The 119,030-nt window shown below is 61.2% G+C and overlaps 1 long non-coding RNA gene across 1 annotated transcript; it reads right to left on the reverse strand.

The window, feature by feature from the left end:
• Nucleotides 1-29,164: 29,164 nt before the first annotated feature.
• On the reverse strand, nt 29,165-93,746 carry LOC128911527 (uncharacterized). The gene is made up of 3 exons (XR_008467110.1): nt 93,588-93,746; nt 31,192-31,285; nt 29,165-29,632 (listed from the first exon to the last, which is right to left on the reverse strand). It is a non-coding gene; the product is annotated as an uncharacterized LOC128911527 (long non-coding RNA).
• Nucleotides 93,747-119,030: the final 25,284 nt, after the last annotated feature.

The raw sequence follows: 119,030 nt of genomic DNA on the forward strand, positions 1-119,030 counted from the left end.
CCAGGGTGACACCATACAGTGTGCGCCCTTCAGTGACCTCCCCAGCTCCTCCTTCCCCCACCCCCAGGGTGCCTTCCTCACCGTCCTCCTCATCAGAGACAGCGCACACAGCCATGGTCTCCGGCCTCAGTCCTCCCCCTGTTCCCTCCCCTGTTGCCACAGGGAGGTTTTGGGGCACCGCGTGTGCCAGCCAGGCTCTGCTCCCCCGGCACGGCGCGCACACGCTGTCCCTGCGGCCAGGGCTGGCACTGCCACATCCCTTGGGACAGACACATCCCCGCAGTGCCAGGCGCGGGACACGGGCTGTGACCTGTCCTGGCCCTCTGTGCCACGCCACGAATTTCCTCCTCGGATGCCTGGGGATGCTGGGCCTTGGCTGAGGGCTGAGCAAAATCTCCCTGATTTTGGGGCATTTTGATGGCCCCAGTCCCCGGGGCGGCCAGGAGCTCCAGCGGGTCCGGGGTAGGGGGGGCACGGCTGGGTGCGTCCCCCCGTTGCACGGCCATCTGGGCTGTCCCCGCCGCGGCCGCTGCCATCTGCGAGCAGCGCCTCGCCGCAGCGCTGCCCGCCCCAGAAACCTGCTCCAGAAACTGCCTCGCCGAGCAGCCGCGGCCCCGTCTCCATGCCGGCGCAGCGGGGCGGCCACGGGGCCCCACTCCCGGCCACCTTCCCCGCGTAAAGCGGGAATTCAGGGGGTTATCAGGGCCGTGAGCAGCCTCTCTGCCGTGCGGATGATGGAGAGTGTGTCCGTATCGCCACCTCCCGCTGCCACACAAACCCACCAGGGCCACGGACAGGCATTTCCCTTCCTTGTCCCAGAAGGATCTGGCTTCCCAAGCCCTGGCCAGAGAGACCAGCACAGGCCTGGGCTCTGCTTGGACTGCCAAAAATTTGGAGATGACCGATTCCTGTTGCAGGAATGCCGGCAGAGCTGTGGGGAGCCGTGTCAGGATGCCGTGCCGCGAGGGCTCCTGCAGCAACCTGGCACCGCCGGGCAGGGCTCCCGAAGGGAAAAGCCATGCTCGAGAGAGGCAGCGTGCTAATTCGAGACGGGACATGACATGAGAATGTCATAAATCTCTGCAAGGGACAGGAGAAGCAGCAAGCGGGACGTTGCGCTCTCCAGGGAAAAGGATGTGGTTGCGGAGCAAAGCAGCAGAAAGGGGGTCGCCCCGGTGGGAAAGACCAAAATGTTTGAGCAAAGAAGCAGAAGTTGTTGGTTTGGACTCGCTGTCACCCCGGGAGATGGGCAACGGAGAAGTGAGTGTGGAGAAGCCGGCACCGTCAACACGTGCGCTGAGGCACGATGCTGTGCCAGCAGGGCAGGAGAGCGGCGGGGGCTGATGAGACTCCGAGACCCTTAACCACGGGGATGGGAAGATTTGCCGTCCCTGCGAAGTCACTCCCGGGAAATCCTCCCTGCCGGAGGTGCCGTATCAACCCCTGCAGCCAGAGCCCGCCGGCTTAGCGAGAGGCAGAAACCTCATTTATTCTGCGATTCCAGAGGTCTGAGTTACCCAAGCACAAAATTTCTGAACGGAGCACATGGGGAAATTGCTTATTCACACTTGAATAACTTAAAAATGGCTGAACCAATTTTACTTAAACTTTCCCCAAGAATTCCCCTTGGAGCCAAGCCATGCCTGGCAAATTTCAGCCCGAAAGGAATTTATTTCAGAAAAGGACGAGAAACTGGAGCAGGGAGCGGAGAGGCGCGGGCAGGGGGAGGATGGTCCGTATAATCCCCTCTGTCCCCGCGCGCTGTAATTAATGAGCCCCCACTTGCTCCCACCGGGCTGGTGCCGCCAGTCGAGCTCTCCCCGGGGGCTCACGCTCCCCCGGAGCAGGCGGGCGCAGTGCCCACGTCCCGGCCGGGGGATGAGGAATGGGGGCCCGGCCAGCAGCGGTGCAGGTAGCCGGCTGGGGACCGCGGGTGGCTGCCTGGGTGTCACAGCTGGCGGGCGGCCTGGGGAGCCGCGCTGGCAGGGCTCCGGCGCCTGCACAATAGGAAATAACTGTGGTAACTGAGTGGTATTTGCTGGCTCCGTAACGCCAACCCGCCGGCTTGTGCAAGGACGCGGCGCGGAGGACGGCGCTGCCGCGGTCGCCGGGGGACAGGGTGCTGTGGTGGCTGGGGGACACGCATGCCTTGAGGACCCGGGGCACTCGCCAGCCCCGCACACATATGGGGTGTCACCAGGTCCTCTCCAGTGACACGTCCCGGGGTGACGGCTGGAGCTGGACGGGGCTGCAGCAGGGACCGCGCTGGCAGGGTGCGGGCAGGGATGGGGGTGACGTGCGGGGTGCGCGGGGAGCGCTGCATCCCAGCGATGCTCTGTCGCAGAACAGCCCCCCAGCCGCCACGGCAGAGCTGCGGTGCCCGCCGTGCCTCCCGCAGCCATTCCGGAGGGCAGCAGGACGGCAGGAGCTGCCAAAAAAAGATGAAAGGAAAGCCCTGAAAAGCCAGCAATGGCCACGGATGTCCAGAGGACAAACCTCCCAGCGACCCTCTCTCCATGAGAAATTCCCCACCTGGAGACCTCATCCCGCTCCCCGTTTCCAGCCACGGTCCTGGTGTGCCCCGGCGATGACCCCACAGGACCGCGGGTGTGTGACACTCTCACGGCGTGTGCCAGGCCGCGGCCACGCGGAGGGGTGCACCCACGCACCCGGCCCAGCCACCGCCCCGCACCTCCTTCGCGTGCGGCAACCTCCGCTGCGGCGTAACGCGGAGAAGGTGATTAGGGAACAACTATTCCTATTTTTCTCAGAAGATCTAAGGGGCATCAAACGACATTACCCAGCAGGAGTTTTAAAACACAGAGAGGGGAGCGCATCCCGCGCGGGGCAGCCAGCGCCGGGCGCGCACGGCCAGGAGGGAGGTGTGGGGATGGGTGTTTGGGGGGTGGCACCGAGCAGATGGGAGAAAAAACCCCTGCGAGAGGTCTCTGTGTCCTGCTCGCCAGGAGCACAGCCGTGCCGGGATGCAGGGAGGAGGGACGGGGGGATCCCCCCCGTTTCTGGGCTGGGTACTGCCGCAGCGGGGCCATGGCGGCATCAGGTGGCATCTCAGTGTCCCCTCTTTGAAGGGGGCCAACGCCTGAGCGGGCACACAGGCAGCTGCGTGGCTGCTGGGGGGGTCCCCTGTCCCATCCCCGGCGCAAGGGGGTCCCTGGGGGTCCCGCCGCCCCGTTGGCAGGGCAGGGAGCACGGCTGTGTGCCAGCTGGCCCAGCCGGCGCGTCTCCCGCCGGGTCAGCGCTGGCTCCATCCCGTCTCCTTCCCAAGCTCGCCGGGCGCTCGCCCCTCGGGCGCTCCTGCCCACGCTGCCGGGCGCTTGGCACCGCCAGCGGGACCAGGGCGGCCAGCGGTGCCCGTGCCAGCCCGGCTGGGCCCCGGCGAGGCGGCCACCTCCCGCCGCTCCCCATCCCCGCTTCGAAACCCTCTCCCGTCCCACCCACATCCACCACCCCTCACCTCTGGCAGCTTCAGGATGCAGTTAAACACTTCAGCACTTAAAATTTCAGGTGCTAATTGCTTAGTAATGAAAACTTTAATCACAGGGCAATTAAAACCTTAAGTAGCTGTGGGAGATCCATTCCATGTCAACAAAAAAAAGAGTGCCGTCACTGCTCCGGCACCGCCCTGGCACGGTGCGGCACAGCACGGCGCAGCGTGGCGAGAGCCCATCCCGCTGCCCCCTGCCCCGGGGACCTGGGGACCCCCCTTGCCACGCCGAGCGGGAGGTGGCCGAGGAATGATCAGCTACCGCCATAAAACTTAAAACCCAGCTAATTTCGGATTAAGTGCCATATGAAAGGGTTTTGTTATTTTAAATCTCCTACTTTCCAAATTCCCAGGATTAAAATTCTCTGCATTTATTTTAACCACATAACATTTGCAGACAAATCACTTCTCCCAGCGCAAAGTTTGAAGCAGGCTTAGGATATAAAGCCCAGCCACAAGCTTCAGGGTGGAATGGCTGCCAGCTCCTGCCAGCCCCGTCTGCCGGCACGCTCGCAGGGGAGCTCAGCCACCGTCTCCGCCGGGGTGCCGGGGCCCCGGGGGGCAGCGTGAGGGAGGAGGGTGGCTGCAAACCTGGCTCTTGGGCCGATCCCTGCACTGGGGACGAGCCCTTGGGAGAAATCCGATGAGGTTTGTGCGTTTGCAGAGCCGGCCTTGTCCATTATCCGCGGGGAATGCGTGGGAACTGAGCTGATGCTGTCCGGGTGACACCGTCCGCTTCTGTATTAGCCCAGTCTCACCAGGTGCTGGCAAATCCTATGTCAAAAAAGAAAAAAAAAAAAAAATTATCAGTGTTTTTGCCTTTTTCCCCCTGCTCCGCAGCCCACCGGGTCCGAAATGGGCAGGAGGGCTCCAGGCTCAGGCGGCTCCGGCTCCGCCAGGACGGCAGCCGGGGGGAGGCAAAGGCTGCGGGGCTGGGGCTGGGCCCAGCTGCCGGGAGGTGTGGGAAACGTGGGTGCCTGCGGGCAGCGAGCTGCCCCCCGCTCTTTATCAAAAGCAGCATCGGTGTCTGGCAAATGTCACTCCCCCGCCTGCTTCCCAGCTGGGAGGTCCGTTTCCTCCCGCTCCCCGCCATCGCCCCTTCCCCTCGCCGCCCCCGGCTCCGCGGCAGGATGGAGCACGGTGGGATGGGGCTCGATGGGACGCGCTCGCAAGCGGGTGGCCGCGGGGCTGGGGGCCAAGGCAGGGACGGCAGTCGGTGATGCCCCATGGCGGGGTCCTCACCCGGTCCACTGCCCGCTTGGGCGCCTCTGCTGACCAGGCAATTAGCAGCCCCATCCCATTAATGACATTTCAGGGGGCTGCAGCTGAAATGCCAGCGCAGACACCCCCTGCGTGCCCGACCCTGGGCTGGGGGCAGCCCGGCGCCCGCGTTTGCCACAGGCAGCAGATGCTCTCCAAACACGGAGCGATTGAGGGGCTGAATCCCACCCCGCGTCCCAGCCTGACCCTGCACAGCCATTCCCGAGTGGGGTGTAGTGACCCCCAAGCAGGGTGAGGAGATATTTGGGGTTCGTGCTGGTACCTGAAGTGCGCAGGGACGCTGGGCAGACCCTCCTGCCTGCAAAAAGCCAAGAGGCCTCGCTTGACCCTGTGCGTCCCACCAAGCTGGTTGCGCTGGCACTGCCACCGTGTCCCGCTGGGGTGCCCGGGTGCAGCCGGAGGTGACGGTGGCAGCGGGCACAGCATGGCTGCAGCAGGGCCTGGCCCCCCCCTGCCCACCCCCTCCAGGGGCTGAGGGCCAGGGGCAGCCCTCGGAGCAGGGGGGGCTTCCCCAGACCCCGGGCTTTGGCATCCCCCAGCCCCGGGGTACCCCCGGCCCTGCCTCCCACCCCACCTGGAGCATCCCTCGCCCAAAGCTGGCTCCGGATGCTGCGCCTCCCGTCGCCATGGCAACCCCCATCCTTGCCGGGTTGCCATGGCTCCCCGGCCCCCAGCCGCAGCCGCATCCTCAACGTGGAGAGGACCCAGCGTTTGGGGTCCTCGGGGGCTGCCACCACGGGGGCTGGGAACGGAGGGCTGGGCGGGGGCCGGGGGGAGGGCTGACGGCGTGCTGGCATCTCTACACCACCCTGGAACCGCAGGGGGACGGGCTCCGGGACCACTCGGGACCTTGGGGGGCCGGGATCCCCCAGCAACATCACTGGTGGCAGGGGGCGGCATCACTTCGTGGGCCACCCTCACGCTTCCCAAACCTACCTCCTTCCTGCCCAGGGTTTTTCCGCTCGGAGCAGCTGCCCCAGCCCCACAGGGCCGCGGTGGTGGGAAGGCTCGCAGGTGACAAAGCCCTTTGGTGCGGCCGCGTGCTGGCGACACCGACAGCACCAAGTGCGTGTGACCACCTCCTGTACCCTGTGTGACCACCACCGTCCTCTGCCCACTGTCCCCTTCAAACACCATCCCACCGGTTGCCAATACCCCGCCAGGGACGGGGGACACCTCGGTGTGGGGCTCCGGTGGCCGTGCTTGCCGTACCGCGGTTACGGCTCTGCTCGCTGTCCGCGTGGTAGCCCGGCGGGTTCTGGGCTTGCCGTGCTAAATAAACATGGCCACCGTGAGAAACAGGCGGCCAGGAATAAATAGTCAAAGAAAATAATAAGCTGTCGGAATAAACAAAGCGGGGACGTGCCCAGGCACAGCACAAACCTCCGACTTTGCGCTTCCAAGCCGGGCTCCGTCCCAGCCCCGGTGCCCCGCGGGCGGTGGAGCCCGTCCCGCTGGCAGCGCCTGGCCGGCGGTGCCCCCCCGGCCCCCCGGGCTGCAGGGATCCCCTCTCCCTGCCACGCCGCATTCCTGGGCGCCCGAGGACGAGGTGCAAACGCCCCGGGAGAGGTGCCAGGCAGCGCTCAGGATTTGCGTCCGCGGCCCCGGCGCTCGGCTCGGCGTGCGTAAGCCGAGGCTCAGCCACTGCTTCCCCTGGGGCCGGCTCCCAGCTCCTGCCCGGTGTTGCCGTAGCCCTTTCCCACACTAACTGGGGTCAAGGCGGCCACGCAGCCCCTGTCCCCCAGCTCCCCTCCGGCGCTCGGGAAAGTTCGCTGCAAAGCGGAGGGTGGGCGAGGGGCAGCGCTGCAGGCTGGGGTCTGCGGGCGGGGGGACAAGCAGGAACCCCCGGGGGATGCGTTACTGCGGGGGAACCCCTGGGAAACTGCAAAGCCGGGGGGGCGCAGACCCGCGGCCGCCCCCTCGGAGGCTGGATGAGGTTTGGGGTCCAGCTGAGAACCCGCAAACTCAGTGCTTCCCTGGGAAAACCCAGGTCCCGGAGCCCGGCCGGCAGCGAGGGCAGCTGGAAGGACTCGGGGTGCCACACGCTGTCCCCATTAACACAAACCTCCTTTAAAACTCTCCGCGGGGCCCTGACACCTCACCTCCCTCCCGCTCCAGCTGGCACCCAGCAGCGCTCAGCCAGGGAACAAAAGGACGCGGTTTAAAGTAGCCAGTTATTTTAAGAGCCCGCACTGGCAGTAGCAGGCAAAAAATAGAAAGAAAACCAGAATACGCGACAAAAGAGCATTCCCCGATACATACTTTCCCAGCAGTGCTTCCATGCACTCGGTGTAAAATCCGTTGCAGGCAAAAAAAAATTGAAATAAAAGGAAAACTGCTGCAAAGCCCAGCTGCGAGGCGGCACCCGGGTGTCGCGGCGGGGCAGGGCGCGGGCGCTGCCAGCAGCCAGGCACTCAGCCCACGGGGTTTTGCACGTGAACTTCTCGTCTGCAGGTTTCCCTTGGCTTTTCCAGCCCCAAAGCACGAGTACAAAACAAATTGCTGGCCCGCCGTGCCCCGCTCCGCCGGCCGGGCAGCTGGCACTGCCAGGGCCCTGGCACAGCCCGGCCGGCCCCGGGAGCCAGCGCCGGCGGAGCGGCAGCTTTGGCTTGGCCCGGGCACCCATCCTGTCCTCTGGCACGATTTCGCCAAGATTTCCTCGCGAGCCTCGTTTGATCTTTGCCTCCACATGTCTGGAGGTGCAGCCCCGCTTCTCCCCGGCCGTGGCAGGATGCTTTCCCATGCCGCTGGCCGGCGAGGCTCTGGGAAGCCGGCTTGTTGCAAAAAACATAAGATTTATCACCACGTGAGCGCTCTGTTCCTAAAAAGAGCCTGTCACAGCGCAGCCCTCTCCACCGCTGGCTGGGATGCGGTACTGGCCATCCTGGCTCCCCCGATGCGGAAAACGGCCCCCAAAGCCGGCAGCAGCGTGGGCTTTGCTAAGAGCATTTATATGCAGGTTTATGTTGGGGAGAACCCGGTGAGGAGGAGCAGAGGAACGCGGGACGGGTTGCTCCGTCCGCCCCTGGGTGCCGGCGCTGGTTCGGTGGCCCGTGGCCAGTGGCCCTGGCGTGCCCCCGCCTGCTACCTCCGCGGGAGCCCGGTGGGACGGGGAGGAGCGGGGCGGCACGGGGGGACCTGCCTGCCCCACACCGGCGCGGGGGAGAGGGCAGAGACGCGCACCTGGGGCTGCGCTAAGTGCCCCAAAGCGCCCCCGGACCCGGAGCTGGTGTCCCCAGCGCAGGAGGGGACCCGCTCCCCTTTGGCAGGCTGACGGATCCCGTCCCCTCGGCCCCGGTACAAAGCAGGGGAGGCCGCCACGGCTCGGCTGACCCAGAGACGGGGGCCGGGGGGCAGCCCCCAAATCAGCTGCAGCCCGCCAGAGAGCTCCTGACCCAGCCAGGTACCGCTTTGTCCCCCGCAATGGCCACCTGGGGTATGTGGCATGTCCCTGAAACCCTCAGGCCAGCATGGATTTTTCCTCCTAACTGCTTACCCCAAAACACCATGGAAAACGTTCCCCATCCCGAGCTGCTGGGATGCCGTCAGGGACATCCCTGTCGTCCCCTCTCACTGGGGTCCCGAAATGCCCCCACGCTGCACCCAGTGCCATCCTCACCTGGGATGGAGCCATGGGGAATGGGGACAGGGACCGGGGAGGGGACACTGACCCCAGTCCCTTCCTTGGCACCCACGGAGGCTCCCGAATGATGCCCTGAAGGCAGCGGTCAGGCCGGAGGGGTGCAGGACAAGCAGCCCCCACTCACAGCGTTGGGGGCAGGGACCCCCGGGGTGCCGGGGGCTCGGCAGGTGCAGCCATGGGTGCCCCATGTCCCCCCCCGCCGCCGGTTGCTGGCCTCCGGCAGAGCATTTGGGGGGAGGTCAAGCATTTTCTTCTTTCTCTGCCCCCTCCCTTTCCAAGATGAAGAATTTAATTTTAGTTTTTACAGCTCCTCCTAGGTGGATAAATCCCTTCCTGGCGAGTCCAAGCCCTGGAAAATCTTGTGAATCTAACGCTGGCCCTTCTGGCAGCCGCTGCAGCAATTCCTGTTTCTCTCCAGCCGCACTCTGTAAAGTTTTATAGTTTCCTGGTTGTAGCTGCACGGCCCCAGCCCTGCCGAGGAGGGTGGCGGGGGGAGAGCTCAGGAAACTGGAGGCCGGGGGGGCGAAGCGGGGAACCGCGGCCGGGCGGGACGTGCCGGGGCGCTGCCAGGTCCCTCCGCGGGCAGGGACGTCCTGCGCACGGTGGGGTGGCACCGTCCCGCGCGTGGGGACTCGGTCCAGCAGAGCCATCGCCCCGTGGCGGGGCAGACCTGGGCTCTGCCATGGCGGAGTGGCGGGGAGGTGCCACCCGTCACCCTGGGCACGCGCCTGGCAGCGCGCAGAGCCGCCAGCGCCACGGCACCGCCGGGTGCGAGCGGGGCCCCACCACGAGACCCGGCGCTCCTCCGAGGCTGCTCCTTAATGAAAATCAGCTTTATATCTGCTTTATATCAGCTCAGCGCTGCTCCAGCCCCCGAAGAAGGCGGGTAGCAAGCAGTGCCATGGAAACGCCCCGTTACCTTACTCATCCCCATCACACACACGTGTCCTGGGACGGGTAACGTGGCACCTTCGCAGGTGGGGAAGCCAAGCACGGAGACGCTCTGGCTGGGACCAGCCTCATCCCAGAGCGGGATGCGGTGCTTTGCTGGCCAAGCGATGGAGGAGCCCTCTCCGCTCCCTGTACCTCTGCCTTCCCAGTGGCCGCAGTGCTGCCGCGGCGAGCCGCTCCCTGGGGAGCCGCAGGTGCCGCGCATGGGGCGGGTGAAGCACTACATCACTAAATCTCTTGACTTTCTTTCCGAGCCTTACCTGTATTTGGCAACTCCTGGTGGAAAATTTGTCCCCCGGCGAGGTGAGGGGCGAGAGGAGGGGTCTGGCGGCCGTGGGAGGCAGCGAAAAGCCCCTGCTAAATGCACTGTCCTGGCTAAAAATCCTGGCTGATGTCAGGCCGTGTTAGGGAAGCGGTGGGAGAGACGAGTGCCACTATCACAATGCCATCGGCTCCGTTAATGCTTACGCTTCGCCTTTGCACGCCGAAGCCACCGCGCTCCGCTCAGACTGCTCCGTCGCCAAAAGGATACGGTAAAAATAGGCCAGGGAGCGCGATGGGCAGGAAGGTGATTTCTGGAGGAAAAGAGAGGGGATTAGCGCAGAGAGGAGAGGAACGAAGGGGATGTGACAGCGGTACAGCCCCCCGAGCAGCCTGGCGTCCCGGCACCGGGTCTCACGGGGCTGCAAGCCATCGCGGGAGCCAAGGGATTGCCGCCGGGATGGGTGCGGCCGGGTGGGAAACTGCGTTTCTGCCGCTGACCCCACACCGGGGCTGTCCCGCGTCCGCCCCCGTCGCCCAGCAGCTGGGGACCGGAGGGTGCCTGTGGATGCCGGGGCACCCGTGGGTGCTGGGGCACGAGGGGCACCCGGGGATGGGGATGGTCTCAGGCGAGCGCGGCGCCGGCAAAGCTCTCCTCCTCCTCCCGCCGCAGCCGGGCTGGGACATCCCCGTCCCCTGGGACAGCGCCGCGTCGCTGGGGGATATCACGGGTCACCGAGCAGCAGAGACACCCGTCTCACCCTTCGCGCCCTTCCCAGAAACGAGGGGTCGGGGCTGGCGGGGGGCGGGGGGAGGCCGTAAACTTTGCATTACCACTAATTAAGCACCGGGCTGTCACCGAGGCTTCCCAACACGCCTCTTTCGCTGACACTTTTACTGTTTGGGGAAATGGCGTCTCGGGCCTTTGATGAACTCGCTATGAAGTTGAAAGGAGCTCGTGGCGCGGTGCCAGGGCCCGTCGCGATTGTCTCCCAGGCTGGGGATGGGAAATGACCCATTTATAAAAAGCGAGGTGATAAACGAGACCTGGGAAACAGGAGCCAGCGACTCCGCGGACAAAAGGCAGGATGGGCCGGAGCAAACGCCCCCGGCTGCCCCCAGCCCCGGCAGGCACAGGTACAGCGGGCTGGGATGAGCCCGGGGGGGACAAACCTTGTCCTGCCGGCAATGCCAGCCCCGCAGCCGGTCCCTGCGGTGGCGGCGGGGAAGGTGGCGGGCGCCGGGCAGGGCACCCTGCAGGGAAAGGCTCCGGCGAGGTTATTTTTATGAGGGTGGTTTTGGGGTGAAGCAGATTCAAAAGCTGGAAAACCGGGGCGGGGAGGAGGAAAACGCCCCGCTCTTGGGCTGGTGGAGGCCAGCCGTGGTCTGTGACCCCCACGAAGCCGCCGCGCGGCACGGCCCCGTGCTCTCTGCCTGGGGGATCTGCAGCCGAGGGGGTGATCGGAGCCCCCCGCTGCGCTGGGCGCATTGCTCCAAGGGCCACCAGGACGCGGGGGCCGGCGGGGTGCAGGTGACAGTGAGTGTGTCCATGCACCCCTGCAGTCCCTGCGCAGGCACCCCACGCCAGCACAGACCCCCCCGTTACAGGGCCAGGGTGGGCCACGGGGGCTGACTCCTGCGGGGCTGCAGGGAACATACAAATTCATTTCATGCAAGGCGAGGCACGGCCATGGGAGACTCCTAGGCTCCCCGTGCCCCCGCAAGTGGAGGTGACCAGCCACCCTCCAGGTGCTCCCTGTCCCCCGTCCATCCCTCTCCCTACCTCCGTCCGGCTGCGGCTCCGCTCCAGGCTGGAACGGCAGCAGCCAAGGGGCTGCGTGACAGGATCCCTCCGGATCGGCTCTGTGGGGCAGCACTGCCGCGAAGGTCACGCTCCCAGGAAAACAGCTGGTTCTCCACAGCTCCAGTGCCCAGCCCCAGGGAGCTGGGGCTGCAGGAAGGTGGTGGCAGCCATCCCTCTCCCTGTCCCCATCCCTGTCCTCCCGGACAGGGCGATGCTGTGGGATTCACCCCTCTGCAGGGCTGGCTCCAGGAGCTCAGCATCCTGCTTCTTGCAGCAGCCTGTCAAGGGGCTCTCTGGGACAGGCAAGGCTGCAGGAGGGCTAATTACTGCCAATTAGCGCTCGTCAGGCCTGGCTGGTGACTGGGAGGCCCGATGCAGCAGGTGACAGGCTTTGCCAGGCAGCCGGGACCCCGCGGGTCTGCAGGACAGCCTGCCCGGCCTCTCCCTCCACAGGGAACAACACCCGCATTCCCTCCTCCGCATCCCTCAAAAACCCTCCTTCTGCCTTTGAGGACTCTCCCCCAAGCACCCGCGCCCTGCCCACGTGTTCACGGCTTCGGTACCACAGTATCCCCCGTATATTTGGGCCTTAATTCTTTTTAACACTATATATACGTGTGTGGTGTGAGTATACACATATATATTCATCTTATCCTCCCCGCATTGTGTTTCTCATTAATTATTCACATCTCATGAAATAGGAATGAAAACAGATTGCATGATGCTGGCCGGAGCCTTGCAGGAGGGAAAGCAGCCCAGGATTTCCCGCAGCCGCCGCTGGGCTCAGGCACGGAGCCTTTCGCCCCGGCACAGGGAGCCGGTGTCGGGGTCCCCCCGCGGCACCTGGGGGAAGGGGCGAGGGGGGGGAGGGGGGACGGAGACCCCCCCCGGTGACACCCGCTCCAGCCCCCGGCCGCTGGGTCTCATTTCGTGTTTTTGACCGAACGGAATGCCTTCCCGTGGAGGTGCGCGCTGGAGTCACCTCCCAGCCTCGCCTGCCACGGGCTAAATAGACAGGGGCCCGCCTCAGCCTCCCACACAAAGGCAGTTTCCCCTATTCCCGAGCTCTCTCCCATTTTTCCACGTCCTTTCTCCAGCCGGGATGCGGCATCCGCTCCTGTCTCACCCGCCGTATCAGAGCCAGGCGCATCCTTCTCCTCTTCCCACAGGCCACTGCCCCGCACGGATGGGAGCCGCTGCTCCCGCGTCACCCCAATACCGCTTGCTTTTTAAAATAGCTCTTTTTCCACCCCCCCCCTCCCTTGTTATTTAAAAATCTGCTGCATACACTTGCACTCTGCCGTTTTTAAGAGGCTTCAGGAAGGGTGGGCTGAAGCAGGGCCCTTTTTGTGCCTCTTTATCCCCTCCCCACCCCTCCCCGTGCCCGCCACCCTCGCCGCGTGCTGGTGGAGCCGTGCCGATTTAGGCAGCGGTACCGCAATATTTCCACCGCTTTGCTCCACACTCTCTGCCCATTGTAATCTTTCCTTCGCTCTTTTGACCATCGGCGTATATTGAATGAGAGCTCTTAATTGAGCTGTCTGCATTGACATGTTGGGCTTGTTCTTAGTGGCCATAATTAATTTAGGACAATATATGTGAATTATCTTGATTAGTCCATCCAAGATGCATCATCTCGCACGGGCCCATGGTGGATGTCATATATCTTCGTGCAATCCTTTCCCACAGCGGCGGAGTCCTTCAGCCTTAACTAACCTAAATATGTCACGTTTTTGCTAACACGCTGCCTTCTCCACATCATTAATGAGCGTAATAAACCACAGCGATGCTAAGGCTGGGCCCGGCCCTGCGCTAACCTCCTGCACCGGGAGAAGGACTCTGCTCCCACAGCCCGGAGGTAGGAGCCGGGAGCTGGCGAGGAGGAGGTGCCCGGATCGTAGAATCATAGCACAGATGGCGGGACGGACACCGGGACCGGGGTGGCTTTCTGCGGTGGATGCCACCGAGGGCATTCCCACCTCCCCGTGGGTTGGTCAACGGGGAAACCGGCCCATGAAAGGTCCATCCGGGTCTCCTCGGTCAGCACAAGGACCTCGAGATGCGTGGCCACGTTTGCGTTTCTTTACCGTCTTTTCCTGGGGGTGGTGGTGTCTCTGTTGGGTTTCCACGACTGAGGAAATGTGACGGTGCATCCGCTCAGCCTGGCTCCTGCTGACCCCCCATCTCCCCCCGGCCACGTCCCTCCACACCCCCCGCCCCGAATGCCCTTCCCGGGGCTCCCCTGGCAGCACCCAGCGATGCCGGAGCCTGTTTTCGGGCACGGCAGGCGATGCCGCACGCCCGCGGGGATGCTGGCCTGCCTCCAGAGCCGCCACCGGTAGGACGGGTTATGCTGATGGGGACGTGTAGTGGCTCGACCCGGAGAAGGGCTGGCGCTGGCTGCGGGGCAGGCCCCTTTTTCAGAAGCGGTGTGCATCACCGCCGAGGCCTCCTTTGATAGTTCACTGCAAACAAACACGCAGACGAACCAGCCAGCCCTTCAGATAGCACCCGGGCAGAAAAACATGATTACAGGGCTCAGGTTTCCAGCATCAACCTCACCCCGGCGCCCTGTGGAGCCCCCAAACCAGCAGCTGCTGGGCTCTGCGTCCATTTGCGGGTCTCTCCAAATTTCCCGAGCACCGCGGAGGTGTTTACCCAGTGCAAGAGCGTGCCAGGATTGGGGGGGGTCCACGGCGGTGGCCGCCCTCCGGGCAGCGGGGAGACGTGGCACACGCGCCCCGGGATGCCGCAGCCCAACCTTGCCCGAACAACCCCGCGCCGAGGAGCCCCTTTGGGACAGGGGGAGAGAGGCGGGAGAGATGTTTAGGCTAAGTCCCCGGTATTTAGCCATCGGAATTTAACCCCGCTGGTTCTGATTATGGCTCGAGAAGTTCAGTTTCCATCCCAGACCACCAGTTTCGCCCACTTAAGAGCAGTCGGTGTCACCTCTGACCCCCCGGCAAGCTTTATTGCTGCAGCCCGCGAGGAAGCAGCCGCATCGGCTGCCTCGTAAACCCCAGGGCCACCGAGGGCTGGTCCCGGCAAATAAAACCCTTGCAGATGCCCTCAGCCCCGGCGTGTCCCCTGGGGTCCCCCGGGGCCACCCATCACTGCTGTCCCCGCCGTGGGACCCCCTGGGGGTGTGTGGGAGTTGGGGGGGTTGGTGGGCACCCAGAGCGATGCCACTCGGTGGCTGGTCCTTGGGGAAGGGTCCCGCGGGGACAGGGTGTCCCCACTCCCATGGGGATGTCCCTCACCAGCCTGGGGGTGGCATTTCCTTGAAGTGGCTTCGTTTCAGCCGCCAGCTGCCACAGGGCCATTCCCCACCCCCGCGTGCCCGGATTGCAGCCTGGAGCAAAGCTTCCCCGTGTTTCTTACACCATTGCTGTGGGGGGGACACGGCAGTCCTCCTCCACCCCCCGGCTGGGTTACAGACACCCAGCAGAGGCGGGAGGGCAGCTAACCCCAGAAGCAGCAGACCCCTGCCCTGCTTTTGGGGGTCCCCACCTCCTGTCCCTGCTGTGCCCTTGCCGGGGGCACGCTGGTGATGGAGGGGAGCAGCCCCATTCCCCCGGGTCTCTGTCCCCGCTGGGCTCGGGACCAGGAAGGTGGCCCCAAGGGGTCCCTGTCCCCACCAGGGTCTCTCCTCCTCATCCTGAGCCCACTCGCTCCCGTCCCAACTCCTTCTCTCCGCGGAGCCCCCCCAGGCATGCGTGGTCCCGGGGGCTGCCCCTGTCCCGTGGCACTGGGGTCAGGGATTCCTCCCGCTGGCCTGGGACCACCCCGAGGACCCTTCAGCTGGCACCCGCCCCGCTCCCGGCACACGGAGCCTCCCCGGCAGCCCCTTTGCCGGCACCTCCTCTCCGCAGCCAGGTGTTCCCAGCTGTGGCCGCTCCTCCGGCTGCAGCCTCGGGACCAGGGACTGGCACCGGTGGCACCGTGTCCACCGCGTCCCTCACCCTGGCTGCGACGCTGCTGGGAATCCTCCTCTGGATGCGCTGAGGGAAAACCTCCAGGAGCTTTCCCATTTCTGTGCAGTGAGCTGAGGCCCAGGGTTTGTTTTGGAAACTCTCCCCGGGGCGGTGCTTTGCCTTGGTAATTTTTTCCCCCCTTTGGAAGGGTGAGGTGTGCCCAGCTGGGGCTCCCCGGCCCCGCCTGGGGTGGGTTGGGGTTTCTCCCGGGATGGTGAGCAAAGCACATGGGAACAAAACAGCACGCCCCGGCTGGCTTGCAGGTCCCCTCCAAGGTGACACGGTGCCACACTTGGCCACCACCCTCCAGGAGAGCCAAAACCCCCATCGCTAAGGAGCACAGCGAGCAAACGCACGAGCGTTTAAATCCAGGAAAGTTTGGAAGTTAGTCTTCCAGGTCTCCCCATGCCCCGTGAAGGACCACGAAAAGGGCACCCCCGTGGTCCCCCCCTTTCCAGGCTGACCCTGGGTGTGGTGCCCGGTGCCAAACCACCCTGAGCGCCGCCGTGCCCCACACTGCCCGAGACATGGTGCCAAAGCCCCTGCGGCCACCCCCACCCTGCCGGGGCAAGGAGGCTGCACCTCCCACCGGCGAGGGCCAGGGGATGGAGGCACCCCGGGGTGCCTGGGGAAGGGGGCAAACCCGGCGGTCAGCACCCAAAAGGCCCCCAGACCCCCTCAGGACACTGCCGGTGCCGGGGCTGCACCCTCCACCCTCACCTCGCAGCTTGCTGGGAGGAAGGCTGTTTCGGCAGGGAGGTCAGGAGGGGCGGCTTTTCTGGGGAGAAAAGGGCCAAATAAGGCCGAGCTGGAGCCCCACCACCACCCCCGGCCCTGGCCTCCAAACTGCTGTACGCACGGGGACGGGGATGCGTGGGGACACGGCTGGCCTGGGGACGCCCTCCCTGGGGACGCAACGCCAACGCTGCCGCTCCAGACACTTCAGACGGTCCCGGCCAAAGCCCCCCGGGAGCAGGCTGCCGTCGGGCGGCTGGCGCCGTCCCCAGACGGGCTCCCCGGGCCGAGGAGGGCTGCGAGCTCCCTCTCTATTTACATTACCAGGAATGCGCAGAACAGGGGGGCGCAGGCTGGGGGGGGGGGGGGGGTAATCGGCTGATTGTTCCCAGGATCCCCTTGTCAGAAACCCTCCCTGCTCCCTTAGTGTCTCTTGATATATGGCTTGCATTAGGGGATGAAAGTGCGGCAGAGCTCGGGGTTTTGGCACGACAAACCCCATTAAACTCTCTCTGGGAAAATGAGTCCAAAAAGCGTTTCGGGGGGTTGAGTCACTGGCGGAGCTGCGAGCAGTGCTCACCCCCGCCTCTGCCAGCCGGCCCCAGAACCCCGCCGGGGCAGGGCGCCGCGGGTCGCTGGGTGCCTGCAAGCGGCCACATCCCCCCGCTTCACCCGCCGCCCCCCAGCACCCACCGTCCTGCCCGGACCTGGCCGCACACCCCCGCTGGGGGTGCTGGTCCCGAACACAGCCACCCCTCTGCCACCTGGAAATTCGGGGCCAGGTGCAGGAGTCGGTGGGTGGGGGGGGGTCTTCCTTCCTTTCCCAAAGCTGATTTTGGTGAGGGAATGGGGACGGGACCCTTCCCCACTGCGGCAGCCCAACCTGGGGGGCAGCTCGACCTGGGGGTCACCCCACGTCCTGCTCGATGGGTAGCGGGAGGCACCCTCCCGACGCTGCGCATCCCCGGCTGCGCTTCGTTTCCCCAGGGACAGACCCAGGGGGGAGCCGGCTCAGCCCCCCGGTGCCTCACAGGGACCCCGCTCCTCCGTGGGGGTCAGGTGGAGCCGGAGCGAGCCGTGCTGGGGGGAGTGCAGGGGGGGTCTCACAGCCTGCGCCGTGGGGTAGACCCTCTTCTCCCTCCCGGCAGCCGGGGAATCAAAGCCAGGCAGGGAGGAGGGAGGGTCAGCGCAGCCCCCCCGGCCCTGTCACCTGCCGTTCCCAGCCCGGGGGGGCCACGCAGCACAGCCACCTGCCTGCCCCCCCCTCCCCGGCCCCGCAAAGGCCACTCTGCAGGTGCTGCGCTGCAGGGTGAGGGGAGGGGGCTGCCCAGAACTTTCCATCACCCGGTGAGGGAGAAGGAAAATCCCCGCAGATGCTGATGCAGGAGGCGAAGCGGCAGCGGGGACGGCTGAGCACCGGGGAAAGGAAAACCGCTCTCCCCCTCCGACGCCAGCCCCGCTGCCCCTCGGGCAACCCCCCCCCTTCCCTCCCCTCCTGCGCTGGGTTTGCTGCTCCCCGCCATGAGGAGCCACACGAGTCCTTAAAAACGTGCCAGTCGTGCGGCAGCCGGAATGTGCCTGAGCACCGATGCCAAGAGCAAGGCAATAGGAGGGTTGGGAAGAGGGGCAGGGAGGACCCCGTTTGCCCTCTTGCCCCCCGCCTCCCCCCAGCTGCCCCTTGCTGTCCTCACCCCCCGCTTCCCAGTGAAGGAACCAGGAATTTGCCTGGGACAACGGGCAAGGGCAGAGCAGCAGCCGTCGCCCTGAGCATCACAAAAGCCTCTGGCTGCTGCCCGTGTTGGGCTCCCAAAGCCCCTTCCCGGGGTGGGGGGGTCCCGGTCCTAGCCCTGCAGCACCTCCATGGGTCCGGGGACAGCATCCCAGGACAGATGGCGCAAAGGCACCTGGGGACTGTTGGTGACACTCGGGTCACCATCCTGCGGGACATCAAGCCCCGTCTCCCCAGCCTGCCGCCCCTGCCCGGTGCCGATGTCCCCAGCATCCCGGCGGGGTGACGCTGTACGGGTGCCATGGCACACTCTGCCCAGGGCCTGTCGGGGAGGGGGCGGCCGGCAGAAACGAGAAGCGAGGCCCTGGAAGATGTCCAGCTCTCTTTTAATTAACCTGAACAAGCCAGAGCTTAAGTTTCCGAGCCAAGCCGAAGTCTCCCTGTTCGGAAAAGCCTGCAGTACCTGGCAGTAATTTAATAACTCTCATTTTGAGCTCTCTAATAGCAGTGCTGTGGAACGGCTCCAAACCCGCTGGTCTCCCTGCCTTTCCGCAATCAAGTTACCTTTATTGCTTTATAGCAATATTAACAGAGATACCAGTGTTAATGCCTCACCTCAAACTCAGCTGGCAGGGAAGGGCCTGGCACGGCCGAGAGGAAACGCGGCGGCGCGCGGTGGGGCTGGGCTGGCCCCCGGCAGGCACCCCAGCCCCCGGCAGGCACCCCGGCGAACACGCTGCTGCCCCGGTGCCGAGCGTGTGGCAGGGTGAACCGTCAGCCCCGCGATGGGGACCGGCTTGGTGGTGCCCCGGGACGCCCATCCTTGGGGACACCTGGTTGGGTGTCCCAAGGAACATGCTGTCGCCCTGGGATCCGGCCCTCGGTGTTTGCGTCGCTGCAGGGGAGAGGGATCCATCCTCTTCCCCACCACCGCGGGGTCTGCCAGGATCCATGGGGGATGCGGCACCAGCCCCCCAGCTCCAGCAGGCTCTTCCCCTGCGGCACAGCAGGAGCTCGGGGGTCCTGCCCCCCTCACAGGGCTGCAATTAGCTTGATTGCACTAACCTAGAGGAGGGCTCCGTGGCTTCAGGTGCTTCAGAAATACTCCTCCTTCACCCCCCAGGGAGGGCAGGATCCTTCCACCCTTCGACCCCACAAGCAGGAGAGGGACAGGAGACAAATCCCTCCTTCGCTTCCAGCCCAGGCTCTGCAGGGGAGCATCCCACTACGCAGCTGGGGCCATATGAGATGCCTGTGGGAGCCCCCGCCCCTCCGTCACCCGCAGGTGCCCCTCCATCACTTGCAGGTGTCCCTCCGTGGGGCTTTCCCCACCTTCGGTCTCCCCCAGCTGAGCCCCATCACACATCAGGCTGGAGCGATGCTGCAGAGGGGCCTCCCCCGGCCCCCCCAGCTCTGTGATACGACCCGCGTGCCCCGAGAGCGCCTTTGGAGGGCTCTTCGGAGGGCGAGCTTCCTCCCGCCGCTTGGCATCGCCTGGGGAGCACGTCCTGAAACACAGCCCTGGCCACAGGTACCGCACGGGCACGGGGGTCACCTGCTCTCCCTGGCACCCCCGGGGCTGGCGGGGATGTGTCCCGGGTGCCGCTGGCCCGGGTGGCGAGGGGCGGGTTTGTCACTGCCACTGTGAGCACAAGGTGAGGAGGAGGAAGGTCCGAGGAAGCAGCCGGCATGTGGCATCTCGGCTCTGCACATCCCTGGGGTGCTGCCGCGGGGAGGGCACGCGTGTCCCGGCCCCGCGGCCCCCCGACACTGCGGGCACTGCTGTGTCCCCGGGGAGAGGGGGACAGCCCCCCAGGTCCTGGCCGGCCGCCGGCGCAGGAGCCGCCGGAGCAGCACTGCTCCAGGTGATGGGATTGGAAACGTCCGCCCGTGGGACGCAGGCACCCCGACACGGCGGGACGGGACGGGACGGGCTGCCGGGGGGACAGGCTGGCACAGAGCGTGCCCCAGGGCTCACCCAGACCCTGAGGGTCCCCACTGGTGTCGGCTGGGGCAGCAGAGGCTGCCGGGGCAGCCGTGGTTTCCCTGCGCATCCATCCCCGTGGCTGGGAGGGAGGTTTCTCCCCACGCCGGGGCAGCGGAGCCGGGTGTCAGCCTGAGCGCGGAGCCGCTGCTAATACCTTCTTTGCTATTTTTAGCTCGGCAGCCTCGTGCTGGTGGATTCAGCGTATTTTATTTTATTTTTTTTTTTCTCCCAGTAAATTCCAAATCTTTTCCCTCTTTCGCCTTCTATTCCGGGATGCTGCCTGCACCATTCGGCTTTGATCTGCACTGATGCCAAGTGTGTTTTGAAACTCTAAGTATAGCACATCCCTTGAATTTCTCTTATCTAGCAAAGCAGGAATATCCTCAAAGCGCTGCAGCCGGCAGGTTCCACACCTGACATGGCACGGCTCAGTCCCACCGGCTGCTCCTCAGCCTGCTTCCCGGGCGTCCTCCCCTCCAGAGCGCTCTGGGGGCTCCTGACCCGGCCTGCGCTTTGCTGCCGGTGTCTTGAAGTTGCCGTCAATCTTATTTTATGGCTCAGAGACTGAAAAGGGCAGCTGGGAGCAAAGAGGGCCGATATCTCCTTTTTTTTTTATTTTTTTTCCCCCAAAGATGCCCGAATGCAGCCTCTAATCTTGCATCTGTAAAATGATTGCAGATAAAAATAATAGTATTTAGCACTTCAAAATAACTGACTTTACAACGTAGGCAGGTAAGCAGACGGCCAAACGCCGCCGTTTGCATCTCGCAGCAGATTGCAAGGGCAAAGGATCTGAAGGCTGCTCTTAAATCCGTCCCCAAAACGTCTAGTGCTCCGTACACGAATACTGTAACAAATTAATGTCAGATGCTGCCCTTGGTATAATTAGGCAGAACCGAGAGTGGCAGAGGCAGCGAATTGCTGCGATTCACGCGAAGCCCCTGCCCAGCGGCCTGCGCCCACCGCGGGCCCATCCCCGCCCACGGCGCTGGTCGGCTGGAGGCTGCCCAGGGCGAGGAGCCCCCACGTCGTCTCGGGGACACTGTCCCGGGGGAAAACAGGGTGCTTTGCACCACTTGGCCCCAAATTTCATCCCTGGATGGGTGCTGGTGCCAGCTCCTTGGGATGCTCTTCAGGGCGGGGGGTGCTGGGGGGACGCGGCGGCGCTGATAAACTCCACAGAACCCGGTAAAGACGGGTACAGCATCCGCAGCCGGAGCGCTAGGAAGCACCAGCCTCGTTAGCAGATCTTGTTCCTCCTTTCCCCAGCACACAGTATGAATTAAAAAAAAAAAAAAAAAAAGAAAAAAAGAAAAAAAAAAGAAAAAAAGAAAAAAAAAAAAGAAAAAAAGAAAAAAAAAAAAAGCAAGCCCTCATTCCCTAGTTCTCATTAAGGGATAAAACCGCCCCGGCCCGAGCCAAGCTCTGGCAGCGGCGGGCGCGCGAGCGGTGCGGGGCTGCTCCAAAGTGGAACCAGCTCCCGGCCCCACGCTTCAGGAAGCGTCTCATCCAGCGAACCTCGTATTTTTTTTTCCCACAAACTCCCCTCGAGCTGCAAAGCACATCTGGATAATTTTAGGCAGAAAGGGATTTTCCCAGAAAGCTGGAAGGGGAGAGTGGGGGAGGCGAGGGGGCTGGTTATATTTGGAAAGCTCTTTTGAGCACGGAGATCCCGCGGCGGCTGCAGCATCGCGGCGTGATGCGGGGCGGTGCGGTGCGGCGCGGCGGCGAGGACGGCTGTTGCACCGGCATGGAGAAAAGTCCCCAGGAGCAATTCATGGCTGCGGGTGGGTTTGGCTCCCTGCAGCCGACTTTTGGGGTGTGCTGCCGCCCATCCTCCCCCAGCTGCCCCGGGGACCCCATCAAATCCGCCGGAGATTTGGTCCAGTGGCTCCGGGGCAGCTCCGGACATGGCATTGCTCAAAAGCAATGGAAAGGCAAAAAAAAAAAAAAAAAAAAGCCATTTTGAAAAGGCAGAAACCCCGAAGGCCTCGGGGCCCAGCCAAGTGTCGCTCGGAGGGGCCGGCGCTGAGGGTAAGAGGAGGCAGCTCATCAAGCCCTTATTAGCACAGGAACTGCCGAGCGCAAATTAACGCGCCAGGCTCCGGCTCGTCCCAGCCGTACGGCGAGCGCAGCGTGCGCAGCCACGCCGAGCAGTTTAATCAACTCCGAAAGCAATTTGTTCTCTGTTTATAACCTTGACAAGCTCGCGGGTTATTTTTAAGCACGCTGGCAAAGGCAAAGGCAATTCCCAGTCGGCAAACCACCGCCGGGCGGGGGGCAGCCCCCTGCCAGCCCCGACACCACAGCCCAGCCTCGGGGCAGCCGCCCGGCGCCCAGCGGGCAAAACCTTTCCTGAGCTCCAGCCCTGTCACCTCCATGTCCCTGGGTCAGGGGCATGATGCTGCGGGCATCGCCCATCGCCCCTGGGCATCACCCATCCCCCCTGGACATCATGCATCCCCCCTGGGCATCGCCCATCGCCCCTGGGCATCACCCATCCCCCCTGGACATCATGCATCCCCCCTGGGCATCACCCATCGCCCCTGGGCATCACCCAAACCCTGGACACCATGCATCCCCCCTGGGCATCACCCATTGCCCCTCGGCATCACCCAAACCCCTGGACATCATCCACCCCCCCTGGGCATCACCCATCCTCCCTGGGCAACGTGACACCCTGACGCCGTTGCCCAGGGGATGCGCTCGCCCCGTTTGCTCTGTGTTTTCCTGCGGAGAAGGTCAGAGGAGCTGAGGCGGGCTCGGTGACTGAGTAAGAACAAGCCGGGCACGATGCTTCCCCCGAGGGCGGGCGAGTAACGGAGGGGAACAGCGTTGTAGTGACATTGCTCGCCCTGCCTAACCCCTTCCCCCCGGAGAGGACTGGAGAGGGCTGTCCCCGGGATGGGAGGATGAAGGAGACCGTGTGGAGGATGGCAGAGCTGTGGCACCCACCCCACCGCCCAGCCCACTCCAGTACCGCTCGCGTTGGATCTCCCCGCGGAGGAGGGCAGGTGCTGTGAGTTCCTGGACAGCCCATTTTTTGCCAGCCAAGATGCCCAAGGTCGCCTGGGTACCGGTGCTGGACCACGAGCCCGGCTTTCAGCCAGGGCAGCTCCCTCCCTTGCCGCCGCAGCATCCTCCGATGGGGTTTGCCCTGCGGAGCCGCCTCCTCTCCCGCGGCCACCCAGGACCCTCGAGGGGAGAAGGGGGGGACCCGGACACCCGAGAGCGGGCGCTGCTGGGTTTGCCCCCCCAGGCTCAGATGTGCTGGTGATAACAGGATTAGCAGCAACTTCGTTAACGCCTTCCTAACCAGCAGGACACACGGGGCGCCGAGGCCACCTCCCTGCCGCGGTCACCCCGGTCCCCCCGGCGCCGGAGGTGCCGGGTGTTCTCAGGGACGATGCTCCCACCAGGCCCCCCTCGACTTCTGCCCCAGCGACGCTGTGGTTCAGCGCCTGCACTTCCAGCTGATTTAAAGCAACGCTCAAGTTTACAGAGAATTAGCCAGGAGTAAGGAACGTTATTTTTCTTTATTAGGTTAAAGGGTAAGCAAATACAATCAATCTTGTCATGTATCACAAGACGTCAGCAACTTCCCACCTCAGCCAGAAAATTACCGGCTCCTAAGTGGGTTGTGGAATTACATTCATAACCGCAGAAAACAAATATATACGTGTATATTTTAATGAAAACACTAAAGGTCGCAACATCGCATCATCGTCAGAAATCGGTTACTTCTCAGCTAATTCAATCAACGGACAAGCCCAGGCCGCGGAGGATCCCCCCTACTTGGAGGAAGATGCCGCCCATGTAGGGAGAAGGTGTTGGAGATGGGATCTGCAAGGGACAGAGCCGGCAAACCCCATACCCCGCCTGGGCTGGTGGCGGTGGGGGGCTGTGCCCGGCACCCAGCCCCTAGCCCCGACCCAGCCGGGCTCTGCCCCGTGTCCTAGTGCTGTGGCCACCTCGGCTCGTCCCCACCCTGGCCCAGTTTGGCTTCTTCATTTAACATGTGTTTAATTCAATCGCTCTCGTCCCCGTCCCGCCCCCGTGTCGCTGGTGCAGATAAACCTGGCCGAGCCCCTCCTGGGGATGCCGGGCAGGAGGGAGCCCATTACCTGGGCTAAGCTTCAGGGTGGCTCCTCGAAGCTGAAGAATTAACCAAGCGGGTGCTGATCCCAACCCGAACCTTTAGGAGGAGGGTGGGGATCTCCTCTCCCCCCATCCCCGTCCCCGTCTGCCCACCGCGGTGCCCTGCCCCGGCAGCACAGGACGCTCCCCGCTCCCCTCGCTCCGTGCTCAGTCCCACCCGGCTCGCGGCCGGCCGGGAGCGGGGTGAGAGGGGAGCCCTTTCCAGCTGGGAAAACAACAAAACAATCACTGTAATAGTGGCCGGTAAGACCCTGAGACGCCTGCCAAGATCCCGAGCTGCTCCGGGAGCCCGGAGAGCGGGGAGGCCGGGAGTCAGCGGCAAACACGGGGCTGCTGGCAGCGGTGGCGGGGCAGAGGGCAGCGGACGCGGCCAGGCGAGGAGGAGCGCGGGGCCGAAGGCTTTCCTGCCGGGCAGGATGGAGGATGTGTCACAGCAGGGCCGGCCTCCCCGGCGCGGGCACCGTGCCATGAAGGAAGCCATGTGTGCCGACCGGCGCTGCCGGAGGCTGCTCCTGCCCTGTGCCCGACCCAGCCTGGACCCTGCTGTCCCCGTGGCCGGTGCCGCAGCGGTGGCCGAGCCACGGCTTATCCCGCAGCAGGCTGGCTGTGTTCCTAACCTCAACCGCTGCTCTGCTCCCGCAGCAGGGGACGGGACCCCCCACCCCTCGGCGGCACCGGGCCAGGTCTCTTCTGCCTCTCCGGGGCCTCGTCTCTGCCGCGTCCCCAGGTCAGAGACAAACCCCAAAGCAAAAGCCGTAGGTGACGCTCGTCAAGGTGGCAGGAGGAGGGGGGTGGCCCAGGCAATCCCTGCTGTCCTCGTGCAGGGAGGGGCCGTGGCAGGGTTTCCCACCCCGGAGCAGCGCACGCTCCGAGAGCTGGAGTGCGGGGCGGGTGACGACGGCCATGCCGCACCACGGCACCGCGGCTGAGCTGGCTGCTGGAGCAGGATCGAGCCCTGCCCCCGGGGATGCTGGTGGGCAGGTGGTCTGGGATGCGCATCCTTCCTGGAAAGGACCCGCACGCAGAGCTGGCAGCGCCCGTCGTCCCCAGCCAGGTCACCGTCCACCCCCGTTCCACCCCCCTGCCCGCAGAGCCGCGCTGCCGCGTCTCTGTCACCCTGTCACCCTGCAGGCAGGGACCGTGTTTCCCAGCATTTCCCCTCCAAACCCGCCGGGGGGGGGGCCAGCCGCCCACGCCGGGGGTCAGGCAGGCACCCGAGCCCTGGCTGGCAGCGCCACCGCTGCACTCGAATCCCGAGCGGTCCCAGGCCGCGGTGACAGGTACCATGGAACACGTCCGCAGGAGCAGACGCGCGCAGGACTGCCTCGCTGGCCGGCTGCCTCAAGCCGCACTCCTCCACCTGAAACATTCAGCTGAACCCAAATACCCTTAAAAAAAATAAAATAAATAAATCCGCATGGGTGTTTCTCAGCAGGGCAGGGGATGCTCCGGGCAGGACGGCGGCGAGCGGGCTGGAGCGCTGCCTCGGCGCAGGGTGGGCAGCCCCAGCCCGCCCGGAGTTATCTCCCCTCCAAATTGTGAATGAACGAACTTTCTCCCAGAATAAATAACAATCGCTCAAAAGTTATTTTAGGGCTGGTCTCGGTCGCTGGAGTTTCCACGCCTGCCGAGGCCCATCACATTGTTTTCTGCTGCTTTCCTTGGCACGGCCCCAGTTCAGGGTTCAGAAGTTATTACTATAAAAGTCAAATTGCTTTGGGGGGGGGGGGAGGCAGGGTCGGGAGGGGGAGAGGGGATGGGATTCCTGGAAAGCCTCCAGCCGGGGATAATTGGAGCTGCGCGGGCTGGACCGGTCCCGGCTGTGCCGGGGGAGCCCTTCGCTTGGCCGGTGGCCAGCGGGAGCCGGGGCGAGGAGGAGGAGGGCTGGGGCGAGGAGGAGGAGGGCTGGGGCTCGCAGGGGCATCCCCCGGCGAGACGGGTGCTGTCGGGGCCGGAGACGTCCTGGGGGGCTCCCGGCTCTGTCCCTGCCGCCTCCCGCAGAGCCCCCTCCATCCTCCTCCTCACGGCCCCCCCAACCTGCCCTCACCCTGCTTCCATTTGAGGCTGGTTATTTCCCCATCTACAGCACTAATTACTTTCCTGCCTTGGCACCGACGATCGCCTTAAGTCCTGAGGCATTAACGTTTTATTTCCCTCCTAAAACTTCCTCTTTCGGTGTTTGCCACCGCAGCTCTCAGTAAATTTTGGCCATCCCTAAAAGCAAACGTCCTGCCCCTTCGCACCGGGCACCGCGCTGGGTTGCAGTAAAGCTGGTGACAAGACGCCAGTCCCCGTCCCGCCCTGAGCCCCTTCTCCATCCCTCCCTCCTTCATCCTTCGGGCCCGTTGCCCACCCCCTCTGCAGCCGGGGCTGCCCTGGACCCCCCCAGCGCCGGGGGGCAGGGGCAGCTGGTGGGTGAGGGACCTCGGTGGGGACGGGGCCACAGGCCACCCCTGTGACCTCCTGGGACTGTGTCCTGGCTGCTGGGTCACATCCTTCAACCTAGACTCGATGCTTTTTTTTTTTATTTTCTTTTTTAAATGATTTCTGTGAAATGATCGTGCTGATGCGTCCGCGCAGCTTCATTAGGATGCAGTTTGCCCTCTCCTTCCCTCCAGCCTGCCTTATTTTTATTATTCCCATTATTTAAGGCTGACCTTACAGCAATGACCAGCATCCTCCTGGCAGACGGAGCCCCCGCTGTGCCGGTCCTTCTGACCCACACCCGGAGACCTGCCCCCGGCGCTCCCCCCCAAAAAAAAACCCCTCAGCACCCCAAATGCTCTGTGACACTTGTGCCAGGGAGCAGCTGGGAGTCCCTGGGCGCCGGCAGGAACACGGCCAGGAGGGAAGACGTGGCTCAGCTTTGATACGCGCAGCTCGTACGCCCGGAGCAAAACCATCAAAGCTGGGGCGTGCTCAGCGAGAGGAGCCGCCAGGCTTCGGGGGGGACACGGCAGGTCACGCGGCAGAGGGACGCGGCGGCAGATGTCAGCTGCGGGGCCACTTGAGAGGGGACACCTCGGTGGCACCTCCGCCGGGAAGAGCCCGGCGCTGCTCCCGGTGTCCCGCTGGCGCTCCGGCCCGGCTCAGCCCCCCCAGCATGGCACCGGGCACGTCCCCAGCCCCTTCCGTCTCCTGCTGGGCCATGGGATGCTGCGTTCCCTGTGGTGCTCAGCGTGAGCAAATATAAAAGCATTAACTGAGTATAAAGAAGAAAAATGCGGGGAAAGGAGAGCAAGCAGGGTGAGCCCCGGCCGTGGCAGCGGGGGGACGGGCAGGACACCCCGGGGGACGTTCCTGCCTTCGGGTGTGCGGGAAGCCCCCAGCCCAGGGCTGTTCCACACCTGAGCGACCCCGTGCGAGTCCCCGGCGCGGCTGCTGGGGAAAAGGTTTGCTTCCACCAGCTGACACCCACCAGAAAGCACCCCCGGGGCCACATCCAGCGGGTGGCTGAGGTGGGCTGCCGGCTCCTCCACACGCTTTTTCCACCTGCCCCTTCCTTTTCATGCCCCTGCCGGCCCTCTCCCACCTCCGCCCTCCACCAGGCGCCTTCCCAGTGGATCTGGCAGCGGCTCCCCGTGCCCAGCCGGGCTTCGCTTTCCCCGCGCCGGGGTTTTCTTGCCCATTCTCGCGCAGCTCGGGCCGGGGCGGCGGCGATGCTCCCCTCGCCCCGTGGGGCACCCCACCGCTGCCCTGGCAGGCAGCCACCGGCCCCCCGGGCCGGGGGGGCAGAAATAGAGCGGCAGGGCTCGGATGATGGAGTCGGTAACGGCACACGCGGAAGAGCCTGCGGGGAAGGGGCTTCCAGGGCTATTTTTGCCCAACGAAAGTTGCAATTAATTTGCAAAGGAAGTCGCTCGGCATTAAGAAAGCCTCCGGGCAGAGCCCGGACCCAGGGACGCACATCACATTATTTTCTCGTTTAAAAACCATCGCGGTGGTGAAGGGGGTGGCTCCCCCCGGGCTGGCGCTAACGGGGAAGGGGTGGGGGGGAGGTGCTGGGGAAAGGGGGGGGCTCCGGAGGGGCTGTGTTTGGAGAGAGAGGGAGCAGAAATTAACCTTGGAAAGCATTCAAATTAGGCTGTGTAATAAGAGACCCACTTCTCTGGGTAAATTTGTTAGGATTAGGGCTCACTGAGCTGTTGAGGAGAATTCGGCGTGGCTCGGAGCCAGGGCGAAATGAAGCTCCCGGCTTGGTCGGCTGCGGGAAAGTCCAGGCTAATGGGCTTTGGTTCAGACTTTGATAGGAAAAAAATCCAGGAACAAAGGCACTAATTCTTCCAAAAGCCCCCAAAATCTCAGTTTATACATTTCTGTTTGTGTTCATTCATAATAGATATACACAGCTGTTCTTATCATTCATATTCAAATTCCACACGCATCTTTAGCAGTTATTACTCCTGCCTCAAAACGAAAAAAAGGAAAAAAAAAAAAAAAAAAGCCACGTGGAAGATTTAAATAAAACCCCAAAACCAACCTGCCTTGGGGGGTGAATCCTCCCACGCCTGTGTCCGAGCTCGGGTCCTCGCGCTGGAGTCCAGCCTCGGGGCCGGAGAGGAGCCGCTGCCAGCCCGGGCTGGACGTTCAGGGACTTATTTGAAGTTCTTTGTCGTCTGGACCCGTCTGCCGGGGTCCCGCTGCCCCGGGAGCCAGGTGCCCGCTTGGGGCTCACCCTGTGCCGCCGCTGCCGGCACCCAGCGGCAAGGGCTTCCCCCGGCGGCGCTCTGCACGCCCGGGAGGAGTGGGCGAACCCGAACTGCTCACACTGCCCTGGGCCAGCACAGGGAAACGTCTCCGAATTCCATGGGTTTACACTAAAAAAGTAAAAATAATAATCATGTCTTTATTTTATTTAGTCTTTTAAAAAAGTTTCTCTGCTCACGTTCTGGAAGATTTTTCCCGTAAAGCTTATCCCTGGACTCCAGGCTAAGGAACAACAAAAAAGAGACATTTAAATGTGGGTATCTCACCGAACACTGGCATCTTTAAACCGTGCTTCTTGATCCCCAGAGGTTGCTCTCACAGACAAATCTAGTGCTGCTGAGTAAAGCTCATTAGTCAGAGCCAGCTGCTAGAACGAGCAGCAGGGACACAGATAGCGCAGATACTTCAAGTGTTGTCACTAGGCTTCAGAGTTAATCCTGCTGAGAAGTTCCCCTCTTAAGTCCGAGCTGCTCTTCTGCACATCCAGGGGGGCTAGAGATGCTGCTGTGGATTCTCAGGATTATTAGGGGATGGCTGAGACTCCGTCCCTCTGCCAGTGGACGTGCCACACGTGGTACCTTCTCTGGGGGGAGCAGGAGCAGCAGTGGGGGCACCGGCCTGCTGCCGCGGTCCCTGACCCTCCTCCTCCTCACCTTTGCCATCCTGTGGCAGGGACGAGGTCACGGAGGGTCCCACCCCGGTCCCAGGGCCAGGAGGGGGGTGACGCGCCCCGCGGAGCAGCATGCCGCTGACATATTTACATTCCAGCGTAAATTGGCTTCTCCCTTCGTCTCCCCCGCGTCCTGTCCCCGTCCTCTCCTGCTGCGCGTTCCCTCGGCCACCGCAGCCCCTCCGTCTGGTTGAAATATCCTGTGATGGGGAGCTCGTGTCTTCCAGCTGCAGGAGAAGGGGAGCATCCGCCTGGGGACAGGGGACAACTCGAGCACGGCCAGCCAGGGCCCCCGGGCCGGTGCCCCCTGTCCCAGCATGGTCCTTAGTGCCCGGGGGGTGCCCCGGTACCAGCACCTGCCCCCTGCTCTCAGCCCAAAGCCACGTCGTCCCCATCACACGGGACACAGGTTTAGCACCCGACCAGGGACATGGGGACACGTCTCACGGGACATCACCCCCACGGACGTGTCCCAGCTCACGTGGCCCCGCTGGGTGCTTGGGTGCCCGCGAGACACGAAGGAGGGCGTCCTCCCGAGGCCGAAGGACCCGCTCCGGGCTGCGGGAGGGGGGCCGGAGGAGTGGAAAGCCAGCTCACCCAGCCGTCTTTCATTTCACGAGCAAACACACAAAGACCTGGAAGCAATAAATCCAGAGCCTGGACTGCAAACCCAAACACGGCTGCAGCTCCCCCTTGGAACGGGGGAGCGAGAGGAAGAGGACGGCCACAAAGCCAGCCGGGGAGCACAGGCACCGTGTCCCCTCCTGCAGCCACCCCTGGCAGCGGGGCTGCCTGCTGAGCAACCGGGATGCTTTAAAGGGACCCTAGCAGGGTGCTCCGGCCAAAAATATGCCCCAAAAGCGGTCCTTTTGGGCTGTCACTCCCAGCGCCTGAGGGATGCGCAGAGCATCCTCGGCACCAGCCTGGATTGGCAGGTCCTGGGGAGAACAGCCATCCCTCATCCCCCCGGGGGTGCAGAGGGTGCGGGGGGAGGACGCACACCCTCCAGGTCTACGGCATCCCCGCGCCCCACGCACGAGGTGTCGGCAGCCAGAGCCCCCCCGGGCCGTGGGTGCTGTGCCGGCGGGGGCCCGGCTGCTGCCCCGGCACGGGGCTGCCCCGGGGGGTGCTGCCGTAGGACGGGGCTGCCCCGAGCTGCTCTGCCTGCGCGGGGGCACCCGGACAGGCGGCCCCCGGCACGGGTGCTGCCTGCCCGGGGGTGCAGAGCGGGATGGGATGGGCGGGACGACTCCTCACGGAAAAACATCCGGGAGCTGCCGGACCCCGCTGCTGCAGCTCCTGCCGGGTCTCCCCAGCCCGGTTATCTCCTCCCCCGCTGCCAACGCCCCCCTTCCCGCTCCCCGCCTTGCTCCGGGGACCCAGCTGGCTGTTGCTGCAGAGACCCTCGGGCTCACCCCCGCCTGCCCGTGTGGCACAGCCAGCCATCGGGATTGTCCCCCAGGCCATGGGGATTGTCCCCCAAGCCAACACTGCTCACTTTAGGAAGCCCCGATCCCCGTGCAGGAGGGGACATCCCCCCCCAGAGCCTTGGGGACCCCCACTGACAGCGGGCTGGAGACCCAGGGAGGAGGAGGAGGAGGAGGATGGAGAGGTGACAGCACGGCCGATGGGCAACACAAGCCCAACACGAGCCATTAGTGGTATCCCTGGCCAAGCCCCCACCTCCCCATGGCCACCCCACGGTAGTCCCGGCCGTCCCCCGTCCCTGCCGGGTGCGAGGGCGGGCTGAGCACCCACCGGCCCCCGCCCCCAGGACCCCGCTCACCTGGCTGCCAGCCCGCCCGGGGCCGCGGGCATCTCCCCTCGCAGCCGCAGCGTCGGACGGAGCTGCCTTCTCCTTCCAGCGCCTGGGCAAACTGCTATGTGTGAAACACAGGTGAAAACATCAAATCAAGTGGATGAGTCAGAGGAGAAGTTCAAAAAAGGGGAGCGTGGGGCGGGGGGGAGAAGCAGGATCTCCGTCTCCCCTCCCACCTGCCAGGGGAGCCGGCAGCGGCCTCCCCGGCTCGCAGCCCATCACCGCTTCAAAGCGGGCGCAGATCGGATCTGGCAGCCAGAGACGCACCGAGCAAGCGCTTAGCGGGAACGGAGATGGCTCCCGATAAGCCAACGTGTGAACTCCCAGGTTTAAATTAACTAATGACTTCAGATGCTGCCGATAGTCTGCAGGGGATGGGGAGGAGTGATTTATGGGGGAAGATTAAGCAGACTAATTAGGCCAGCCTCACCGCTTAGGAGTTCCCAGCCAGGCTGGGGGCTGTGCCAGGGAGGACCCAGCCGGGTGGGAAGGGGTGAGGAGCACCCCCCAGCCCCCCGGCGGCCTCCATCCCCGGGGAGCATCCCTGCCGCCCGCAGGAGCTGGGGGGATCCCGTCACGTCCCCCGCCTCCCCCACAGCTGCCCATGCTGGGTGCAAACACGGGATGCTCGTGGGGTCCTTCCCCTGCGTGCCCTGCGCCTCCCCAGCCAGCACGGGCCCCCCCCCGGCCCCTGCTCAGCCCCCACCGGGCTGCTTTATGGCCACCATGAATTACAGCCCGGCTCCCAACCCAAGCTAAACGCCTCTCGTCTCCTCGCCGCTTTTCCTATTAGCGGATCATTTTTATTGCTCCCAGACAGCCGTCTGCTGCTAAAGCGCGAAGCCAGGGCACGCGCGTGGCTCGGCGCTGCCCCGCGCGTACCTGCTGCCGGGGCTCGGCGGAGAGCGCGAGGCCAACGCGACCTGTACCGAGGCCCTTCCCAACCCCAGTTACGTACAGCCGCGAGAGCCAGCGATTTCCAGTGTCTGGCCAAGCGCTGAGCTCAGCCCCACGCTGCACCGACTCACTGCTCTCACGTGTAACAAGTTGCCGTGGCCTCAGCCAGGAGAGCTTTTTATCACGTTATGGGAAAGCACTTGCAGTTCCCTTTTCCAGGAGCCCTGGAGAGAATAAAAAGGCCTCCTCAGGCTTCAAAGGGGGAGGATTTTCATTGCCTCCCGGGGCGAGAACAAAGCACTATTGAGCATGGCCAACGGTGGTTGTCTCTGCCCCTCAATGTGCATCAAGCGTCCTGTCCTTGGGGCTCGGCGGTGGCACGGAGGGTCGAGTGCACGGGGAACTGCCACTGTGCGTGAATGGAGACGGGTTCGTCCTGCTCTCGGGCTGAACCGGGAGCGCTCCGAGATGGGTTTCCCCCCTTGAATCACCCAGGTTTCGCCACCAGCTGCCGGGGTGGCCACGGGCAAGGCAGGAGGAGCGCTGGTGGCCTGACTCAGGGCTGGCATCACCTCGCCACCCACCCGGTACCTGCAGACAGAGGGCTGCTGCCGCAGTGAGTAATGCGGCTTTCAGCAGCAATTGTGTGCATGACTGTGTAAATAACACAGTTAGAGGTACCATGAAACCAGCTGTTTTCATGTTAAAATGGAAATTTAATAGAGTGACAAGCGGGAGCTGCGGGGGATGCAGCGCGGGCTGCCTCCAGGAGCCGCAGTTAACGCCGGGCGTGAGCTGCCCGCCGTGCCCGAGGCTCAGCCCCGGCGTGACGCTCGCCCGGAGCAGCGCAGGGGAGCGCGGGGGGGTCCTGCCCTCACCCCGCGGTGCCCACGGGGAGCCGCAGCCCTGCGTTCAGCCCGCCACCGTGATACGCCAGGGACAGACGGGCAGTCGGGGACGTTTCCCAGACCCCTTCAGAGAAACAGAAGTCCCTTGTCACCGCTATCGGCGCGGGGCTGCTGGCCCTTCCCCTGCCCACGCCGGGTCTAGGATGGGATGCCTGGAGCCCTCCGTCACCAGTGTCATCGCTGGAAATGGGGCTTCGGGGGGAGGAACTGCTGCTGCCCCGTGGCCCCTTCTCTCCCCCATGCAATGCAAAGCGCCAGGCAGAGGGGGGCTGCGGGGCTCCGGTGATCCCCCCCCCTCCCCACATCCCATGCTGCCTGCCCACGCTCCGGTCCCACCGCCTCACCCCAGTTCCCTGGGAAACAAAAGGCCTTCACGTTCGTGGGGACCCAGAAGCAGGAAAGTTTGCATGGAAAGGAAAAAGAAAAATAATAGAAAAGGAGTAAAGATCTGAGAGGAAACAGCCTGCGCCCTCCTGCACTGCTAACGCCGCGCTGCTGCAGCCGCCTGTGACCCGCTCGAGCAATGCACAACGTCATTCGCAAGCAATTACTCACCGCACAATATTTTTGTTTCCCCAAACCATTAATGAATTATTTAGGCATCTCTCATGGTTACACAGAGGACGATCAACCGCTGCTCACCCCGAGCCGCCGGTGGGGGCTGCCTCAGCGCCTGCCAGGGAGCAGCTTTTGGGAAAAGCATCCCCGTGCCCGTGACGCCCTGCGTGCCCGAGCGCAGGCACAGCACCGCGGAGCTCACCGCCGCGCTGCCAACCGGGCAAAATACCGCCGGGTCTCCCCACAAAGGCTGTCCCGTCAGGAGCAGGAGCTTTTTTCCCGAGCTGGAAGAGCCAAGTTCACCTGCTCCATCCCCGCCGCCTCCCCCAGCCCTTTCCTCCCCACTCCTCCGCCTCCCTGCGACGTGCTCCAGCCACCTGCCTGCTGCCAACAGCACCGAGAAATGCGGCGCTGATTTGTAAGGCGCGAAGGTAATCCGCCGCTGGAACGAACCCCCACGGCAAGTCACGGTGCTAAGCTAACCTTGGCTATCTGCTGGCCAACACGGGGCCGGGACCTCTACAAGCTGGGGAGAATGAGGAGAAAGCCCAGACGGAGAGCGCTGGCCGCTGCTTCTGCAGCCCCGGGACCTCCCCAGGGTAACGCTGACCCCCCGACAAAACGGCCCCCGCCAGCAGGTCGAGGAGTCTCATCGGCTCAGCCCAGCTCCCTGAAGCCAGGCACTGCCGGGCACCCTGCGCTAGGGCTAGTGGGAGCGAGCCCAGGGCTCCTGAAGCCAGGCAAGCCCCGGGCGGGGAGGTTTTCCCAACTACTCCAAGACGCACCTTTAATCCTGAAGGTAAATGCACCGAACATGGAGCAACGCGGGAGTAAAAGCACTCGCCAAGAAAACTTCAGAGGGACACGAGTCCTTTCCTAAAATCACCCTTCCCTGTTGGAAAGGCAGACGGCAAGGAGGGACTAGGTTGGAACAGGCTGCCCAGAGAAGCTGTAGCTGCCCCATCCCTGGAGGGGTTCAAGGCCAGGTTGGACGGGGCTTGGAGCAACCTGGGCTGGTGGGAGGTGTCCCTGCCCAGGGCAGGGGGTGCCACTGGGTGGCCTTTAAGGTCCCTTCCCACCCAAACCATTCCATGGTTCTGTGATCCTATGACTAATGCTGCTCCAGCACCGGGCAATGCTCCAGAGCGCCGGAGCTCCGGCTTGCCTGGTGCCTGGTCGCTGGAGGATGTGGGAGCTGATGGGAGAACTGGGGAGGTGGTGGCAGCCTGTCGCGGGGAGGCTGCAGGGCTCTGCCCGCAGCTCAGGGAGAAGGCTGCCTTCGAAAGCCAAAATCGCCAGAGAGAGCTGGAAGCCCCGCTCCCAGCTCCCCCCTTCCCCTCGGAACAGCCAGTTGCCGGTGCTGGGGGGGACGCTGGCCCCGCGGAATGACAGAGGAGCCCCCGGCGCTTCCAGCTCATCCGTAAAACCTCACCGTCCCTTCCCTCCCTCGCTCCTCCCCGCGCGCTCACGCCGGCTTTACAACCTCCGCCGCAAACTCGTCTTCAGGCTCGTCCTGGCCGGGCTCCAGCCTGCGCGGAGGCCCTGGTGGGGGTCAGCCTCGCCGGCCACCGAGGACCCCCCCCACCGGCGAGGCCAGCATCCCTCCCAGCGGCCCCCAGCCCGCTTGGCCACGGGTCTCTCCCCACACTTTGCCCTCTCCCCCTTCCCCAGCTCAGCCCCCTGCGCGGCTTCAATTACCAGCAAAGGCTCCCAGCCCCCCACCGCCGCCCGCTGGGGTGAAGCCCCCGCTCGCTCGCAGCCCACCACAACACCCTTCTGGCACCTGGGGACCATCCCCAGCCCCCCCTGCTTCCAGCTCCTGTTCGCCTCCAAACCCTCCTGCTCACCTAATGTCCTCTGTCCCCCCCCAGCACCTGGCAGTGCCTCCTCCTGTCCCAGTCCCCACGGGGACACACAGGCTATTCCGAGACAAACACTTTCCTTTTGGAGGCCTTTCCTGGTGTTCCCTGCCCCAGGGCAGCCCCCGCGACCGCTCCGCCAGCCCCGCAGCCCCTCGCTCCTGCAAGGGCAGCGCCCATGGGGGGAGCCCCATGCCCAGGGGCACCCCAGCACCCCAGGAGCCTGGATCGCTCCTGGCCCGAGGCACCCAGGGGGTCTTTTACCTTACGAATGAGTTCCCCTGTGCCGAGGGATGGGGCAGAAGGAGCCGAGGGGGCAGGTAAGGACGGAGCAGGGACCCACGCGAGCCTGAGCCCGGGTACCGGTGCCTGGGCGCTGTGATTTCTACGGGACAGCCCCCTCCCCGGGGAAAGCACCCAGCCTGCTCTGGCTGAATTTGGCAGAGGACCTCGCCTGGGCTCGATGCTTTGGGCAATCAGACCTTCTCCACAAAGCACGGCCCCCCCCTCGCTGGTCCCGCTGATGTCTCAGTGATGAAAGCCCAGATGAGACCCCGAGGGAGGGACCCCCCGTGAGCGAGAGGGTGTTCGCAGACATCGCCGCAGCTCCGGCTTCCCCTCCCTCGTCCCCAGCCCCGCTGCGCATCATGTGCCGCTCGCCTGCAGTGGGGCCTCCAACCAGAGAAACACTCGCTTTTTTGTCGGGGCTGGTCTCCTCGTGTTTATTTGCCTTTGCCGCGCGAGCAATTTCCCCTTCCCACCCACCCGGGGAGCGGCGGCCCGTGGCTGTGTCAAACGCGGCCGTGGGGATGGGGCCAGCCCTTCCCGCACCGGCACAGCCCGGCAGGGACAAGCGGCCGTATCTCATCCGCCGGCATGCCGCACGCCGCCGCGCCTGCAGGAAACATATGTCACCGGTTAAACAGATCGTGAAAGCTTCAATCACTTCCTTATGGCGGAGCCGGGCTGAATTCGTACCAACAGGCAGCATCCCCTGCACCCTTTCCCGGGAGCGGGAACAGCCCTCGCCCCCACAGGGTGCTCCCCTTGCCCCATGGAGATGGGGCAGCCCCATGGGGGCCTGTGAAACACCCTCCAGAAAGACAAACCGGTTTCTTGTCGGCACCTTGTTACCTCCCCTCTGCTGCAAACCTGCCCGGCGGGGAGCTCGGGGACGGGCAAAACCTCGCCCAAAGGCAGGGTCCATCCCCAGCCCCCCCGGAGCCCAGTGACAGCCTTGCTGGTCCCCAGCCCTCGCTGTGCCCTGGGGCAGCCTCGCGGCAGCGCGGCACATCGCGGGGCAGGGGCTGCACACGGAGGAAGGGACCCCCCAGCTCTGCCCCTCCCCGAGGAGCTTCATGCAAAGCTTTCTCGGGCCGTCTCCCAGGGATGGGCAGCATCTCCCGGAGCAATCTGCTCCCCACGGACATCAATCACACGCTCTCTCCTGCTCCGCTGACGGGGTTATGAAAGCTCCCAGTGCCAATAAAGCAGGCGGCCGCGGCCGCCCCCGCTCCGTCCCCCGCAGCAGGGTGCGGGGCTGCCCGGGCAGGGTCCCTCCTCCCGCAGACGCGGGTAGGTGTTGGTGAGACGATGCATCATCGCAGCGTCTCCACCACTACGCTCGGCTTTCTCCCGTGGGCTGGAAGTTGCTGTTTTTGGAGGCAAGGCGAGCAGGAAAAAGCTCACGTGGGCTTCGGTGATGAGCCTGGCGGCTGCCAGCATCCCAGCCCAGCAGCGGGGAGAAGCTGGCGGGCCCGGCCAGCCTGGCCACGGGTGCCGTTGTGATGGCAGACCACGTGCCAAGGAGCTTCCCGGCTTCTCTGCTGCCACCCTGCCTTGCCCAGGGGTGCCTGGCCCCCCCGCCTCCCCCCAGCCTCTGGCCGCCTCCGCAGCACCACTCCCCCGGATGGGACGGAACAGAGCACTCGACGATAACATCTTCCTGATGTGCCCGAAACGGCGGCCAACATCCCAGGCCTTTCCTGGGATTGCGTTTCAGTGAAATCCCCGTGCCCTCACGAAAGGGCAGAGCAAGACAACGGTGCTATTTCCGCAGATGCAAACACCCCCGGAGACCCCTGCGCGCTCGGGGCACTGGAGAGGAGGGCAGGGAGGCTGGTGTCACGCCTGCGCGGCTCCCGCCTCCCCGAGCTCTGCTCACCGAGATGTCACCTCCAGTGACAGCCGGTTGGCTTGGGACCGCTCTCCTGCCTCCCTGCTCGGAAGCAGCATCGGTCCCGGCGCTGTGCCGCCCAGCGCAGCGCCCGCTCCTCAGCTCCGGGATCGCCTTTGCTCCGCTCTCCCTCCATCTCTTCTCTGCACAGACGCTTTCCTTGGCTGCTCCCTCCCTCCTGCCTGCGAAGGACGAGGACCAGATCCCTGCTGGTCTCGCCGGCGGGATGCGCCCGGTGCTTCTGCCCCAGGACCGCGCGCTGCGATGGCAGCCCCGGTTCTGTGGGTATTGGCAAATCCAGCCGGAGCGGTGCCTCCCGCCAGCTCATTAGCGACGGGAGTACGTAACAGAAGCCTCCCTGCCCACCCCTGCCAGCCGCCTCCGCCATGCTCTCCTCCCTCGCCCGATTTCTAACACACGTGGCAGCCAGCCGGTCCCCGGCACGGCCGGAGCCTCGCCTGAGCCACGGCAGCCACCACGGCCCTGCCAGATCCGTCCCAGGCAGGAGGCAGGGCGGCTGCAGCCCCTTCCCCTCCCACCCCCAAATCCTGGGGCTGGGGGTTGCCCCCCACCTGCTGCTCCGCTGGCAGCAGCGTGCAGCCCGCGGCCGGCCGTGCCCCGCGGCAGGGAGGGTTTGGTGAAGATCACGCAAAAAGGCACAAGACTGTTCACGTGGCCGGTTCCTGCCCCCCTCGACTGGTGCTCCCGAGGAACACACCCTCACCCCAGTTCATTGGCTCCCTTTTATTCCTGGCGCCCGGGAGCCATCTCCCCGCCATGGCACCTCTTCCCTCTGGGGGTCGAGTGCCCGGCTCCACAGGGAATTTGTACAAATTAAACTAATTTGAAGGGGAAGAAGAGACGCAGACCCGCTGCGCGCACACACCGCGTTACGTGCTCTACGACCTGCTCGCACCCCGCGGCTCCTCACGGCTGTAAACGACTCCCATCGCCGGTTCCCAGCCTGCGTCTCCCAAAGCCTTTCCGGGCCGGACCCTCCATCCCTCCCCATCCGCCCACAGCTCCCGGCCCTGGGATTTACCAACACTTAAAAATATTTTACGCATCCCTGTAAAATCACACACACATTTAAAGCCAGTTAAGGCCTGAATTATGTTTTAAGATGTTGTCCAATTTGTAAGCGCCATAAAAACCTGAAATAAGTTATCTTAGGAATAACCGCAGGGAAATTACAGCCGGGGCTCGCAGCCGCGGGGGCCGTGACCCGGGCGCGCGAGCGAACAGCTCTCCCGGTGAGTCACGCAGCCGCGAGCGGGAGGACGCCGGGGCTTTCGGGGGCTGTATTTTAGCCATCAAATGTGCTGTGGCCCCGGGCAGCTGCAGAGCAATGGCTACGCGGCCTCCCGCCGCGAGAGCCTGGTGTGGCCCCGAGCACGTGCCTGTCACGGGCAGAGCTGAGCGACCCTGCACAGGGAACCCCAGGGGTGCCAGGGATGAGGGATGGGATGGGGAGCCCGAGGAGGTGGGTACCAGGACCCCCTGCTGCCCTGGACCTGGTTGGGAGGGTGGAGGGAAACAGAGCTTGGACCAACAGGAGTTTTCCCCTAAAATACTACCCAGAGTCATCCACGCAGGGGGGGACCCTGCCCACGCAGCCCGTTCCTGCCCCCAGCCATACCAGGGCTGTCTCACGCTTTGCCTTTAGACAGGGGCTGGTGAAGGGGCCGTAGACCCTCAGCGGCACCAAGCACCAGGCAGCAAACAGGGTGGCTGCCCCCTCCCCAGTCTCATATTCAGCTCTGCGAGGGACAACCACCATCTCCCCCACCTTCCTGCCTCTCCAGCGAGCAGAAGCACCCTGCTGTATTTGGATTTTTCTCTGAAGTCCCCTTGTTTTTGCTGCCAGGTTCCCGGGAGGGAGAGGCGCCTCGGAGCAGGATGCTCCTCCTCGGTACGGGGAGACCTTGCTGGGCTCCCGGCCACCCCGAGAGCCTCCCGCGGGGCATCTGGGCTTTCCACCACCTCCACGCAGGCTTTGGACACCGCGGAGGTGTGCAGGATCACGAAATGAAACCACTCTGAGAAAGACGTGGAGGAGGGCCCGGCCCCGGTGCAGCCGCCGCCTTCCCCGCGTTCCGCACCCTCCATCTGTCTCCAATGCGGGGCAGGAGCCCGGCCTGGAAACCCGCTGATTCTTTCCAGAGCTGCAAAATGAAGCTTTTTCATCCCAAGGACGCGGGCTGCTCTGCACGCCGCCCTCCTGCCTCCCTAAACTCCGACCAGATTTCACGCCCAGCCTTCAAAGGGAAGGAGCCGGAGCAGCATCCCCAGCCCACAGCACCGCGGGGACCGGCCGGCTGAGCCCCCCGGCGCTCCTGGGGGGATCCTGGGGGCCACCAGTCCCCCGGGGCAGGGCGGCAGGTTCCCATGGCAGAAAGGTGTTGAGGAAGGCGGCCCCAGCAGGCTGCGGCTCAGGCGCTGGCAGGGAATCAGAGAGCCCAGGTCTGTTTTGCTGCCAGGTTATCAGTGGATCCATCAAGCGATGCCTTGGAGACGCCAAATCTATCAGCTCTCCCATATGGATGCCATCCACGCCGAGCCATTTCCTGCCTAATCGGTATCAGCCCCACTCCTCCCTCCCCAAAAATCGCTCTTTACAGCCTGCTGCAACGCCACAAATATTTTTACAGCAGGTAAAGAAAGGCAGGGAGCGCATCCCCCCCCCGGCCCGAGCCTCCCCCGGGGCGTGCGCTGTGCACCGTCACCGCACCAACGGGGATGCGGGTGAGGAAGACATCCCCGGGGGCTGACTCTGCTTCACCCTCTGAACTTTCCCCGTGGCTCTGCAAACACCCCGGTGGGCGCCAAAGGCCCGGCAGGTCCCCAGGAAGGGGGAGGCAGGTGCGAGGGGCTGGACGGGCCCCCCCGGCTGCCAGGGCAGAGCCTCGGCCAGGGTGTGCCTTATTTACCGGCAGAGAGGAGCGTACCTTGCAAAGGCTCCTGCGCCTGATAGCCTGGGATTGTTTTGGCTTTCATGTGGTCTCTAATGAAAGGGAGTCTGGAGCAGATGCAGATTTGAAAGAAAAGAGGAGGAGGAGGAAATTTCTAAGCATAGGGTTTCGGTTCCCCTGCCTATAAACAGTGCTGACAGCGAGAGGCGGCGGCGATAAACACCCAGATAAGGGCCCAGCTAGACAGGTAATCTGGCACAAAAGGTTTGTCTGGAGAAGCTTAGGCAGAAGTCGCCACACGCTGTTTAAAAAGCACAAAACCTCGAGCCCTGGCCGGGGCGGGCGGCCGCCCCCGGGGATTCCCCCGGCTGCCGGGGCGGGGGTACCCCCACGGCGGGGTTGGGGGTTCTCCTGCCCGGCCGCTGCCCAGGGCTCCCAGCGAAGGCGCTCGGCGTTCCCCCCACCGCCCCAAAGCCACCTCGCTTCCCCCTCCCCTGAGCTGTCGCACGTTCTGAGAGTTAAATGTCTTCACCAAGGCGTGCGCTATTCGGGGAAATAATTCCTCTTCCTGTTTAAAGATTCATGGATAGTGGTGTTGGAGAGAAAAAACAGCGGTTTTCCCTTCCTTGTGGTCAGAAATCACCGCGGGGCAGGATCGTTTCTGATAACGATAAATAACGTCTCAGCCCCGGGATCATCCGGCTGGCGGTGCCGTTCCCAGGCTCCCAGGGAAAAGAAGCATAAATCCCGAAGCCTTGAATAAAGAGCATAAACGCTTTAAGGCAGGAGCAGCACGTATAAATTGTGCAGAACTTTATAAAAGCCGCAGAAAATACAGCCCTGCCGCGCGAGCGGCGTAAAACCTTGCACAAGAGCCGGGTGATTCAGGGGAGCCGCGCGGCGTGAATCAGGCGGCAGCGGGAGAAACAGGTTTCTGCCCCCAGCCTTTAGCGCGGAGACAGCCTGGCTTCGGCCGGGATCTTATCGGCCCCATCCTCCTCCCTCGTCACCGCTGCCTGACTCGACTTGCCAGCATCGGCGTGCCGGCATCGCCGGGGCAGGCAAAGGCATCGCCGGGGAGCCCAGGAGGGCTCCTTCGTAAGCTGCCGGTGCCGAGCAGCCGCGGCAGAGAGAGGCCTGTTATTTTCGGGTGGCAACAACGAAGGATTTCTACAAAGAGCGACGCCGAAGGAGCGGGGATCATAGGAGCCCGGCCAGCCCAGAGCTGCCGGAGCTGAAAGGGAAACACCCAAAGGCTCCGAGGGCTCTCGCTCGCCCGGCGAGCCGGCTGCCAACGAAAAACCTGGCGAAGGAAACGGCCCGCTCTCCGGCAGGCGGGGGGGAGACGCGTCTCGCTTTAAGGCTCCGAGGATTGAATCGGCGGTTAGCGATGAAGCCGAATTTTGAAACCCGTAAATTAACAAAGTAAGAGGGGGGCGAGCTGTCCCGGCTTCCTGAAAGGAAGTTGGTGCCTCTGATGTGCGAGGATGCTTTCTCCCATCCTCAGGAGGGCGAAGTAAGGAGAACTACTTGACACAATGCGTTTGGGGTTTCAAAGCTCTTTGACAAGGTCCCTTACGAGAGGCTATTAAGGGAATTAAATGCTTGCAAAGCAAACGGAAAACGTAACTCTAATGGTTGGAAACGCAGAGGTAGAACAGCGTATATTAATGAGGGCTACCTTCCAGCAGGCCACGGTACTCACGGGGAGGCTCCCCAATTTTTTGTGTTAACACCGGTGGTTAAAGCAACGCCTTAACGAGCTGGAAAAGGAGAATGAAAAATGTCATGAGAAAAAATCTGGCAGAGGACCCAAATTGCACAGAGCGTTCAGAACAAGAGAAGACTACGGGGAACTTCAAAAGGCCCGAAGAGAGCTTGATGGATGGGCCAGTCAATGGCGGATGAAATCCAAAGTAGACAAATGCATAGTCATGCACGCTGCGAGGAACAGGCCCCACTAATTCAAACAAAATGTTAAAGCGCAAAGGAGCGGGAGAGATAACAGGGGAAACGCTCCCGTGCCAATACCCCCATCGAGAGCACCCCCTCACCGGGGACGCCCCGCTCAGCCCTGGGGGCTCCACCACGCGTAACGGCGCTTTTAAGCCCCGCTTTCCCCTGGCAGGAGCCTGGGGGGACCCTGCCCATCCTTAGCACCGGGATCGGTGCAGGCGGAGAAGGTCCATCAGGTGAGAGGGGGCATCTCCTCCAGCAGGATCTGCTCAACAAGACCCTGCTTTTGAGGGCTGGGATTGCCCGCGGAGCGACCTCCCCAGAGCCCAGCCCGGCATTTATCCGGCCAAATAACACCCCAAGAGCAAGGTAAGGGGAATCCTCTCTCTGCCCTCCCCAGGGATCCGTTGTCCCAGAGGGTGGCCGATGGCCGCTCTGAAGCAGCCCGGGAAGGTGGGAAGTCCCACACGGAGCCCCGGTCCAAGGGAATCAGCCAGTCTCGGAACATCCACGCCGTGCCCGGCCCCGATGCCATCTCTCTCCTGGGACAGAGCGAGTCGCCGGTTTGCTCAGCTGGGGGTGGTCTCGGCTCCCCACTTCGCCCCCTCCTCCCCGGCACTGCCGAGACCAGCGCGGAGGGGCCAGGGCTGGGCTTCGTCAGGTCCCACCAGCGGGCGCCGGGCAGCGAGAAACACCTACGGTGCCCTCGAAAGGGGTGCAGGTGTTGAGGGGTGGTCGCTGGGGGTGTACGGCCGGGCAGGGGACCTGGGGGCAGATGCCAGCAGGGTCCCACGGGGTGCCCCGGGGGGGTCCTTTGGCGCTGGAGAGATGCCCAGTTTCAGTTGGGGCTTTGCTTGGACGCCTGGACAGCCCAGCCCCAGCACTGACTTTGGGGTTCCCCATTGCGGGCTGGGACGATGCTGTGAATACACGAAACCGAACCCGGCTGGGCAGCCGGGGGCGAGCAGGGACCCCAGGAGGAGCAGACAGGGAAGATGTGGTGGGACCGATGCCGAGGAGGTGCCGTGTGCCCGGCGAGGAGCTGGCACGGGGAAGGGAGAGCTCGGCCCCGCCGGGGAAAGCGAGCAAAGACGCCCAAAGGGCCCCGACAGGTTTCTCCCGGCCATTCACAGCTTCGTCAATGGCTACTTTTCTGCAAATAAATTCAATATTTATTTCCAACAAGTGGCTGGCAGGAGGTAGAGGAAGGAAAGACACTTATTGAATAATTGCGCAACCCTCAAGAAAAGCCATAAATTACCCAGCTCTATCTGTCACTATAATTTCCAGCCGAAGTCCTAATGAATCTTTCCCAACAATAGTGTAGGGACAGGTCTGAAAATGTATTGAACCGTTTAAGCACTTGGGTAAGCAAAGCGGAGGCATTAATAACCACCGCGAGACATCCCACACCGCGGCGGGGACCCGGCATCTCGGCTGCCCTCGCGCCACCGCCTCTGCCGCAGCCCTCCCTGCCCAGCCCAAAAGAGCCACCGGAGGCTTAAATAGTTCGAAGGCTTTTTTGATAATTATAGGCAAGAAAACCCGACGTCAGAAAGGCACCTCTAATGGAAACGGGTGCCCAAGGTGCGGCTGCGCATGGGCAGGAGAGAGGCGGCAGCTCTGCTGGTTGGCCCCGCGGCTGCGGTCCACAAAGCGGCAGAGGACGGCAGGGTTGTCACACAGGGAACCCTGTCTCACCTGCAGGCTTCGGTCCAGCACATCTGTGTAAGGGCAGAGAAAGAGATACAGGCCATTTTTTGCCAGACAACGACAAAGAAAATACAGTAGAAATTACTTCCGTGAACCGCTTCTCCAAGAAGCGTTTCCTAATTCAAACACATCCTTCTGCCTTTTGTCCTCAAGCTCTTCCAGCAACCAGCGTAAGAGAAGGTGAAAAAAAAAATAAATAATAAAAATAAAGTACTCGATCAGGATGGGCAAACCCCAGCTCCCCCCAGGTTTACACCCACCCCTCCAGCACCCCAGCGCCCACCCCCGCTGGGGGGACCAGAACCTCCCTCTCCCAGTCAATCCCAGTCCGGAGCTGCCCGGCACTGGGCTGCGTGTGCGGCCATGCTCCGAAGCCCCCGTGACGCCGTACGCTTTCACTGCGCGTTGCACTTTTGCTCTTCAAATGCTATTCCCACAGTGGGGATTTACTGCTGGGGGGGGGGGGGGGGGGGTCACAGGGCGGCCCCCGCCGCGTATCACACGACGCCATCTCCACGGCCCTGCGCGGCGCGTACCGCACCCCCGTCTCTCTGACACCTGAGCGCTCCACAAGCGCTAAGGGATTTACGCCCAGAACTCCAGCTGCAGCGGGGCAGGGTTATTGCTCCAGTTCGCGGAGGGGGAACACGACGCAGCGGGGCTTGCCCAAACCCACGGCAAAAATGCGCAGCGAAGGAGGGTTCTTGTCTCTGGGATTAGCGTCCTAATACTGAACCCGGCTCGGACTCCCCCTTCCCATGAAGGGCCTTCCTCCACGGGGATTTCGGCTGCGGTTGCCAGTCCAGCCCCACCGGAGGTTTAAACACAGAGGGACGTACCCCGGCCCCACTGCCGCCGGACCCGGGGGGCTGGGGAAGGGCGTCCCACGGGAGACCGCCGCCTCCCGGGAGCCGACAGATTAACGTCTCAACTGGGCTTGGCCTGACATTTCCATCTGGTTTGACAAACTAAACATTTGAGTTTGCAAATGTCAAAGTATTTCCATCAAAAAAAACGTCGGTGGCGAAGTCTGACATTTCTTAATCTTTTTTTTTTTTTGTTGTTGTTGTTGTTCCCATTCTGTGAACATTTTTGATACTTCAACTTTGTCTTGATTTGAGAGGGAAAACACACTGTAATTTTTGACCAGTTTAAGCAACTGCGTATTTTTACCCTAAGCCTTTAGCCAGGTCCTGCGGGCTATTCCTGCTGGGAACAGACCTTGCCGCTGGCCCCAGGCGGTCCCTGCACGAGCCCCAGTTATTTACAGAGGGGTCCAGAGTCAGGCAGCCCCGAGCGTGGCAGAACCCAGCGGCTGAAGTTCCCTGGCTCCAGGCTCCGAGCTGCATCCAACCAGCCCTTCACCTCCAGCCTCTTGCTCAGCACTTCCCGGGGATCACGCCGAGCTCCGTCCCCGGGGCTCCGGGCAAGGGGCTTCCCACCGCCACAGTGGAAGGAGGAGCAGGAAAGTCAATGCGGAAGAGCACGTATCGCGCAGAAATCTATAGTCAGCTGCATTTTGATACGGTCCCCAAAGTACATAATTATGCAGCTCGGATTTCTCCCTGCTCCTTGTTCCAGAGATAGCTCACCCGGAATCTTTATCAGGCCTTCGGGCTTTGCAGACATAAAGGAGACGTTGGGCTCCTGCGTCTCCCCAGCGGGACGGGAGGGCAGCGGCGGGAGGGCGACGTGCTGCTCTTGTCAGTCTGCAGAAGGCGGTGTCGGGGAGCCGGTGTCTCGGAGCACACAACACCTAGAGCCATGGCCGCCTTCCCTGCGGTGCCAGGCTACGCCGGGGAGGGACGGTGCAGAGCCAAGAGGCAGCCACAGCCAGGCAGGAACAGGCTCCCGAGGGGGTCTTAGAGGGATTTGGGAGAGGGAGAGCCTGCCCGAACGTTGCGTCACAGCACCAGCTAATTGCCAAGATTAACAGGCTCCGACAAGTGAAGGATGAGCACCCGAAGCACGAAGTGTCGAGTGAGATGCGAGCGTCACCCAGGGAGCCAAGCGGGGCCGGTGGGGAGGGGGCAGAGCTGCGTGGGAGCCGCTGGCCATTCCCGGGGACGGATGGCCGGCTGTCCCCGCGGCATGCTGGGGAGGGCGGCTTCGGGCCGCAGGGCTCCCGGCGGGCAGAGGTAAGGAAGCACAGCGGGGAGGGCAGCCACGCGCCCCCGCCCCAGGGGTTTGTGTATGGAGGGTTTCCCAAAGACGGGGCTGGGGACGGGCAGCGGCTCTGCCAAGATGCCCCCGGGTGTTGCTCATAGCGCATCCCCACTGCCGCCTCCCAAGAAAGGCGCATAAGCGGTACCCGCAGTGAGGAGCCGACGAGCTAACCGCAGCCCCGGGGGGAGCGGGCGGCGGGGCGCAGGCGGGTGCCTGCTTGGGAAGCCAGGGCCAGCTGCAAGCAAAACAGATAAAAGCAGCCAGCTCTGACGCCTCGCCGGGCCAGGGACGTGTTAACTGCGCAGCGGGGAGAGCGGCCAGGTGCCTGCACGAGCTGCACGGCTTACGAGATGGATGAACACCCTGGCCGGGAGAACGTGTCGGTGTTTGAATGGAGTGAGGACGGACATGGAGGTATTCCAGCTTCGGCAGAAACACCTGGGATCGCGTGCCTGGCACAAGGCAGGGGCTGAGGGTGGTGGCATGGATGATGGAGGAGATGAACGGCCTACGGGAGGGGGCAAGGAACGCCACCGCTGCCTCTGCGACGAGGCGGGTGAAGAGGGACGGCCGGGGCAAGAAGGGCAGAAGCAGGTTTGCAGCAAGATGCTGGCGCGGGGAGGGAGGAGGTGGACGGGAGCCGCCAGGGAGCACGGGGCAGGTCCCGGAGCACACACCGGCCTCACGGTGACAAAGCTGACAGCAATGGGATCCACGGGAAAAGCTGAGATACAGAAGGAAAAGCCAAAGGAGAAGCTGCAGGCAGTGTCTGCTGCCCCGAACAGCCCCGCACCGCCGGGCTCCACACGTGGACGCCCAGAGCCCTGCCAGCCTGGGGCTCCCCCCTTAAACCCCACCAAAAGAGGGGAGAGGGACGTGTCTGCGCTTGGCTCAGAGGCAGGGGGCCGTGGAGGAGGAAGAGGAGGAGGAGGAGGATGTGACCTGCCAAATCCCGGAGGAAGTGGGAGCAAAGCCTGGCTTCCCCAGCGGCGTGCCGCAGGGCGCCCCCTCCTCCTTAGGAGCACGTCCCCGGAAACCTGGTTTGGGGCAGGCGCGATTCACGGGCTAGAGGGAGATAAACTTCTAACAACTGTTATTTGCAAACATATCATTCAGCCAGCCCCGTTTCTAGGTTACACAGCTGACAATTTTGTAATGCAGAAAGAGAAAAAAGATCAAAACCAGCCGACATGTCAAGGAACATAAGCCACAGAAGACAAAACACAGGGGAGAAGAAAAAAAAAAAAAAAAAAAAAGACCCGTTTTCAAAGAGGAAAGAGAAAGAAAACATTAAACCATGGGGTGCCCAGAGATCTCCACCAGAACCAGGCCCGTCTCCATCTCTAGCAGGGCTGGGGAAGTGATGAAAACTTGCAAGAGTGTTTGGGGTGGGTTAATGGAGGGCGGCGAATGCGGCGTGAGGCGCGAGAGGGACCCGGCCCCACCGGTGCGGGGCGAGGGGAGCTGCCGAGCCCGCGCGGGGATGCCGGGGGTGGCTCCTGCACAAGAAACGCTCCAAATGCGGCCCAGCTGGGAAGGAAAACGCCGGAACATCACCGCAGATATTCCCCCAAACGCGCCCAGGCATCGTGCATCAGCATTCGAAAACCAAATAAAACATTATAGAATATATAAAGGGTGGGAGAGAAAATACTATTGTATAAACCTGTCTTCGCATCAAGACTGGGGGCCTTTCCAAGAAGATATGCTTCAGCCAAACAAATGACGGAGCGCGGGACGGGGATAACCGGGGGAAGTTTAATGGCCTGTAATAGGCAGGAGGTCGAGCCGAGGGAGCTCATAGTTTCTCCCGGCCTTAAAGCCCATGAACGTCTGAATAAATCAAGGGGAGACTAGTTCAGCCCCGGTCCCCCAGCCTGCAAAAATAGGATGCAGCAGGAGAGGGGAATTAGAGCTGGGCGGTGGGAGCGGGATGGGAAGATGAAGGGGATGAGGGGGCTCAGGGAACACAATGCTGGACAAACCCAAAAGCCAGCGATGTGAACGCTGGTGGCTGGGAAGAGCCGCTGGAGCGACGCGATTTCAGAAGCAGGAGGGCAAGCGGGGAGGGCAGGGGTTGCTGGGGCCGGAAGGAATGTCTGCCATGGGGCAGGAGCAGCCCCACGGCCAGCGGGACCCTCGGGGAGATGCAAGATGCTCGACTGCCACGGGGAGCGTTGCTCCCCGGCACGGAGGAAGAAATCCCACTGCCAAATCCCGCGTCCTTCGGGGGTTCTGGGGCTGAGAAATCCCAGAATAAACACCGTCGGCGAGGAGGGGGGAAGCCCCAAACGCAGGGATGCGAGGCGGGTGAAGCCGCAGGGATGGCAGCCGACGGGTGGGATACGCGAGAGCTGGTAAAACCTTCCAGGGAATACGAAGGGCTTGTAAAGACATGGGGGAAGAGAAGTGCTAGCGAGACAGAAGGATAATAATAAATGAGAAAGGGGCTGGAAGGAACGAAGGGCTTTAAAATGGCTGTTGCTGAATTGCTTTTTTAAATTGCTCTTTAAGGCGATAACTAAAGAGAAGAGGCACGGTCAATTAGGAAGTAATGAAGACCTTGTAAATACACTTACTGATAAAAAGCACGTAAGGGAACGCTTGACAAACCCAACACACACAAATCAGCCGGGGCAAGCAACATGCGTTTTGAATTATTAAGGGAATTCGCTAACGAACTTAGCGAGCCTCTGCCACTTCAAAACCCACCACCATCAACAGAAATAAAATTGTAGTCGGCCAAATTCCGAGCTGGCGTAACAAATCAATGGAGGGCTCAGGGGTGCGGCGGGGACTGGCAGGGAAGGAAATAAACACAAAGCAAAATTAAAAAGAAAAAAAAAAAAAAAAAAAGTGGAAGACTGGGAAAGGAGACTGACAATTAGTAGCCAGGAAATTCGTTTCATCCACCAGGCGAGGAACGCCACAAAAATCGGGGATTAAGGCATTTGCCTGCTCCCGGAGGAGGGCAAAGCCACGAGCAATGCAAAGGAAGAATTTATTAAGGACAAAGCATGGCGGTCAAAGCCGAGTGGTGTTTCACAGGGCACTGCACCCTCTCCGGAGGCAGGCACTGGTGGATAAAAGCTGTCAGGACACCAGGACACGCGGCGTTTCACCCCCCGCCTTGGGGATCTTTCTTGGAGGGATGAATCGGCTGCCAGGCGAGGCCGGCGCGGGAGCCAGCACTAGACCTGGTCGCGTTGGGGTGAACACAACCATCTAGACAAAGGGCAGTTATCGCAGTTGCAGATGATGCTTAATTAGGTCACGCTGAGAAGAGAAATAACGCAACAGGAACCGGGATGGTTTGAAACGGGTGGAAGCGGGCGGGCGATGAGCCTGGAAGGGTGCAGGGACCTCGGGGGAGAAGGTGTCCCCGACAGAAACACGTAGCGGTGGGGACAAGCTGGGGGACAGCCTGGGACGGGAGGTGGCTGCCAGCAGCAGGCTTTAGGTGGGGTTCCTCGAGGCATCTGCCCCGCACTCCCGGCGCTCTGAGAGGCGTCGCGGTCCCTCAGGGTCACCGCTGGCACAGCTGGGTTCACCCGGGCATTCTGCAGCACGCGGAGGACACTGCTGCCGTCCTGCCCGGGGGTTTGGGGGCAGAAAGGGTGGTTCTGGGGACCAGGAGAAAGCTGCTCCCTTGGTGCCGGGCACCCAAGGGAGAGGACATCTCCGCTCTGGGAAAGGGCACAGATTTGTCCAGCGCGGGAGGAAACTCCCTGCCACCCCCGGACCGGGCAGGGCGGAGAAGAGCAGGGAGCCCCCGCGGAGCGGGTGTTATTTGGGAGAGCTGTCAGAGCGCTCACTCCCGGGGCACCTCTGCTTCTCATCCGCCTGATGGAAGCTGACGTTGTGTGAACCTTTCCGAGCAAACCCAAATTATTTTAATTTCTAAATCCAAACAGCTCCAATTATATCATTTCCCCTGTGCGAAGCCGGGTAATGCTCTCCCTCTGCTTCCCTGGCAGGGCTGCAGCAGCCCCCAGCTCCGGGGGGAGGCTCGGGACCGGTTTGGGGGTGGGGGGCAGGAGCTCACCCCCCTCCCCAGACACCCCTCCTGGTCAGGGACAGCACAGGGGCACACTGGGACAGACCCCAGCAGTCCGGGTGAGACGGATGATGGTTTAAACACACAGGGGAGCCTTCCAAGGCTCAGTTCTGCACACCTATCAGAAAAACGCAGGCGTTTCAAAGACCCGAAAAACCTTTCAGCTGAGCTCTCCTACCCACAGCAGGGCTTTAGCTTTTCCTCCTGCTCCGCACAGAGCAGCCCCCCCCGGCAGGCTCGGGAAGGGGGGGGATCTCACTTTAAGGGTGAGCAACGAACGATGGAGAGTTACAGAAATAGAGGGGGGAAAAAAAAGCAAGTTGAGGAAACATTTCCTAAAGAGCTCTGATTAACTAATTAACTGAGTTTCTTCCTACACCAGCCTTTCCCTCCCAGCTTCGGTGCCATCCGCTTGCAGAGGGTATATTGCACTAACACTTAACATATCATAATTGTAATTATACACCTCCAGCTGCCTTTGGTAATTTTTTCCCTGCCATAAGCAGCCCTCCCCCTTTTCTCCGGGGCTGCCTCAGCCCCACGTTCCTGCCGCTGTTCTCCCCACAGCCCGGGCAGGGGGAGCAGGGCGAACCCTGGATGCAGCTCCTGCCTTTCTCCCCCCCTCCCAAACCCCACGGCCCCCAGCATCGCCCCCCGCTCCCCCCTTCCCCTCACTGCCTGCTCCTCCCTTTCTCCTCCCCGGGCTATTTTTAACAGGGTCTCAAGGTCTCTGCTCCCAGCAGCTCACAAAGCCTCTTCCCTGGCTCAGCCATGCCCAAACCCAGGCACATTCCCCACTCCATGCACCCACCCTCAGCCCCCAGAGCCAGCGAGGGGCTTCTGCCAGCCGCCCCCAGCCCCACCGGTGCCACACGGTCCCAGCAAACCTGTTCTCACGGGGATAAGCCATCCCGGATCTGTCATACAGGGAGGACACTGCTGGTCCCACCACCCCTCGGCCCTGCCCTTTTAGCACCTCGTCTGCTCCAGCATCACCTGGCCGCCGGGTGAGCCCCCCCCAGAGCCCCCTGCACACAGCTGGGGCACGGCGGGGGCTGAGCTGCTCCTGCTCCCACCTGGAAACCCTTTGCTCCAGGAACCACAGCTCGCCGGCACCATCTCCCTCCCAGGCTCCGCCGCAGTCTGCCGGAGCACCCGAGACACCCCCCGGAGCCCCTCCATTTCTGGTTTAAATTCCCAACCCCTCATCGTATTACAAAGTAACCCGGGGCGCCTCTACGCTCCTCTAAACTTAAACACCTTTTATTCTCGTTAAAGGGGTCCATGCCTCGCTCCCGCTTTTCTATCTCCCAGTTAAAAGCTAATTAATTACTGTTGACTTCCCCAGCAGATGTTCTCGCTTCGGCGCTGGTCGGAAACGCGGTGATTTGCGAACCGCAGGGCTCCGGCGCGGAGCAGCGAGGAGCAGGGTGCGCGGGGAGAGCGGCCCTTCCCCGCCAGCCCCGCTTCTGAAACGGGACAGAAAGTGCCTGTTTATGAGAAAGGCACTGGTTGTTTTTCTTGGAAAGAAGCAAAATCCTCAGATAGGGGTAAAATCCTGATTCCACAGAAAATTAAGCAGTGTGGATTTCAGTTGGGTCTGGTCAGAGGTTTATTTCCCCTCGCACAAGAAACCTCTCATAAATCACTGCTCTCTCCAAGGGCTTCTCAAAGCGGTGATGCAAACCAGAACCGCACTGTCCGCGAAAGGCTAGCCGGCCCCAAAGAGCGCCGGGCAAGCGGGAAGGGACGGGTGGCCACCTCCGCAGCCCCCCTGCCCTGCCACCGCCACTCTGCCACCCTGCGTCCCACCCCCTGCCGCTGCGGATCACAACACGCCAGCAAAGGCTGCACAGGGATGAGGGAGAAATGGGCGCCATGGGAAGGAGATGGGAGATAGGTGATGGAGCTGGCAGCATGCGGTGTGCCCCGTGGCAGGGAAGGGGCAACAGCACTGGCTGATGGAGTATCATCGCCATGGTGTGTACAGGTGTCCTGGTGGGCATGGGCATCCCAGTGGGCATGGGAATCCCAGTGGGCATGGGCATCCTGGTGAGAATGGGCATCCCGGTGGGCATGGGCATCCCAATGGGCATGGGAATCACAGTGGGCATGGGCATCCTGGTGAGAATGGGCATCCCAGTGGGAATAGGCATCCCTGTGAGAATGAGCATCCCAGTGAGCATAGGCATGCTGGTGGGCATGGGAATCCAACGGAGCATGGGCATCCCGGTGGGCATGGACACCCCAGAAGGCATCCCAGTGAGCACGGGCATCCCGGTGGGCATGGGAATGCCGGTGAGAGTGGACATCCCAACAGACACGGGTGTCCCGGGGAGCACGTGCAGCTCCTGGCTGGGCTGGCGTCCCCACCGCTGCGGCTCCCCCAGCGCAGAGTGGGACACAGGGGTACGAGGTCCCCGCCAGCAGGGTGCCTGGCGAAGGCACCTTCTTCTGCAAAAACGCTGCCAAAAGCGCTGCCAGGCAGCGAAGCTCCTGGGCTAACAGCCGTGCAAATCCCCCTGATGATTACAGTGACTTTCTAATATCGACAGAAACCTCTGCGCTAATGAAATGCACTGAAGTTAAGCAGCCGTGGAAATGCCAGCGTAAAGGAGAAAGGCCACCAAACGGGCACTAATGGAAACCCAAATCCCCAGAACTAACGGGCTGTGCTCGGAGGGGAGGGAAGGGAGCGGGGGTCTTCTGAGCCGCTGTCCCTGGACGGCGGCGTGACCTTCTCGGGCTGCGACTGCCTGGTGCCATCGTCCCCGGAGGAAAGGGGGAGCACTGAGGACAGAAACAGGGAAGACAGGGAGGAATTGATCCCTTTGGTCCTCGATGCTGGCACTGTCGAGGTGTTTTTCCTCGCCGGGGTCCCCCCGTGCAGCCGGGAAGTGCTGATTGCGGAGCGTGATAACGAACCCAGCCGCCCGCAGCCCTGCCCGGCCCCGACAGACCATTTCCCATTGAGCTGCGGGGAGAAAATAGGATTTCGGCTTTTCCTTTTCATGGTAAATGTTCCTGATTCTGCCGGCCGATGTGTTCACCTCTCGAGTTAATAGGCAATAAGCAGAGCGGGGTCGTTCTTGATAAGGAGACGGAAAGGGCTGCATTTAAATGTGATGCACAGGGCAACAGAAGCCGGGCTGGAGAACACCCCGTGGCCCCCTGCAGCGGCGCGGGCAGCGGGGAGGACGGTTTGCATTTTCTCCGACAGCAGAGGCAGGCTGGGCGCACGGCTGGACACCCCACCACCGAAAATACGGCCTTTTGTCATCTTCCCATCGGCGCTTCCAGGGGTGGGAATCACAAGCAACCTCAGACACAAGTCCCCAGCTCCCGGGCCAGACCCGCACCCTCGCCCAGCCCCGCTCCTTGCCGCTGGGGCCGTGCAGCCCCGCGCTCTGCTGACGCCAGGAATTGCATCTTGCCGGAGAGAGGCATGAAATCGGGGCTGAAGCCCTTCAGACACCATCCATCCTCCTCTGCGGGCTGCAAGGTGCCGGCGGCGCGGGCAAAGCGGGATGCCGTGTGCTGAGAGTACGTTTGCTGTCAATCACTTACTGCTAATTACATTAAAATTCTTGCATTAAGATGAGGGTAAAGGCACCCAGACCGTCAGCGGGAACACTCGCGAATTGACTCGCTACAAAGCCCCATTGCGGATCCAGCCCCCCCTTTAAACAACAAGCGCTGGATTCTTCTCGCTTTACAATATTTCATTTAAAGGAGAAATTACAAAAGCTTTCCGGCTGCTTTGATCATTTGTATGAGTCCTTTCCAGCACGGGAGAGAGCGAGCCCCTGACTCGAGGATGAGGAGAAGGGTGCTGGATGGAGGGAGGCGATGGACGGGGTGACTCCTGGCCAGGCTCGGGGAGGAGACGTCCCTCGGCCACGAGCAGGGCACTGCCGGCCACTGCGGCCGCCTTCCCAGAGCCCGGCAATGCTACTGCCACTGTCCCTGGGACAGACCAGGGAAGGGAGAGGAGAAATGCTGGGGGTTTGCGAGCGGGGGCTTTGCTGGCGGTCACACGCCATGCCCATGTCACCTCGGAGGAGCCCTGGCAGCTTGCTCTCCAAAGCCAACAAGTCCCAGCCCGACGCCAGCCGCGGTGTTTGTGTGATGGGAATGGGGCAGTGTGCACCGAGGCTGGGCTGTCACTGCCCAAGGTGACACCGGCATCACCGCACACCGCCCTGGGTGAGATGCCACCGCCAGTGACACCAGCATCACCACACACCGCCCTGGGTGAGATGCCACCGCCAGTGACACCGGCATCACCACACACCGCCCTGGGCGAGATGCCACCGCCAGCGACACCAGCATCACTGCACACTGCCCTGGGTGAGATGCCACCGCCAGCGACACCAGCATCACCGCACACTGCCCTGGGTGAGATGCCACCGCCAGCGACACCAGCATCACCACACACCGCCCTGGGTGAGATGCCACCGCCAGTGACACCAGCATCACCACACACCGCCCTGGGCGAGATGCCACCGCCAGCGACACCAGCATCACTGCACACTGCCCTGGGTGAGATGCCACTGTCAGCGACACCGGCATCACCGCACGCCGCCCTGGGTGAGATGCCACCGCCAGCGACACCAGCATCACCACACACCACCCTGGGTGAGATGCCACCGCCAGTGACACCAGCATCACCACACACCGCCCTGGGTGAGATGCTACTATCGGTGACACCAGCATCACCGCACACCGCCCTGGGTGAGATGCCACCGTCAGTGACACCAGCATCACTGCATACCGCCCTGGGTGAGATGCCACCGCTGCTGACATCAGCATCACCGCACACCGCCCTGGGTGAGATGCTACTATCGGTGACACCAGCATCACCGCACACCGCCCTGGGTGAGATGCCACCGCCAGTGACACCAGCATCACCACACACCGCCCTGGGGTGAGATGCCACCGCCAGTGACACCGGCATCACCGCACGCCGCCCTGGGTGAGATGCCACCGTCAATGACACCAGCATCACCACACACCGCCCTGGGGTGAGATGCCACCGCCAGTGACACCGGCATCACCGCACACCGCCCTGGGCGAGATGCCACTGCTAGTGACACCACCGAGCTCTGCCGAGGACACACCGGTCACTGCCGAAAGCCTCCCTGCTGCCGGGGCACAGGAGGGATGGGTTTCCCTGCAGCCACGCACGTCCCTCAGCTTGAACACCAAAGCCCTGGCAGTTGAAACTCTTTTTCTTTTTTGTCTTTTCACTGAAGGGCAGAACGTGTAGGGGAGGGAACGGCAGCCGGGTATATTTTAATGAATCCTGATTTCTAGCAAAGCCTTTAATAGTATCTCCGTCTTGCGGTATCTTGCTTGAAAAATTAATTCAAATTGGTTTGGATATAAGCCTTTTCACGGGGGCTGAGAACAAGCTGAAGGATCTGAAACAAAAGGGAACAATAATATCTTGAGCTGGAAGGCGCTGTTCAGACCCAGCAAGGATTGGTGTTAGGCCTGGTTTTATCTAACACCTTCAATTAATTATCTAGGAGCGGGAACAAACAGCACCTTAATTAAATCTTCAGATGACATTACAGTGAGAAGGTGCCAGACCCCGGCAGGGCCGCGCGGAGGGGCCGGGGGAGGCGGTGGCGCAGGGAGGGGGCAGCGGGGCTGGCTCAGCCGCGCTGGGGGGGACCCGGGGCAGGACGGGGGGAGGCTTTTTCTCCGGCACCCCTTCCCCCCCAAGCCCCCACATTCGTGGAGGCGAGTGGGGAGCGACCTCCGCCTGCCGGCTCCAGCATCCCGTTACCCCCCGGTCCCTGTCCCAGAGGGACTGATTTTGATGCACCCCGGGCTGCATCCCCAGCAGCGTGGGCAGCAGGGCGAGGGGGGGATTCTGCCCCTCTGCTCCGCTCTGGGAGACCCCCCTGCAGTGCTGCCTCCAGCGCTGGGGCACCAACAGCAGAAGGACACGGAGCTGTTGGAGCTGGGCCGGAGGAGGCCCCAGAGATGCTGGGAGGGCTGGAGCCCCTCTGCTGTGGGGACAGGCTGAGAGAGCTGGGGGGGTTCAGCCTGGAGAAGAGAAGGCTCCGGGGAGACCTTCCAGCCCCTTCCAGGCCCTAAAGGGGCTCCAGGAAAGCTGGGGAGGGACTCTGGAGCAGGGAGGGGAGCCTTGGGACAAGGGGGAAGGGTTTTACACTGCAAGAGGGGAGATTGAGACGAGGTATCAGGAAGAAATTCTTTGGTGCGAGGGCGGTGAGCCCCTGGCCCAGGGTGCCCAGAGCAGCTGTGGCTGCCCCATCCCTGGAGGGGTTCAAGGCCAGGTTGGACGGGGCTTGGAGCAACCTGGGCTGGTGGGAGGTGTCCCTGCCCAGGGCAGGGGGTGCCACTGGGTGGGCTTTAAGGTCCCTTCCCACCCAAACCATTCTGTGTTTCCACGATTCTACGATTTGGTGCTGCCAAAACCATCACCGGCGGATGGGCACCCGCTGCCCCCACGGCTGCGCTGGGCCGGGGGAGGCTCACAGCTCCCGGCGCTCCCCCAGCCTCTCCGAAGCTGCAGCTGGGCCGGGTCTGCTCCTCGGAGAGCCAGAACCCTTCAAACAGCCCAGTTTACGTGGTGGAAACCAAGTGAACCCAGGCAGAGACGCAGCTACGGTCCCAACTGGAAACGCCAGGTATATTAACAAAGAAACCAAGCACGTAAATTTCTGGACAAAAAGTTAATTAACTAAGAATCGAGCTTCCAGAGGAAGTTACATAAACATTTTGGGGGAAAAAATAAACACGCAGAATATTTCCAAGAGAATTAAGAAGAGCCGTAACTATTTCAGCCTAGAAATGAGAAGCTAATATTGCGAACGTAAAGATTTAAGTTCCTTTGCAGCTCATACGTTTTATAACAGAAACCCAGACATCTAAAAACCAAAATAAAACACTCCAATAACAATCATAACTCTGACTCGCTCTTTTCCCTCTTTCCTGGCACCCAGACAACGTCTCAGAAATGCATCCCCATAACTCCAGCTCGGCGCCGGAAGTGACTCCTACGGAGCGGGATAATTAAGCAAGAGCAACGTGTTATTTTAGAAATTACCTCCCCGCCATAGCAGGCGGGAGGAGGGTGCCAGCGGCCGCGGGCTGGGGCCGCTTCTCGACGTGCGGGCACCCCTGGGTGGGGGTTACCGGCGGCCGCAGGGTGCCCACAGCCGCCCCGGCCGGGTTCACGCCTGACGTTTGGAAAGAGGTAGTCCATAAACTGCATTTAAGGCCCATCCTCCCGCTGCTGGGGAGGGCGGGGGTCACAGCAAGGCTGCCCCGGGCAGACTGATGGGTTCGGGCTGCGAGGAGCAGGGCTGCCGTGCTCCGGGACGACAAGCGCCGACATCTCCCCTTGCCACAACCCGCTGCACCGAGACCGCGTTTTGCATCTCGTAACAGCCGTGGGATGCTAAGGGGAAATAAAAAAAGGCAAGTGGAGTACTTTGAGCAGCCTGGCCCAGTGGGAGGTGTCCCTGTCCATCGCAGGGAGGGTGGAACTGGATGGTCTTTAATGTCCCTTCCGACCCGAACCATTCTGTGATTCCACGATTCTATGCTTTTGGTGCTGTGTGGCTAATAGATGGCTGCCAATTCCCACTCCCCTCCTCTTTTAGTGCCGGGGCTCTTGTCCCTCCTTTCCATCCCAGTGTTTATTTTTCCTTACTGTTTAGATTAGCTTTAGCTTCAGGTGCACGCCAGGCTTTTGTCAAGGAAAAAAAAAAAAAAAGCAATCCCAGGAGCAGCCAGATCTCACAACATCTTGCGAGCAACGCGAGCCCCTCTAAGTATTCCCCGGAGAGGGGCCGTCAGGGCTGCAGGGGAGAGGCGCCGATCCGCACTCGCTCACGGCTGAGCGCATCCTCCTCCTCCTCACACGCGACTGCGCCCGAGTGCGCAGGCACCGTCCTGGCGCTGGAAACGCTTCGGCAGCTCCCTGCGAGGAGCCAGGCCAGCCCGGGCTGGGGGGAGAGGAGCAGGAGGAGAACCGCTGCCTCCAATTAATCCCCAGCAAAGTCCCAGCGCAGCCAGAGCGAGCTCAGATTTATCTCCCGGCCGCCTGACTTGGCTGCTCTCCCCCAAACACTTGGCAGCGGCGGCTGAGACGCGGGGGCTGGTGGAAACCCACAAAGGTCCGCCGGGGCCGGAGCAGCTTTGAGGAACCTGCTGAGGGTCCCCGCGGTGGGATGGGACCCTCGGGGCAGGAGGCGTCCTCCGTGCCGTGCTCTGCTCCCACGGCGTGGTGCCTCCTCATCCCATCCCTCAGTGGTCCCCTTGGCCACCCCGGCTGGGACCCGCGCCAGAACCCGGGCAGAAATGGCAGAAATGCCGCAGGGAAGGCGACCCGCAGCTGGCACCAAACAGGAAGGATGAGCTGGCTGGGTAAAGAGGTGTGAAAATAACATTTTGTTTTGTGTTTTTGCTTTTTTTTTCCTTTTTCCCCAGTCCTATTAAAAGAAGCGATTGGTGAAATCCCCGCAGCCGCGGCAGAGCCAGCCAGGCTGGCAGTCTCCAACCTTAACGCAAGGACGGAGGCGAGCGGCTGCCGGGAGCGAAGCCGAGATGCTGCTTAACCTTGGAGGTGACCCATCTGCCCAGGCAGCTTCCTCCGGCCCCGCGCGTGGGCACCGAGGGATAAAAGGATTCACGCCGCCGGCACAGAGCAGCGAGTCACGCTGGAAAAAGAAAAGGAGGAGCAGCAAGGGCAGAGGAAGATCAAAAAAGGACTGGAATAAGCCCCGGGAAGAGGGAAAGGTGAAGGAGCGTGTGGGTCCGGCGCTGCCCGGGGAGGCTGAGCAGACGCCCACCCTGCGCTGCTCCTGCGCCAAGAGGAACAGGACATCGCACGTCGTCGGTAAATAAACCCACGGCATCAAAGGAACCTTCCTCTCCAGACCCCGCACCCATCCCAGCCCACGGCTCGGGGGGAGCCCACCAGCGCGCCTGGGGACGGAGCGCAGTGGGGATGGGGGCTCTTGGAGCCTTGTTCACCCGCTGCCGGAGCTGGTGGCACCTCAAGGGGGTTCATCCGGGCGTCTGGAAAAGGGAGGTGTCAGGGGAGCGGGTGGAGAGCCTCTGTCCCCATCCCCGCGGCCCACAGTGGGGTCACCAGCCGCCCCGCTGCGGTGCCGAGCCACGTAGCGATGGCTTCGGGAGCTGCTCCACAGGGTGACGACCCGGGGAACGGAGAGGCTGGCGGGTGCCACACGCTCCTTGGGGGCCCTGCCGCCACCGCCATCGCCCGGGCGCGGGAGCCGCCGAGGGAGCGAGAGCTGCCTCCGCTCTCTGACTTCAAAGCTGCGGGGGGAACATAATGATGTGCGAAACGCCGAGCTGCCAGCTCCCTGCGGCCGGCCCCACGTTTCCTTTGGAGTAAATAATGCCGTCAAACGAGAGGGTTTAATTGTGTCACGCTAATTCCACGTGAAAGAAGACAAGATGGAGCATGTGCGCAGTCACGGCGGGTGCAGGACCCCATCCTGTGGCACTTCTCCGTCCCCGTGGTGGCCCTGGTCACTGCGGTGCTGCTACGTGACGTTCAGCCCGGTGGCGAGAGGCAGAGGCTGCTCTGGAGATAACGGGGTGACCGGCGGAGACGTCTTGTGCAGAGAGCCCGGCTGCTCCGGGCAGCCCAGGGTGCACAAGGGTGGGCAGCGGAGAGATGCCGGGTGCTGGGCAGCGCAGGGGGGCGAGGGACGCCGTGACCCACGCTGGGACCCTCGGCTGGTGCCATGAGGGTCTGTGGATGGGGCTGGGATAGCAGGAGTGCTGCCCCGGGGCTCCGGCAGGGTGGCCCCGGCAGCAGGACGCGCGGTCACCTCCCTGGTGATGGGCACGGCTGAGCGGGGCCACGAGCATCTCCCGGCTCTCGCCTTGCGGCGCCGGGCTCAGCTTTGCCGGAGCAGCTCACACCCAACCCGCCTCCATCTGCTGTTATTTCTTAAATCGGATCAAAAGGACAAAGAGCACAAAGAGCAGAAATGCATCTGAGGAGTAAACCGAGCCTGGGAAATTCCCCCCATGAGCCCGAGTCTCGTGGCGGGACATTTTGGAGTGATGGTCCCCAATTTCCATCTCCACGTCCACCTCGGTTTATCCGGCGGGATGCCGCGTCCCCCCGCAGGTGTGTGCCGTGCCGCGATGCTCCTGGGTGGTTCGCGGCCGCTGTTATTCCTGTGGATTAGCGTTTTGTTATTGTCTCCAGGCAGCCTGACCCCGCTCCCCACATCGGGGCTGCTGGTCCCCCGCGCCCCCAGGCACGACTTCAGCCACCAGCCACGTGCGACGGGCGGCCAAGAAGCCAACACCTGGGCTCACCGCGGCCACCACGGGCTCTTTCCAGGATGTAAACCCTTGGTTTCCAAGGCTGTTTTTCTCACCAGATGAATGAAATAAACCAATGATTAAAAGGAAAAGTAGGAAAATAAATTGCACCATGTGCAGTCGTTTGGACACCCCAGATGGCTTGTCAGCAGGGTTTGACTTTCAGGTCTACAGCACAGATGGCTACCTCTGAAGCCGGGGAAGAGCCGTTCCCCGCCGTGCGCGGCAGCCCCCGGCACACGCCAGCTCTCGCGGCGCTTCTCCTCGGAGGTCGGGGGCTGCGGTTCAGCCCCACGGCAGCCCCGGGGGTCTCATGTCTCCCCCCACGTGGCTGTTGCACTGCGTGGGTGCCACCGTGCCAATGCTCTCGTGCAGCTCTCTCTGCACCGGGCGATGCCAAAACGCTCCGAGAAGCAGCTCAGCCAGGCACCGCGCCACAGGCAGGACGCGGGGGCCGACCTTGGGCAGGGAGCACAGTGGGGACACGGTGCCAATGGTGGGGACACGGTGACGATGGTGGGGACATGGTGACGATGGCAGGGACATGGTGCCAATGGTAGGAACACAGTGCTGATGGCAGGGACACGGTGCCGATGGCGGGGACACGGTGCTGATGGCGGGGACACGGTGCCGATGGCATGGACATGGTGCCAATGGTGGGAACATGGTGCTGACGGCGGGGATATGGTGCCAATGGCAGGGACACGGTGACGATGGTGGGGACATGGTGCTGATGGCGGGGACACGGTGCCGGGACAGATTGGGGCAGCTCGGCGGCCACGCTTGCCCCTTGCTCCCACCACCACTACCACCCGCAGCAGCAGCGCTGGCAGCCTGCCTCTCCTCCAGGAGCCCCTGCCCCTTACAGCTCCTCTCCTCCTCCTCCTCCTCCTCCTCCTCCTCCTCCTCCTCACAGATACACGGTCTAATTTCCAGCAGCAGCCCCTCGGAGCAGAGGCCGCATCAGTCTCTGCCTGGAACCGCCAGACACGTTGGCGCGGTGGCATGGGCACGAGAGAGGAGCAATAATCGTTAGCGCCAGGGCCGGGGGGACTCCGTGCTGGCAGTGATGTAGCGTTCCCATTAGGAGCCTCCCGCCGCTCTGCTGCGATGGCATTAGCAGCAGCACCGCCGCCGCAGCCCTGGGACTGGGAGAGGACGGGGCTGCAACGGGGCAGGGGCTCCCACCGAACCTCCCGACTCTGCTCCCAGCGGGGACGCGCTGCTGATGCCCACGGCATCCCCCGGGGGCAGGGGCCTGTCCCCCATCACCCATGGCTCACCCCGTCACAGACCCCAGAGAGGTCTGTCCCGAGGATTCCGTGTTTGGCTTCATTTCCTTTTTTTTTTTTTTTTTACCCCCAGCTCTCTGGTTTTTATTGTAAAGCTCCAGACTTTCCCCTCCACTTCCCTGCGTGCAACAACATTTCCAACCCTCCCCTCCTCGGAGACTCCCGAAGGCTCCAGGAAGAGGGAGGTTTGCGATAAACAGATGGGAAATAGGGAAAATAGTCAAACAAAGAGAGGAATGAGAAGGAGAAGAGAACAAGGTGCAGATTCCTGGCCGCTGGGGCGGGAGGGGGAAGCGGGAGGATTATTACGTTAGGAGCAGCTTCAAACTCCCAATTCTCAGGGCACGAAACCTGCACAATTTAAAGTAGTCAAAACAAACCCTTTGCCGCTATTTATACTTGAGCTGCCTGCAGGCGGCAAAACCTTGACTCCATATTCCAGGCCTAATAGATTCCAGGTGTTTTCCAATAAACTCCCCTCCTCCAGCGAGATGCCTGAATACGCTCCCGGCACCTTTCGGTCCCTTGTCCCCCTCGGAGTGGCCGGAGGGAACGACCTGGCCCCGAGGGCAACCGGTGCGGTGGCCCCCACAGCGGGGCATCTCCTGCCCCCAGCCCGGGCTGCTGGGGCTGGAAACGCGGCAGCAAGGCAGGGCGGCCGGGGGGGTCGCTAACGGAGGGATGGGGGTCACCTCTCTGGAGCCAGGCTGGGGTGGGGAGGGGGTGCTGCCTGGCACCAGCGTGGGGTGGGAGATGGGGTTTGTGGAGGGGGGGTGGCTGTTCGTGCCCGTTACATCCCCATCTCCCGCTCCCCACATCCTTAGGGATGACGACGGGAGCTCTGCTGCCTCCGGCCGCGCAGGGGGCCCAGCCCCGCTGCCGTGTTGCACGCTGCCGCCCTGGAGGGGCTCATCGGGCCCATCCACCGGCGCCCCGGGGCAAAGGCTCTGCCCCGGCGATGCCTCGCCACGGTGCCGAGCACGGAGCAGCCCGGGGAGCACCGGGGTGGCATGGGGAAGGAGCACCCACATGCACCCTGCCTGCACCCTGCGCCCGAAGGATGCGTAGCTCCTGCAGAGAGGGAACCCCGCTTTTCTAAAGCGCACGCTGAGGGCCGGGCAGCGAAGCCGGTGCCAGGGGTCCGGCGAAGGCTGCACATTCCCCTCCGCTTTCCTGCCGCTCTCCAGAGGGCGGTGGGCATGGCCGGGATTCCCCCCGGCGGGACCCCCACACCCTGCCAGCCCGTAACGTGCTTTAGGGATGGGCTGCTCCTCCCCGCCAGCGAGCGAGGTGCCTTTGCGCCTCCCCGGGAAAAGGAGCAGGTCTGGCTGAAAACAAGGCATGCTTCAGGAATGCCCCGTGTGGGATAAAGCCTAACCCCGCGGGCCTTATCAGATTCACCCGGGTCTCTGGCTGGGGGGGGGACAGGGACCCAGGTAGGAGCAGGCCGAGCCACGGAGACACGCTGCGCCCACCCCCTCCATCTCCTCCAAGGCGTGCGTGAAAGCGCTGGGAGCTGGGTTTGTTTTATTCACGTCTGGGAGCCAGAGGAGGCCACAGGCATCAGCACTGCATCGCACGTGGCGGAGAAGACTCCCCGTCAGTGCCTTCAGCGAGCGTAGGAAATTAGACCTCGGCACCTGAGCGACACCCACACGTTCAAGGACCCCATACCTGAAGGACCCACAGCATCCCCTTGCTGCAACAGTTAATCCCTCTCCCAAATAAATATTGGTGCCTGAATTAAATTATTTCCCACCCCCCCCCCCCCCCTTTGAAACCTCCAGCTCCGGCATCCTGCTTTACCTGCTAAGCTGGAGAAGCCTCTGCTATCAGGTATCTTCCCCTGGTGCAGCTCAGGTCTCCTCTCCTTTGATCAACTGATTGGGATCCTTAAATTTCTCACGCTAAGCAGGTCTCGCGGCTCAGCCCGCAGCTCAGCCCGCAGCTCAGCCTGCTCCTCATCTTGTTACTCTTTTCCAATATCCTTGGCAGGGATGAGGTCACCGACACCCACCCCGGCTGCCCTCACCCCTACCTGGGTGTCTGTGCTGTACCCCCGCCTGGGTGGCACATGTGGCACGGTGGCTGGCACTGCCACCCTCTCTGCGGGCACGGCCCCCGGACCCCTTGGCTGCGCAGCACCCCCCGTGCTCGCAGACCGGCACAACACAAAGCTGGGCTGGAGCAGAAGCCCCGGACCCTCCAGCACGGCTCGTACCGCGCGCCCGCTGCCCAACGACCCCTGGTTGTGGCACTGACTTCCCTCTTCTTACGTGCCAAACTGCAGGGAAGCAGCAGCACCCGAGGCTGCGGGTCCGGGATGGGAGAGGGGCAGCACCCGGCGCCAGTGCTCCCGGCAGTGAAGCTGCTCCCTGTCCCGAGGAGGAAAAGGGGAAGAGCCCGGCCCTTTGGGGTCCTTTAAAATGAAACAAATAAAAAAAAAAGGCGCGGCGGTGAACATTTTTCAGGCACTGTGTTGCCATTTTGGCCCAATGACTGATTAATCTAAAGCGGAGCCTCGTTACGCGTTCAGGGGTGTCGACTGGATGAGATGTTGATTGCAGCCCCCGTGGCCGCCATGGGCAATCCGGAGCGGCAGAGCCCACGGGGGCAGGAGTAAAGGCTCAGGCCAGGAGGAGGGCGGGGGGCGGTGGGAGATGGGACGCCGGGAGATGGGACGCCATCGTCTCTGCCATGAGGGGACGCAGCGTGGTCACCGGAACAGCGGCTGCCGCCGTCCCGGGACTGATTCGCTCTGCAGCAGTGGGAAAGCATCTTCCCGTTGGGAACGAAAACCAGCAAACACAACCCCAAGATATTTTGACTGCGTCCCAGCCGTGCTCAGGGCGACCGCTCTGAAAGAGAGACCCCGATGCTGCAAGTGGCTGGGAACATCACCCATTGTCACCAGAAGACCTCCTGGAGTCCCCGAAGAGACGCCCAGTGGGCGTCAAGTGCCACCTAACCGAAATGCTGCCAGCACCGCGCTTCTTCCAGCCACCGGGTGAGGAGCGTACGGAGGGTCCCGGCAAGGGCAGGCTCAGCCCTAAGCCATCTTGCGTGCGAGCAAACCAGGCTGGCGGTGTACGTTAATGCTCTCTGGGTGCGCTGGGGCCATTTCCCTGTCACCTTTCTCGGAGCTTAGCCCACGGCCACTGGGCAGACCCAGCCTGGCCCCTGGCTCCGAAACCAGAGGCGCTCGGCAGGGTCCGGCGCTGCCGCTCGGAGGAGGCACAGCCCCAGAGCGATTCCATCCGCTCTTCAGCTGTCGGATGTCAACTGATTAATTTTGCCTGGGATTAATTAAGGAGCAGCCAGCGACCGCTGTGCAGGCAGAGGGGGCCGCGGTGACCTCCCCGAGGCGGGCAGCGGTGGGAAGCTGGGGTCAGCGACCTCCTGCGTGGACACAGCCACCGCCGGGCCGGGCTCTGACCCCGCCGGGGGGACGCGGCGATGGCCTGGCGACCGCAGGGGGTCACGTTTCATCCTGCGGAGACGCGGTGCCAGGACCGGTGTGTGGGACGGCGGCAGTGCATCGCCCCCACGCTGCACCCACCCGTTCCTTACTGGTTTTCCCCCCCTCGGTACTGGTTGCATAGCAGGTACATCCCCCGCCATGCTGCACCTACCCACTCCTTACTGGTTTTCCCTGCTCTCGGTACTGGTTTTATGGCGGGTATCTCACAAGGCTCTGCGGAGGATGGCTGTGGGGATGCAGATGGGTCGTGCCGGCTGATCCGAGCTCACCGCCGGTCAGCCCGGCTGCTGCTAGGCGGGCACCACGCTGCCTCGCCAGCACATCGGATGCCAAGGGATCGCCTGGTTCAGGAGCTGAGAGTGCTGAATGGAGGTGTTTTGGGGAATAAAAGCACTTTTAGGTTTAGGAAGAGGTGGGACACCGAAGACAGTGGAGGCAGGAAGCAGCTGGTTGAGCAAAAGCTGCCGCAGGACGTGCTGTGCCGGCACGAGCGTCCCCGCGGAGAAGCGCAGGTGAAGGCTCAGGTGCTCAGTGCTTTCGTAGCGGCTCGCCGTGCCCAGCCGTCCCCTCCTGGCCCCTGCGGGAGGACGCGTCCCCTCCCCGGTGGGTCCTGGTGGGACGGGGCGGCTGCTCCTGCAGCGAGGGTGGCCATGGCAGCCATCCCCGGGCCACGCTGCACGGCACGGCCGGAGCCGCTCTCCCAGTGGGTGCATCCGTCCCTGCCGGAGCTCGCCCAGCCGGCTCCTGCGCCCCAGTGTCCCGCTCCAAGGGGGCGGATAATGACAGCCCTCTACTTCGTGTGGACACAAACGCCCGAGAGCTGCTCAGGGACGGCAGCTGGAAGATGAATCATGGCGAAAGCCGGTCCTGCCGTCCCCAGGAGGAGCCGAGCGCCTGCGTGGCGTGTCACGGGGGGCTCAAGGGACCGTTAAGCGTGAATACGAGATACACCGTCACCGCGCTCCCAGCAAAGGCGTCCTGGCACCGGCAGACAGCTCAGGTCCCCCCGCCCCCCCTCTGCCCGGGCTGGGAGCACGAGGGGCTCCTGCTCTCCCCACAGCAAAGGGCCAGAGGACGCAGCAGCAAAGGCAGGCTGCACAGCCCCCCCGGGCCCCCTGCGCCCCCGTTTCTCTCCTGGAACTCCCCACAGAGCAGCCTGCCTCGCTGCTCGCAGCCATCCCGGGCCAAACCCTTCTCCCTCTGGGAAAACCTCCGAGTGGAACACCTCGGAGCAGAGGCAGAGCGGGGAGACTGTCCCCCAGGCCCCCGGCACTCGGTCTCGAGGGATGTGCGTTAAAAGCGCTTGCAGGAAAATGAGTTTCGTGGCGCCAGCCAAGCCCTGGATGCTCGGGGACCACGCTGGCAGCACCACGCACGTGGGCAGGATTCGGTGGAGCCCCTCAGCCCCCACGGGAGCAGCCCCAGCAGATGGCAGGGCTTCCGCAGGGCTTCCAGCACCGGAGGCTGGATCCGGTCCCCTTCCCTGCCCCGGCTGCTCTGTGCCCGGCTGCGAGGGGACATGGGGCATCAGTCCCTAGGCTGGCTGCGAGGGGACACCAGCCACCGGCCATCGTTCCCGGGGCTGTCTCCCGGCACGGGTCCGGGGGCAGAGGGCCCGCGCTGTTGGTGGTCCCCAGCCCGGCGGGCAGACCCTGCCCGGGGCGGCAGCGAGGGGTATCGCTTACAGGAGGCAGGCGCAGAGGGCGGCTCGGGGCTCACTGCTCCTCCGCACCACCACCGCCGCACCGAAGGGAAGAACGGAAAAGAGGGGAAAGAAAAGAAAAAAAAAAAAAAAAAATCCCCAGCATAGGGAAGATTTGCTCCGAGTCCCCAGCTGGGGCATTACCACCGCTATTGCAAGAGATCCCTGTCAGAGTTTTACAAAGAAAAACTACCAGGAGAAATACATAACCTTTTCTTAACATCAGCAGCTCAATTAACTAATGACAGCAAAGCATTCTCCAGTGTCACCAGCCCCGCTGGCCGCGCGGAGGTGGGGGCGAGGGGGGCCGCCGCGTGTTTGCACAGCTGCGCCCGGCCTTTGGCTGGGGCTGGCTACTTACTTTTTATCTCCGGCAGGATCTCTGCCGCCTCCCGCACGCCTGCGCGCACACGTGCTTTCTAGAAGCGAGCGCCACGCCGCACGAGAAGGTTAACAAATACCAGGCTGCCTCTAAAAATACCTCCCCAATCGATGCCGCGCGTAAGCCGGCCCAGAGTGCCAAAAGCTGCGAGAAAAGCCATTTGTTCCCCGCAGGATCCTCCCTTCCCGTCTCCCCTCCGTGCCGACAGGGGCTCCATGTCCATCCTGGCCGCCCATCCGCTTGTCCCAACCTGGCCGTCCCTCTCCGGGTCGCTCTCCTTCCGCTCCTGCAAATGCCTCCATATTAAATCATTTGTCTGCGTCGATTGATTCAATATTGAGACGCGACTTGTAGCCACTTGTATCTAAATAGAATCTAAATTGTTATTACGGCTCCATAGCCGCGGCTCCTTCAGCGTCGCCCCTCGTCTTGCCAGCTCCGCTCTGCTCTAATTGCCTTCAGCGCGCCGAAAACATGAACGCGTACAATTTGCCGGGAAGAAATTATCATCACATCTCCTTTCAGGTCTTGCTAAACGCTGTTGTGTTTATTCATTCACCCGGCGATTGCTCCGGGGGCAGATAGCAGCAGGCAGGCTAATAACAGGCAGATAGCGCGCGCTTCTGAGCGGAGGCCAAGAGGAATGTTAAAAAAGAGGGAAACCCATCGCCGCGCGCCGCGGGGACAGCCCCGGCTGCCGGTGGCTGCGGTGACCCTGGGGCGCCGGCTCCATGCCACCCACTCCCCCCACATCCCCGTCCGCTGGGGACAGCTGCCCCGGCGGCGGCGCAGGAGCCTCCCTCGAGCCGGGCTGGGTCCTGCGAGGTGGCGGAAACCTGGCGGTGGGGAAACTGAGGCAGGGAGGGCAGCGGAGGCGGCACGGCGAGCGCGCAGCCGCGCTGGGGCAGGAGCGTCAGCGCGGGGAGTCCTGCTCCTGCAGCAAGGCAAGGTATTCCCTGGGCTGAGCCGGGCGGCAGTGGCAGCAGCCAGAATGGCCCTTTCGGGGGGAAGGCAGCCGAAACGCTGGCGGTGTCACCGCTGGGGAGCAGCTTGCTGGCACGCTGTCCCTCCCGTCAGCGCCTGCCGCGGCAGGGAGCCCTGGCAGCAGCCCCGGGAAGGGGCACGGGCCCAGGCTGGCCATAAATCACCCGCCGCGTGTGTGTCCCTCGGCTCTGACCTCGGCGGGGCCGAGATTAATAGACTCTCCGTTTAACCCCACTAGCCCTTAACTAGCCGTGAAGCGCGGGAGCAGCTCGGCCATGGCAGCGGTGGGAACAGCCCCCTCGGTGGGTGGCTGGAGCATGAAGAGCCCCTCGTTTTTGGAGGAAAGCTGCCTGGGAAAGCCATTCTCTCCAAGCAGGGGGGAGCAGCCCTGCCACTTCTCCCCTGCACAGGACATTTTTCATAATTACGAGGAAGAGCTCAGTCACAACGGCTCAACACAGCTGCAATTAATAGCTAGCCTGCTGCTGGCTCTCGCAGCCGGCCCCGGCGGTGCCGCACGGCGCGTTCCACCTTCCATCGGGGAGACGAAGGGAGGCCGAGGCATCTCCCGGGGAGCGATCCCCACGCTGGCAGCACTGGCTGTGTGCGGGGGGTGCCAGCCCCTCCGGGGGGTCTCACAGAGCTGGGGTGAAAGCACCCAGCTTTCGTGGGGGCGATGGGAAGGAAACACCCGCAGCTTCACCCCCACTCCCCAGCAGTGAGGGGCAGCTCGCCCTCCCACCACCCCATCTCCTCTGCTAATGGCAGCTCACCTGCGGCTGCCCAGCACCAGCACGAGTGGGTTTGGGGTTTCCCACTGGTTTCATAGAATCATAGAACGGGAAGGGACCCTAAAGGCCACCCAGTGCCACCCCCTGCCCTGGGCAGGGACACCTCCCACCAGCCCAGGTTGCTCCAAGCCCCGTCCAACCTGGCCTTGAACCCCTCCAGGGATGGGGCAGCCACAGCTTCTCTGGGCACCCTGGGCCAGGGGCTCACCCCCTTCACAGCCAAGAATTTCTTCCTCATAACTCATCTGAATCTCCCTTCTTCTAGTTTAAAACTGCTACCTATGGTCCCGTGGCTCCCCACCTGCTCCAGAGTCCCTCCCCAGCTTTCCTGGAGCCCCTTTAGGGACTGGCAGGGGCTGGAAGGTCTCCCCGGAGCCTTCTCTTCTCCAGGCTGAACCCCCCCAGCTCTCCCAGCCTGTCCCCACAGCACAGGTCCATGTCCTTCTTGTGCTGAGGACTCCAGAGCTGGACATGCTACTCCAGGTGGGGTCTCACCAGAGGGGCAGAATCCCCCCCCTCGCCCTGCTGGCCGTGCTTCTTTTGGTGCAGCCCAAGATGCGGTTGGCTTTCCTCCCGGCGCTGGTCCCCCAGCAGCCCGCCGTAGGGGGCCTTTGCGCCGCAGGAGGGGGCTTTGCAGCAGAACGGAGCCCCCAGGCAGAGCTGCGATGCCTTTGCGATTGCCGGCACCAACAGCGGCGGGTCAGAGCCGGGGCCACAGCGGGGGCATTCAGACCCCCCCCGGCGCTGAACCTGCCGCCACTGTGCATTTTACAGCGGCGAAAGGGACGGGGGATCTGGCTGGCGGGTCCTCGGGCTCCTTCGCCGGTCCTGTGCAAGGTCACACCACAAGCCCCCGGGGCAGGGGACCAGGCTCCAGGCTCCGTGTCACAGCACAGTCCCCTTAAACAGCAAGCTCTCTGCCTTCCCAGCCCCAGGCACGGCTCCCGGCGCCTTCCACCATCAACCCCCCCTGCACGCCATCCATCCGCGGCATTAATCCACGCCACGCCGGGTATTGGAAACCCCAGGGTGGGGAACCAGGGTGTTTTGCCCATTTTCATCCTCCCCTGGCTCAGCTCGCAGCCCTCCGCCCGACACCGCTTTGGGTTTTTGAGAGACAACAGCTTTTGGGCTGCCAACAGCAGAGGATGCCGCGACCTCGCCGGGTCCGGCTCCTGGGGGCAAGGCGGGCAGAGGCGCGGTGCTGCCTGCTCCGCTCCACGCTCTTCCCCAGCCCCAGGAAAACCCGAAGGGTGACGGTCACCCACCAGCACGGCGTCCCCGGGAGCCGCCGGTGCCAGCTCGCTCTGCCTGTGGCTGTGACAGCGGGCACGGGAGCCAGCCGTCCCCAAAACCGCAGTGCTCACTCTTTCAATACTGCTATACGGGAAAATGGAGAGTAAATATGAATGAATTCAGTATCAACTGCGTGAGATAGGATGCCGTATATTCGCACGGTTAAGTAAAAGAGAGTAAATGGAAATCTTTATCACTATAGACTGCTGAATATTAATAGTTATTGTTTGAGTCGCTGCAGCGTGGAAAAGTCAATTATAACCTAAGTGTAAAAACGTCCTGAATTATAGATAAACTAGGCAAGGAAAGAGACGAATCTTCACCACACAATACAAAAACCGCGATAAAAAGAAGAAATAAAGGTGATAAGAACTTTAGAACAGTAACTGTCAAAACGCACTGAACGGTTCTTTATGTTAGTTAATGCTATGTATAAGCTGGAGGCTGGAAAGGGTTAAACGCCTGCATGTTAAGACACTTGCTTTATTTCTGCAGCCTACACGGGCAGCGGAGGGGAACTAACACGTCTGCATCCTCAGCGAGAACGCCTGAATTTCCCGAGGAGCTCCAACCCCACCTCGGGGCTGGGCTTTTCCCACACCCTTTTGAGGACCAAAGTAAACGGTCCTGTTTCCCAGTGCTTTCAGGAACTGGGAGCCGAAGCCGCGAGGGCACGTGCCTCGGGGGCGGCCGCCGGGCTCCGAGCACCCGGGGGACCTTGCCCCGTGTCCCTGCCCGAGAGCGGAGCCTCGTCCGTGGTCTCGCTGAGGCAGGAGCTGCCTTTGGGACACTGCGGCCACCGGCTGCCAGCCGGGAGGGTGAAGTGGAACCACGGCGCCGGAGGTCGCAGGCGTGACACCGCTTCTGGCAGCAGGAGATCAGGATACACGCCACCAGCCCGCTCCCAATGACCCCGTGGAGGACGGGAGGGGACTCGCTGCACCCCACGTCCCTTCTCGACCGGGAAGCAACCCTCACTCCTTGCATTTAATTCCAGAAGGGACAGACAAGTGTCACAGGGAGATGGCTCTGCTGCCTCTGGGGACAGCCTGAAGCTGGCAAGGGGACGGTGTGACACAGGGTGCTGGGGGAGAGGGGCTGCCCTTCCCTCCCACACCGCTGCAGGTGCAAAGGAGAGCCATCCCCTGCAAGACGTCACCGTCATTTCCCATGGCCGTTCCTGGCAGCGGAAGGGCAGCGTGCAGGCACGGGAGGAGTCACACCAAATCCCTCCGGGTCTCCCGTCAGAGAATCAGCGAATGGTCTGGGCTGGAAGGGCCCTTTCAGATCATCGAGTCCAACCACCAACCCAGCTCTGACAGAAACCATCACTAAACCGTATCGCTAAGCACTGCGTCTGCCCGGCTTTTAAATCCCTCCAGGGATGGCGACTCAACCCCTTCCCTGGGCAGCCTCTTCCGATGCTCAACAACCCTTTCAGTGTAAACATTTTCCCTAATATCCATCCTGAACCTCCCCTGGTGCAACTTGAGGCCGTTTCCTCTTGTCCCATGGCCTGTTCCTTGGGAGAAGAGCCCGACCCCCCCTGGCTGCCCCCTCCTTTCAGGGAGCTGCAGAGAGCGAGAGGGTCTCCCCTCAGACCCCTTTTCTCCAGGCTGAACACCCCCAGCTCCCTCAGCCGCTCCTCATAAGGCTTGTTCTCCATCATCCCAGTCCATCCCACTGACGGCAGTGGTCCTGTCTGGCATCCTCCAGCCCCGCAGCTGTTACTCAACCCTCGCCCCACCTGAATGTCCGTGGCCACAAGCCATCATTTGCCAGACCCGTGGCCTGAGAAGCTCAGATGCCTTGGTGGCAGGAGCAGAGATGAGCCAGACGGCCCCCGGCCTCTCGAAGGGCCAGCAGCCATTTATTGCCCCAAACGGAGGTTTCTAAATCACATCAGCTCCACACGTCGTTACTCCCAGGCGGTGTCAGGTGACCCGTTAGAGCAGGAATAATAACAGCCGATTCCCCGAGCGAGGAGGTTTGACCCGACACCAGAGGTGATGTGCTTCCTCTGGAGTGATTAATCCATCCCGCTCCCACCCCTGGCTAACACCGTGTCATTATTTTTCAATCTGGATCCTTCAAAGAAGTGTCTCTGCAGGTCGGCAGTTCCCGTCGGCGTCGGTTATCCGTGGAGAGCAGCTCTGCTGATCCCAGTGGGAAATTACAGTCCGGGGGTGCCGGGTGCCCGGCTGCGATGATGGGCTGGAGGCCACTTATATCATTGTCTGAAGCAGGAACCGGGCGAAGGGAGCGAGCCAGAGCTGTGGCTGGTGGCAACGAGGGACGTTCCCCCCGCTGGCCCCAGTCCTGCTCCCCGAGAGCCTCCTGCGAGCCAGCAGCCAAGGCCACCAAGCCCTTGCTGCCCTCCCATCACCGTCCCCGGCCCAGAGCTGCCCGCACACACCAAACCCCGCTGCCGAGGCTGCACCACTATTTCCATTAGAAGCCGTAATTAAGGTCAAAAACTATTTCTATTATAACCCTGCTTTACTCAGAGCTTCCCGAAAAAAAAATCTCCTTTTGCTCTAATTTTTTCCATGCTCTGAGCCCAGAGGCAAATTGGGAGTTAATGTTTAAATTAAGGCTATTGAGGAGCATCGGAGATGCGAGGAGCGCACTGTCCCGCTCCTGCCACCGCTGGGGAAACAGCCCGCGTCCCACCCCGGCACCACGTCCCGCCCAGGAGCGGGGGGTGCTAGATCCGAGCGGAGGAAAAAGCTGATTAATATTAAGCTGATTAATACGGGACCATCGTTTAGAGATACCCCATGGAGCATTTATATTAATTCCATGCTAGCGCCGCGCTGTGACGCCGCACACCGTGCCCGCGTGCGGATATTACTGCAGCCTGAATATTAAAACCATTTCAAAATAATGAAATCTTGGCCGCAGCCAGGGTCGGAGCAGCGGCAGCCACGCACCAAGCCCCCTGCCCGTCAGAGCTCAGCCCCGTTAACCGTCCGCCGCCGCGCGGTGACCCTGCACAGGAACAGTTTGGCCTCAGAACGGCCGTAAGTGCTTTTCCCTGACAGATGACCCGCTGCAGGTCCTTCGGGGAGGGAGCAGAGCCGCAGGAGGGTTACTGTCACCGTTCAGGGAGATCCTATCGCATCTGCTCTCCGCGGGGACACAGGGGCTGCTGCAATTAGCGCAATTTCCTTTAGGAATCTAAGGAAACACCAGTTCTCCCAATCTGCTGAAATTCCTACCCTTCCAGAAAGGCAGGTTAGCAGCAGCCAGCCGGCACCTCCAAACCACCTCTGCTCGCAGACAGAATTTGTGACTCATTAAGGCAACAAATATGAGCAAGATCGATATCGCTGCCTTGAACAACTCCGAGTGCTATTGGCCTGGAAAAAATCATCTGATCCGAGCTGTGGGAGAGGAGAAACAGGCTCTGGGGCAAGACCCTGCAGGTGCCCTGCCGGTACCAGGCAGAGGAGCGAAGACGAGCTGGTACGAAGGCGTAAGGGTGTCTTTTGGAGGAGGTCCCTGTTTCACGGGTATTTTCTCCCGCGCAGGGGCCGGGAGCCGGGCAGGCTGGTCCTGCCTGCATTAATCGCCTCCGTCTGCTCGCCATACGGGCTGCCGCGGCCGCCCCGGCGGGGAGAGGAATGCTTTTGTTAGCCCGGCGCACTTGGCAGCCGGCAGGGATGGCTGGAAAGCAGAGCGGGCACTTAACAAGCCGCGTCCTTCCAGGATAATTAAAGCGAGACCCAGAAACCGGAGCTGTTATCTGCCTGCCCGTGCGACGGGCGACACGCTGCCCTCGGCGGCCGCCCAGCCGGGGTCCGAGCCGAGCCGTGGGCTCTCTGCCCGGGGAACGGCCGTGGCCGTGGGCCAGGGCTGCCAGCGAGCCCCCGGCACCAGCTTGTTTAATTTACAGGTAGCCCATCTCCAGTGCCGGGGAGCGGCGTGGGGAGAGGCTGCCGGCTGTCAGAGACCAGTGACGGGCTCTCCCCTTCTTCCTCCCACGACGTCGGGTGCCGGGTCACCTTCAGCCGGGAGGAAAGCCACAGGTTTTGGCTGAAATAAGGGGGGGGTTTGGCCACTCGGATGCTGCCTGTCCCTCCCGTGGCAGGACCATGGGGGGAGCTTTACCCCGCCGTGCATCGGCAGCTGCCGTCCCTCCTGCAGCTCAGGGGCAGCAAGTTTTCACCCCGACCGCCCCAGAAGCTACGAGCACGGGGTGACGAGGGGGGGGATGTAGCAGGGAGGACCCCCCCCCGCCCAGCATCCCCAGCCATCCCAGGGGCACCGGCGCAGCATCCCCCTCCCCACCAGGCCAGGAGGGCTCCTTGCGCTGGGCCGGCGTCTCCCGCGCCGCTGCGGAGGAGCCCGGATCCCGCAGGACCCTTGGTGTCGGCTCAACGTCTAATGGCCGCGCTGGGGGGAACAGCCGAGCCGGGGACGGAGGGGTGAAAGGGCAGCGACTGATTCACAAACCACCCAGTCACCAGAACAAAATTCCCCTTCTAACAAGGCATGGAGCAAACAAATTATCTTTGTTGTTAGGAAATCTGTAAGCACTTATCGTTATAATTACCATCTGTGGTTTTGCCATTCAGGTAAAGTAGCAGCAGCAGCTCCGATACGGGTTAGGCTCAGCCCCGCGGGCTGCTAATCAAAACCAACCCGTTTGCCTTCAGGTTGAAGATGATGTCAAACTTGATTGAATGTCCACCTTTGATGGCTTTACCTGAGACCTAACAACATCTGCGTCCTACTCACAGTAGCTCTGAAAGGTGATACGTGTGGAGGAGCGAAGCCGCCTGCCATCCGCGCCCCGAAAGGGAGCAGCGGGCTCCCACCGAAACACCGCAGCTTCAGGAATCAATAAAACACAATTTTAAAAAAAAAAAATAAAATGTGTAAACAACAGAGACCAAAGCCCAAAGAGCCGGTCAGAAGATTTATATGCAGCTTAGTTCAAATTTCTGTAATCTATTTAAATTAATAGCCACGTCCCATGCTAAATTGCTTCCAGAGACCAACAGCTTCCAGGTTATTTCATTCTTTGCAAGGGAAGCGCGGAGGGGACCTCGCCGTGGGCTCGGCACCGTGGGGCAACTCATCCTCTGAGGGCTGAAGCCGGGGCGCGCCAGGAGCCTGGACGCGGGGGTGAGCCGAAATGGTCCCCCCCCTTTGCCGCTCCCTACGGAGAAACCCACCGGGAAGCAGGTTTGGGGATGCCGTAGCCCGTTATTGCTGCGTTTGGTGGGAGCGGGGCTGGAGCATCCCCCCACACCCAGCGCCCCCCGTGCCGTGCCCAGCGCAGCCCCGTCCCCGCCGAGGCGGCGGCTCCTCTCCTCCTCGCGCCACGCGCGCCAGCGCTACCCGGGCTTGCCCAACATTTTCCGTTTTAAGACCTTCCCTCAACTCCTTACAACCGTGCCAGCGTTTAGCCGGAGTTTTCAAAAATAAGAAAATCCCCCAGAGCTGGGGGGCACAACCCGGGCCGGGAAGATTTCAGCCGAAGTGCCGAACCGGGTCCTGGAACATGAAGATGGCCAAATTGAGAAATTCTTGCAGCCGCTTCAAGGAGAAGCTCGAATGCCTCCGCGTTTGTGGCGGAGAGCTGAATTTCCCCCGGGTGCCACAGCAATTTTCCCAGTGATAATTCTTCCAAGTTGTGCAATATTTTAAGCTTCTGAAGCTGCCGGGTCGCCCGTGCCGAGCCAGGAGCTCGCCTTTGCTGACTGGCAGCGCTGGGGATTTACCCGAGCCCCAAAGCGGGGGCGTGGGGGGCAGCTGGGCGCTCTCTGCCCCTGCACCTTGCAGCGGCCCAGGGGATGCGCATTGCCGGGCGCAAACTCCCCCGAGCCGGGCGGAGGGAGAGGAAAACCCCACAGGAGCGAAGGGAAAGGGAAGAATGTGCCAAAATCGGGCCTGGGGAGGGCGAGGGCTCAGCGGGGGGGAGGCAGGCGGGGGGACGGTAGAAGTGCTCGGGCTGGATCACAGGATCCTCAGCCTCCTGCGGGCGAGGAGGCAGAGCCATTTGTCAAATACCACCCCTTATTGGTGCTGGCAAGAAAAATTTAACTCCCCATGGGCGAAACGCCTGGTGTCAGCGCGTACAACTGGCACAAGATGGAGTAGCATCAGGCTACCAAGGTCGGAAACTGCACCCAGCTTTCGCCCCGGGCCCGTAAGCTCTCGGGAAGGAAGGTGCTCACAAAAGGAACGCGTGAGGCAGGCAGAAGTCTTCCCCTCCCTGTCTCCGTCACGCGCTTGGTATCTGCAGGCAGAACCCCACCTGAGCAGGGTTTGATTTTAACTCGTTCTCTCCGCCGCATCCCACCTCTGGCAGAAACCAAGCCCTGGGAATGAGAGCCCCGAAAGCTGAAAGCAGGAAAATCTCCTGGAAACCATTACACAACCCAGCGCTGTTGCGACATGTCCGGGGTATAATAAACAAGGTGCTCGACATACCAGCAATACCAGCGCTCTGCCCTGCGTCACCACCACCCACTTGCAGGAGACTTGTCTTGTCTGTCCCCAAACCTCTCCTGAGCCTCAAGAGCCAGGCTGAGATCCTTGTCCCGGCCACCCAGCCCCGAGGGACCACCGTCCTCACAGGGAGGCAGTGGCCCTGGGAAAATAGTGTTGCGTGGATTTATTGCAGCACAACCTGCTCGTCTGGGCGAGACGTCTGCCGAGCTTCCACCAGTATCATTTCTGCCTGGAATTGCGGTAACCGCACTTACTGCAAGTGGTAGAACACCCTTCCCTGCCCCTCGCCTGCTCCGGGGGGAGCGGGGCCACCACCTCTGACGGCATCCCGCTCCCGACGGCCCAGGACCCACCGCCACGACTCCAAATTAGCTTCTTGCCCAGGACGGAGAGGTTACCCCCTCCCAGCACAGCTGCTCTAAATAAACCATGTCCCACAGATTATCATCTGAGGGCAATATTTTAACCACAAACTATTATTATTTATCCTTTATGGAGGCAGGCAGGTGCGGGAGGCGCTTCGCACTGAGTCATGACTGTGTAAGTTATGGCCGGGGGGATCGAGGCGCTCGGTGGCACTGAGAACCGCTGTTACTCCTCACTTCGGCACTACCTGGGTTTCTCCTGCAGAGAAATCCCCCGTTTTCCCCATGCTCCCCCCCAGCCTTTTGACAAGCCCTTCCGCCACACACAGCTTCTCCCCCTGCTTCGCACCAGCGGCCCCTGGAAGGGGCCCCGCGATCCCAGCCATTCCCCAGCTTCAGCCACCGTCAGCGTGGTGCCAATCGCAGCTGCCCCCCGGGAAGGACCAGCTCCCTGTGCCCCCCAAGGGACGGGCAGCTGGGAGCCGGGCAGCTTCGCAGCCCTCCTACGGGCGCCGCCATCCCCCGGGGGTGGGGATGCTGCCAATGCCCCAGGCTGAATGTGGCCCATGGGGGTGGCCACCGGCCGGAGGAGGAAAGCAGCCCCTGGTCACCTCGAAGGGGCAGCAGGGTAAGGAGACGCTTCAGGACCCCGGCCTGGGGGTGGGAGGTCTCAGGCACGGACTGATGGATGGGGAGCGTGGTCTGGCAGCCGGCCCCGTGCCAGTCAGCATCACGCTCCCTCTTCCCCAGCCCCAGACACCAGCAGGCTGGTTCCTGGAAATATTTGTAAAATGTAGGCAATTCTCTTAATAACTCCCACATGACACAATTTAAAAAAACCCAACAAACCACACCCACAAACAACGGAGTGTCAATGTTTCCCTCAAACGAACATCACGCTGACAACAAGCAGCGGCAGGCGGCGGAGGAAGGTGGATTCACAGCAGAGGCACAAGGTGAAGCGCCAAACCCCTGGGTTTTGGTCCCAGCTCTGCCGCAGACTCGCCCGCGCTGGAGGAGACATCTCTGCTCACATCCCCGCCGCCCCGCGCCTCAGTTTCCCCAAGCAAAACAGGAGGAAGAAGAGAGGCCAGGAAATGCGTCCAGATCCACCAGGGTCTGGGGGAAGAGAGATGCGAGGAAAGAGCACGTTATTGCTGACCTGCCCAGGGATGGTTGCACGGCCAAGCAGAAGTCCCGCTGGCAGCGCGGGGTCCGGGAGGGAGCCAGCCTCGCTGTGACGGGGCTCCGTCGGGGTCCGGTGTCCCGCGGGGGGACGGCAGAGGCTGCAGAAAGCCGCCTTGGGGGATGATTTCTAGTGCCCGAGCCTGGCCAGGGAACCAGCCCCAGCTGCCGTTTCAGTCTCCTTCCCCAGCCCGGGGAACTCCGGCGAGCCGCAGGGGCCCATCCACGGCGTCCCAGCCTCGTGGCTGCCGGTTCTCCTCCGCGGCAGCCCCGGGAGCATCGGCTCTGCCCGGTGCGTAGCCGGCACAGGCAGCGTCCATCCATCCCTCCCCATCCCGGGGGACCGCAGGAGGGAGGAAGACACTCAGCCAAGGTCACCCCAAGGGGCTCGGCCCCTCTCGCAGACGTTCGCTCCACTGATAAGGTTCAACCCCCAAACAAGCCCCTCCAGGGAGCAACCAGAGACAGGCTTGTAGGGTCTGAAAGACCCTCTCCGTGCCAGAGAGCATCTCCCCGCTCAGCTCAGCCTCCCATGCCGGCTGTCAAAAGTCCCGCAGTGCATACACCCCCGTTCCCTTTCCCTCCGGAGGCTTTTCACACCCCGCGGCTCCTTCCACGTTACGGCACCGCCACGAGCTGCTTCGCCCCCTGCTCGCTCGCACAAGAGGCGGCTGCAGCCACAGCTCCGGGATGGAGCGAGATGGGCTCGCGGCGTCCGCCCCGCTGGGTCGCTCCCTGCCACGGCGGCTGTCACCACGGGGAGCATCTACTGCGGGGAACGTGATGGCTCTGCCGGGCTCCCACACCCCACGGCTGGCACGGCTGACAGCTCACGTCCGGGAATGCCAATATCTCGGTATTTCCAGTATTTTGGTACTGTAAAGCCAACGCATCTGATGTGGAGCCATTAATATGTAATAAATGCAACCCCAGCACGGCGCTTTGACAGCCGCAGTTTTTCAGAAGAGAACGACTCTTCTGAACAGATCTTAAACCCAAACAAGCTTTTTCCTGGCAGCTGCCAGAAACCGGGATTTTAGGAGGTTTCACTGGCTCAGGGGTGCCTTCGCCACGGAGCCATCCGTCTTCAGACCTCTACAAAGGCACGAGCAGGTCCTGCGGGGCTCGGGGGGCCCGGCCAGGACGGCAGCAGCAGCACGGTGGGGGGTGTGGGTGGGTGAGGTGGGACGGGGGGGTCACCCCACAGCCCCCCAGGTGGACTGGCACAAAAAGGGGTCCCGCGGCCCCAACCCAAATGGGCGGCAGCACCCCCCGGGCTGGGGGTCCGGTGGGATTGCCCTTGGGATGCTGCTCCAGGGTTGGATTTTTCTTCCTTGTTTTGCCCTGTTTTTTCAATTCCGGGCCCTGGTTTCAGCCCGCCGCGGACGCCGGTTTCCCGCGCAGACGTCAGGGAGCGCAGCTCTTCCCGCGTCAGCTCACACCTGCTCCAGAGCCGCGTTCCCTCCAACACACCCCGCCTGCTTGCAAGCTATGCCTATGTTTGCCTAACCTCGGGCTTTTTTTGGCCGGAAACCAGGCTTTCGGGAGGATTTCTCAGGCTTTGAAAGCCCCCGGCGGTGCCGGGGCTGTGAGTACGTGTGCTCTGACCGCACAACGTGACGGGCAGGGGGAAGGAGCGGCGGCCGCGGGAGGGAGAGATGGGTCCGTCCAAGCTGCGAAAGCAGACTTTTTGGGATCACACCTCGCTTTTTTCCCCCTCCCCGGAGATATTTTCTTTCAAACGTCGTAAAAAGGTATTGGATATTCTCTCAAAGATGCCCAGGAGAGCGAGCAGAAGGAAAGCCAGCCTGCGCCGTGGCTCTGTGGATAACTGATTGCTTTGCTCATTTTGGTCTGACCCAGAACAAATATGTTTCATTTTTCCAATGAGCTGGTAAAAAAATACAGTCCCCTTATTTCTAGTTTACTTAGAGCTTGGTTTTTTTTTTTCCCTCTTCTTTCTTTTATTCCCTTTTTAATGCAGGGCAATTTCAGAACAAAAAGTCAAAACAGCGACTTGAAAAATCGCTTTTTAGGGTTTTCTTATTCCTGTCAATACAATTTGCCCCGCTCAAATCACTTCAGTCACCTTGAAACACCTTTTTTTTTGGCCCTTTCCCTGCAGGCTGCAGTCCCCCCGCGCGGCCATGGTCCCCAGCGCGCCCCGGCCGGGATGCGACGGCCAGGACACTCCCCTCCGCCCCCGGGACTGCTGCCGCTGCTGGGCTCCACGCCGTTTCCCTGGCAAAAGATGCTTCAGACTAAAGCCCGGACGCCGTTTGCCAAAATATTTGACAACACGAAAGCGCTGCCTGGCCGGGGGCCAGGAGCCCCATTTGAAAAGTGAAATTCGGCATGCTCCAGCCCCGGGAGCCGTTCCCACGCAGCCGGGGAGGGTGACGGCAGCGCCCGGGGATGGGGAGGTGGCAGAGGGCCCCTCGCCTCCCCGATTCAACCATGGTGGAGGATGAGGAGCCCCCGGAGCTGTGGGAGGCAGGCTGCATCTCTCCTGCCCAGACAAGGGGGTCGGGGCGCTGCGGGCACACAGGGACCCTCCTGCAGGGCACCGAGAGCTCGCCCGAGATGGGGCACGGCTCCGGGGACGCCTGACCCCTCCAGGGCAGCTCCTGGCTGCAAACCTGCACCGGGTCCCGCCGGCCGCGGCACAGTCTGCAGCTGAGACCCCGCGCCCGGCAAACCAGCCCTCGCCGGACCCCAGTGTTCGCCCTCTGCTCGCAGGTGGCTCGGGGGGGCCGAGCCCGGCTGTCCAAGAGCCCCAGCACTGCACCGTTTGCTGGTCCCCGGGTGGGAGCTGGGCACCACACAGCCCCCTCGCCGCCGCTCTCGCGGGACGCCAGCACCCATGGCTTGGGCGAGGAGCCTGCTGGCGCTCGGGTGCCGTCCCGCAGCGGCCAGCATCCCTCGCAGGAGGGATGGATGCAGGGAGGGAGGTGGTACCCATTTCCCGGGCGGAGGGACGGACCCTGCCCCAGCACCATCCCTGCCTTCGCTCCCGGAGCCGCTCGACGCTTCATCCCCAGGAACTGCTGCAGCGCAAACGTCCCTCTGCGCTTCGGGAGCGGGTCTGGGGGGGACAGAGCGGGGCAGATGGAGTCATGCCTGCAGCCAAGGCCAAGCTGTGCAAAGGGCCAAGCCGGCCAGCGAGCTGAAAAATACTTATTTTACAACAAAACGGCCCGTTCTTCCCTGCAGCTTGTGCCCGTTGGCATCCAAATTGCCGAGGTGGGGGAACACCAGGAGTGGAGCGTCGTGGGCAGCGAGGCTGCCGCGGGGCAGGAAAACCCCCCCCACGCCGCTGAAAAAGGTAGAAGCGGCCGAAAGCCCCGGTGGCAGCCGGGCAGGAGGAAGGGCAGGACGCAGCCACGCCGCCGCTCTCCTTTGTAACTCGGTCAGGATTTAACGCCGGGTAAATCTGTCGCATGGACCTCATCTTTCTCCCCGCGCCGTAAAGTGCTGAGCACACATCGGGGTGCTGTAAAACTAACTCACGATAAAAAATAAGGTCTGCCAGGATGGAAGACGAACGCGTTACCCTCAGCGGAGGGAGGGGTGCGGTTCGGGTAGGCAGGATATTTGGGAGGCATCCCTGCCTCACCTGTGGTTCCTCCCCCGGGTGCTGGGGACCCCCCGGCTCTCGCCCGCCTCTGCCCAGGCTGTTGTCCCTCCATCGCAGCCCCCCCGGGATGCCGGGATCGGAGAGATGCTGCCCATCCATGGTCCCCCCCCAGCCTCCTCTCTGGGGGTGGCCGGGGTTTGTTTTTGTCTGCAACCCAAACCATCCAGCCGGTATTTGCATCCCTTCGCCTTTGCGCCAGGAAGAGAACAACAAAATTAAAGGGCGAAGCACTGCAGTAAATACAAATATAAAAGCGGCGAGCAGCATCCCCGGCAGCAGTAACACATGTCCAAGAACTCCAAATCCCGGCGCAGAAAGACGGCGCTTCTGGAAAGAGGCAGCAAAAAAGAGGAAAGTCTTTTCTGAGCTCCCCGAAGCATAAATCCCAGATTTGAGCTATGAAGTAGAGCATTAAGATGGAAAAAAAAAAAAAAAAAAAAGCCCAACCCTTTGCCAGTATGCCGATGTTCATGAAAAGAATAAATATCTGGAAGGAGAGTGGCTGTTATTGCTGGAATAACACAATCACAAAGGAACACACTGCAAACAATTACACTGGAACTAAGAGGGATGGACGCGCGCTCTGTACGCAATTAGGCACAGCTATGAGTCAGGGAAACGCACATTTTTCTAGAAACATTGTGCTTCTCCTTAGCACAGAAACCACCTCCTGGATGGCAGGATAAAGTTTGGGGGGAAAAAAAAAAAAAAGAGAGAAAAGAAAAGAAAAAAGGGAGCAGAAATGTGCAGTATCATAACAGAAATCACAGATCAATGCGCTTGCCCTAGGAAATGAACAGATACAAATCAGGACTTGGCAGCTAAAGGAGTCTCCCAAACAAAGCAGAAACAGCTCAGAAGGGAAGGAACGAAGCCGAGAGGGAGAGGGAGGGAAGGGAAGAGGGAGCGGGCTCTGGAGCAGACACCGTCCATCTGCAGACGTGGGGAAGGAGCCAGCAGCCGTACCTGCCTCCCGACCCGCGCAGGCTGCACGTGGAAAGGGGGGGACAAACAGCCCTGAGAAAATACAGACGGTTTGCTTCCAAGGGCTTTTCCTTGCCAAAATTTACAGGCCTGCAGTTCTCGGTTAATAGATGGAGCTCCCCTTAGAGCTTCTAATGGAAGAGGCTGAAATGAAAACCACCCGCTCCCCGAGGGAGAGGGGGGTCAGGTCCAACAGCCCGCGCGAATGTGTTCTGCATCATCTCTGCCGGGACAGACCCCCGGACACCTCATCACACGCCCCGAGATAACGAGCTATGTGGAAGTGGGAATGTGGATTTTTAAATTAAAAAAGAAGAAGAAACCACCGAGCACAAAGGGATCGTCGCCAGAAGAGCGCGTAGGAAACCCCAGCTCCCCTGCGTGCGGGGCCATCGCCTCGTCCCCCCCCGGACACCTCCTGCCCGACTGACGGAGAATCCCGCGGGATTCCTGCGCCTCATCCTCCTCCGGGGTGAGAGGATAAACCCACTAGCCCCGGGCAGGCTGGGCCGGGCAGGGGCTGCCTCGAACGGCGCAGGCTGCAGTTCAGCGAGCTCTGAGCCCTCCAGCTCCGCTCCCCAGCCAAGCGCCGGCTCCATTGAAACAAGGGGGGACAGAAGGAAAGAGATCTGTGGGCACGGGGACTGCTCGCATTTCCCTCCGGTTCCAGCCGAAACGAGGCGGGGAGGGCAGATCACGGGGTCCCCGGGCGATGCTGCGCCGGGCAGGGGGACTTGGGGACGGTGGCCAGTGCTTGCCGCAGCTCGGCACGTGCTTGCCATCTGGAGCAGGCACCCTCAAAGACATCGTAATCAATACCCGCCCGCACGGAGACGCGCTGGCAGAGCCGCAGCAAGTGACAGGCTGGTACAAAGAGGGACCCCAGCGGCCTTTAAACACAAGAGGCAGCAGCTCCCCATCGACATTCCGGACACACGACCTCACTCCGCCATAAATCACTCCCGACGGCACAGAGCGAGAACACAACCTTTGCACAATCGGCGAGGTGTCGCGCAGCTCCGCGGGCAGTGTTAAACGCAAACCGTTTAATTAACGGGATTACATATTTGCAGTTCATCTGCATATGCCCCGCGTCGTCAGCCTGTTCGCAAACGCGGGAGGCAGGAGGCGGCCGAGCCCCGGCACGAGCAGGGCACTGATGGACACAAAGCAGGGACGGGGAATGGAGGCACCGCAGAGGAGACTGGAAGCAGAGCAAAGCCCAGCCGGCCCCTCGGCCAGGCTGCAGCACCAGCTTAAAAACCTGCAAACGGGAGCGAAGGGACCGATCCTGCCCCATTTCTGCACTCAGACCCTCCTGTCACCTGCGGCTCTTCCCGTCCCCGCAGCCGGTCCTTGCTGCTGGCACCAAGCTGGAGACGGGAAGGGGATGGGGACGCAGCCACCCCCACGCTCGGCTCCAGGGGACAAGGTGGCCATACGGGCGATTTATCCCCCAGGCCAAAGGCAGGTGGATGAGCGCCCATTGAATCGGGAATTCACAGCACGGTGCCACCGGTAAAGGCCGAGCGTAACCCGGGAGCGAAGCCGGCATGCCGGAGCCGAGGGCACGCCGAGCAGTGGGAAGGCACACGCAGCCGTATATACAGTATGGCGCGTGCATACTTAATGTATTTGCTTGGCAGATGGAATAACTTTGTTAACAGACTATTTAAATTCCTGAGGGGGTACCTGTAACTATTAGAAATTGATTTTATGAGCCTGTTATACAAACATTACTCTTCAAGGTCTAAAGCATATTGAAATTCTTCCTGTTCTTTCTCAAACAGATGGTGCTAGGAATTTTTCTGAACCTACTCGTATCCATAAATACTACCCGCCAATCCCTCTCGCAAGACAGAAACGATCCTAATTAGAACGGTGAGCCCTCGCCATCTTTTCCTCATCACACAGTTACTATAAAAATGCTCCAGAACAGGACGGTTTTGGCAAACCCCTCCCCAGGCGCGCGACTGGGAGTATTCCTCTCTGTTTGTCACGATGAGACAGAATGAGAAGGGCTGCGGTGCCGCTGGCGAGCCCTGGAAACAAGGCAGCGCGTGGGCTGGCGGCAGGAGCGGGCGGCGGGTAACGGCGGGGGATAACTGGGATGGGACGGGGATGCGACGCCAGCCGGATCCTGCCTCCAAGCCCAGCTCCAGCCACACGCGCGGGGGCTGCGGAGCACGCCAAACTGCAGAGAAACGAACGTGGAGCCGGGGGAAAACACCATAATAACGCCCTACAGCAGATCAAAGGGCTCGAGGGATTGCTTTCTAAGGAAAAATTAAGAGATCTCAAGGTGCCAAGCCTGACCAGGCGTGGGGCAGGAGCAGGCAGCGGGGTGGGGGAGCACCGAGGTATTTGCACCCCCCAGGGGCTGCGTCGCGGGGCGCTGCAGGCAGGAGCGGGGGGACGGGAGGCAGGTTGGCAGTGTGAACGCGGCTCGGAGCTCCTCTGCGTGCCACCCGCTGCCGCCGGCGGCCGGCTCGGTGGCTGTTCAACCAGAAATGAAATTTTGCTCACCGAGAGATCGTTCGGGGCCGGCAACAGACTCATTTAATCACGCAACCAGATTTGTTGCAGGATGAAATTAATTTTGTTCTGGGTAGAAGTGGAGGTAGTTGAGGGAGACGAGAGCTCCTATTCAGGGGAGAGAAACAATACGCGGTGCGATAAGGTGCCCAGCCTCGCCGCGTGAATAGCAAACCCTGCAGCTCAGATAGGCCAGCCGATATATTTATTTTTTTTTAACTATACCGCCATTCACGAGCAACCCTCAGCTCAAACACAGTCATAAAGAGCATTCACTGAATGGAAAAAAATCATTAAAAATTGTGGTCTCTTCCTGGACAACTCAGTAACAGAAAGTGCCAGCTACATTTGTTGAATAAATTGCTTGCAGGGAGCAGTTTTTACTAGCTCTAAATGGGATGAAATTAAGCACAAGGGAATGAATGCCAAGTACCACAGAATTATTCCTGGGTGTGAGAGGTGGGAGGCGGGGAGACCCCCCCGGGCAGACCCCAACCAAAAGCCGTGCCCAGACCCCCCGGGGCCCGCTCTGCCAGGCACACAGCAGATTTGGGGCTGCTTGGGCTGAATTTGGCACTTCCCGGTCTCAGCAGCAGAGGGCAGGGGCTGGCCACGGAGCCGGGGACCGGGGCCACCGGGCTGGGCCAGTGGGCAGCAGACTTTGGGGGTCCCGGGCGCCCCTCGGCAGTCCCAGCCCAGGGCGGAGATGGCGCCGGATTGCGGGAGATGGGAGATGGATCTCGTGCGGACGGGAGAGGAGCGGAGCGGAGCTTGCGGGAGCAGATCCACCCCACTCCTCCTCTGGCTGCCTACACAAATGCCGGGGGTCTCCCCGCTCCCTGGCTCCCATCCTCGGGGAGGCCTACACGAAAGCTGGCGAGGGGCATTTTACAAGGGCACACAGCGATAGGACGAGGGGCAATGGCTTCAAACTGGCAGAGGGGAGACTGAGATGAGATCTCAGGCAGAAATTGTTTGCTGTGAGGGCGGTGAGCCCCTGGCCCAGGGTGCCCAGAGAAGCTGTGGCTGCCCCATCCCTGGAGGGGTTCAAGGCCAGGTTGGACGGGGCTTAGAGCAACCTGGGCTGGTGGGAGGTGTCCCTGCCCAGAGCAGGGGGTGGCACTGGGGGGGCTTTAAGGTCCCTTCCAACCCAAACCATTCCATGGTTCTGCGATCCTCAGCCTCCCATCCCGTTCCTGCTCGGGGATCACCCAGGGAAGCACCATGGCACCAAGAGCAGGCACCTGACACCAGCAACAGATGAAGCTTCCCAGCCAGTTCTTTTCCCGGACTTCAGGGAAGGGAAGAGAAGAGGTTCTTATTAAAGAAGAGAAAAAGCAAAAAATCCCCAAATGATTTGCTTATTCCATCTGCTGTTTTTTTGTTCAGCTCCAAGCAGGGGCTATGGCAGGCTGAGGGCTGGTGCCCAGTAAATGGACGTTACAAGGGCATTTTACAAACTCCATCCTCCATAGAGGAGGCAGCAGTTAAATCCCTTTAATAGCCATCAAGCCACCGAGCAGCCCAGGCAGGATGGGACCGCCACGCACGCCGGCACAGCAGTAACCCGTTGGCTCTCCAGCTTGCCCCCACGCCATTCGCAGCCGGACCGCAGCCCCATCAGCCCCTCCAGGACAGGAGCACGTTAGGTGAGATACCTACAGGGACTCCTCCCTGGAAGTTTATAAGGCCAGGCTGGACGGGGCTCTGAGCAACCTGATCTAGCGGGAGGTGTCCCAGCCCAGGGCAGGGGGTTGGAACTAGATGATCTTTAAGGTCCCTTCCAACCCTAACGATTCTGCGATTCTATGATTCCCTGAGCTCTGGCCCCTGGATGAAAGGCTTCTGTGCGGCTGCCGTGGAGCAGCCTGGCCAAGAGAAGATCCTGCCGTGCCCCTGGGGCGATGGCGCATAGCAGATTGCCAGAGACAGGAGACTGTAATGCAACCCAGCGGCGGCAAAGAAAGCCAGCATCCTTCTTGGCTGAATGCACACGCGCGTTGTGCCACGGAGCAGGGAGGTGACAAACCCTCACCGGGCAGACCCGGGATGACACAGAGGTCCAGGCGTACCCCTGCGAGGGAGGGAGGCTCAAGGGGGGACCAGGCAAATCAGCCGCAACTTCTCAAGATCTGAGGGCAAGAGGAACGCGGCAGTGCTGGCCCAATCCCACCCTGCTCCCCCCAGCCAGTTTGTGAGCACAAGGACTGGGAGTCGCTTGGGAAGCAGCTGGAGGAGGATGGATGTGGATGAGGGTTGGAGGACCTTGGGGCGACAGCTCACCCTGAGCCACGTGGGGCTTTCTGACCAGACACAGGTCCTGGCTGCCTCTCAGGGCCATGGGGTATCTTGGGGGGGGGCAGGTGAATGGTGCACCCACAGCCCCGCTAGCCAAGGTGAGGAATTGGGCAGCAGGAGAGCTCCAGAGAGCGTCCCAGATGTCCGTGACCTAAGGACATCAGTGGCTCCAAATCCAAGAATCACCTCCCCTTCCAAAACCAATCCACCAGCAGCCTCTTCACGCCCTGCTGCCACAACCAGATAAAAACCGGGCTGAAACTGCGAGTCTCGCTGCCTACCCCCAAATCTTGCTTCTTCTGTGGATGGCACAAGACCCTGCAGCAGGAGGTTCCTACCTGCGGCCACCTCTGGATGCCTCTGGGCCAGGATCACCCCGGGCCGGGGGACACCGACGGGAGGTGCTGTGCAAACCCGGGGAGAGAGAAAAGCTCTGGATCCGAAAAAACATCCCAGGAACCGCGGCGGGTGGCAGGGGACGCGCCATGCAGGAGGTCACGGAGCTGAGAACACCACCCAGGCGCTTCCTCGTCAGCCCCGTGGCGCGGGGAGGCGAGTGCCGAGCGCTTCCATCACGCCGCTACGGCAATTACAGAATCAGCCAAACGGTTAAAGAGGCTGGAGGGTTTGATTTAAATAAATAATAATAATTTAGCTTCCAAATTGCTCCCACATTGAGGTGCTTCAGGCTTTGCGCAACGCAATAAAAGCCATTGCTAAAAAAAACCACAACAACAAAAAGCACACTAAAATGTTATCAGAAAAAAACGCTCATTAAAATTAACAATTAAAACAAATTAGAAAGGCTCTACTGACATGGAGGGGGAGGAAGAGCATCCAAACGAGGAAAAATGCCTGGTAATTTTTAGTCACTGATAAGTAAAATAATGGTCTCATTTAGTACTAATTACCTAGAATTATTTAATTTTACTTCAAATTATTGAATTTTTGGTTGAAGTTACCTAGTAATTTTTAATTACCGATACATAATGCAATGACGAATGGCTCTTATTTACCTCTGTCTGCACAGAAGCGTGCAAGAAATCAATAGGCATTTCTGGCAAATTATTAAGCGGCTTGATGAAATGATAGGAAGGTTTTTCCCCTTAGCGGGAATTGCCGAGACGCAGCCGAGGGCGAGCGCCGGGGCTGGGCGCGGGATGCAGGAGGAGAAGGCAGAGCATCCCCGGGGCAGGCGGGGGGACCCGGAGCACCGGCCCCGAGAGCCAGCTTTCGGGAAGCGCTGGGGCGGGAGCCGGGAAAAGGCAAACCCACCCCGCCGCGCTCAGGAGAGCGGCGCTGGGTCCATTTTTAGCAGAGAGCCGGCTCCGCCACAGACTCTTGGCTGCCTCATTGATTTTTCCTCCTAATGGAAACAACCTGCAGGACTGAAAAATATTTGCAAACTGCTCAGGTCAAAAGAGGGAGCAGCAAGAACAACGGGGGCGCAGGGGAGGCTCTTCCAGGGCAGAGTCGTGCTGTGCCCCTTTCCCGACGTCTCTGGGATGTTTTCTTTTCCCTGGGCACGCTGCCTATCTTTTTTTTTTTTTTAATTTATTTATTTTTTAAATTCTCAAGCAACAGCATTCCCTGGGCGTTTGCCCCACGTGGACCAGCCTTGTTAGAGAGATGAGGGTGGAAAGGGTCAGAGGAACCAGCTCTGTCATTAACACGTGCATTTCCTCTAAATGGCCGAAAACCAGCTCCCGTCACCTGCTGGAGAGCTCGTGCCTCGTGTCAGAGCCAGGACAGCCCAGGCAACGCGGCGAGGCAGGACCGGAGCTCAAAACAATCTTGATAAATTGGAGCTAGAGCCAGGAAAAACAGGCGGGTGTTCACCGAGACAAGTGCAAGGTTCAACCGAGCAAATACGGGGCAGGGGGAGGAGAAGCCTAAATAAATACAGGCAGAAGCTGGCGAGGTAGCTGCTCTGCAGAGGAGAGCTGGGGGATGTAATGGATCGCGCACTGAAGGAGAGGCAGCAGTGTTGTACTGCAGCAAAAAAAAAAAAAAAAAGATTAAAAAAGGAGCATTGTTGGGAGATATAAAAAGAGCATCTCGCCTCCAGCGCCCTCCCCAGCCCCGTCACCGTCTCGGCTGTGAATGTGCCCCATTTTGGGAGCTGCTGCGAAACAGAGGTGGGAAGGAAAGAGCAAGAGCACGGCCCAGTGCAGCGAGACCTGCCAGAGCTCTGCGGAACACGGGGCGTTTGGGGGGGGCTGCCTGGCTGGGGTGGGCCAGCCCCCGGGAACTGGGGCCGGGGGGGAGGGCAGGTACCGGGTCCTGGGTTGGAGAGATGCTGCGGGGAGGAAGGGACCTGTCTGCGCCGAGCACGAAACACGGGGCTGAAGCTGCAGGGAGGAAAAACTCCGTTTGGATGCAAGGGAGCGATTGCATCCGCAGAGCCTGTTGGGAGTGTTGGGAGTCCCGTCTCCATCCCCGAGGGGCTGAGACACCTCCCGCAAACGCGACCGGGTCCGGGCTGGAGCCCTCCAGTCACTGGGGAGGGGATGGGGAGCGTCCCCCCTCGCCGTCCCAGCCGTGCCCACCTCGCCCTGCCCAGCGCCGCCGGGGGAGCTCGGCCACCGGAGTGTTTTCAGTGGTCACTCCTCCTTTTTTTTTTTTTTTTTTTTAATAGTAAATGAAAGAAATAGCTGTGAAACACATGATAAAAATCTATAGCTCTCCCTGCCGGTTTGCGGATAGAGTCCCACGACTGTTCATATTGGAAACTCGATTCCAATCAGTGTATTGGCAGGAAAGGATTAGGGTCGGTGCCAAAACGCTTTCATCCTGGCCAGCGCTTTCCCGAGCCTCGGCGTGCTCCACCAGCCGCTCCGGTACCTGCCCAGGGTCCGTCCCGGGAGCTGGCTGCCGGAGCGGCTCCCGCGGGGCTCGGCTCGTGCCAGCACCCCGCCATGTGCCTCGCGGAGGGTGCGGGCACATTCCTCGGCGATGCCTGCACATGCCCGGGCTGTGCCGGAGCTCCTTCCCTGCAATGCTCCCTGCTTTAGCTGCCTGGGGGTCTCCGTTCCTCTGCTGCACAAGCCATGGGGCCTGGTGAGGAAAACCTCCAACGCTCCCTCCGGCGCTGTCTCCCCACCTCTTACCGCCTTCTGCAAGAAGCAGTCCCGATATCAAGACCCACACGGACCAGCCAACACACAGTAACCAGGATTTCACGCACCGTGCGGGTCCCCGGGACCCCCTTCCCGCAGCGCTGGGGCACTGCCCCATCGATTCTCGCCTCCTTCCCAAGCTGCTCGAGACACCGCGGCGCACAGCTCGGTGTTCGGCAGTGCCCAGGGCACCAAACCGCCCTCGGGTGGGTGACGGCAGGGTCAGGGAGCATCGTGCCAGGCTACGTCAATGCAGCAGCGCGCGTCTCGGTGGGTTCGGGCGCCTCACCGCAAAGCAGATATTGGAAATAGAGTCAGGAGTGGAGGATTTCAAGCCATTGGGCTTTTTAGGAGCCTGGAGATAAAGCTGAATAAAAATGAGTAAGGTAGAGGCATTACCCACAGGGTCTTATCTGATCTGGCATCCAAACCTGCTATTGCCTCCACTTCCCTATCTTGAGGAGTTTTTTAAATGCACGCAGCTACAAATCACCCCCTTCCAGTTTAAGTGTCAAATTAAATCAAGACAAACGTTCCCCTGTTCCACATTTCCTTTGGTCCTTGGCTAAGCCCTGCAGCCCTTTCCCAAACCTCCACCTCCCACAACCTGGCACAACCCCAAGCCTTTGCCTTGGGAGACGTCTTCAGCCTGAACTTCCCATCCCTCTGGCATGCAGAGCTGCTCCACCGCCGGCCCCTCTTTCCAGCAGGAAAGCTGCTGAAGGCCTCTTGCAAGAGAAGCTTTGCTATCAAGCTGCTGCAGTCACCAGCTTCAAGCCCATTACCAGAAAACGCCAAGCAAAATTGGGAGCTGGTCTTGGCATCCAGCTCGCTCTGCATCAGGGATGGCCACTGGTGGATGCAAGGGAAAGCTCTAGCAGGACAGATGGCTAAATCCAAAGACTGGCTATCGGCTAAAAACTGATAAGAAACTCATTTTTACACCAACACATGATTAATGTGTGGAACTCATTGCCGTAAGATACAACGAGGCAGAGAGTTTTGTAAGACTTTAAAGAAGATCTGACATTTACGCGGCTAATAAAAGTTTCTGTAGCTCCATGAGTCAAGGTAGATAAAAGGAAGATGCCTGGAGGGGAGATAAGGCCATGTGCTTCGGAGCATAAGCTAATGACTAATAGCAAAAGACAAAGAAGAAAGCACCCCTGGGAGGCTGGGTTTTTCCTGTGTACCAGGTGTTTGCTTGTACCTTCTCTGAAGGTCCTGGCACATGTTACTGCAAGACTGGAGCGGCGACGAGCTGCATCCCAGGCTTGCCCCAGGACAGCAACTCCCCTGCTCCTAAATTTCTACGTTTTGTTTTGGTTTTAAATTAGACCCAGATCTCCTAAAGCCCCGAGAAGCCTCCGTCATTAATCCTCCTGACACGCAGCCTGGCCACATGCACTGGAAATCATTGCTCAGGGGCTGGCGGGGCTCCAGGCAGTGGGGACCGAGTGCTGACTCACGGGGGCCCCGGGGACGCTGACACCGCGGGTGGGCATCGAGGATGGCACAGCTGAGCTGTGCCCGCTCCGGCCACCTTCATCCCAGCAGCGCATCGCAGGGAAAGATTTTGTCTGAAGAGCAGCACGGTGCTGCCCGGATCCCACCAGCTGCCGGGAGGACGTGGGCGATGCTGGTGGGACGGAGGGGTGGACCCCACGGAGGGCACTGCAGACCCATGTGCAAGCAGGTACCCGCATTTCGGTGGTTCCTGCATGCCGACATGCCACGGTTCAGGAGGCACGGCGGTGACTCACAAGCCTCTCCTCCATCCCAGAGTTGGGAAAGATATCCCATACCCCGGGCCAGAGCCCAACCACAGTCACAACCGTGCAAATACCCTCGCTCCGGGAATGGCGGCGCTGGGGCTTTGTGTGCTCGCAGCCACGCGCTCCCGCACCCCATCGCCGTGCCCTGCACCACGCAGCAGCGCCGCTGCACACCGGCATCCCCCCTCTGCCCCGCGTCCTGCTTCGCCGCCTTCTCCTCCGATGCCCCTCGCGTCTGCCTGCAGACGGCTGGAGCTGTTGGCGGCCGCCTGCCAACGCGTTCTTCATGCCCTGGCCCAGCACCTCTTGCCTTTGCAGAGTTCACATGTGCTCAGCCTGGTCCTCCCCCTGTTTGTCTGCGGGCTCCGTCCCGCCTCCTGGCACACAGAGCTCTCTTGGTGCAGCTACAACCTCCAGCACGTGGGTGTTCATGTCCCAGGAACTCCCATCCCCTCCCACCCTCTGTCCAACCGCCAGCCCAACGCGCAGCTCTGTGGCCAGTAACGCTGCCCAGGGGCCTTACCTTGAGGTATGGGGGCCCAGATGTTCCTCATCTCCAGACCACTGCTGTCACGCCGACGTGGAGCCCATCTGCAGGGCCAGCCCACTGCTCGCTAACTGGCCCAGCTCTGCGGGAGGCAAGCCTGCTCTGCCCGCACGGCGCCCTGGTGCTGCTGGCCACCGGGAAGGTCCCTCAGCTGCAAGGTGAACATGGAGATCAGAGCACTGGAGGATGCTGATTTCTTGCATTTTGGCTTGTAAACGCCCCTCCCGCTCCCCCTCCGGGCTTATTGCTCTCTAAAAGCACCAAGTCTCTGCGTTTCTCCAAGCTGAGTTATAAAGATCTACAGGGCCTTTCCATTTCCACCCCAAAACACTCATCGCTGAGCCTCCCGCCTGGCAGCCCTCCTCCCAGCCCCACTCATCACTCCCACGACTCCTCAAAACCACCTGCGGAGGGTCTGAGCTCCGGCCCCAGCCAGGCCCTTACACACCGACTGCACCGTGGCTTCCTCCCGAGCCCGGCCCTGCCCCGCGGCAAAGCTGCCAGAGCCGGGGCTGGCCCCATGGCTCCCCCCGTCCCAGCCTGGCCACCCTCCCGCCGGCCCCTCTCCGCGTCTCCCCAGACCCCCGCTGCCAAGCGTCTGCTCAGCCCCACCGCGTTCCCTGCCCCCACTGCGGGCTGCAGCCACCTCCCCGCACCCACTTTCCCCTCGCGGTGGGTTAAAAACCCCCCTGTAACACCGCGGCTGAGGGTGGGCATCTGCCCCGCGGGCGCTGCCTCTCTCCCCCTGCCCGGCCGCAGCCCCCTCCCCTACAACCCCTCCAGGGGCGCTGCCCCCCCTCGCACAGCCCCGACCCCCCCGGCCAGGAGGCGAGTTCAGCCGCAGCCCTCCTAATCTAGACAAAACCCTGCGTGCATCACCCAGGCCTCCCCCCCACCCCCCTCCTCCTCCTCCTCTTCCTCCTCCTCCTCCCGCTGCCACCCCCCACACGCTCGTTCGAGCCTCTCCCGGCGATAGTCTGTCATTTACTGACAGCGCTTCAGCCTCCCTAATTCGGGGCCGGGAGATCTCCGGGGAAAGATCGCTCTTTCCTTTAATTGTGTATTTACACGGCACCCAGCAGCCCCGGCCGGGGCGCCCGAGCGCACGCACCCCCTCGGGGCTGCGCGGGAACCGGCCCCGCCGCGCACTCGCCTTCGCGCCGTCGGTGGAGCCGCCGCGGAGCGGCCCCGAGCCCGCCTCGCCGCGGGCTGCGAGCACGGGAAACGGCGGGGACCCCGCCATACCCCCCCCCGGCAGGGAGCCGCCCGTGGCCAGCGCCCCCGGGGAGCCCGTCCCGCCCCTCGTCGCCCTTTAAGAAGGCTCAGCTGGGGCTGGGCGGGGGCGACCCGGCCGCGAGGGGCTGCGGAGCCTTCAGCATCCCCGCAGCTTTCCAGCCGGCGGCTGCGGTTCCCTCCCTCCTGACTTAGCAGAAAGCTCCAGCCGTGGGTAGCGCTCCGGACTTTCTTACAAAACAGCTCTCCGCTTTCCCCCCCCCCCCCTTTTCTTTTTTTCTTAAAAGCACCATGGTTGCTTCAGACGGCATTTAGCGGAGGGCTGCGGTGCCCGCTGGCCCTGCGCCGTGGCCGGCCCTGGCTGCGCGGTGCCCATGGCCTTGCTGCCATCTTCAGGGCATCTCCCACCGGCTCCCGCTCGCCCGGGGCCACGGCGGCTCGGCGGGAGGGCGATCCTCGCCACGGCTCCTCCGAGACCAAAGGCTGGGGGGAAAAAAGCCAACAGGCAAGTTCTGGAGGACTTTCCACGGCACGATCCAAGAATTAGAAAAGCTAAACAGATTTTACATATTAAGACTACAACCCTTTGGTGCAACATTAAAGACTATTTACTTAAGAGGCTGTGGATATTTCGCTGGGAAGTTTTCCCTTACACAGATGCTCCGAGCAGCGACGGCAGAAGCCTGCAACCAGCAGTTCGTGGCGTTTTATCGCATGGCTGCTGCAGCCAAAAACGCTCATTTTCCTCCGAAAGCGGAGGTTTCCCAGTGCCGTTGTGCTGGGCAGCCGGTCCCTGCGTGCTGGCTGCGGCTGCTCCGACACGGCATGCCTGGGGCAGCCGGGGGACTGTCACCAGCAAGTCACTGCCCTTATTTACAGAGCGAGGGCCAAGAGGGGACTGGAAGAGCATCCATAAATCCTATCCCATGCCATTATCCCAATGTGGCATCGCCCGACCCTTCCCTCCTGCCCCCCCAGCTCCTCTCCTCCGGGTAACCCTTGGGAAACCTGGAGGAATTAGGGATTAACAGAGAAAAATATTTCACCTAATCAAAAAAAACAATATAATCAGAAAGGCTCATTGAGAGCCCAGGAATTTGATGGGCTTTAAAGCTTCAAACTCAGCCTCCCCACCGCAGGGAGCCGTTCCCGCTTCTCCGCTGGAGGGGAAGAGAGAGCTAACGCCTCCTCCTAAATCCAGATAACCCCAGACATCTTCCGCGGCCGATCTTTAAAGTTTTTACTGGAGAGGTGACAAGCACCAGGAAATGCAAGCCTCACCTCCATCCCGCTCGCGGGCCACCTGCACTCATGCCGGTGTGGCCACGCTGGCCCCACGCCAGCCCCACGCCGCCTCCTGTGGTTTCCTCCCACCCCAGACGGCGCTCCCGGAGCCCTATCTCCGATTCATTACGCTAATTGGGAGGAACCGGAAAGCCAGACTCCGGGTCAGCAAATTTTTGCTGGGGGAAATATTTAAAGAGAGCTGGTTTGGCTCTCTCCAGACCCGCTTCCCGCGGCAAGCAACTGCGAGAAACCCCAGTGGGGCTAAAAGCGGCATTTTGCCCCGGTTTTTGGATTGCTCTTCTCTGTCCAGGTCTGTACCCGCCGCGGACCCGGCGAGGTCTCCCGTGGTTTTCAAAGTTACGACCACCTGAAATTGTGTTTAGATGAGAATAGCAGCTTTCATTAGTGTGTAACACGTCCCCTGTGTGCCCAAAAAGCTCAGAAAGCCGAAGAAAAATTAAAAGCCATAATGTATTTTCTTATTCTTATTGATTTTTAAGCCTATCTCATTCTGTGGACCTGGCTCGTTACTTTGGAGCGCTTGTGGGATAGTTTAAGTTCCCGAGGCCTCACGGCAGGATTGCACGAAGACTTTTCCTTGTGTTTTATTTTTCAGTAACCTTGATAGCTAAACCCAGTCTTGTGGAGAAGAGGTTTTAATATTCAGGCTGACAAAAATAATTACTTTTCAGTATTACGCAGTAAACCACCTGATGGGGCCACGGCACCGGAGTTCACATGGGCAAGCCGGCCGGGACGGCTCTCCAGCCGAGCGTGGGGACCGGCCACCCATCCCCAGGGCTTCCCTGCTTTTCCCTGGCTTTTCCCGCACCATCCTGGACTAGATACAGGAAAACTGGGAGCCCCAGGATGCGCCGGCATCTCCCGGCAGTGGCGCCGAGGCTGGGCTAACGATGCAGGGCACGCTGCGAGCCCCGCAGCTCCACGTGCACCTCCTTGCTCGGGAAGCCGTGCTTTAATCAAGGCTCCGGGATCCTTCCTTCGGCTGCCCAGGGCAGGCGGGGGGGGGAATTTAACTCTAAACACATTAGCGTGCGAGATTGAGAGGTAACGCGTCCTCCCGGGGCCGCCCGGCAACGGAAAGGAGCCTGGGTTTCATTTGCACAAAGCGCGCGGTGGGAATTTCCCTAATCAAATAAAAAGAAAATGAAAAACTCACTCTCTCCAAAACTTTAATTCTCTTAATTACATTAATTGGAGAAACATAGGAGCCTCCTTTGCCTGTGTTTCTTCTCTGCAGAGGAGGGGAGCTGCAGGAAGGGATTCTTTTTGCACGAGGGCGCGGGCTGGACCCGCATCCCTGGCAGGACGGGATGGGGATGGAGGAGGCAGAGCAGGGAGGCCTGCGGTCTTCCTCGCCCAAAAACCCAGCACCAAGAAGTAATGTTTCCTCCACCTGGCTCTTGGCCGTGGTGACCCCTGCGCCACCGAACGCCCCGTTCACGCCTGGAAAACGTAACGGGGAGTTTCCCCCCGGCTGTCGCCTGCTCCAGGTCCCCATGACCTGGGGAGCACAGCAATGGGAGAGGGGGAGCAGACCCAACACTGGGTTGCAGGGGGACTCACCTCACCCGCCGGCTGCTCCGAGGGCTTTTGGTGGCCGGGAGGTGGCACGTGGCCCCGGCGGGGGCTGCGCCGTGGGCTGGCGTCCCGCACTGGCCCTGGCCATGGTCACCCCCAGCCAGGTGCTGCCCAGCAGCATGGGATGGCCCCGCCACCCCCGTTAGCACATGGGCTCGTTTAACGTGTCCGCAGGGAGCGCGGGGAGGTGACACCGTGGCGAGCAGCAGCAGAGAGGGGGGAGCCCAGCAATGGCCCCCCAATGGCCCCCCAGGTTTCAACCCCACCGGCTGTAACCCCTTTGCTAACAGGAGGAAGGGAGGGGATTGAAAAGTTGCCTGCCACAGCGTCGGATGCGTGCGCTGCCCGTCCCCGCTGCTGGGGACATCCCGAGCCCGCTGGGGATGCGCATGAGATGCCTTCACCCGGGGGGGGGGGGGGAGCGTTCCCCCAGTCCCTCACAGCGGGGAGATGATGAGGAGCAACAGCATAAATACATCGAAAATACCTGCAAATGCCTTTTTACAGCTCCGCTTGGAAAGCAGTGCCTTTGAGAAACGTGGGAGGAAAAGGGGTTTTGAAGTTGCGCCCACCCAAGGCTTAAGCCAGAACGCAGCCCCCACCCCGCAGCCTGCCTCAGGAAAACAAGCACTGAGGTAGGAACAGGCTGATGGCCATGGCTTGAGCAGGAGCCGGGGGGGGGGAAAGGGAAAAGGGGAGAGCACGCCACCACAGCTTGGGAAAGTGCCTCCTCCAGGGGGGTAATCCAGGCTTCCCGGGGCACCCGAAGGGCCCTGGGGAGGGTCGGTCGGTGTTTGGGGTGAGCCGGGGAAAACCCAGCTCCGTTGGGCGGCAGCAGCCCCCACCGCGCGCCAGCTCCCCGGCGGTCGGCCAGAGGCCCTCTCCCCGCTGACACCGCAGCAGGAAAGGTGACTCTGTAACTATATTTTTAATGTATAATGGGAAAAATCTGTGTTTGCTGTATGCTCACTAAAAAAAAAAAAAAAAGAGAGAGAAGAAAGGAAATGGACACGGCCAGACCATTTGGCTGAACGCTTTCATTTGGTTAAAAAAAAAACAGAAAAAGGAAAAGGAAAGAGCCACCTTTGCAGGGAGCTCACGTCTGGAAAATTCCAGCCCAAATGACATAAGGTATGAGCAACTGAAAATGGGGATTAGAAAGGAACCGATCACGAAACCTCAAGTACGGGCATCAGCATCCTGCTGGAGGGTCCCCACCGCCCCGGGGGGGTGGTCAGCGGGACGGCCTCTCGCTCCCGCCGCGTTAGGGCTGGGGGGGCACAAGGAGGGACCCCCTGGGTCGCAGCATCCCCCTGCATCCCCCAGGGCAAGGGCCGGGGAGCCGGGCAGCTCCAGAGCCTCCCCCCGCGCAGCAAAGAGCTGCTTGAAGGAGACATAAATTACCCGCAGCAAAACCCTTCTCTGCGGACGCCTCCCGTTCCCCCCGCCGTCCCGGGGCAGAGTGGGAGCCGTGGCCCAGCCTTGGGCCCATGGAGGGACGAGCCTGTGGAATTCCTCGCGCAGCCGGGGCAGGTCAGAGCCCCTCGGGGAGCTCAGTGCTGGCCTGCCGCGGGTCGGACTCTGCCAAGAAACGCACAGGTGCAAATTAAATCAATATACCTGGCGCTGGGGCGGCGGGGGGGGGGTGTGTCTCTGCGGAAGGGTTTGCATGGCTTTCGCCAGATCGGCTTTAAAGCCAAGTGAAGTCGAAGCGCTGCAAGTTCCGTTTCCACCAAGGTGGGGGTCTGCAGGGCTCCCCCGGACCTGGGATCCCACCCAAACCAGACCCGTTGGGAATAGCGAGCAGGGGAACGCTCCTTTTTCTGGGCAGGATACAGCCGCTCTGCCTCAGCTCCACCCGCATGATGCTCCTTCCCCAGTGGCTGCTGGTGCAGGAGATGCTCTGTCCTCGGGCTGCCATCCATGTCCCTCCCTTTCTCGGTGTCCTAATCCCCTCTGCATTTCAGCATCGTCAAGAGGAAGAAGGCAAGAGCTCACAGAATCACAGAATCACAGACTGTCGGGGTGGGAAGGACCCTCTGGAGATCACCCAGTCCCACCCCCAGCCAGAGCAGGGTCACCCACAGCAGGTGGCACAGGAACGCCTCCAGGCGGGGTTGGGATGTCTCCAGAGACAGAGACTCCCCCACCTCTCTGGGCAGCCTGTGCCAGGGCTCTGCCACCCTCACAGCAAAGAAGTTCCTCCTCGTGTTGAGATGGAACTTCCCGTGTCCCAGTTTGTGCCCGTTGCCCCTTGTCCTGTCCCCGGGCACCACTGAGAAGAATCTGGCCCCATCCTCTTGCCCCCCGCCCATTAGCTCTTGCTGAGCATCGACGAGATCCCCTCTCAGCCTGCTCTTCTCCAGCGGAACAGCCCCAGGGCTCTTGGCCTTTCCTCAGCACAGGGATGCTCCAGCCCCTCAGCATCTTCCTAGCCCTCTGCTGGACTCTCCAGCAGCTCCCTGTCCTTCTCGACCTGGGGGGCCCAGAACTCATCTCACCGTCCCCCTTGCAAGTTCCCGTGGTGGAAGGCCACTTCACAAGCCCCCACGTGATGGGGCCGCCCTGCGAGCTCCAGAGCTCTCTAGGGGGGGCAGAGATGGGCCCATGGTTTCATTCCCACCAGTGCAGAGGGGGCGGCAGCCCCAGGCGGGCAGTGACGCCCCCGAGCTCAGCTGTCCCAGGGCTCTACAGGACGGCGTGGCCACATCCACAGTAATGAATAAAACAGTGCCAGGGTGCGGGAAGTTGTTAGCACAGCTCTGGGCCGGGCTGGGTGGCTCTGCTAAACGTGGCCTGGGGTTGGTGCGGGGCAGGGGCCCTTCCCAGTCGGCAGGTCGCCCTGTCTGAGATGCTATGAGAGTTTGGTACCCTGGGGGTGACATGGTCCATGCTGCTCGGCTTCAGCAGCCTCTCCGGCCAAGCTGTGGCCAGCAGCCAGAAATCACCCAGGTCTCTGGGTCTGATGTGCCCAGGCCAGTACCCACCCCACGGTGTAGCTGCAGAGAACCACAGAACCGTGGAATGGTTTGGGTTGGAAGGGACCTTAAAGACCATCTCGTTCCAGCCCCTGGGCAGGGACACCTCCCACCAGACCAGGTTGCCCAAAGCCCCGTCCAACCTTGAACCCCTCCAGGGACGGGGCAGCCACAATGAGGATGGCATTCAGCCACCCCGACGCAGCATTCCCAGCCGGGGCGGGTGTCTGCACTGCCTCCATGGCCCCTTCCCAGGGACCAGCCTGCCTGCGATGCTGTGCCCTGCGGCGGATACCCACGGTAAGAGCACCCCGTTCCCAGGCCCCACAGGACGAGGGAGATGCCCTTTGTCAAGCGAGGGTGCGGGGACCTCAGCTGGGAGCCAGATCTTGGGCTGGGAGTCAATGAACCCGGCCACAGCCTGTCCCCAGTTTATTTTATTATTATCTGTATTATTTATGGGCACGGGCCATTGCACCATCCAGGCGGTGCTGTGCCCCCCGTGCGTCAGGAAGCCGGCAGAGGAGGGGATCCATGGGCAGCATCATCCCTCCTTAGGGAGGGCTGGGAGAAAGGCGGGATCGGTGGTGTTATTTTACTTAATTTATGACTGACTGCCCCCAGAAGAGTTTAGCCCTTATTACCGAGACGTAATGGCCTATTAAGGGAGCAGCATTCCCTGGAAAGCAGCCCAGTGTCAGTGACTCCTTATTGCGATAAGAGCTTAATAATCACACGTGGGGTGAGGACGGGGGAAGCCCGCAGCCTCCTGCCCGCGCTGGGGGCTCTGCTGCCTGAGGAGGAAACCCCTGCGCTTGTAAATCTGTAATTCCTCACTAAATGCTTTGTGACGACAACAAATGTAAAGTCGTGGCAGAAACCCCTCGTTTTCTTTTACAGTAAAGTCATGTCCTGAAGCCCAAGAAAGGAACCAAAAAATAAAAAAATAAAAAAAAAATTGCTCACTCACTGCTTAAAACGTGCCCGTCTTCAGCTTCTTCGCAGGTTCTGCGACCTGTTTTCCGTGCCGTCCTGTGGGCAGGGTGCAGAGCTGGAGCCCCGCGTGTCTCCCGCCCTTGCGATCAATTAATTTCAAACGGAGCTTCCAGAAGAGGGGGTCTCCCCCCCTGCCCCCAGTTCTCGGCACATCGCTCCTAAGCGCGACGCTCTCGTTTGCTTCTGGGTTTGTTATGGAACAGGCAACATTTTTCTCAGCAGAATGTAAGTCGGAGCGATAAGGACGGGGCAGGAACTGATAGAGACTTTGCAGATCGAATATGATGTTGTTTATTTGACTATGATGTATATTTAAAGGTCTCAGTTACAATTGGCCCCAGGCAATCTCTAATGAGCTGCAGCTGCCTGGACTCTCATTAGCTTTAATGACATCTTCTCAGTACATTTTTCTTGGGGTTAGACCTTGTCCGCTCTATGGTTGTGCATACACTAAAACCAAGAGACATCTCACCCTAAAAGGGCAGCCAACTCAAAACAGTGGAGCAATGATAAATGATGCAAGTGCCCAGAAGAGACAAACCTTTCCTGGAAGAGTCATTGTTTATTTAAGGCAAACTAAATGTAATTTACTTTGGCACGCCTTAGAATTAGACCAGGAGGTATTTGCGCGGAGGCTCGAAAAATAGGTAACAAAGTCACCGTGTGTGTCCGGCAAAGATCAATTTGCAATTTCCCTGATTTTTTTGCCATTCGTCTTAATGGACAATCATCCGCCTGCCCGAGAGCTGCTTTCCGAGGCAGAAAAGCTGCGATAAAAAGGCCTGGATTAGCAAAGGAGGTGAGAGGAGCAAACGCGAGCCCCAGGGCGGGGAAGCGGCTCCCTGCTCCGCTCCGGCCGCTGCCATCGATCCTGCCCCTTTCTTCTGCGCCGCACGCGTCTTGTGGTGCTCTGCCCCTACCGCCGGCCCAGGCCTTATCCCACTTCCATCTCTTCTTCGGAGAATTGAGGGAGCAGTCATTAATCATCCCAGCTGTCCCCTCCGTGGGAGCACAATGGCCTTCTTTATCCCGCACTTCAGCAGCCCTGACATGTACAATAACAATCAGCCCTGACGCATCTGTACCGCGCCAGGGAGACTTGCTCAAAAGGTTCTTTTGCAACATTTCAGGTCACAGTTAAAATATATTGGTTTATTGTACGGCGAGCGGTGCAGATCATATCGGAGACGTGTACGGGTTTCCAGGCAGCGGGGCAGTGTCTCACAAACGTGTTTCTCCCCGCGCCGCGAGCCCGGCTCCTCGGGGCAGCTGAGGTGGGGCTGGCTCTCGCAGGGAAGGCGATACGTGCTTCCACGGGGGGGGGGTCCATCCTGGCTGTTTTCTCAAGGAATCTGCCTAACGGGGAAGTGTGGCTCTTGCTTACGGAGACGTGCAGAGCTTCGGAAATTCCTCTCCCGAACGGAGCGCTGCTCTTGGCACAGGACGGGCAGCGAAGCACCATCCCAGCTACGGCCTCTGTCCCCCGGCTGGTGGTGTCAAACTGCTCCTGCAGCCGGGGGTTTCCCCCCTACAGCAAAGCATTCTGCAAATTTGACCCAAAAGTCCCGGCAGAGACAGGGAATTCTGCAGGAGCTGCCCATGGGATTTGTCCAAGGGGGCATTCGGACCTCGCCGTTGCCATCACACGTGCGCACCGAACGTCTGTGCCATCCCCAGGGACACGGGGCGGGAGAGGACAAGCTGGGTGCCACATCCCCTGGGCATGGGGGGGACAGGGGGGAGGACAGGAGAGGGAAGGGGGACACGTAGGAGAGCAGAGACGTGTGCAGGGAAGGCGGCTGAGCCACCTTCGCCCACATCTACCCAGCGGAAAGCCGAGGGAGGAATTTCTAAGCCCTCCTTAAATTCCCGGGCTCCAAAACGCCACTGAGCGAGCAGAGGTATTTCTGGACAAGTTGCAGGAGCTCCCAAATAACCAGGGAACAGTAAAAAAATAAAGAAAGGTGGGGGTGGGGGAAATAAAAACAGGAAACAGGTGGGGTTTACTTTTCCCCTTTCCCCCCCTCGTCGTTTCACTGCTTTTTGCGGGGGCAAGCCGTACCTCTGAAGCCCACATTAAATAGTTTGCTACAAAATAAAAATGCAACCGAGTTAACAAGCTCTGAGATTTAGGTAGACGCCACTCCGGGAGATACGCGAGCAGGTCAGCGGGGCATTTCCCAGCTGTCTAGACCCCGTGGCGAACCGCTCTGCCCCTGCCCGCCCCGCTGAAACCGAAGCCCCTCCGTTATTTGCAGCCAGGAAAGCTGCTGCGGCTCAGCCGGCCCCGCAGCCGGGGCTGCATTCCGCCTCGGCGCCTGCGGACCCGGCCCCTGCTCCGCATGGGACCCACCCGGGCATATGTGTCTTCTTTTCTTCTTTTCCTTTTCCTTTTCCTTCTCTTCTCTTCTCTTCTCTTCTCTTCTCTTCTCTTCTCTTCTCTTCTCTTCTCTTCTCTTCTCTTCTCTTCTCTTCTCTTCTCTTCTCTTCTTCCCTTCCCTTCCCTTCCCTTCCCTTCCCTTCCCTTCCCTTCCCTTCCCTTCCCTTCCCTTCCCTTCCCTTCCCTTCCTTTCTTTCTTTCTTTCCTTCTTTCCTTCTTTCCTTCTTTCCTTCTTTCCTTCTTTCCTTCTCTTTCTCTTTCTCTTTCTCTTTCTCTTTCTCTTTCTCTTTCTCTTTCTCTCTCTGACATTTCCAAGGAGAAATGCAGGAAGAACAAAGGCGGACCCCAAACCGGGCCATTTTGCTCCCAAAGCACAGGATGACCTGGCAAGCGCACGGTGCCGGCGCGTGGGACCCGGTACAGCCCGACCGCGCGGTGGCTGCGGGTCAGGAGCAGCGCCGGTGCCGGGCCACGCGCTGCGGGTGGCACCGGCCCCAGCAGCAAAAGCAGCTTTTCCCTCTGACATAAACCACGCTGGACTCCAGCCCCCATTCCCCCTCCTCAGCCCCCGACCCTCGGCCGAGGAGCGCCCGTGGGGCTGCTGCTGTCGGTGCCGCGGCTGGACGCAGGCGATGCCGTGGCCGCGGAGCTGAGCCGGGGCCTGACGGGTGCTTTCTGTTTGGCCATTATTTGGTGCAGGGGTTTTATGTGCAATTAGAGTTATTAGTTAAAAATTCAGCCCATCCTCCGGGCCCTGGCTGTGAATTATCCCTGATCTCCTCACTGTGTTTCCATCGTTCACAAACGTCCACGGGGGTGACGCAGTTTGGGGCGGGGAGGGCTGTTTGTCCCCGGCCACGTGGCATCATCGTTTCAGAGCCGGGGACGGCACGTGATGAGCCGCCGGCGCAGGGGAGGAAGGTGGTTCGGGCCCAGAGCCCCACGAGCACCGGGCGCAGGTTGAAAGGACTAATTAGCTCCTTCCCCCGCCAGCTGCGAGCCGAGGCCCCGCGCACAGCTCCTTCGGCTGGTGGGGACTTGCACATCGTCGTCTCCATCCCTCCAGGTTTTGCTTTCCAGCCGTTCCCCGAATAAAGGCTCGTGCCGCTCGGCAACGCGCGCAGGCCCCGGGCTTTGTATTATTTCCAAGGTCATTTGCTCTGCAGCAGGGCTGAAACGCAGAATTGCCTTTCTCGCGCTGTTTATGTCTGCCAGATACACACTACTTGCTTTTTCATTTGGATTCATTTTCTGTGCCGTCCTGAGAGAAAGGAGCAAAGCAATTTTCTATTTACTGCAAAATTCCAAGTGAGCAATTTTGTGGATCTGGAGATTGTCAGGAAGAGGTTACTGGACTGTGTACGCGGGGGAGGAGGAGAGCAGAAGTGATGGGAGAAGCGCACGGAGCGGGAGAGGCGAGGGCTAAAGCTTTTGCAATCCCGTCGCCGCCTCGAGAAACAACCTTTGCCTAAACACCCAAGACTGGTAACTATTAGTGGATGTGTGAGTAATTCCTAGATAATTTTTTAAGTATTTGGAAGAAAACAATGCATAATGAAAACATTACGCTATTGTCGTGCTGCTGACACTGTTGGCCAGATTCTCAGCTGCTGCGAATCACGCTTTCGCCTTCGACTGGCGCAGAACGACGCCTTATTCATCCCAGCTGAGGATCGAATGCCTCGGCCAGCGCGCCGCCACCTCTGCCTCGCGGGTCAGCGCAAAGCTCTGCCTGAAAAGCTGGTGAATTCGGCGGTGCCTGCCCAGGGCCGTGCTCTGAAACCCCGCCAAGGCTGCGGAGCCTCCCGCTGCCTCCAGCCTAACCCCGGCGCGAGGAGCCTCCGGAGCATCCCCCGCTGCCGGCTCCCGAGGAGGGACCCCTGGGCTGGGCTGAGCGAGGGCAGGGATGCAGCCGGGGAGCCGGGAAGCACCCGGCTGGCGGGAGGGAAGGAGAAACGCGGGATGGTTAGCAGTTTGCGCACACAGATTAATTTCTATATGTTTTTTTAGAACTCGGAATAATTTATTGTAATTACTGTTGGCTGAGTTGTGTTTGAAGAAGGCAGTGCTGTTTAAAAGGATTTTTGAAAGGCATTGAATTGGGAGGCAATTATTTTCTTTTTAAAATATGTTTAAGGATTATAAAAGTAATTACTGCCCTCAAGCCAGGATGTCTAATTATGTTAAACTGTGGCTTAAGACAGCACAACTTCCAGTCTCTTCCTTGGGTGGCTCGCGCAGGAGCAGAGCGCACGTGGCACGGCCGGGCAGGGACGTCGCTGCGGCTCCTCGGAGGCGACGCAGCCCTCGCAGAGACACGGGACGGGGAGGGGAAAAGGGGAAGAAAAGCAAAAGGAGAAAGGGGGAAATCGGGAGAGCAAGGGAAGGAAGGGACCGCGGGCACCACGCGGGTACCCCCATCACCCCAGTGAGCCCGACGCCTGCGGGGAAGGGCTTGCTCTGGCTTTGGGGATCGGGCACGCCGACCCCTCCGGGGCCCCTTCCTGCCCTGTTTTTCTCTGTTTTCCTCTGGGAGCCCTTCACGAGCAGCAAGAGAGAAGTATGCGTTTATTTTTCAAGCTTGCCTTTTGGCTCCGGCTCCCCTCTGTTCTTCTGCCAACGTGTGAGAAACAAGTTCAGGTTTAAAAGGCAACCTGAAATGTGCATGCACGCACAAAACTGTTTTATTTTTATAATGCCGTGATTTATGGGCCAGCTTGGGGCAGGGCCGGGGGGAGGGGGGGGGATTTCACTGGTGTTTTCTGAGCGTTTGAAGGTTGCCCATAGTGGGAGAGGCAGCCAACATCCTACGTGCCGGGGAAGCGGCTGCTGCAGGCAGGGGGAGAGGGCAGAGCAGGCAGCGTGGGCAGTGCAGGCAGCGTGGGCAGTGCAGGCAGTGCAGGCAGCGCACCAGTGCAGGCAGCGCAGGCAGTGTGGGCAGAGCAGGCAGTGCGGGCAGTGCGGGCAGCGTGGGCAGTGTAGGCAGTGTAGGCAGTACAGGCAGTGCAGGCAAGGCAGGCAGTATGGGCAGCACAGGCAGTGCAGGCAGTGTGGGCAGTGCTGACACCACAGGCAGTGCAGGCAGCATGGGCAGTGCAGGCAGCGCAGGCAGTGCAGGCAACGCAGGCAGTGCGGGCAGCGCACTAGTGCAGGCAGCGCAGGCAGCATGGGCAGTGTGGGCAGCACAGGCAGTGTGGGCAGTGCAGGCAGTGCTGACACCACAAGCAGTGCAGGCAGCGCAGGCAGCACAGGCAGTGCGGGCAGTGCGGGCAGCACACCAGTGCAGGCAGCGCGGGCAGTGCAGACAGGGCAGGCAGTGCAGGCAGCGCGGGCAGTGTGGGCAGCACACCAGTGCAGGCAGCACGGGCAGCGTGGGCAGCGCGGGCAGTGCAGGCAGCACGGGCAGTGTGGGCAGCACACCAGTGCAGGCAGCACAGGCAGCGTCGGCAGCGCGGGCAGTGCAGGCAGTGGGGGCAGTGCAGGCAGTGCATGCAGTGCAGGCAGTGTGGGCAGCACACCAGTGCAGGCAGCGCAGGCAGGTGGGCAGCGCAGGCAGTGTGGGCAGTGCAGGCAGTGTGGGCAGTGCAGGCAGTGCTGACACCACAGGCAGGGCAGGCAGGGCAGGCAGTGAGGGCAGTGCTGACACCACAGGCAGGGCAGGCAGGGCAGGCAGGGCAGGCAGGGCAGGCAGCACCGGGAGCAGCACGGAGGGTGTCTGCGGCACCCTGCAGCTGCACGGGAGCCAGGCAGGGCTGGATGCAGCGAGGCAGGCGCAGGGAGGAGGATATTTCAGTAACAACAGGGGCGGGAGGTGAGCTGCGGGGAAGCTGCATCTCAGGGTGTGCAGAGAGCGGCTGGGGCTTGGCCTCGGCTCGGAGGTGGGCGACCCAGGGGAGGCGGTGGCTCCCGCTGGCCGAGCTGCAGGAGGCCGGGTATCTGGGTGTCCGTGGGGATACCTGCAGGGAAATGGGGCGCCCTCCTTCGCCACCCCTTCCAGCACCCAGCGCTGGCGGTGGGCTCCCACGGCTGATCACGCACATCGATTTTGAGTCCACACCACCCAGCTGATCCCTCTCACCCTGCACACCCTCTTCTGCAGCAAGCCAGGAGGCCGTGGGCTGGGGTGGACGCTCCTCTTCCAGCACGTCTCGGAACAGATTCACCTCGTTTAACCCAAACTGTCAAGCAGCCATGACCCAGAAAAGGCTGTTCCGGGGGGGGCAGCAGGCAGAGGGGGGGCTGTGCCCCGCACGGCGCTGGGTGCTGGCTCGCAGGCACCGGGCAGCTCGCAGAGACACGGCGAGGATGGGGAATGCAGCGAGAGGCGACGGGCGAGATCTGCTTTCTGGGAAGAGAGAGTGCCGCGCTGCCACCGGGAGCAGCAGCTAGGAAGCGAACCAGGAGCTGCCGGCGCCGGTCGAGGAGGAGCAGGGCAGCTTCCAGCGTCCCACGCTGCCCTGGGGGTCTGCCAAGGGTCAGCGGCAGATTTATCTCCGGCTCAACTGCGCTAGATAGACCGGGGGAAACGCGGTCCCAACACAAGGTTTCTTACAAATATAGAAAATGGTTTATCATTATTATTGTTGTTATTGTTCTTGCTACCACTATTTTTATTTCTCAGTCTGGCTCCCCAGTGCCTTTGGGTGATTTTCACCCCTGGGCTCTGCCAGCAGAGAGACTCGGTGGTGGGTTTTTTCCCAAGCCACACGTGGAAGCAGTTGTCGGCGGTTTGGGCCCTTTGTATTCTGCGGATTATAAAAGGTCTCTCCTGTAAGGAGCCTGGAAAAGGAAGAGTTCTAATTAGTATTAACTCTGCCAAAGCCAATAATATCCTTGGGTAATTATTGGTTTACCCAATTTTCCTGTGAGCCTACTGTGTAAATACACCATTGTGAAGAGGCTATTATTTCCTCCACGCTCCACCTCGCCACAGCACTGACGGTTTCGGGCCAGTCACGTGCCCGTTGTGATGGGGGTTGTTAATTTTGGCGGGCAATCACCACCAATAATCAAACACAAGTCGGGAGACGGCCCGGGCCGATGCGCTCCCTCCACCCTCCCGGTCCAGCCCCGTCTCTCCGCCCCAGCCCTGCCGAGCGCCCCTCAGCCCTCCTGCCCCGGCTGCGGCCATTCCCCACCTGGTGCGAAATCCAGCGGGATGCTCCCCAGGGACCGCGGCCACCCCCCAACGCTTCCCGGGCCGGGCCGGCATCACGGCGCGGCAGGGACCGGCCCGTTGCCCCCACGCGGGGCTATCCCCACCGCCATGAGGCGAAGCGCCGGGCAGGGAGGGAGCGTGTCTCCCCGCAGGAGACCCCAGCCGCTTTCCCTTTCATCACCGCTCATTTATTTGGATTAGAGTCAGCTCTCTCCTGAATCCTTTGTTCGCTGTTTGTTATTCCACATGCACCCGGCGCTGCGCGTTCATCTTTATTAGCTCTAATTGCTTCCCCGTTCTAATGGGATCTCGCTATTCGCATACAATTGAAAGGAAATGTATTCATTAAAATAATTCTCCTCCTAACCGTTGTTTAGGGCTGGTGCTGTCAGTGCCGCTTGCCGTGACACTCTGCCTGCCCGCCGCCGCGCGCCGGACGGGACCAGGACACAGACAAAGCCTCGTTAACGATCTTGCGTTAACGGGAACCGTAGGCTTCAGGCTCAGGTGGGTTTGGGGGATGTTTGTTGGAGGAGGGAAGGCTGCTGCGGAGCTTGAGGAGCAGGTGAAGGGGTGGCACCTGTGTGCTCCCACCCACGGGCAACCCAGCGGCTCTCCCCGGCGCCGCCGTCGAGGGCAGGGAGTTAAATGAGAAGAGACAAAGCCAGGGATGCCCGAGAGCTGGAGAAACCGCGCCAGGAAAAAGTCTCCAGTCAAGATTAGTGACAAGAGATGGCTTCAAGCAGCAAACAAGCCATCTTCCTAACAGCTTGGCTTCCTCCCCGGCGCTCAGATCAACTTTTCCACCTTATTTATTTCCTCCCACCACCGCTAGTTAAGCATCTTCAGGGAACACTTTAATGACCCTTCTTCCTCCTCGCTGTTTACGCTCGGCTTTCCCTCCCCTACCTGGGGCGGCCGAGGTACCGTCGCCACCGTAGCTAAGCAACCTCCCCATTAGCACACTTGTGGCTCAGACCAAGGCATCTCCTCACCAGCTTTACATAATTAGCCCTTCAGTTTTTGTCTGCCGTGCCCCTCTCCTCCCCTCCCGACACCTCCGAACGCCTTGTTTCTGCAGCACTGTCCGCTCAAATGAACAGATCTCCCTTTCGCTGGAAAAAACATCCCCTGCTTTGTCACATTCCCAACCCTCTGTGAAAGCCGCCTTCCCTCGCCTGGCATATTTATGCCATCATTTGTTAAGACCATCATGTAAGGCCAGGGCTGGGGAGCTGGCAGTTCCAGGGCTTGCAGAGCCGCTCCGGCGGCGATGGGCAGCGCGTTCTCCTTGTGAGCAGTGCAGATGTGCAGGAGTTGTCCCTGCAAATGGGGCTGGCAGGGTCCTCCCCTGCTGGGCCACCCCACGGGCCACGTGTGAGTCGCTGATGGGCTACCTGAGCATGGGCACGGCTGCGGGCCGGGAGGGAGCGCCAGCTTGGACCGGCACCACCTCCCTGGGAGAGACCCTGGCAGAGACGAGCCCCGCCAGCACCTCCCGAGCGCTGGCTGCCGTCCCGTGTCACCTCTGCGGGGGTGGCTTCGCGATCGGTACAAAGGCTGAGCCCACGCCGTGCCCGTTTTCACTAGCCGGGTATCCCTGGACCCCCACAAGGCTCCCCTCGTGCGGACACAGCCCTGCAGCTTTCCTGGGGCTGATCCTGGGCCGGAGCTTCGTTTAAAATGCAAATGGCTCGGCGTTGCCTAACAGCAATGGCACTAATGGGATGCGAGTTTGTGCCCGCTAATAGCATCCTGCAGTACTTGTGAAGTAAGTGTCTGCTTTGTCTCCGCGCTTGTCTGTCACAGAAGAACATTACCCAGGCCCCGGCTCCCATTCTATTAATATATGTGCTTAATTATGCTGTACGGAGTGCCAGGCTGGCAGACAGACTGCAGAAGCTCTGCTATCACTGGAAGTCCTCTGCTGAAGAAGACAGCGGTGACATCACGGGCAGACGACATCAGCCCCGTGACACGCTCCCGCTCTCCCGTCGGCCTCCTGAGACCCTTCCGACACCCGCCCTGCCAGCCTCGGGCTTGCACAACGCGGACGGGGGCTACCGAGTGCCCCCCCCCGCGGCAGGAGGCACACGCCGTGCTCCCCAACAACTCGCCCTGCGCATCCTTGGGCCGGCATCCATCTGCCGAGAGCTGCCCCCTCCTCCCAGGCAGCGCTCAGCGTCGAGCTGCATCGTAAAAGTGCCCATCAAGCCCCAGAAGGCAGAGTGTGCGACAGACAGTAACCATCTGCCCGCAGGTCAAGTGGCCGTGACAGGCGTCCTCTGGCCACTACGACAGCGAGACGGTCTCGAGGCCGTCCTTGCAGAGGCTCCGGCTGACTGCAGAGCCCGCTGCCTGCTCTGGCGCTTTTTATTCATCCTTGGGATGTACTTGAGAGCTGTCAGCTCCCCGAGCCACGGCGAAGCCGAACGTCTCGCCAAAAAAATCTGTGCTCGGGTAGCAAGAGGACGGTGAAGGCTTTCGCCAGAGCCGGGAGCCCTGCGCGGGGCTGGGGCACTTCTCCCGGCACAGGCAGCCCCCGCCGGGAGCGGGGCAGCACCCAGGCGGCGCTGGGGATCGCCGTGGCCACCGATATTTGCAGGCACAGGGGGTACTTGTCAGTAACTGCCCCTCTGCAGCGTCACCGTAAGCTGTGGATGGATGGGGAGGCATCGAGGTGCGGGCAGGGCCGGGGGCTGCTCCCGCTGCCCGGCCTCGGTGGGGCACCCCCACACCCCAGCTCTGTCTGTGCTTCTTTGGAAGCCTTGCTGGTTTTTTTTGCCAAGCGGCGGGACAGCCCGTGTCCAGCCTGGGAGTTCTCATCCCTAAAAACATCTGAGGTCCCCTTTCCTTCCCCTCCTGCCTCCTGCTCCCCACTGAGCTCTTTTCCTGACCCCCCCTCTGCCTTGATGCATCACCTCGGACCCCTCTCCTCCTCCTCCTCCATCCCTCCCTCAGCTCTTGGAACAAAACACTAGATCCTGGTCTTGTGGGAGGTGTCCCTGCCCCCGGCGGGGGGCTGGAAAGAGAAGATCTTGAAGGTCCCTTCAACTCAAATCATTCCATGGCTCTGTGGTTCTGTGATCCCTGCCTTTGCAGCCAGTGCTGGACACCCTGATGGATGGGAATTAGCAACAAATCAAAAATCATGTAATCACCCCCCCCAGAAAAAAAAACAGAAAGGAACAATAATGGTATCACACGGCAGCAAAGACAGTGGCTCACAGGAGGGGCGTCCTGGTGAAGCCATCTGGGTGGCCCTGTGGCCAAAGCGGTCATGCCTGGGTCACTGGGGGGGAGTGGGGGCGTCTTGGGCACAAACTGGTGATGGGGAAGCCAAGCTGGGGGCCACGGAAGCCCCAGTGTGGGGCGAGACCCACCGCCAGGCCCCGGGAGCTCTTGCAGCAACTTACTGGAACCAGTTCCTGAAAGATCCTGGGGTCCGGGGATCTGCGGGTCCGGGGATGCGCCACGCTCACAGGGAGGAACGCCCGCAGGCTCTGGAAACGCGTGGCGGCAGCAGGATGCTTCTCCTCCCTTCCCAGCCGCAGGGAAGGAGGGGAGTCGGGCAGAGAGAGGACAATTCTTGCTCCAAAGAGAGTGAAATGAGATTATTATTTTTTTGCCTCGTTCTGCACATAAACCTAACACTTCCTTTGAGGCAGTCCTCGAGGACTTCCCAGACCCTGGCTCCATCAAAAAGGAGAAAATTTAAAAAACCAAGCTGTTCTACCAGAGTGGGTCTCCCGAAGCTTATAAACAGGAGTGAGGTTAGCGAGGGGCGGGAGAGACGGGGAAACACGGGGCTGATCCCGCGAAGGGCGGCGGGCAGAGAAACCGGGCTGGAGCAGGCAGGGAAAAAGCAAATTCCCTGCGAGCCAGACCGGCCTCTGGGGAAACGGGGTCGTCCGAGCCCTTTGGGGAGGGAGGCCTCAGCCCTGCAGGGGGGCACATCCGCGGGCACCGTGCAGACCCCTGGTGCCTGCGAGGAATCTCCTGCCCACAGCAGACACGCAGACGCAGCGGGAGAGGAGGCGGGTGCCCATCCTGCGGTGGAGGAAACCTCGGGGCTGGGTTTTGGGTTTTGCTTTGGATCCTAATGCATCTGCCCTCCCCGCTTCGCTCTGGCTACAAACCCGCACAGGTCGTTGCTTTGTGCTGCTTTACTGTTTTTTACTCTTTGCCCCTTTTCGTGTCCCTGCCCTGTTGAACAGCCCGGTCCCCCCCTGCGCCGTACCCCTGCCCTGCCCGTGCTCCCCCCGGCCATCACCAGCGGCCTCGGACAGACCTCTCCCACCAACCCAACGGCTCCGCAGCATCTCGCCGCATTCCCCAGGTGAAATGATCCCCCCGCACCCTGCCGGGTTTCCGCACCAGTGGCCCCGTTGCCGTTTAATTAAGGCAAAGCCCTTCCTTGCTGTAGAGACTTTCGCTTACCAGCAGATTTCCCCGAGGCCTCATCAAGTGAAGCGCTTCTCCATGCCCGCTCCTCCGCCACCGGCAGCGCAGCGTTCCCCGCCTGCCCGGGGCAACGGGAGAGCCCTGCATTTAGGGTCCCTGTGTGGGACGCCCCGATGCCCAGGGAAGCACCAGGCGCGTCTGCTCACCAAAGGGAGACTGGTCTTGTCCTGGGAAATGACGCTTTTGGTCCAAACCCTGTCTTTGCTCTAGGCTCAGTGCATCAAAATTTAGCTTTTGTAGCTGCGCCGGGGGCTGCAAATGGCTCCGTGGCTCTTGCACAGGCTGGAGTTTGTGCTTGTTCTCCAAAAATACGTATGGCTGGTGATGGCTCTGCAGGAGCAGGAGCTGGGAGAGTTTCCAGCAGCCAGGATACCCAATTACTAGGGTTTTTCTCTCCATCCAGCTTGACAACGACATTTGTGAAAAATTAAGAGAGCGCCATGCTCTTCCCCGCGTACAGGAGGAATAAAAGCCTGTCTGCCATAGGCTTCCAGATGTCATCTTACGTTTTCTGTAAAAATTTATAGGGAACGCAGCTGGCCCCAGAGACACGGTTTGAGGCGCAGAGAGCGCACCAGCACTGGGCAGAGATGGCCGTGCAGCACGAGCCCGTCCCCCGCCGGCGCCCCACCGCCAAAGCCTCTGCCCCACGCCGGGCTGGAGGGGCTCAGCCTGACGTGGGGTTGGCCGTGGGGGGCAGGACGGGCTGCGGTGAGCCGTGGGGAGTGTGACGAACCCCCCCGAGCTGTTCCCGCTCACCCGCTTTCCCCGCTCCACGTTGCTGCCAGAGCCGGTGCTCCTCCGGCAGCCCCCAGCCTTGCAAACGGCGTGGGAGCCGAGGGCAGCGGGACTGACCCCTTCCCTGACTTTGTTTCGCATTTTCAGGAACACAAATCGCCATGGTTACCAGAGCCTGGGCTCCTCGTTAGCAACATTTGCTCTCCATGTCAGATTAACGAAGTTGTGCCTCCGCAGCGCTGTCGGCTGTACCAGCGCCGGTCGCCAGCACGGGCCGTCATGTCACCGGCCGCGGGGACACGGCACCGCTGTGGGAAGGCAGCAGCGGGGCCAGGGGCAAGGGCTGCTTTCCAGAGCCCCTTCTGCTGCATTTCCCCCATGTCCCAATTATACTCGCCAGCGTCACGTAGGTGCCTCACCCCCTTACCGAGCTGCAAGAAGAAATCAGCTTTCATTTTGCCTGATGCAGGTACTTTGAAAATATAAAACGCATCCGCCGCACGGATCGTCCCTCGGCGATGACTACGCAACATCCATGCTACGGCCAACCTGCCTTTTTGACCCTCTCTCACTTTCTCTCCGACGAGGAGCTATTTAAAGCATCGTATTGAACCATTTCATCTGTCCACAGAGGACCTTCGAGCGCTCCCGGTATCTTACGGTGCTTGCCGGTGCCGGCCACGCAAGCGTTACCCGCACCCTCTGGCCTGCAGGGAGGGGGCGACTGCCGGGGGCCAGGAGAGCGCCGACGGACGGGTGCCTGGCTCGGCAGCCCCGGGATGCCAACGGCGGGGAGAAACGGCCGCTCACGCCAGAAACTCTGGACCCGGCCCAATGTCTTGGATGACACCAGCACGTACATCCTTCCCCCGGCGTAATGTCATCAGGCTAATCCCCACCGGCGCGTCATCTCCTGGCACCGGGACAACACTGGAAGGAAGCAAACCTGGACCGATCCCTCCTCATTTACCCAGACCTACCTAATCCCAGAGAAGCAAGTTAATAACCTGCATCAGCTCAGTATCTGCTGGTTTTTTATTAAACTACTCACATAACTTCGATATTATTTTGTCCTCGCCAACTCAGGCTGCCCAGCTTCAGAGCCAGCAAGAAAGGGCGCGCTCGCAGGAGATGTTTCCTGAACAAACCTCAGGGTAAAACTTATTTCTTCTCACTATGTGATGAATTCTTACAATGAAAACATCTGTTTAAAACGGAAAAAAAACCCCACCACACCACCCTAGGCCAGATCCCAAGTATTTTGTGCACAGAAGGAGCTGAGAACAATTGACCGAACGATGTATAGCGGGTCTTTCAGCGAGCGGATCCCGCCGGCACCCAGCGACCCCCCGGTGCCCACCATCGGCGCCCGGCGGCGTGTCCCACGAGCGCTTCCCCCCATCCTCATCCTCCTGCTGGGGATGAACAGCCTTGTTCTTACCCGGCTGCGGCTTAACGAGCTTCCGCGGCGAGCGGGGACCTGCAAACAGCGGCATCAGTTATTCTGTCTGACCCGCCGTGCAAAACTGTTTTCCTGCTCGTGAAGGAAATCTTCAGAGCGGAGCTGGGGACACACAAACGCAGCCCCACGTCGACCATAAATAAATAGATATAAGTGCACGCGCTCTTTTATTTTGCATGCCTGAGAGCTAGAAATAATGTCTGACGCTCGAAAAAAAGGAAATCTTCAGTTAAGAGAAAAAGAGAGAGCCGTAAGAAGACAAGACAAACACTATATATTTATTTTTATGGCGTAAATGGAAAGCCCGCGCTTTCGGCTCCGCGGAATTATTTTACAGTGTATCCCTGGCAGAAATCGAAAAAATCCGCTCGCATCCAGCCCCTCAATTATCGCACCTCGCTCTTCCGTGTGCCAGAATGACATCTTAGGAGCTGGCAGGAAGATTTGCCTCCGCGCTCTCCGCGCGCTCCGAGGTGTCGGGAGATTTTGCAGCTTGGGTCAAAGGATGTTAATAAAGCACTTGAGTCTCCATATGGTATTTTGGCACTAAAATGTCAGCTGCTTTTCAGACACTGTACTTTAATCATTTCAGACAGGCCCCTTTTAAATGGTTTGTTTGGTTTGCTTAGAGAATAATATTTGTTATTTGGTTTTCAGAATGACTAATAAATGAACTGTCTTTGCTCGGGGAGAATAATGCCACTTAAGCAAAACCTAGTGCTGCAGTTCAGAGCTATTTAATAAGAAATACCTGTCAGTGTCAGAATATATTTACTGTGCATTAGCTTTGAAGAATTGCAGAATTAGTTTTCCCCTTGCTAAGTTTACTTTATGTAAAATGTAACACATGAACTGCGAATATGTGGACAGCAAACAGACTGTATCAATGAATTCAGCCTCCCCCGGAAAATGCTGACAGTGGCAAGAGAAACACCTCGGAACAGACACAACTGACACCATCAAAAGCCAAACGTGTGACAGCTGCCAAGGAGCCGCCGCCTCCCTCCCCGTGTTTAAAAAACAAAATCAAATCCAAAATAACATGCTGTAGTCTATTTATCCTCTTGTTTAATCCGCTGGGAAAGCATCAGCATAATTAAACGCTTTTAACCTTTTGGTTTTAACTTGCAATGAGGCGGCGGCAGAAAGCGCTCGGCGCTGCCCCGGAGCGGAGCCCGGCATCGCCCTGTCCCCGGGGAGCCTGCAGGGCATCCCGTCCCCATCCCCACCCTCATCCCATGCCATCCCCATGCCCATCCTCATCCCAACCCCATCCCATCCCCATCCCCAGCCTTGTCCCATCCCATCCCCATCCCCATCCTCATCCCATCCCCAGCCTTGTCCCATCCCATTCCCATCCCATCCCCATCCTCATCCCATCCTCATCCTCAGCCTTGTCCCATCCCATCCCCATCCCATCCATCCCATCCCCATCCTCATCCCATCCTCATCCTCAGCCTTGTCCCATCCCATTCCCATCCCCATCCTCATCCCTATCCCATCTCATCCCATCCCATCCCATCCCATTGCCATCCCATCCCATCCCCATCCTCATTCCATTCCATCCCCATCGTCATCCCATCCCCATCCCTGAACCCTTTCCACCCCATCCCATCCCCATCCCCATTCTCATCCCTGTCCCCACCCCATCAAGCAGCATCCCGCCGGGATGGACCCGCGTGCCGGGAGGGGACATTGCCGCTGCCCAGCCGTTCTTCAGCCCCAACCCGGAGGTCTCTCTCCACCAGACCACGCCGCAGCCGCAGCGTTTCTATTATTCATGCGACTCGGCGCTTCCTTTCCCGACCCAGGGGCCGCCTCGGACACTCCAGCCATCTGGGGCAGCGGCTGGGAGGCTGACGGGAGGCTGCGTCAAGAAGCAAGTTATTTACTTAGAAACTGTCTCTGTGGCATCTTGACCATCTGGAAAGAATATGGAAATGAGACTTTTAGTGAGACAGAGCTTCTCAGTTGATAAATTAACCAGGCATCTCCAGAAGCAGGCTCAGCCGATGGAAGTGGGCATTTCTAAGCACGCCCCAGCTCGCACACGCGTATCAAGGTGTGAGTGTACGCGATCTCCCAGCTTGCCCACACATCTGGGGACCCAAGTCACACTCCTGCAAAGCTGCCCGGGGTTCCAGGCAAACAAAACCCCAAGCTCCAGCCATAAACCCCCCCTGTGCAATGAAAGGAGGGGCCAGGCAGGGCCGGGCTCTAAAGCCGTGCCACCCGAGCCCAGCTCGCACGACCAAACCTGTCCCACGGGGAGAGCAAGGCTGCGAGCATCCTCCTGGGGTGGCCAGGGAGGACGCTCAGCAGGAGCCCCTCACCCATGGCGTGGAAGGGGGGGTGCGAGCGTGCACCCCAGCACACGGCGTTTACCCCCTCCCCAAAGCCACGGCAGCCAGCAAGAGCCCGGCGCGGCGGGGGAACGGCTGGCACACGCGCAGGAGCCTCTCGGTTCTTGTGCCAGCCTCTTACTAATCGAAATAGCATGCCGGGCGCGAGCGGGTCTGGCTTCCTCCGGCGTGAGTCATATCGCGCGCTGACTGCCAGGAGAGTTCCCAGGAACTGGGGGCAGCAGGACAGAAATCACAGCCCTCCTCCGAGCCCTGTAATTCCTGCGCAGCTTGACGGGCTCTCCCAGCCACCCCACGGCAGGACAATTAAGGCTGGCCTCCAGCCAGCGGCGGGTTGCTGGGATCAGAGCGTGGAGCCCCGAATTAAGCTCCGCGAGCAGGCAGCCGGGAGACTCTACAGGAGAAGTTCGTGAAGGAGCGAAGTCCCTGGAACAGCCATCCTGCCTTTCAAATGCAAATGCCATCTCAAGGAAAGCGTTTTGTTCTGCCAGCCTCTGAGCCCTGACTTTTAATCATCTGAGCAGAGAAAACACAGCCGGGCACAGGAACGCGCGACAAGCCCCGGGGGCTGGTTCGGAGCAGGTCAGTGGGACAGCGGGACGGACACAGGCTCCCACCGGCTGAGCACACCCAGCGCCACACGGTCGCTAAAACTCCACGTCGTGTGTGTTGGGTCCACCTGCGCGCCCCGACACGCTGCACACCGCAGCTACCCCCTGCCAACGCAGCCACCCCCTGCCAACGCAGCCCTCCGTCCT

Source organism: Rissa tridactyla, chromosome 6, assembly GCF_028500815.1.
Source record: "Rissa tridactyla isolate bRisTri1 chromosome 6, bRisTri1.patW.cur.20221130, whole genome shotgun sequence".
Classification (NCBI taxonomy): domain Eukaryota; kingdom Metazoa; phylum Chordata; class Aves; order Charadriiformes; family Laridae; genus Rissa; species Rissa tridactyla.